A 144,179-nucleotide genomic window follows, 5' to 3' on the forward strand; every position below is an offset into this window, starting at 1 on the left:
ATGGCCACCTCAGACCAGCAGCAGGAGACGGGCTGGCGCCATTTGGAGAGGAGCAGGGCATCTGGCAAATCCCTTCCATTTTCTTTTGATTGCATAGTATGTTTTCTATAGTATGTTCTGTATGACCACACAAGCACTGAATATGCACCCATTAACAAAAAAAATTGAAAGGATTTTTTATGAATTGTAGTTGTATTAATCCCCATAGCTTACATTAATATCAGTCCTTCACACATTTTATAAGCTATGTTTGCTTATTAAAAAAAAAAGTGGGGAGGAGGAAGGAAAGAAAAGCCATGAAATAAAGTGATGTGTTATTGAGCTTCAGCAAATCCCTCTGTGTGGGTATAGTTTCTCTGTGATATTAGCCAAAAAGAAAAGAGCAACAACAGAGCTGCTTTAAGTACTCAAAATATTCACCTAAAACTCCAGAAAAACTGACTCTCCAAAGACAAGGCAATCACAATATTCTCAGATACTGGAAAGGGAAATGCTGGGCTTAAAAAAAATAAAAACTTTCATTTGCCTGAGGTTTCTACTCACAATTCCTCCCATGACAGTTGGGTATATACAAGATGTGCAAAACAAGGATCCCATTTTTGGCAGAAAATACACTCCCAGCAGTACCTCCTGCACTCATTCTTCTATCCCTAAATGAGAATTCACATGAAGTTGACACCTCTGTGCGATAACGTGCAACACCATGCAACACCACTGCCTTTTTGTCCCAATATTCAAGGACAGTGTTCCCTAACTGGCTAGTAAAGAATGAAGCAACAATGAGTTCTGGATTAGCCTAGGGACGGGAGTCTGGCCTGAAGGCACCTGAGATCAGGAGGGCAGACCATTGTGGTCCTAGAGAACACAAAGAGGCCAGCTGAATGCACCGATTAGTTTCTTAAAGGTAAGAAGGAAAAGCTCTCTGCCTTTCAGTAATAACTCTCTATAGACCTCTCTTTATGTGCTTGATTTCATACCTTTCCTACTGACACACAGGACATACCATGGATTTGCATCTGCTTTGTTCTAGTGCAGTGAGCTTTGTAGAGCAAGTCTCCTTTCCTGAGTAGCTGTGCAGGTTGGTGGAGACATGATAGCAGACATCATCAGACAAGGCAAAAGGGAAATGATATGTAGATGTTTAGATGGCAAGTAGATGTTTACCTCCTGAAACCCAAACTGCAAAGAGGGAAGAAGACATTAATGGCTGCTAAAGTTTTTCTGGTAAGTGGTGTTGTTTATTTTTCATATAACTAGTTCCTGTGTTTCTGCAAGTAGAAACTTCATCTTCCATAACAGACAATTCCTTGATACTGTAGAAACTAATCAGGAATTAATTTCAAGGAAAAAACAAGACTTGTAGAGCTAAAATTGTGAAATCTTGTTTTTTCCTAAAATATTAATCAATAAGGTTTAGACTTTGAGTACAAATTTTTCAATTTACTTTTTCTACCAGAAGAGGCTATAAAACACACATTCCCTTTTGGAACTATTTAAAGTACAACACACAAGAAAGGCAAAACCAAAATCAAGTCACAATTAATTCTGAAACTGGAGATGAGTAGTAATGCAAGACCAGCTATTGAAGCTTATGCAAGCCCCTTTGGCCCAAAGAGGCTGCCAGACAGTCTCCTAGGCTGTAAAATAAAGCTAGAAAGAAGGCTGTGTTGTTGACTTTTCAAGTTGAGAACTGTGAGAACAGAGATAATTTTCTCACATTTGGCAAAACAGACACAATAGCAAAAGATACAGTATAGAAAAAGTAGGAAAGCATGTTTTTGTGTTCATGTTCTCAGGGTATGTGGCAGCTGGTCAGTCACAGATGGCTGCTCTGGGCTGGCAGGTCAGCCATGACAGCTGTTGCTTTAAACTTTGGCTTGCTTCCCTGGTTCACAGCATCAGCAGGATAAAATCTTCCTTCCTTCCCTCATTCCTTGCAGGCTAGGACCAAGTGAAGGGGGCTCTGATCTGCTATGGTTCTCTGCTATGGTATTGGTACAGTGAGGTGCAGCTCACTTCCAGCTCAGGAGGAGAGAAAAGAGAGGGAACAAGGTGGGGTTATTTGAAGAAGGATGGGGATGGTAGAGCAAGAGCTTGTGCAGATCAGAGCATCCAAGCTGCACAGCCCAAAAGCTGAGGCTTGTGCACAAACATCAGAATTACCTAGCCCTGCTAGCCTTAGGCACTGCATCCTGCAGCAACTCATCACCTTGGTTTTGCTCTGTAGTGTTGAGTTTCCCTTTGAGTGTGCACATATAAAGCACCTCAGCCTCTAAATAAATAAAGTGTGATATATTTGGAGTTACTAGTTAGACCTATTTTTTGTCATTCACTTAAAGGTCTTGATAATACTGCAGCCCTTGAAAATTAATAGGTTGTTGTGTTTGAATTTGTCTCCTCTTTGTATTCCTTCTGTCAATAGTCACTAGAGACTATCCAATGACTACTGATTACTGCCATAGGTATGGCAGTATGATGAGCTCTAAGCAGGTTCTTCCAGGTGATCTAGCAGAGCAGTGGCCTCAATCAACACTGGTATCTTTTTTAATTACACACAATTGCTAATCAGAATCAACCATTTGTTCATAAAATTTCAATCACAAAATGAAGAAACAAGATAAATATAACTGATAGCTTTGTGTTCCTTGCCAGATCACCCCAGAGACAGTTATGGACCAAAATGGACATAAATGTCCTTTTCTTCTTTTTTTGATCACTTGCAAAATTGCTGCCCTGCTGTCACCAGGCAGGACCAGCTAAATGATCAGCCTTTTAAAGTCTCAACTTGGACCTCACTTAGTGCCATAATACACACATCTCCAGGGACATATTCTATGCTGTGGGATGTCTGATGTGAAACTATTTCTAGAAAAATCAGGTAGCCGTGTTTCCTAGGTAGAAAGCCCCATGAGGGGAAACTTTCTCCCATGGATGCAGAGCTAAGATTCCTTATTGCCTGGGGATCACTAGAGCTGCTGTGAGAATCTGTGGAAGGGGAAAGGTAAAGCAGGGACAGCCAAAGGAATGCTGCGGTCAAGGTATGGGACATGGCCTCAAGTTACACCAGGGGAGGTTTTGATTAGATAGTAGGGAAAATTTGTCCCCTGAAAGGGTGGTCATGCACTGGAATAGTGTTCAAAACACTTGTGGATGCGACACCTGGCAACAGGGTTTAATGGTGAAAACAGTGGTGCTGGGTTAATTGCTGGACTCAGTGATCTTTGGTCTTTCCCAACCTTAATGTTTCTGTGATTCTATGATTCATGCATTGAACACTGCTGAACAGAACTGGGAAATCTACACGTCTGCTCTGAGCTTGCAGCTGCTGAGACAGAAATCCTTTATTCTAATTCCTTGCAAAGTCTGAGAGCGCATGCTGAAGAACCAGAGGAGCTTAGTCGTCTCTAGGAAATTTAAACAAACTTCTGGATTTTAATGAAATCATGACTAGGAAGTCCTGAAAGACATTTGCTAACACACATTTTATCAGGGGATAAATGTAACTGTACTGTGCTTTCTTTCACCACCTAAAATGTCATCTATCTTACTGTTCTTGTAATAGATGATGGAATATAGGTACAATCACAGTCAATTTTTTCTAAAGTAGATTACACAGATGCCAATCTACACACATAAATGCAGCTACAACATGGCTAGCTTTGAATAGAATAATTTCCAAGTCTTGTGTTTGTTTGGAATAGGGACATACTTATTCATTTGCATTATTTAAAACTTTCCCCTGCACAGAAGTACTCATTAGAGAAAAAAGGTTTAGTATGTCTAAAGAAATGAAACATCCTAATAATTAACCTTTAAAATTGTGTGTGCGTGTATATCTATATCTATATCTATATCTATATCTATATCTATATCTAATGCATGTATTCATAATATTTATGTATGTAGAAATCTCTGTTATATGTGCAGATTGTTAATATTTCCATCAAAATCTACATATATAATAGAGATATCAATATACAAAAATATTTTTAATACATGCATTAGAGACATATATATATATATATATATATATATAGACATACAATTTTAAAGATTAATTCTATTTTTCCTTTCCTTATATTGAGAAGTCAAGACTCTGCTTTTCACAATGCTTTTTGTTTACTGAACACAGAGTATTTTGCATGTACAGAAATTGATGTATTCTGATTTCCTCGTGCACACTCTTTGCTGTGCTGGGAGCCAGGAGTTAAGCAGTGCTTTATTTTCTTCTTCTCTAGTCCAAATCCCCAAGCCACACAAGGATATCCCTGGCACCCTCCCACTCCTCATATCAAGGAGATGCTGGCCAGTCTGCTTGGTTTTGTAGCCTACCACAGATAGACTAAAATATAAGGACAAACTGGCATTCCTGGAAGAGCAAATCTGATAAACTTGTTCTAATGGCATCAGAGGAGAGATTTATGCCTCTGGCACACACTGCAGCCAGGCTGTCCTGCAAGTGCGAAGAGAGGGAGAGAGGCAGTCTGCACCAAAAGTGTGTGAACTACACCATGGAGCAGTACTGATGAAGGAAGCACAGCTTCCTGTCTGCCCTCTGCCCAGCAGAGAAAGAAAAGGTAGAAACCGCTTCTCCCTTAATGACTTCCGAGGCCTGGTGACAAGAAAAATAATTTGTCAGTGCTTCCACTTAACAAACCTTTGGCTAGACATTAGAGAGCAATTTTTTCCCCAAATCAAGGCCTCCTTTGCCCTCTTTCTGCAGGATTTGTGCGGCAAATTTGGGGGGTTTTGATGAAAAAGAAGTCTAGATTCACTTCTCTGTAGAGAACAAGATTACGCAGGATTACGCAGATTAATATCTATTTTAGAAAGGAAGACAATTTGAAAGTGAATAAATATATAAAAATTTCTTCAGGTTATATGTTCCTCTACAGCAGATTGTGCAACCAGGCTGTGTGTAAAACTTTGCCTGCTGAGGTTGTGCTTTTTTTCCAATTTTATTTTAAGTAGCATCCATAGAAATCTTGCCAAATACAATTTTGGTGCCAACTCATATGCTGCATATGGCCTGAAGTGCTGGGCTGTTTGGGGTTTTTTGGGGGCATGGGGAGAAAAACAACAATGTTTTGGTTCACACAAACAATCCCCGAGTCCTTGCATTTTACTGAGTTTTCAGGAAATGAGCATATGGCTTTGGAACATCCACCTCTGAGTCTTGGGCTGCGTCACCAGTAATGAGGAGAGGAGCAGCACAAAACACAGGCAAGCCACACATATGTGTCTAGCACAGGAAGGGTTCCTTCAAAGAAAGCTGAAGGAGTTGGATATTTCATTGGGGAAGACAGCACTTGGATTTGGGTACCAAACACTGTCGTCATCTTTTTGGAAGCCATATGCTTTCAAATCATGCTGCAGAAGGGGCTGTATTGATCTGTTGTGCACCATTAGCAAGCAATTCTCACAAAACCCTAATTCTCAAGTCAAAAATTGGTCTTCTGCAGAAATAAAAATGTTCACCTTTATAAGGGTTGGGCTTCAAGCCATGATTTGTCTGTGAGGCTGCTTAAAAAGAGTACCTTTGTTTTTTACCAAAAGAAAATACTTTCTCTTTCACCTTTTGACCACCAGTTGTTGAAATTGTTGATTTTCAGACTTGAGAATGCAAGAACTATAGATAAATTATTGAAACTCCAGGGATTTTCTACTTGATAGATGGAAATTTTAGCAAGTAAAGAAAAGGGTATTATTTAGTGTCTCTGTGCACTGAAGAAGTGAATGAAGGGCAGCTTTGCTGTTTGCTGTGATAGGTACAGATCAGGCCATCAATTAAAAATCCCTTGCCCAATCCCTTAAACAGCCCAAAACTGTTGCATACTTTATTAAGTGATCAGAAGCCTGCAAATAAAGAATAAAATTATTGTCTAGTTGGGTTAACTTTGGTGATTATTTAATTTCTTGATTTCTTCTAAACTTCCTGACTGTGGACCCATCACAAACATCAGGGAAAAAAGTACTTCCCCAGAGGCTTCTAAGGTTATCAGAAGCAGGAAGCACTATATTGTAAAATCCATTTTTGTAAAACTAAAGCTCAGTAAAGGATACATCCCACCATTATGCAAAATTTTAGTCTGAGTATTGGAGGAAAATAGTATTTTGTTAGTCTGCTTCAAGACTTGCTGGTGAATGGCTACAACTTTCTGTTCCGTGCATGGTATCTGCACAATTCCTACGCAGTGAACTCACAAAGGTGGGCACCTGAAATGAAAATGTAAGTGAATGAAGTCAAGCACCCAGCACCAGCTAGACAGTAAAAGACAGCTGCAGTTCTGAGGCGTACAAACCAAGATCAATGACATTTCAAAAGCATCCTGAAATTGTTTACTGCCAGTAAAGCACAAATGCCTTTGACTAGGTATAAAGCTGGAGGATTAGATGTCTGCTCTTGTTCCAATGTCTCTTAAATGAACAAGCTTTAAATACATCACTTTTTTTAATGCTGCACTTTTGTTTCCTTTTATGTAATGGATTATTCAGAGCACTTTCTTTGGGATAGAGTTTGTCAGTCAGATGGAAATTATTTGATTTTGCAAACACATTCACATAGCAAGACATGTGCCTTTTATACTGAACATTAATGCAAATACATGCACTCCACCTAATTCAAGGAGACACCATTCTCTTAGAGCTCCCATGTTAATCCACAGCTTTGCTTTGACCCCCTTCCACAAAATCAAAGTGAAAAAAGGTATGAAGATGTTCAAATGGCCCTGCCAATAACAACAGGGGAACAATTCTGACCATACCCAGCAGACAGCAGTCATGGAGCTGTTGTTTGAGTATTTCATGCAAACTTAAACTTGGATAATTGATATTAAATAAATGATAATTGGAGGACCTGAGAGACAGGTATCAAAGATTACAGAGTTTTAGAGTGAATCTGTTTCACATGGGACAACCCCAGGGAGATGACTGGAGTTTAAACATTCCTAGTGTTCTCTGAGTTGTGCAGCCTCCAAGGCAGAGAGAAATGCACAAGTATTCATGCCCTATTTTAATGACCTGATCTCAGTTTCCGAGCCCTGTTGTTCTGCCTACCTGTGGGCAGCAGGATGAAGCTCACTATGATTTTTTTTCCTCCCCATAGGAATTTTCTGGCCAGGAAGAGGAAAAAATCAAAGCCACTGCACTGTGTTATATAACTCCTTTTTTTTTCTTTTTCTTTTTTTTTTCTCTTCAGATGAGAAAGTGTTGATCCTTCCCTTTTTCACAGCCCAGCTTCCCAGCTGCTAGCTTCCTTGCTTTTAATACAAAGTTCTACCATGTTAATCTGATCCTTTCTCTCTGTTACATCATTCTCTCACTTTAGCCCAGGAAGTTTGTTGCAAGTGGGCTTCATTCATATCAAATGAATTGCCTGTTTTCAATTTTAACCAGACTGAAGTTGTGATTGTGTGTTGTTTATCCATATAAATGAATGGGGAAAAACTCTTCTTGCTGAGGAGAGATCAGAGGGGATTATTTAGTCTGAACTGTCTCCACTCCTAGGACTGAGACTTCCTTAGGTAAGCTTGCTGACCTGTTGAATATACCTTTCTTTACTCATCTGCTTTTTTTCCTCGGTCATTTTAATATTACATCCCCAACTATTTATCTAGGTTGTACACTGCTATCCTGTGATGTGTTTAATTTGCTGCTGTGAACAGGTAAAGATCTGTTTCTTTGTTCATTGCAGGTACAAGGTGGTATGTTTTCAAACAGGTTCACTATTCATAGCTGAGAGGTTTTTATCAACACAGCTTCTTTCTATGTAGCTAAAGACACTTGGAAAACTAAGGCTTACACCCAGCAGTCAGAGTCACTTGTAAGTCAATGCTTCATGAACCATTAACAAAGCTGCCATATATGGCTTCCCTTTCATTAAATATTGCTCGGAATTTAGTCTTCATACAACATTTCAGACTAATATGGAAAAATCCTTTCAAACTGCATAACAGATCAACATGCCTACATGGCTCTCTCCCGTTCTACTGGCTGAGGTACACAAAATGTGAACATTTTTCAGCTTTTAGTGCATTTGGGATCCTACTGGCTTTAATAGCAATATAATTAGGGATGCCAGTTAATGTCAGTGATGGTTTATGTGAATGATGGTTTATTTAATTTTAATTACTATAAGGGAAATCTCCAACCTCTTTCACAACAGTTTATCAATAGGGTTTTTTCATCTGTTTGAATCAACTCTTGAAAAACTAAGAAGTCTCTAAAAGTTTCCCTGTTCAGTATCAAGCATAAGCAATTGAATAAATAAATAGTTTGCCAATGGAATTGTTCTCATCCTGAAAAGAATTTCACTCCATGCTGCCCACCTCCTTTGGCAGATACTGCTGAAGATCACACATCTCTCTGGAACACGTGTGTAAGTGAGATTCTTTCACTTTTAGGCCTGCCTTTTTTCATTAGCTGTTTAATAAGCACTTGTGGCTAGTGAGCTCTAAGTGTTTTGTTTATTGCTTGGAAAAAAAAGATAATGTGCTGTCTGTCAATCAGAGTTCAGCTTCGAAGACTTCTTTCATTTCTTTAACACATTTCAGGCTCAGAAGACATGGCCAGAATCAGCAAATACTGACAAGTATGAATGATTCACTTACACCGTATTTCTCTACTGTGTGGTACTCACTTTTGATGCTCAATTTTACTGGCAAAGTTGTCTCTGAAACAAGCTATTCATTGTGTTGCAAATTTGCCTGAATGGATCAGTCTACTTTTAGCATTGATGTCTTCTATGTGGTTTACTTTGTTATATTCACTTTAACATTTTGCTTTTTTAATTGATACATAATTTATTGACAGAAAAATAATAATAAGCTTTCTTCTATCACATAAAGCATTTAATTATCTTCACATCTCATCCATAGGGATAGGAGTCTCTTCTCACTCTTATGCTTAGGAACATCAGCCATAGCAGTATTGCACAACATAAGCATAAGGAAAATGCATCTCTAGAAACATTTAACTCTAAGAGATAATAGTAAGTTATTTACTGGAGACTTGTCTGTAAAATCTGGTCCTGGCATTTTGCTTAGGAACATTTTCAGGCCAGTCGTGCTTGACAGAAATCCTATTTGCCAATGTATTTCCAAGTGCTGTTATAACTAGACCGTGTAGTTCTACACCTGTCTTCCCTCAGCAAAGAAACCAGTCTTTCTAAAGGGGAGAGCTCCAATGCCATGGTCAACAGATTTCATTTCTTCATGCACTTCCCACGTGGCTTTGAGTTGTGCTGAATGAATGAATACTATAACACTAGGTCTTCATTCAGATTCTAAGCGCTGGCTGGGGGCAAATCCAGCTCTGCAGATGTTTTCTTTTGGCAGGGTGCGCATTGGCAGGAACAGAACTTTGTTTATTGGAAATGTTTCTTCCACCTCTCAGTTCTGACTTGTTTGTTTGAGGAATGCTGTCCTGAGATCTAAAACGTCCTTATTTTATTGCCAAATGCCTGAGCCATGGGTAGTCTTCACAACTGTTTCAAAACCCTTCACATTTGTGTCCTTTTGGCTTGCACTGCATCTGGATACACGAGTGTCACTGTAAATTAAGGAAGGGGAGGAAAAAAGCGCCAAACCAAAACAAACAAAAAGCTCTTAAAAAAAACCCCAACATGCTCCAGGTAAAGAAAATGGAGCAAATGAATAAATCCTAATTAAGCATTGCTTTGTATTGGGGAGTCACAGAAATTTTAAGCAAAGAGGCCATGATTATATAATAAAACATGAGTATATCTAATAAGGCATAATGGATATGTTGGTCTATTTAGCAGCTGTTACACAGCAAGGAAGCTGCAAGAAATTCATAAGAATCAAAGAAAGTGGTAACAAATTCTTTTTGAGCTTAAGAATCCTGCTTATTCTGTAAAATCAAATTTTATTTAGTGATGCTGAATAGCACCTGTAAAGCAGAAGACTTTTCAGCAAGAGTGGATGAATAGTACAGCTTCAAGAATGTATTGATTACTGCAGCAACAAGAGAGGTTGTACTGGTGAAACTGTGATATGTTCATTCTTCTGAATCCAAATAATAGAATTGGGTGTTCTGCCTCTGTGAGAGGTATTTGAGCCCATGTAACATTCACTAATGTCTCTGAATCATCTTCAAACATGTATGGCATAAATAAACAGTTTCCCTATGCTGTACACATAGAATTAAAAGGCAGGCTAGATTAAGTGTCTTGCTCAAGGGCATAGAGGAAGACCAAATCCAGCCATTGTTCTTGTCAACTGGTGCAGCATTTATCAGGTTGCTGATTAAGTGGAGGGTCCTACATTCTATTATTGATGATGCTGGTCTGACAAGGAGTCCTGGTAAGGTGGCATACAAATGAACCCTGTTAATTTACGTACCATTAGAAACACAAGACAGAAGGTAGAAAATCAATGCTTTGTTTTATAGTAAAGAAAAAATCAATGAGGAAAGAAATGGTGTTTCCTAGGATCTCAGAAAATGTTTTGGGCTATGGGGAATAGTTAGAGGGAATTAAAACTATTTAATACAAGTTGCCAGTGTCCTTTTAGAGAATAATAGTCTAGAGCTATCATTTTGTAATGAAAACATGAGTAAAATCCAGAAATTCAAAGCTGTGAAAAGGAAGAAATATCAAGAAGATACTTCTGTTGTTCTTTTTTTTTATTTTAAAATAAACTGGCAGCCAGCTGCATTGAATCTATGAAAACTGAAGAAAATGTCTTATAAATAAAATTTAAAAACAAATCTCTGCAGCAAATGAGAGGCTACATGTAATCCCAAAATCCACAAGACAGGTTTACCTAAGAGAACTGCCAGAGGTCCATTTCTAGTTTTGTTTTTCTGTCTCTTACAGTAGCATATAAAGGATTGCTAGGGGAAAAATGTAAAAACAGGCCAAAAATGGAATAAAGTTTTCATGGTGTTGACTCTTGCTCTTGGCAGTCTGCAGTTTAGAGACACCCTGAACCAAAGGTTGCATCAAGACCATCCTATTTAATAGTCTCTGACATTACTTCTATAATTTTAACTGTTCTTTAAAGACAATACTCTGATAAAAAAAAGGCAAAACAGAAAACCACCATTAAAGTAAATATAATATTTAAAAAATCAGTGGGTTTGTTTTGCTTTAAACTTGTTAAACTTGTTTACTTTTCATTCAGTATCCCTACTTCCTATAGCACCACAAATGCTGAATAATTGTTCCCTTAACTTCTTCCTCAGTTATTTTTGCAGTTCATACATAATCACAGAACCACAGAATAAGCTGAGTTGAAAGGGACTCACAAGGATCATCGAAGTCCAACTCCTGGCCCTGCACAGGACACCCCAATAATCACTCCGTGTGCCTGAGTGTATTGCTTAAACACTTCTTGAGCACTGTCAGTCTTGGTGCTGTGACCACTTCCCTTGGGAGGCTGTTCCAGTGCCCAGCCATTCTCTGGGTGAGGAACCTTTGTCCAACAATCAAGCTTAACCTTCCCTGGCACAACTTCAGGCCATTCCCTCAAGTTCTGTTGCTGTTCACTAGAGAGAAGAGATCAGTGCCTACCCCTCCTCTTCCCCTCACAAGATAGACTGCAGTAAGGTCTCCCCTCAGTGTCCCTCTCTCCAGGCTGAACAGACCAAGTGACCTCAGCCACTCCTCATACAGCTTCCTCTCCAGGCCCTTCACCATCTTCATAGACCTCTTTTGGACATTTTCCAACAGTTTAATGCCTTTTTTTATATTGTGGCACCCAAAACTGCTCCCAGCGCTCGAGGTGAGGGCTCCCCAGCTCAGAGCAGAGTGGGACAATCCCTCCCTAGCTTGGCTGGCCATGCTGTGCCTGATGAACCTTGGACACACCTGGCTGTCCTGGCTGCCAGGGCACTGCTGGCCTACAGTCAACTTGACATCCACCAGACCCCCTGGTCCCTTTCCTCAGCACTGCTTTCCAGCATCTCATTCCCCAGTCTGTACATTCATCCAGGGGTGTCCCATGCCAGGTGCAGAATTCACACTTATCCTTATTAAATATGGTTGCTGATTGCCCAGCCCTCTGATTTCTGTTTCCTCTTGCTCCCTTGTTCCCTGTGACTAAAAGTAATTTCTCTGGTAAACTGTTGTGTCCTTTGATATTTATTTTATCTGAAATATAAATAAATCAATAACTCTTAAAATAATCTTGCTCTTATGTTTATCTTTATAGGTACTTCTTGTACCATAATGACATTTGAGGTATGAATTTATGCCGTGTCATAATGATGGTGTCTCTTTGTTTTCTCTTTCTTCCTAACAGTTCCTAATATTTCTCTTTTTTCTTTTTGACTGCCAGTGAGATTTGTAGAGTAGATTTTGAATACCTACCAACAGTGCCTCAGGAGTCTTTCTTAAGTGATAATATACCCCAAAAGGAGTCCATCATTTGTTCACCCTTTGTTTTAATGTTGCTTGTCACATTAAATGAAATTTTGTCACTTCTTTTTACACCTCTTCAACCAATTGTCTCATATTATGGTGGAAAAGAGAAATTAGTTGCCCCTAGGGAATGCTTCCACTCCTGTCTGTCTATGTTGCTCCTTGCCTTTTAGCTAATTTCCTCTGCACGAGCAGCTCTTTCTCCTGTACCACATTTTATTTTTTAGCACCTTCTGGTAAAGAACTTTGCCTAAGCTTTTATGGAAAACTGCAACTACTTTACTAGCTAGATTATTCTTTACAATATTTCCATGGACTTTTTTTTTTTTTAGAATTTTAAGAAATTTGTGAGGCATGATTTATTCCTCACTAGAACATATCTGTTTACATATATCCATACATGCATTAAGACCTCACATAATTTAAATGTTGGAAATAACAAAAGTGATGATCCATAAGTATTTTTGGATGCCTTATAAAAATATGTAACTGGTATTCTAAAATATCTTCTATTTCTCTGAGAGCGAGACCAACATAAGTGGTATACTGAACACAGTACTTAACTTCTAGCAATTTCACATTTAAATTCTTTTAGAATTCATGGAGTTCCATAGGAAATCGTATAACTCTGTTCGGAATTAATTATTTTAAGAATTTTATATATTTGTTTCAAAGGCTGTTTTGCTAATGCTTCGGTTTGGGCCATGGTTTCACAAATTAGCATCCTGTAAAGAAGGATTCTGGAACAGAAATCTACCTAAGGTCATTTGCCCCCTAACTACTGCCATTGTATCTCATTTTCTGTTTGGCATTTTCTTTTTTATAATATTTTGAAAAACATCCTTGGAAATTTGAATTGTTTTCTCAAGTGTTCCTCAAAAATCTTTTTTTGGTCTGTCATGTTCTAGGTTTACATTTAGCATGATAGTTTTTAATTTTCATATTTCTTAACACCTCTCTGTATGTATGTTATATAAATATATTTTGTTAATACATCCCTATAAAACATTCTGTATTGCATAGAATTTATTTCATATTTTATTGAAGTTCTACATTCATACCATTGGTTTCATATTCCCTCCATCTGAACCCATTTTCAGACATTGAAGAATCTATTAATTCTGTTGACCTCCTTTACTTTGCTATTAAATGTATACTATTTTTTTTGCCCTTCTATTAATTTCTTCTTGAGCGATGATCTTGACTTAATCTGGCCCATCAAAAGGGGTCTCTAAACAGTTATCCTGACAGAAAAAAAGTATTTTACCCTTCCCCATCTCATAGCTTTTTATGTAATTCCTTTTTTTGAATCTAAATGTAGTGTAGGGAATATTTTGGTTATTTGACTATGGTAACGGGGTGGCTCATTGTCAGATACACATTTACCAGGTTCTTTGTTGCTTGGGATTAAATTTTGCCTTTGTAAATTCTTATTGTTCCAACAAATAGTGCAACATAATGCCATTGTAATGTCAAAAATTTAATCTTCATCACTTTTTCTTCTAAAATATATCCAAATAATTACTACTGAGAATAAGTAAGTTCTACTACCATTGAATATTCTATACTTACAGTATATGTAATTGTTTTTAGCACTACACAGTCTTTATCATTGTCCTGATTGAGTGGTCAATTATACATTATGTAACACATTTAATATATATATATATTGATTGCATCTAGGTATGAAATTTTAATATGCAACGACCCTGCATTATCAAAATCTCCTGACTCTTTAATGTTTTAACTGTATTCTTTCATTCCATTCCACTTTAGGATTTTTCCTTTCCTATATTTAGGAAAATCAGTCCTAAAAGGCATATCATTCTTCTTCTTGGACATCTATCATAATCTCTCTCCAGAATCAGCTAGGCCAAAGTTGGTCAGAAGCAGCAGTCTAGCTTTCAAAAATGGTTAGAAAAATTGCAAAATGTGTGAATGGACACATCCAGGTAACCAAGGGCAACCACCAAATCATGGCTGAAATACAAAGAGTAGATTTATCTGGTGACCTCACTAACAACACTGGGTGGCACAGACACACAGGGACACAAGCTCTGTTTGGCTTAGCCCATCCTACAGAGGCAGGAGGTTCACTGCCTGCCTCACTGGAACCAAAGGCTTTGGGCATGTCTGAGAGTGTGTTGTGTGTTATCTCTCCACAGGAATTCTTCTTCTAAAAAGAGGCAACACTAGGCATAATAAATGGAGTTTTCCCATACTGACAGTTTTAGCATTCCCAGCTGCAAGGTCACTTTGAATGAAACTATTCTCTGCTCCTTGACAAATCTTTCAGTTTTCACCCTTTTCTCCCAGCACGATGACAGACATTACTACATGGCTGAACACTGTAAGCCTGTCTAAGACAATCCTAAAATCATTGATCATGGAAATATGACAAGAACATATATTGAAGAAAATTGCCCATGAAGTACTGCATTTTGCCAGAAATTTGATTGAAACCACAAATCTCCCACCACTCTGAGCATAAGATTAACTTCAGAGGAAATAGTTACTTTTGGGGGAAAAAGTTCAAAACATGTAGAATAATTCTTGATCTTCTTGATCTCCTTCATTGAAGGAGATGAAGATTCACAACTCCTGGACAGTGCATTAAAAACTTTCAAAGCCAGCTGTTGTGTGCTAGATTAAAACTCCAAAGTTGGGTATTTTCCCTCTGAAAGGGGACAGCAGTTAGCAACAAGGGGACAGTAGAGCCAGCACACTTCATAGTGGTGCATCTGAGTTTGTTTCCTGAACCCATCAACATCAACAAGACCCATCAACAAGATCTTTTTTCCATCAACAAGATCTTTCGACAATCAATTTCTCAATTTCTGTTTAGTATGGAAGGTATAGTCAAAATACGTGTTCATTTGCTTCCTTCTAGTTCTGATATTATGACAAAATTGAATCACCATTCTATATTCAACTTCTTTATGTCTCTCCTGACTATCATGTTTTCATAGAGTTGTGCCTTTTATAAGTTGAGGAATGTTGGTATGTAGAGCTTCTCCTTGTTGCTTGAGCAGATAGTTCCTGCTTGTCACATTTTTCTGTTCCTTTTCTCAGTCAGCCACATTCATTAGGAGATGATGGGAATCAAAACTGCCTGTATGGCAGTTGTCTATAGTTTTCAAGAGGATGCCTAACACCCTAGTCCCCGTTCGATTAGCATCAACCTGATATTGCCTCAGATTTATCAATTATAACCCCAAAATCTTTTCCCTGAGTGGTAGCAGCTGCTTTACAGCTCATCATTAGGGACCTTCTGGATTTTTTTCCCCCTCATTAACTTCCTTTACTAAAACAGAATTTATTCTGGTGTTTTATTGGTAATCTTTTTTATTATAAGAAATCCTCTGCAACGGTTTCCCATCACCTTCTCTTTTTACCCTTCACAACACTTTCTTTGTATCCAATCACTTTCTAGATCACTTTTGAACGCATTAAAGTGAAGATACCCTGGCATAAATATCTATTCCTTTCAATTTTGAAAACTAATGCTTTATTCATGCCTTTATTTTTTCATCCTTTGTTTTAGTCCATTATTAGTTCATGAGAATGCCTTCCTTTTCACCCATGTCAATTAAAGTCTTTTGGAAAAGACTGTTAAAGTCTTCATCCCTGTAGATTAGTATCATATTCATCTACACCTTTCTCAGTTTCCTCAAAGTCAACAGATTTGTGGGGCATAAATATCTTGTTTGACCCTCCCATAGTGTATTTTTTTCCTTATATGCCTACCATTTTTGGTCTTCAGTATTGGTTTAGCCAGTACATTATTCAGATTTTCTTCTACAGATTTTCACCTCATGTCAGGCTATTATCACTGGTAAGTGATATCTCTGGGACTCCATGCAATGCTTACAGTTAACATTACAATCTTCTGATATGAAGGTTGATGTGAAAAACAGCACATTGCTGTTAAAGTTCATTATTAGGCTAAAACTCGTGGCTGAAAGAAAAATGGTTCCTGTACTTCATATCAACTTTGTTCTGAAACAAGGATTTGTTTGAGATACAAGCTCTGATGTGCCTCTGTAAAAAAAGTTTCTTTCACAGTGAGCACACACAGAAAAATTAAATTAGCTTCTCTGTTATGGCCTCATTTCCTCCAGGAGCTTCTGGTACAGTTTCTTTCAAAAAGACGCCTAGGCTTCTATTTCCACTGCAAAACTAAAATATATTATTTTCAAGTGAGGGGAATCAAGGAATAGAATATCCTGGCGGGGGGTTACCCTGTTATGGTCAGTACCAAGAACATACATGCACTCTTGGGTTGTACCAACATTTGGGACACTGTGCAGGAGAAAGGTGTATGGCATAAAATGGGAAAGATGGGAAGTTTCATTCTATTCTTACTTTATACACACTCAGGAGTAAATCTGGTGAAGCAGTTGAATAAAATCAGTATTATAGCTAAATCCAGACACTCAGAGAAAAACACCCAGTGAAGGAGAAAATTTCTATCTTGAGCAAGAAACTGAGGGAATTCTTTTCTGCCGCAAATGAAAGCCTTGCAATAGAGTTCTGCACTCTGCCAGAAGAAGACCTTTTAATGAGATATTTTGTCAAACAGTTCTGATTGATTGAGTCAGACTGAATATAGCCATGGAATTGTAGCTGCTTCACTGGGATTTTCATCAGAAGGTATTTGAGTGGTACTAAAATAACTTTCACTCAAGGGTTGTGGCAATTGCACACAATGCAGGAAATCTTCATGTTTATCCTTTACTATCCATACAAGTTTCAAGTTAGTCAGTCCCATTAGGTGAAATTTTATTCATAAATTTCTCTCTCCACACTTGAGTAAATAATCCTTGATAACGAGAGAGAATGTTGATATCTATAAATCATAGATGTAGGTTTGGACAATGTGAAAATGCAGCACTAAGAGTGTTACTGTATTGTGGCTTTTGAGAATGAAAACCAGATATTCTGGAATGCTATGGAGCTCTTCATCATCAAACAAAATTTATTATGAATTATTTAATTTGATCACAATCCAAGTTCCTACTTTTTAAAAAGAATTGAAAATCCCTTTACCTTTTACACATCAGCGATCCAGAAACACCACAGAAATGTTTCTCAGATGTATTCTCCCTCCTGAACACATCCTTCCATATTCTGCCTTTCATGGTATGATGGTCTCAAAGAAAACTTTAAATAGAGACAGTAAACCAGAAGATTGGGCTACTTCATTAAACTTTCTAACCATACTTTTATCTAAATTTACATACTTATTAAAAATCAAAGGATTTTGCAAACAAAGTGTGATGATCCAGCCCAACCCTCCCAGTTAAACCTGGCCTCTGGTCCTCTCCTCTCTTCTCACTTCCCTGTCTTCCTCTCAGGCAGGCCACTCACTGCATTGCCAGAGCAATTCTAGAGGTTCAGTTGAGACATGAGACATCTTCTGTTTTCCTGTCCAGTGAGGCTTTACTGTGCAGGGAGAGAAAAGATCAGAAGAAGACAGAGGATTTTTTGTTTTGGTTTTTGTGGGGCTTGTGGGACTTGGTTTAGTTTTAAAGTTTAAAGTATACAATTCTGGGATGACATTTTCAGGTCTATTTTCCAAATTCCTCTTAGATGACTTGAGGTAAAATAATTAATTATTTCTTTATACTAGTTCTATTCTGAGTACAAAGAAAATCCAAGTTGTGATGCTCCAGCTTTGCCTTTATTACTGCTTCTTTCCCACCATGATGCAGTGTCAACGCAACTGACAAAATATGGCATGTATCTGTGCTGAGAGATTTGACCTGAGGCTTGTCATCAGGTCCCTGCAGGCTTGATGTAATTGACTGTTTGGCTTTGACAACCCTTTCCAGTAATTGTATCAATTAACCCTGGGGACTGAGGGTTCCCCACACCAGCACAACACTCAATTTCTCTCCCCAAGCAAGAAGTTAATGCATAATCTGAAGCAGGTTTCTTCCCAAATCACCTACTGAAACCTCTGTTTTAGATGAAGAAGGATTGGAGGACCCATGTGCTTTAGATCAATAAACAAAAATCAAAACATTTTTAACAATTCAAGAGTTCTTGATTGTCCAGATGCCAGCTAGCAAGTGAAAAGACTAACAGCTATCCATGCATTTTCTTTCATCATGTGGTGTGTTCGGCAATCTTGTGTTGCTAAGAATAAGGGCAAAAAGTTATTCATTAATTTGAACCCCACTTACTGGCAAATTAATCTCTGTCAGGTACATATCAAAACAGAGTAATTTTCTCTTTTCTCTTTTTCTCTGAGCAATGCAGCACAAAAAACCAGAGAAATTAAATTACAGATGTGGTCTGTGCATTGCAGACTCTAAAAAGGAATGTAAACACCAAACTTGGAAAGCAAACATATGAACTACAGCAGCAAAGGAAGCTGTGAACATTTTCGCACTAAATCTTGCTTCTATCAAAAGCCTGAGTCAACATATCAAAGAAATCCCATTAGTACCAAAGCAAGAGCCTAGATACAGATCCAGTGAACTGCTACTGGATTTTTTGCCTCTGCTTCAGGGATTTTTCTTCCATCTAAGAATCACTGTGGATTTGTTTAACAGCAGGAACTGTTTGTTTAAAACCTCAGGTGTGCTTGATATTTTCTTTTTCCAAAATCAGTTATAACCTCTATCTTTGTAAAGAAAAATTAATCCCAAATGAAAGAAAAAAAAGCATTAGCGATAGATGAAGGTTGCTTTTCCCCCGTTTGTCTCATTCCATTCTGTTTAACCAAAAAAGTAGAAAAGTTCTGGGAGCCAGCTCTTATGTTTACCTCTTACTTAAGGCTTGGCTTAAAAAAAAAAAAAAATGTTTTAAAAAAAACTCAGGCAAAAACTTTTGAAGAGAGTTGAGAGTTTTGTACCACAATCAACCATCTCGCTTCTCTTTAAAGCACAAAAGTGTTTTTCACCAGGCTTTCAGCCAAAGATAGCTAGCTCTTATTAATAACATATTCGTACTCTGGGAGAAATGCAGCCTAAGGGTCTGAGCTATAGAGGCACCGGTCACCTGCAGCTCTCATCAACTTCAATGGGAAGTAGATGTCTCTGTAGATCAGAATTTACTGGAACAGAATTTCAGCCTCAGGATAAAATGAGACTTTTTAAAGAAATTTAATTTACAGAAGAGAAATATGACTGCTTGGGGTGGTTTCAAGCTGCTATGTAAGGATCTCTCCGAAGGCCTAGAGTTTGATGGAGTAATGGCAAGGGCATCTCCTTTTGTGGCTTCAACTCATATCGATTGTTGCTCTCCTTAATTTAAAAAAACCAACCAACCAACCAAATAAACCCCAAAACAAAACACCCTCACAACTGGAAGTGATTGATTCCAAAAGATACAGGAGGAAAATGAAAACTCCAATGGACTGTCAGGCATAATACGAGTAGTATGACAGCTTTAGCACCCAGGAATAACCTAGGCTCCTAGTTCCTTGAATGATCTTTATGTAGTAGTTACTGGTGTAAAACAAAAATTACTTTTTTGAATGAAATATATAGAATTCATTCCATTAGTAAAAGAAAATTGTATAAGTGCACATAAACACCTGTTCTTGAATCTATCAGGGAAAAGGAACTTAAGTGGAAGAAAAGAAAGGCAAAAGATGACACGAAGCAAGATGAACCTAAGTTTCAGAAATCAAACAGCTAGTAAAATGAAGTTCATTTCAATGTCAACACCTAGATTAATTTCTCAGCAGATAGTTATTCTGGGGACAACAATGATGGGGGCTCAACGGTGGCTAGAAACCAAGTTAATAAACAAGGCAGTGCTTATAAGGCAATCCAAAGACTAGATTTTCAGGAGTCCTGGACATTCATTTGTTTCTTCTGTAAAACTAACTGCCACACTACTTCTGATTTCTCAAGAGAGCATGGGCATATTGTTTTCCACTATTTATATCTTGAGTGTTGTTTCTGTCATGTGCCAAGTTCTACGCCTTGACTACTTGCAAAATTAGTATATGATATCAGTTAAGCTACTATTAGGCAAAAATGTTTTGGAATTATTTTTTACATGGACTTTTGAGACGCTTTTTAAATATAGGAATGGCAAAAATATTTTTAGCCTACAGTGAAATAAAAGGAAACTCTGATATTTTATTGTTTTCTTTCCTCTGGGACAGATGTCCCTGCTCACAGCAGGGGTGTTGGAACTAGATGATCTTTAAGGTCCCTTCCAAGGTGAGGCTGTTCTATGATTTCATGATTCTTCAGAGCAGGCTGCTGCCCAGCAGGCTGAGAATCTTTGACAATCAGGCTCCTTGTTTTTGTAGCTATTTGCTTGGCCTGTCAAAAGTCCTAGCCAGCCAAATCCTTTCTGCGTCTTGAAGGTACCAGATGCATTGGTCTTCCTTCTCTTCTTCCGGTACTGCTGCTGCTGATCTCAGGCAGAAGCTGACATATATCTTTGTATGGAATTACTGCATTCGGTCAGCAGCCGGAATCTCCTTTAGAAATCAGTAATTGTGTTAAATCTGCATTAATTTTAATAATGGGCGAATGAAGGATGCATTTTGAAAGCCTTTGAAGGCAGGAGTTTAACACTAAGGATTACCAAGTTAGGGATGATTGATGCAGGCAAACTAATTCACGGCTGATTTAATATCCTTATATTTCTCCAACAACCATTTTACCCCTAGAGCAAGATTCAATTTTTTTTTTTTTTTTTATTTTGTCAGTTTTTGGTCTATGGCTTCTGGTCTAAAACCAAGCTGAAGAACAAGCAATGCCAAAGTAGGGACTGACAAATTAGAGCACAAGGCCTGTTCACATGAAAATTTATTTGGATCATGTTTACAGAATATTTTCTGATTAGGATTAGATTTATTAGAAGAAAACACATAGAATCACAGAATTGCTATATTTGGAAAAGACCTCTAGGATCACATGTTGACTCCATCTGTCTCTAAACTCTGAGCAGAGCTGCAGATGGGCATTAAATGAGGTTTGCTCACCTTTTCCTGCTGAAGTTGGTTGGTTTGACAGTAGAGATGACTGAGTTTTGGTTAGTCTTTCTCCAGGAAACTATTTAAAGCAGAGCAGTATTAAGTGAGGAATTAATTGCCAGTAGCCTGGTGGTTAGGGAAGGTAGGACTGTGGGGTTAAATAGCCTCAGGTGAGAAATGGAAGAAACTCGTGGTTCTATCTGGTTTTTGGTGTCTGATTCACTGTTACTAGTGTGTCACAGGGGAGTTTTTGTGAGCATCTAGGCTGTCAGTTTCTTCACTGATTTGGCAAGGACCAATCTGAAAAGTCAGTTACTTACCAAGTGCTGTCTGTAATAGCTCTCAAGCAGTACTGTGAGTAGCAAGGGACATTGTGTTTTCTGCTGTGATCTTCTTCCAACAAATAGTAAATTCAACCAGCACGAAAAGTTGGCATTCATTATTGCAATTACAGAATATCTCAATTTATTTCATATTAAACTTTGTACCACGGTGCTGGAGTACCCTCCTTGCTACACTGGACCTAAGGACATCAGCACATCAAGGCCTGGTGGTAATAATCAAACAAAGCACCAAGATTTTAGCACAAATGAGCTAAATTTTTGTACATATATAAGGGATGTAGTACACCAACCATGCAGCAGTGCAGTCAATATTCTACTAGGGAAGAGAGGCAACACGGACTGGTAAAGGTGAAATGGAAAGAGAAGACGAGAGAGAAGCAGGAGATTTATATAAACTTTTCAGCTCATACCTGCTGTATGACTTCAGGCCATTCATTTCTGTCCTTTTCCTTCCTTCTTGGTCACTGAAGGATGTACAGATATGGACACCCAGTTTGCATCTGTAGTGTCTTAATCCTTAGTGCAAACACAGCAATTAATAAGCCTCCTGTTTATCTGTTTCCTAATTCATGTTCTAGCCCAAATATTATCTACTCTGACTTTTTTTTTTTGCTCTGCTCTGTGAGCTTGAAGCCTAAAACATGAATATTGAGCCATGTAACTTCTCTCATTAGAGAGAAAACTGTATCACCAGCCCCTGTGATTTCAGAAGGTCCTGAATGTAATCATCTACAGTAATTAGATCTAAGGACAGAACACTTGGGAATCTGCAATTCATGAAACTTTCAATATGTTACAAATCATAATTTACCCAGCTTTTAAAATGATGACATTATCAAATGTATATGTATTAATTTAAAGGCCTCATTGGGCCTGTAATTTAAGAAGAGCAACAAAATAATGCATTGCTCAGCCAGTGCCGTATCACAGTAACCTGCTAAGGGACACAGGGACTTCTACAGCAATGTAGGGAACGATAATGACAGGAAAGCAAAAGCATTTGAACACAGCAATTAGCAGAATTTTGTTATAGATTGGTAACTTGAAATCCATTAACTCCAGCATTCAAGGTGAAAACTCAGCGTGCCTAATATGTCCTGGGCACTTCCATGGGTATCATCTCCTGTGAAGTCATGGTGGGTGTAACAACACACATCTTTGGGGACAATCAGTGTAATGTTGCTCTCTGCTATCAATTCACCTCTTTTTGTGAAACTTTGAGAAAGCAATTCCTTCTTCAAGATCGGTTGAGCTTAGAGAGCAGGTTCAAAAAAAAAAGGAGGGCAGCAGGATAAGATGTGAATGCATTATGCATGAAATGTCATTGTAAAAGCTTCAATTTTTACAAACTGTATAGTAATAATGAGAAAAAAAAGAGGGTAAAGAATAGGAAAAGTTTGAAGATGTCTTCTGGAAAGCATATCACTGAGGCCTTTGTGTCTAGGGGTTTACGCTCAGTAAGTTTGGAGAATATCACTTAAGCTCCATGATGGTTTCTGAGTCTGCAGACTAAGATTTTGGATTTTTTCGTTTTTAATACTACAGGATCAAGTGCCTGGAGGTTATACTCGAATCCTATAAACTATGGGGAGAAGGGAGGCTTTTGCACAGATATTGTGAATTCCTTATCTTTCCAGTTCTTGAAATAGGAAACAATTTCATTATTTTTAAGGATTTGTCTTGGTAGGAGACAAGAGTTTATAACTAACAACTCTATAATAGATGGTTTTACTCTACACTAACCATATTAACAGAGTATTTAAATAGGAGCAATGTGTTTAAACACATTTTTATTTTACATCCATACATATTTCAGAAAACACCTATGTTATTTTTCAAATAGTTCAACAGAAAACAAATACTAAACAGTAAAATTCATGTTACAGAAGTTCCAAAGAAAGTTAGAAAATGGAAATAAATATTAGTGTAAGTTACAATGCTCAATCAATTTTGCCAATAATAATTTCTATTTTCCCCTATCTTCCTGTAAGGTACATAAGTTTTTTTAGGTTTTTTTTGTCCAATTCCATTTGTTCATTAAATTTAGGTCAATGTTTAATACAATAAAAGTCAAGAAATCCTGAGAGAACCAGAGAGAGAACAAAGCTGGGTATTTGATTTTAGCGGGTTGTTTTTTCTTCAATAATACTAAAGAGTAATGGAAGGATGAGATCTATTAACTTAATATGTGGGACAATATAGGAACCAAATTTCTTTACAAATCTTTTGAAAGCTGATATTTCCTTTATTGAAGAACTTTACAGTGAGCAAAAATATATCTAGAGAAACTTTAATATTACAAATAAATAACCCAAGAATTTAATAATAAATAATAAAGGGAAAAGTAATAATGATCTGTAATTTAGCTAAATTTTAGATTATCTGTGAAGAAACCTAAACACAACAAGCCTAACAAACACTTTGTTCATTTTTCCAAAACAATGGCAACGTAAAAAGTACAAACATTGGTAGTTCATCCTTTGGCTTTGCAAAATAGAAGAACAAGTATTAAGACTTCTTTATACAAAAGACTGTGTATTCAAATGTTTCATATTATTTTGTGCATGTCCATGTGTACATTCATGCAAAAATATTTTATCCCTCTTTGAGCAAAACCACACAAATATAAAAAATCTTCTGAGCCATGATTAATATCCATTTACGCTAGGCTACTGAAATTATGGTGAAAATAAGGGCATCAAAATGCATTTAACAATGTTTCTTATGTCCTGTAATTACAAGCACAAAACACTGCACTTTGAATAGAAAATTATTTTTCCTCAGAATTAGCCCATATGCACAGGTCCTGAATTGAATCCTCCTTGCTCTCCAAAGGTTTCACTACGCAATTTTAAATATTACGTAACTATTATTATTAACATGGTAATAACACTTTTCCCAAGTTTATATTGCCAAAATCTCTATTAGAAATGCAACAGTCATGTGAAAACAGAAAAATTATTAAAAGTAGTGGAACTTGTAGACATCTCATATACAAAAAGGCAACCTCTACTTCCCTCTAAGGCAAAATATGTACATCAAAATTTCTGCAGAGCTTGCAGGGCAAATAAATTTATATTTTCAAAGAGAGATTTTCAGAGATTTTTTAAACAAAACCAGTCTTCTTTCCAACATTTTGAAACAAGCTTCCATTATACATAACTTTCATTAGGAAATTTACATTAAATTAAGTATTTTATTTCTATTTGTCTTGGTGTAACTCCAGATGTAATCTCAGCCCCATGCAGTCGCTTCTTCACTCACTGGTGGGGTGGTGAGGAGAATTGGAAGAGCAAAAGTGATAAAATTCATGGGTTGGGACAAAGATGGTTTAATAGGTAAAGCAAAAGCAGCACACATAAGCAAAGCAAAACAAGGAATTCATTAACCTCTTCCCATGGGCAGGCAGGTGTTCGGCCATCCCCATGGAAGCATGGCTCCATCGCACGTAATGCTGCCTTGGGAAGGCAAACATCATCACCCCGGACTTATTCTTCATTATTCTTCCCCCAGCTTTACACCCTAGCCATGATGCCATAGAGCATGGTATGGGGTCAGCTGGGATCAGCAGATCTAGCTGTGTCCCCTTCCAGCCTCTTGTGAACCCCCAGTCTCCTTGCTGGTGGGGTGGGGTTAGAGCCAGAAAAGGTCTTGGCTCTGTGCAAGCACTGCCCAGCCACAATGAAAACTTCCCTGAATTATCAACAGTTTTCTGTAGAAATCAAAACCACCTACTGAGAAGCAAATTAACTGCACCCCAGTCAAAACCAGCACAGGATTAGATTTATATTTTTCCTGACAATGAGACAAATCAAAAGCTAAAGGGGAGTTCCTAGAACATAAAAATCTTGTTTAAAAGATATTTTCTAAACCTATGACTTTTTTTTTTTTTTTTGGTATTACAGGTATAAGCAAAACTTTAAAAATTCGTTATTATTTATTTCCCACCATGCAAACTCTGACTTACAGAACTTGAAGATCCTACACTCTACACTCTAAATGACGGGGGGGGGGGGGGGGGGTGTTAAGTTTTCATGAACACAAAGCAGGAAAAAAAAAAAATATCAATATTTGTGAAAAACTAATGGAGACAATTGTAAATAAAACTTGTGCAATACTGTCTAATACTTCTTCAATAATTACTCATCAGAGCAAAAGGTGTCTGAGGCATCAGAAAAGTGAAAAAAAGAATGAACAGGAATGTGTCTTGAGTACTTTGACAAGTGGCATAAAGAAAACAAGAAATAAAAATGAAAAGGTGAAAGCTAACCTACTTTAAAAATAGTTATGAAAGCTTGCTTTTCATTATTTAATGTTGAGTTGTTTAAACTGCTTATTTATAATTGAGCCTTTCAAATACACATGATTTGTTAGAGTAATATGTACTTCAGCTTTGTCTCTCTCTCTCTGTCTTCAGATTGACTGCTATTTGAAGGTCTTATTTTATATGGCTGGACTAATGCTATTGCACAAATTGCCACCTTTTCAAGACTGTGATTTCAACCTGCCTGAACAACTGCCACTTTAGCACCACAATAAAAAATACCTTTCATATAACAACTCTCTTCCTGTTAGGAAGAATAGTGAAACAAAGCAAAATAAAAAGGCACCACTATCCCTTTTCCTAGAGGAGTCATGCTTTGGGGACATCTCTTCCCCTCTCACCTTCCAGAGTTTCAGAGCTGCTGCACCAACACGGGCACTGCAGCACTGCTCCCCCTGAGCACGCCCTGTTCTACCCCGGGCTCTGCAGAGAGCTGCCACCAAAGCCAACCTGGCTTTTGTGTGGGGTTTTTCCAACACCCACACCCACTCCCCACTTGCACTGGGGCTCCTTTCCTGCTCCCCTGCCCAGCTTTCTAGGGTCCCATGGAGCTTCCTCCTCTTTTCTCTCCCTGTCTCCTCTCTGGAGGCAGGTGACACTTCCTTCAATAAAATGCATGAGAACACGTGAAGGGATTGGATGCTTCAGGTGACTCCCTGGAGCGCAGGGTTGCATGTCTACACTGCCCCCAGTGTGCATATCCCAGATTTTATCCATATATTAGGCTAAAAGTGGCTGTCTTCAGTACTCTCAGATGTCCAGATCATGTCTGCCTAGCTGTGAGGTTCTGAGTTTATGTTGTAATTACCCAGTCAGAGAACCAACTTGGCAAAAGATCCTACATTTCAATTCTTCTTGTTCATAAAAAGGTCACTCTTAAAAAATATTCATCAAAATTTCAGTCCCCCTAACCTAGAGGGTAGATGTTTAATTATTTTGACTAATAGCCAGCTATCTTCAGCATGGATGTCCACTCTCACTGTCTTGACTCTGGTCTAACGGAGATGGTCAGCTTATTCCTTGCCAGAACAATTATTATTTCAACTACAGAGTTCCCTTTTGCTTTCCATTCAACTGCATCCTATAAAATTAGGCTAATTCTTAGTAAAACTAAGCTAAAACAGAGAGAACTGTTTTGTGCACATGACAGCTCTTATTTAAGTAATAAGCTAAGACAAAGCTCTCATCATGCAGACAAGACTCAGAGAAAAGGAAAGTCTTGAATGGGGTGCAGAATTTGATCCTCATCCAGTTACAGAGTTGTCCTTACTACTGTTGACTTGGGGAGATAGGAGTAGGGAAACTTGAAGCTGTATTTTTATGTTGAGTTTGTTCTGTGATTAAACAGGATTTCAGTCTTCAGGACCTTACATGGTACAGCATAAGTATGCAATTTCTCATTAAAAATACTGTTAGAAGCTGCCTTCAGATGACAGATTTTCATTATTCTTTCTCCTAGTTCAGACTTCACTTCACTGAAGAAACACCAAACATTTCTTATATATCTGCTATTTAACCATTTGGACTGTAACACTGCAATTTGATTCTATGACATTAATGAAGAGGTCAGGTGTCAGTTCTGCAAGGGTCCTAATGTTAGATACAATTAATTACTTAATACACCTACAAATCTGAATAAACAGGGACTGAAGTCCAATGAGAAATCCTTTTGAAAAATAAAGGAGGGTGTTTACTTCTTTCTTTGCCCAGTAGGCTAGGATGAGCTGCAGTTTGTTGTTACAAAAGTGCTCTAAGGTTTTGCCCCTCTTGCTATAGAGCAGTGTCTCGAACCATCAGCTCCAGCTGAGCAGCGTGTTCTATGTAACCAGGGGTGGGAGAGGGAGAGCTCCTACAAAGAGAGCCCTGGATGCTGAAGATCTCAGGTTTTGTTCCAAAGTTTCACCTGGGAACACATGAAAATGTCAGAACCATAAACTGGTTTCTCTCTGCTCTTTATCACAGACATATTGCCTTCCCAAGGCACTTATTTTCTTCTGCCTTGCTCTAGCCACAAGCAGCTGCTGCTGAACAGCAATGCTCACAAGCTTTTGAACTCAAAGGTAGGTCCATCATTTAAGTTGTTCTGCAATCAGCAATGGGGTGTACTGGTTGCTCACCCCAAGTCAGGGTTTAAACTACATAAGGCATAAAATGTTTTAGGTTTAGACATGGCAAAGATTAAATTCCTTACTCAGAGGTAATAAGAGGGTAATTTGAAAGGAAGTACTTAATTATTATTAGCCAAATAATGAGAAAAGTCTATCTTAACTCCTTAGGAATTTGTCTAGAATTCCCCTAGCAATATGGAATTTAATTTTATTAGTGCAACCTATGGAAAAACTTTACTTCTTCATATCCTTCAAAACTTAAATCTTGTATTTTAAAGTTTCATAGCATTATCTAGCTAGTGAACATCTGACTGGAGGATATGAGACAATTTCAAGAGAAATATTTTTTAAAATTAGGCAGGAGTCAATACTTTTTAATAGCAACAACCCAGCAGCCAAAAGAGTTTAGCACCTGCATCCTCCTAGGGAGCAATTTAAGTATCTGGGTTCTCACAATTAACAGGTGCTCATGAAGGTGCTTAACTATGAAATATTAGTAACCAGCAGATTTTCATTGCTCTCTTGAGTATCGATATTGCAGTGATACCATTTCAATGGGGGGGGAAAAAAACCAAAACAAACCCGAAAATTATACCTAGCCTAAAAATTTCAGACACAGTGCCAAATACATTGGGAAATCCAGCCCTAGTCACGAATAGGGCACAGCGGACGTTAGAGTGCTACTGTAGCAGAGGGTTAGTGCGGCTGGGACTGTTCTGGAACATCTGTAAAGCAAAATTCAGAAAAGAAGATTATACTGATATGTCATCTAATGCAGCTTAAAAATAAATAACTACATAAATAAATAATCTTTTGGGCTCCAAGCCCTTGCTTAGATCCTGAACAAAAGTACGTCTAGCTTTTCTTGCGCATTTCTGTCCCAACACTCCTTCAGCAGTCATTTCATAACAGACCATTCTGTCCTTTTTATTCTTTTTGCATCAAAAAAGTATAAAGGAGAAAAACACAACTATATTTAACTTCAGAACTGTCCATCAGCCATGCAAAAGCATAAGCAGGTATTTCAACTAGTTAACCACGTACCACTTCGCTGCTAGAGCAGGCTGGCAGGGGAGCGCTAACGCACAGTACTGCGTGATGCTGCGGCGCGGGCAGCATCAGACGGGCACAGCCCGCCCGTCCCGAATAAACGCTGCTCACCGCCCGGGGCGGGTCCGCAGGTGTGCCCCGGCAGCGCGGCCGCATCCCGCACCGCGGGGAGAGCGCTCAAAGCCGCACAGGGCCGCAGCGCACAGCTCGCGTCCCGAACCGACGCCCCTAACACCGCCAAAAGTTTCAGCCGCCGGCGGGCGAGGCCGGCCCCCAACGCGCCCGCCTCGCCCCGCTTTCCATCCCGACAGCCGCGGCGGGGCCCTGCGGCAGGAGCGGGCTGCCCCCGCCCGCAGCCCCTCCGGCGGCGGCAGGGGCGGGCAGGGCCGCTGCACTGCCGCCCCCCGGCGGGCACCGAGTCCCCTCCCCGCGCCGCGCCCTGCGCCCGGCCCGCACCCGCGGCGCGGAGCGAGGCAGGCAGCGAGGCAGGGAGCGCCCCGTCCTGCCCCGCCGCCCCCGGGGACGGGGGCGCCCGGCCGCCATGTGAGAGCAGCGGGGCCCGTGGCGGAGCCCGTCCCCGGGGCGGCGGGGCCGCACCGGCCGCGGCCGCCGCGCCGCGCTGCGGGCTCGGCAGGTCTGCGGAGGCGAGCGGGCAGCAACAAGCCGCCGCCGGCCGCCCGCCCGCGGCCCCGCCATGGGAGCCGGGCGCGGGGCGACGCTCGCCGGCCCGAGCCGCCGCCGGGGCTGAGCGCGGCGCCAGCGCAGGTACGGAGGGAGGGAGGCACGGAGGCGTCGCGCCGGGCCACGGGGTAGCCGGCCGGGCTGGGGAAGGGGCTGGCCCGGCTCCCTCACAGCTCCACCGGGAGTGGGTCGGGCGGCGCCGCCCGGCCCTCCGGAAAGTTTGGGCGGGCGGCGCGGAGCACCGGCTCCCCTGCGGCGGCCGGGCCGGGCCGGGCAGCGCTGCCGGGCGGGCGGAGCGCGGTGCCCCGCGGTGCCATCGCCGAGGGCCGGGGAGGCGGGCGGCTAGAGAGAGAGGCTTTTGAATGGCTTTGGGGAGCGGTACCGCGGAGGTGGGGTCGTGCCGGGTGGCTGCAGCGGCATTGCTTGTCGTGGCCGGAGTAGTGTACGTATTTTGGTTTGGGGTTTTTTTCCCCGATTTGGTGTGCGGTGGTTCAGGGAGAGGACCCGGGAGCGCTGCTGAACTCCTGGAGGATGTGGGTTAAATGAGCTTCGGCTGCGGAAACTCGGAGCGGCTCTACCTTGTCTTTCGAACACGGGCGAGGAAGAGGTGGTGGTGTGTGCTGGTTTGGGTAGTTCGGAAGGGAGGTAGTTTGTCTTTGCTCGCTTTAGTGTGCTTGGTTTTACTTGTCTGTTACAGAAACGTGCTCGCTGGTAGGTTTTTAAAAGAACCCAAACCAGCCTACTTCAGACTTATTAAAAGGTTAATGAAAATCGTCGTGTGTGCAGACAGTGAATAGCATTCAACTGGGTAATTTCTGTTCCGGACCCTGCTGGATTTTGGGGAGCTCCATTTAATTCATCGGGCGTCCGTCCTCTTCACATGTTGTCATTTAGAAGTTAAAAATAACCCCCCAAGCGCTCCGAGTTTTGCCTGCACCTGCCTTTGCAAACGCTGACTCCCCGGAGTTCTGCGTGGTGCTCTCTTGGAGCCGAAGACGCCCGGTCCGTGTCCAGAGCCCTGCTATTTATAAGAGTTGGCAGAGCGGGGGAGGAGGAGGAGGGATGCAGCAGCAGGCTGTTTGCCTTTTGCATGAACTACCGAGGCAGGTTGCATATTGTTTGAGATGTTGATGTTGCATCGGTGGAGGCGAGGCGGGGTGCGGGGGGGGGGGGGGGGGGGGGGAAGAAGTGCAGAAGCTGAAGTATTCCTTCTTTTCCTAGGGACTGTGGCTTTACGAAGCGCTTCCCTCCGATGTGAATGCAGTGTCCCCTGTGGGATGCAGTAGGTGATGCCCAGCTCTACTGCAATGGCAATTGGAGCTTTCTCTAGTTCCCTTCTCGTAACCTGCTGCCTCATGGTTGCCCTCTGTAGCTCCACCGTTCCCGTACAAAAACTGGCCAAGGCTCAAGACAAACAGGAGATAAAGGCGAGCCAGGAAAAGAGAGATCACACGTCTCCAAGGGACAGCCAGACAGGTCCAGGGAAAATGAATGAGATCGGCAGGAGCGGGAGGGAGGAAGGTAGCAGGGACTGGAAGAGCAAAGGAAACAGGAACTACTCGAACAAGGAGTCTTGGACTAAGCAAAAGCAGGCTTGGAACAGCCAGGGGACAAGCAGTAAATCTGGGAGCATTCAAGTGCAAGAGCAAAGGGATGCTGCTCCTGAGGAACCTCAGGTGGCTGAAGATTCATCTCTCCCAGCATCTGTTGCGAGCGTCACTCCCGAGCCTCCGGAGGAGTACGCCTATCCGGACTACCGTGGGAAAGGCTGCGTGGACGAGAGCGGCTTCGTCTATGCCATCGGGGAGAAGTTTGCGCCGGGCCCCTCTGCCTGCCCGTGCCTCTGCACTGAGGAGGGCCCGCTATGTATCCAGCCCGAGTGCCCCAGGCTCCACCCTCGCTGCATCCATGTGGACACCACGCAGTGCTGCCCGCAGTGCAAGGAGAGGAAGAACTACTGCGAGTTCCGAGGCAAAACCTACCAGACCCTGGAGGAGTTCATGGTAAGGAATGAAGCCAAAAGTCTTTTGGTGGGTTTTTCTCTTGTTTAAAGTGGTATTATGGTCTTTGACTGTTTTCTCAGGGGGTGTTCTGTGTCTCCCCCTCCTCTTCACATTTTTGTGTTAATATTACTTCTGCAGTCCTGTAAAATATTCCCCTTAAACATGACCTTTCTTGCTCTATGGTAGACTAACATTTTTAGGTGAGGGTGCTGATCTTTATTAATTCCTTTGGTATTTACAGTAAAAAGTGCTACTTGGAAGGATGCTGCTCAGTGGTGTTATGGATTTTGTGAAAATTTTCAGCAATACATTTATTTCCCTATTTAACTTTTAACTGTTAAACTTCTGCCTTGCAGGGATCAAGCAGGGTTTTGTGGGCTGACTTCTATTCCTAGTAATCAGTTTGTGATGATCCCTTCTTTTTTAACAGTCATTTCTTTTTCCTTATTAACTATTTAGGTAGTGCTGCCAAGGTTGCATACTGTTTGCTTTCTGTGAATGACTATAGGCCTTCTTTTTAATAATAGCATAGTTTGCAGTCTTGATTGCAGTGATGCCTAAAGAAAGGACTTGAAAACCTTCATGTTCAGATAAATCCTTTCAGACTAGGGTGTTTTTAGCATTACTGTGCATGGTTGTTATCATTGAAAATGCAAGATGTTACAGTGCATTCAAAAGTTTTGGAGTCGGGGTCAGTTTTCTGGTTGTTTACCTTGTCTTTTTCCATTTAGTATTTTATTGTGGTTGAGACGTGTGAGCAGGCTCTAAGAATGGCTTGTGAAATTTCTTGTGAGTTACTGTTAGATACAGGGATGTTCTAAAACACGCTTCTGAATACACTGGAGAATTTAATGCTGAATATATTGAAGAGAGTATGAAATATAATTCAAGGCTCTGGAAGCTGAGCCCCTCTCAGGGTGGAGAAATAGAAAGTGTGTTTTTGAAGGCTGAAAGTAAGTTGTCACCTTTGCTCTCTGATATTTGCATGTTCCTGAAAACTTAGCTTTGGTTCATAATGTCTTTCCATGTTCATCAATTTAAGAGAAAATAAATGACAGAGCAGAACTGCTTTCTCCATAATAAGAAAGAGCATTGTCATTTGCTCTTCTTAGGCAGCAGAGCACTGGTGAATTGCAAGGTATGGCAGAAAACGTTGTATCATCCTCCCCATTTCCACATCACCCTCAAGGGTTGCATTCAACTGCATGGTGGCAGTTTTCTGCTTCAGAGGGAGCAGCTACCGTAACAGCAGCTAGTTGGTGTGACCTTTTCAGAGATGGCTTGTGAGATCCTTTCTTTCCCAGCAAACTTAATTCTTGAGGGGTGACCAAAAGATGAAGCTCCCGCACACCTTCTCCATAGGTCAGTGTTTTAAAGGCTTCTTCCTGCTTTTCATTCATTCTCTTCTGCAGAGTTCCATTTCTTAGACTTTTTCTGTAGTGGTGTGGTATTAATGGCTGTAAAGCAAGCCTAAAAGACTGTGTTAAATGGGTGGTAAGTGTAGAACCTTAATGTTCCCGGGTACATTTAAACATGGCTGACAGCCTTTGTAAAAATAGTGTTGAATGGTGACATTTATAGAAATGTCCTGAAAAAATTTTGGTTTTCAGCTTTATTTTTAACTCCATTCAGCTCTTAGCCCTTGTCTTCAAATCCTCCTCTAATGAAACATTACTGCTTTGTTTTACCCAGCTTTGGAAACTCTAGTGAGAAGGGATGTCTGCTCGGTACAAGGAAGGAAAGTTATTGATGCAATTAGGCAGTGAAACTGCAGCCTGATTATGTTCCTATGTGAGAACCTTGTTTTTTAGTTGAGATTCAGTGTTGGTTCCAATATTGTGAGCACAAGCTGTAAATGCAGCTGTTTGCCCAGGCCACTGCAATCAGTGGAGTTGTCTGGCAACACAAGGTGCAGATGTAGTCAGGTTGCTGCTGCTCAGTGGAAGCAATTGCAAAATGCAAGCAACTGCGCAGTTTCAAAGGTAATTTTATGAGTTTAAACTTGATGGTCTTAGGTCACTAACATGCTATCTCTTGATTAAGGTCAGGGAAGGAGTTATAAATGGATAGGAGATATAAATGGATGTGATTTTTCTCTGCATCTGCTCCTACTATTTGTGGCAAAGAGTACCAGACATCAGTGAAGGAAGAAAAAGGTGACCTCCTAACATTTAAGTGACATTTTTTGTACAAACATTTATGTATAGGTATGTAATTATGCATGCTTAATTACAATGCATGCAAGTTTGTGAGTCCTCTTCTATAAAACTCCTATATAGCTTGGTATAGCAAAGAATTGCCCTGAGTGGAGCCAGAAGCTGAGTGTGCCAGGGAGTTTGAGGTTTGAGGTGTTTCTTCTTTGATTTGCAGTCTGTCCTTCAGTCTTTGCTTGCTTCTGCATGTATGCATGCATTTTTGTGTTTTGAAAAAGGACGTGGATGTCAGCACAACACACAGCTTGGGTTAGGGAAAGGATGAAGTCTCGTAAAGCTGTTTCCATCAGCACCACTCTGGTCATCTGTGGGTATGATGGGGCAGAATAGCAGTGTGATCACAACATCTATATTAGTGGAACTGGTAGCAAAATCTTTATTTGGTGAAATGCAATGAGTGTTAAAGTTCTGCACTGAAGCTGAAGATTTCTAAAGCGCGTGGTCCAAATCTTCCAAGTAAAATTTGAAAACGAAGGCTGATGTATAAAGTCTTAGAAGAATGAGGAATTATCTTCAGAAGTGCAATGTTTTGGAAAAGACCTATAATTTTGAAGCCTGTTGCTTTGTGTCTATTAGAATTTCCTTACTACCACAAATGATATTTGTTTTGTGGATAAGTTACTTGGAAATCTGGAAGCCAACAAACCCAAATGAGTTTTGAAAGATCAGTGGTATTTTGAAGCACAGAGGAGTAAAAGCATGGCTGATATGTTTATTATTGTTAGTGTAACCCCATTCATGTTCTCCTGGGTTGTGTCAGTGGCAAGAAAATATTAGTAAAAATTCCAGCACAAAGAAGATAAATTTGGGATTATGACTGTTTGGTTTTTTTTGGTTAATTTAGACGTTTTCAAGGCTTCAGGAGCCACATGTAGATTGTATATGTGTTATTAATCCAGCTTTTTGTTGGTTTTGTTTTGATGTCTTTTTGGTTTGTAGGTAAAGTTGGACATTTGGTAGGGGAAAGCTCAAATTACTTTTGACTACAAATTATTTGTCACTTCTTAATTATTACAATTTACATTAAGCTGCTGGATAGACCTACTACCCTTACTAAGCTACAGCTTTCTTCACACCCCACTAGTGGAAAACGTAGAAGTTTACACAGAAGTGCATTTGCTCTTTTACAGTGCCTGCAACTCCTATACCTCTGCTCATAAACTTCCCTTTAAACAATTCTAAAGAACTAGGTTTTTTTGCCATCTGTAGTCTATTTTCTACAGGTTTTATGGCTGCCTGGTGAATACACAAGACTTCTGTTCCTTCTTGTTGTCTTCCTGCAGTTTTTTCATAGGTAGAACTGCGGCTGCTACAGAGTTAACAGCTTCATCTGTAGACCATGGAGATGTGGTATCATTAGTTGTCAGAGAGAGATTGATATTATTTCCAGTCTAGCCCAGTTATGTCAAAAGTGCTGAGCATGAGTGCTACTGGGCTGGTCATTCCCTGCAGGAACAAGTGGGATGCTCCTTGCAATGACTGCCACTGGGAACTGCGCTGCAGGGAATGTGCTTGCACTGCACGAGTAGAGAGGGGAAATGAAGGACCAAATGTGTCTTATCGTTCTGATTTATTTAGCTGCTGCTACATGCAGGCACTGTCTTATTCTCTCTCTCTCTAGTGATAATTATGTCTCCAATTAAGCTGCCATTAAGGTGCAGAAAGTGGGGGGGTTTCTACAGTTCCTGTTGTATCCTGATGATCAGTAAAAAGCAATGTGCTATTGTTTAGTCCAAGGATGAACTGATAATGGCTGACAGTGATACCATTTTAGCAGCCACTGTGGTTTACTTGCATGCCTGAAACGAGCTTCCCTCCTTCCTACTGCCATTACTCAGGTTGGTGGGTTGTGCAGATGACAGTACTTACCAAGGGTGTACTGTAAGTATTGCCCTGAAATCCCATGATGTAGTTCACTAGAAGTGTCTTCATTACTTCAGTATCACATTAGTAGTGCGCTCTCTTCACGAAAGATGTAGTCTTCAGGCGTGTGTGCTGTATAGGACAGAAATTGTATCATGAATCATCATTATTAGGTAAGAATTAGACCACTTTTGTTTCTCAATCAATAGTAAATGACTTACTTTTCTGAGAATTTCAGCCTTTGTCAAATTTGGAAATCTAGTGAACCTATATAATTAGAATATGCTTAAATTTTACAGAGGAGAGTTTTTAAGAATAACATCTTGTCTTGTTTCCTGATTGTCATGAGATACTCTAGTTTTTATACCACTTCCAACATTGAATGACACACCTACTAAGCAGTGTCCTGGAATGTCTGTTGTGGTAGATACTGGTCTCATTCAGCTTTGATGGTTGGAAAATTTGCATCTTTTCCAAGTAATGGCAAAAAGTGTTAAATTTGATTGAAAGCCGTAGGTTTGCCTTGTTGATCCTGATCCTTGGAACTGATGCTGGTATTTTTTTTTCAAGTAGGATTATATATAGTATAATAATTTTATATTAAAATAATATTTTAAAAATCAGTCCTCCTTAAAAACCATGTTTTTATAATTTAGTAAGTATTGTTTCTATATATAACTCTAGAAGGAGGGATTCTTGTTACTGACTTAGTACTTAGGAGCTCAGGTTTGCTGACACTCAAAACTTCACATGTGGTTCAAGTGATTACTTGAAATACCTGAGCCTTTCAGCTCTGAGCATTGGATCAGAAACCTCCTCATCTGCTGACACTCTAGCTCTGGAAGTGAACTTGACAGTTTAAAAACAATTACAGGATGAAGTTTTCCCAAAGTCTGCAATAAAGATATTCTGCACTGGACTGTCAGCCTCTGTGTGGGATTTCCTAAACATATGTGTGGTGTTATCCTTGGAAGAGTGTAAAGCAAAGAGGAAATGCTAAGTGAGTAGCCAACAAAGGAAACCTGAAATAAATAATAGTAATAAAAGGAGAAAGCAACACAGCAGGAGGCCCTATTTAGGCTTTCTAGGCAGAGGGAAGGGCGTGAAAGATAACTGAGTGCATAAGTGAGTAAAAGCCTTGGCAGGTGGGAAGGGAAAGTAGCAAAGCATGAATGAGCATTTAGTTGGAGATGATGCTTTGCAAGCATCAGCATGTTAGAACTTTGGAAGTGAGAAGGATGTGAGAGGCAAGCAAGCAGAGAATGGATTTGAGGAAAAAATGTGATAGGCTGTCTGAAAAATAGGGAGAAGAAGCAGATGATCTGCAAGTTAGACATCTGGGTGATTCTTCAAAGCAAATAATTATTTTCTTTTTCAGATTTTTTTTTCTGCTCTTATTGGAGAAGTGAAATGGGGGATTGTCTGCATCAGCTGGAATCTGGAATGAAAAACGATCCATAAAAAGAATAACCTTCTCCTTGAGTTAATCAGTAATCTGCTCAGATGATAGATTTAGAGGATCACTAATAATAACATTCAGCTGCATTTTCATCCTGTGTTCTGAGCATGGGTAACCATGTGGTTTTTGGAGTGCAGCAATGAGATTTACAGTATAGCATTTATTGTTCTTCACATCCTTGCTTCCCTCTACCATGTGTGGTATGAGGATATCAGCAATGCAAGTGAGATATGCCTGGTCAGGAATGCTGAGGAAGACAGCTGGAACTGTACATGTGGCAAATGCAGACCGTTCAAAGTCCATTTTTTACTAAAGAGAGTCTTGCTACTCTTTTGTTGGGAATTAATTTCTTTGAAGTAGGTCTTTCAAGTAACTATCTCATGGTATTCCTGTTCTGTAAGAGTTCTTCAAACGCAGTAACATTTCACTAGGTATAAAGGATTACCTGTGTTTTCCTTCACCCCTTTCTTTGAATTTCAACTTCCTTTCAGAAAGTTACAAGTATTAGAAGAATTGTCCAAAACCAATTAACCTATGGGAAATACCTGAATTCAAAACGATGGGGTTTTTTCCCTGACTTCTCTTTGAAAAATATAATTTTCAATAAAATGTAACTTCCTGCTACCAAAATACTTTCAAACCTGAAAAAATTACAGTAAAGATTTACATTAAAAGGGCTTTCAACCTTCATTTAGCAGAACTTTTCTTCTTAAGATATATTTTTTTTCTAAATTATTTTTCAACCTCTAATAGAGCTAAACTAGATTATGAACTTAATTTTCTGGAAGTTCATTAGAAATTCAGTAAGGTAATTTTTGTTTAATTTGTATTAAAAGTCTTCACTGTTGTTGTTTTCAAGATCCCTCTGACTTTCCCATTCGGTGTGTAGGTTCAGAGAAGAACCTGTTTTGTTTTGGTTTTTTTTTCCTACTGTGGTGGTTCTATAATCTTGCAGGAGCTCAGTCTTGCTCTCTGCATTATTTAGGTCACAAAACCCATTTGTTTTAGAGTGGGGAGGAAAAAGACGTGAAGGGATGACCATTTCAGATGAGAAGGGGGCACTGCACACTGCAGGAGTGCATTAAGTGGAGCTGTTAAAGAGTGGCTGGGTTTGTGTTTCAGGTGTCTCCATGTGAGAGGTGTCGCTGTGAAGCCAACGGCGAAGTGCTGTGCACGGTCTCAGCCTGTCCCCAGACCGAGTGCGTGGATCCCGTGTATGAGCCGGACCAGTGCTGTCCCATCTGCAAAAATGGTGAGTGATGGCTGCAAAACCAGGAGGAGGCCTCTGTCAGAGAGATCCATGGTGCTCTGTTCTGTTTTTGAAAAATGATTCAAGTATTTGTCTTTTTCCTCAAATGGAGATGAAGTTGTTTATGGATGGTGTAATCCTGTTGTGAGGAATCAGATCTCTCTTGATTGTGGTGGACTCAGTTATGACCTGTGTGGATTTTTGTTACCCACGAGACAGTTAGGATGTTAGTACCAGCTGTTGGTGTATCTCTTGGATATATAATTTGTGCGAACTCATTGTGGCTATGTTTTATCTAGGCACACAAAATGGAACTCAGGCTCCTCATATTATCCACCTTTCAACATGAGCAGGAGCAGCTACTTTTGTTCCCCATTCATATTTGTTTCCCTTTCAGATATTCTTCTCCTTTTTTTTTCTTTTTCCTCCTCCTTAAGGCAAATCAAATGTACCTTATTGTGCTCATCTAATTTTCATAACTAAATGAATTAAACTCCCAAGTTTAATTGAATATTTTTTGTAACTAAATTAGACAGAAAGTCTCTCTACTCTCAGCAAGGGCTTGTATTAGATCAAAGTCTTAGTCTATTTAGACGAAAGAAATTACATGACATACTAGCTCATCACTTATAAAGAAGAAATGATAATTTATTAATAGAAATGAAAGCTGCGAAATCTCAAATGAAATTATATTTAAAATTAAAAAGGACATTTAAAAATACTTAGATAATGCGCACACATCTATTATTTCTCTTCAATAGGTGGGTTTCATTACATTAGCTAAAACTGCTTAAAATTGTGGGAAAGTTGGGGGAGGAGAGAGTGTACAGCATATGGTTTCCACAAATTCAACAGTAGATGATAAGGGATTGTTAATTGCATTGGAGGAGTTTCATTTGTATGGATATAAAAGTAATTGCTTCGTATCCCTTAATTGGTTGTTACAGCCCTGAAGGAATTTATTCTCGGCTGTACAGCTTAAGGGCACTCTTGTTTCTGGAGATGAGGACAGGCATTTTTCAAGGCATTTAGGGACAGTTCCTGAGAAAGTCTGAGTTTGGAAGCTGGTGATGTCATAGCTAGCTAGTCCGAAGGATCCTTTGGTACTTGTTTAATGGCAAGAATGTCGCTGACATTGTGTGTGACATGCTCTGCTGCAGTTCCCCAGGTCAAAGTGACTTTAGCTGGCAAAAGGTCTGTTTTCAGTATCAGGGATGGAGTTACAAGCAGAATACATTAAGATTCTGTAGTCTTTCTCACTGAACTTGTCCAGTGATCTTAACAGTGTTTGGAGATGGGTTGACCTTCCATCAGCACACATTCTCCCACAAGCAGCAACATAATGCACGGTAGTGGCAATCTCCCATTGATGACTCTCTTTTGGATTGAGGTGGTGTAGCAGTGCAGGGCTTGGTTTGGCTGTTTACACAGATTCCCTGACACTTTTCCCAGAAATGAGGAAAAATTACCAAAAACTGTACTTGAAACATACCTGCTTGAAAGCTGCCTTTTCAGAGCTTTTAAAGCTGTATTACCTGAGTTCTACCAGCAAGAAAAGGATGATCTTGTCCTCAGCCTCTGAATCCCCAATATTATTTGTGTATTTCTCTCATATAATTGTGAGCTGGCATCTCTGACCCAGTTTCAGACCAAGGTGACCACAGCTGCCTGTTTCTAGTGAGCTGTACTGTCACTTCTCTGCATGTCAGAGAACCAGCAGTGGCTTTGCTTGTTAGCTTTTAGATGAAGAAGAAAACCATTAGCAATAACAAGACCAAGATAGCTCAGAAGCAGCTCAACTTTTCTGGTTCAGTAGTTCCACTATAATATCACGAAGAAACTTCTGAGGAGACCTCTCCATCTGGGGAGTGCATTAAAAAAAAAAAAAAAAAAAAGTACAGTTTGCTTTTAGAGCCTAAAGTGTGGTACATGTGCAGTTCTCTTGGAACTTCAGTGAATTGCTAAATGTTTTTAATTAGATTGGAGCAAAAACCTACTGCGCAGGAAAACCTAGCCTGCCTTATCCTCTCATTTTTCAAGCCTGCTGGAGCAAATGTGCTGTAAATGTGAGCTGGAGAAACAATCATTGCGTTGTGCTTCAGGGTTGATTGTTACAGGGATGACATCAATGACATCATGTTAGTGACGCAAAAGAGCTTTGGGTGCCGTACAGGGAGCTCAGCCATTTAACCTGAATGGTGGGAAAGGCGGAGCCATAGAAAGCATCCAAGTGGGGTAACTGCCATCATGATCTGCAGCAGGGCAGGAAGGGGTGGGAGGTGAAGTTTGGATTCTCTCCTTTGCTAGCATTGGTGTATACTTTACTAGCATTTGGATTCTTTACATTTACTAGCATTTGTGTGTTGAAAATGCACACAATCAAACTGATTTCCCTCCCTTTCCTGCCACTTCTTAACATATAACATCTTCCCAACTTGCCTGGTGGAAGATTGCTGGCAGTGACCCAAGAGTGAGAGCTGTGTGACTACTTCTGTCGCTGGTAAGAATGTGCACAAATGCCCGATGAAGAAGTATGGAGGAGATCTAGTGAAAACCTGTGATTATTAGAAATTAGGAATTCAGTATGTTGACAGGTGTGAGACCCTGTGCCTTATCTCTTGTAGGAAGGCAGGTATGTAGTTGACTTCTCTATTTTCACAAGTTTGCTGGCAACCCTTATGAGGAGGGGCGGATGTGTAACTGCACACTGAGCTTACACAACTGTGCACACGTGGAGGTACAGACTTGCTTTGGATGTAAGCAGTGGTGAATGGAAGACTTGTGGAATTAAAGAGTAGTTGTGTGTGTAGTATTTAATAATCTTCTATATCACATCCTGACTTTCAAAAAGAAGCCTGGATACTTCTATAGCTGAAGATACTGTTTTCTCCTCTGTGGGCAGGGACAGGGAGTGCTTTAAAAGAACGTTTGCTCTGTAGAGTAGTATATTGAAGAGAAAAAAGATAACACCTCACTGAGATCTTGGGATTAGGGGAATTTTCCTGCTTTTGGTGTTTCAAGTCACTGCAACTGAGGGAGCTGTTTTGTGTTTATCTTATATAAATGCCCTGAAAAGTAACAGGGTAAGGACAGAAGGGGATTGGAGGAAAGGCTTCCTTCTCAAATGGATTACATGTTAAGCTTTATGCTTTTGGTAACCATCAGCACCAGCCACAAGTAAAAATCCAGAAAGTTAAATCTGATTGTAGAAAGTTGCATTAAGTAACAGGTGCCCAGTTCAGATCTCCATCCTGCTATACAATATTAGCATTGTGGTTACTTTTGTGGAAGACATCCTTGTTCACGACAGTATTAGTAACCTTAAATTTGGGTACAGACGTTTCTACAGTTTGTGCAGAGTTAAGGTTAAAGATAACGGGCATACAGTCACCCTTTCATAGGGAAAAGTCTGGGTACTTGTCAATGATGCATTTTGGGTGGGAGGTAATACTGGTAGTGAATTATCTTTCTCTAGATTAAGTTACCTTGGTTGTGTGTTCCACTTCTACTCCCAGCATTAGAGCCCTAGTAGGTGTACACAGCTGAATTCTGCTTTGCCTAAGCCTGCAGCCATGGAGCAGCTGATGGAGTCAAGGGTGGCCCTACTCCTGATGGTGTGCTCTCAGGAAGATGAGATTAAACTTGTAACCCACGTGGAGCCTGAGGGGGAGTCATGGTTGCTAGACCAAAAAATATTTTGATCTAAGGTCCCCAAGAGATTTTTATTTCATTATATGGCTGAAAGATTGCTCCAGATAAAATGATGTGGATCCTGTTGCCCTCCTAGCATTCATCTGTCTGTGTGTCAGTGTTGTTTGTCTACAGCAGGGAGAGCCGAGCTTCTCCTTTTAGCAAAGGCTCATAGCTGTAGAGTCAAAAATAAAAACACTGATGCCTGGAGGATCAAGTGAGTCCTCAGGGCTGTAACATTTTAGATGTCTATTCTTACTGGCTGTGCAATAGGGAGACTTCACTGACTGCAGTCCTTTCAGGTGCCTTAGGTCATTTCAGGACCTTATTTGATATTTCTGTTCATAGTTACAGTTGAAATACATGCATCATTTGGTTGAAATGATTGCTGCTAGTGAGCTGCAGGTGTAATGTGCTGTGGCCAGGGAGGGCATGTGGTGATAGTTTTGTATCCCTGTGCTGAGGCTGACTCACTGAAACTTTCTTTAGTACCCTTCCATACAATTGCAGTGTTTAGGCCCAAGGTGACTTAAAAGTGCTTTCTGAATGGCAAATGGAGACCTCCATCTAAGAGAAGGAGCTCTCAAGGGAGCAAAACCCTGGTAACAGCTGGCAAAGCTGCTGTCTCCTTTTGCTGCTGTTGATAAAACAGGGCTTTGTCTTACCTTAGGACTCAAATCTGTTAAACAGTGGTGCTGGTTGATGCAGTACAGTTGCCCCTCATCCCTCTAAGATCCAGGTAGAGAGAGGCTACGTTGGGCTGACAGACCTGTCTGGCCACAAGAAAGAGGAGGATGTTTATTCTGGGCACATGACGGGAAGTTGCACCTTGGCAGCTCTCACAGGAGCTGGCTGTTTGCTCTGCCCTGCAGCCCCAGCTTTGCTCAAGTGCCATGGTGAATCTGACCTGTAAAATTAAATGTCCTTCTGCAGTGTGTTTAAATAAAATCAGATATGACCTTGACCATAAATGCATTAATCTCAGCAATGAAGAAAGTATCATTATGCTGGTGTCCAAGTAGAGGTCAAGGCAGGACTATTGCAAACATCAGGAATGTAATTGCTGTAAAATTTAAGTAATCAGTGCTTTTGATTGTCCTCACTTCCTTTTTCTATTGTCAAATACCTTTTTCATTAATACATTGGCAGCTAATTTATATATAGCAAATGAGATCCAGAAGTTTAAAAGCCTGAGAGTGGATTCTTCAGTCTACATTATAAGGGGAGGATCAAATCAGGTGGTTATGGTGGCCTCTTCTAGATGTAAAATATAGATACCATAAAATGATTGTAAATTCTAGTTGATAAGATTGAAACAGTATTTAATTTTTTTAAATGGAATGTATGTTAAAAAGTAATAACCTAATGAACAAGAAATCATTTTAAACTAATCCCAGTTCCACCCAGACAGTTTGCACCAATGTGATTTGTTCCCTTATACCGTGTTTACTTGAGGCATTTGAATGCTTGTGCATGTAGGGTAACATTTGCTCCGTGTTTATGTGTGCATGAGTCACTTAGTAAAAACTTCTGCATGGACTCTCCACTTTAATAGAGTGTATTTCAGAAAATTATTTATAATGTGGGACTCCTAACCAAGAAATATTAATGTTCTAGGGGGAATGAACATTTCAGGGAGAAAAGCACTATTTAAGTTGCACAAACAGTTGAATCTGATCAAAATTGCCTAGAAATTATGCAGGTGGGTTGAAAAACTGTAGCAGATATTTTGGCAGCCATGTATTGAAAACAACAGTCTTGCTTCTTTCAGTCTGCATTGGGTGTTTAAACTGGCTTCCAAATCTGGTAGGTGAAGTTGGTAAAGTAGTTGCCATAGTTTCTATTCTTGGTTTCTGCTGTTGATGAAGTTGAGAGGAAGTTTGGTCTGTATTGTCTTAATTCAGGGAATTCCTTTCAACTTGTTTAATCTCTTCTCTCACTTTCTCTTTCTACTGTGGGAAAGTTGGTGGCTGCATAGGCCATGTGTGCTTCCTGTGCGGAAATCACAGAATTTTATTATTGTGCCATATTTTAGCTCCAAAGCTGTTTAAATGAGCATGGATCAGCACTGCAAAGTGGGTTGAGCAAAACCTTATACCAAAACCACACAGGCCCTGTTGTTTCCAGCTCACGTCCATGTGTATGTGTGCACATGGATATACGATCCACTGCTGGCATCACTCGCGTTCAGCTGGCTAGGTAGTGGTAGGTGTGTTATTTCCTCCAAGGGTGTTTATTTAATGTAAAAGTTATGTTGACTTCCAGGGCATACATGTTTTCCTAAGTATAGGAACCCATCAGACCATGAAAAGGATCTGTCTGAAGATAAGGCATAAGTATCCAAGTACTGAGCCTAGATCAGTTACAAGGATAAATCAGCTTATATAGTCTGTATGTATGTATTGCAAATAAATATGGTGTGCATTTTTTTCCCTTCCAGAGGCCAGAATGCTCTTGGTTGGGAGTTCTGCTGTCAAGAGGTAGCTGTAACTCCCCTGAGTATATAATGTCCCATCATTTTGCTCAGACACATGAGGACAATCAGAAATTATACTAATCTTGGTATTTAATGTGGTACTTAATACTTAAGTTGAAGGATGTAGCCTAGTTAACTATAAAAGCAGTGTATCCTATAAAGTTTTCAGAATCACTTTGCAATAATTTTTCTTTACAGGCTGTTACAGTGAGCCTGAAAAGCATTCAGTTTTTTTCCTCTTACTCAATACTGCATGTTTAAGTCATATATCAAAGCTGAATTCTGCTGTATCAGTCCACTTTTGTGGCAGCTGCTTGCAGGGATTGTCATTTTACTGTAAGTTGAAGCAAAAGCCAATGATGATATGCCTCAAACTGTTGTTTAGTGGTGGTGGTCCCAGGTGAGTGTTGGAAACAAGCTGCCAGTTCCCCATGGTGGTCAGAATTTCCATGTGTCACAGCTACCTGGCTTCTTGAAGTGTGTTTAGTGTCAGCCTCAGGAGCATAAAATCGAACATGCTTACTGTGTTGATAGAATAGACACTGAAATCCTGGGATGGGAGGAGAAAATTTTCTAGCAACTTTCATGTATCTGATGTAGCTTGTCATGGCAGTTTCACATATCTGCCATCCTGTGTAGCTCTGGATGCTGGTTAGGGTTCAGATAGGAAGGTGCCTTTGTGCCAGTAGCCATCAGAGTATTGGAGTAAACAGTGTGCTCTTGCTTGATTTGTCTTTCCTAACACTTTCTCTGTTACATAGAGCCACATTTGGGCATTTGCTTGGTTTCTAGCAGGATAGCTCGCCCATGCTCCTCAAAATGAAGTCATCAATTGCTTTGGGGTTTTGTTTGCTTGTTCGTTTTGTATTTTTAAGTTCTTCATTTAAGAATTTTCTGAGTTTATATTGCAGTTTTATTTGCACACACATGGAGATAGGTAAGATATAAAAAGAGAAAAACAGATGCCAGACCTCATATTATGGGCTCCCCCTGCTCCATACACTTCCCCCTTCCCCCCTTTGCTGTTCAAAGAAAACAAACATTGTCCAGTATTTATTTATATGGTTTTCATTAGAGAAAATATTCCCACTGCTAATTTTTCTCCCCCATTCTGCTATTGGACATCTATTTTTATTTTGTGTGTGTCAATAGCTGAAATTGTGGCAAACATTTGGGGGGCATGTAGGCTTCCAAGGTCTGAAACACTTGTGTGCATCTTGCTGTATGCTACATCCTTGGAATAAAATTCCCTGTAAATAGAACACTATGCTATTTGATTTAATTGTGAGCTCTTAGATTCTGAAACCCTGTCTTAATCCAGCTTGAGTTACCATAGGTTAATTCATTATCCAGTGTCAGCTGAGCTGCTGTACTGCCCATGTGAGCTCTTAGTTGTGTTCTTTACAGATAATCCTGTTTGTAAATAGAACCTTATGACTAGCTAGGTGCTACAGTAATAGGTCTACATGGCTGATTAGTATTTTGTGGTGTGATGAAAAGGAGCAAGGAAGAAAGATACACACCTTGTTCATTTTGCTTTATGTTCTTTTGCATTTTTTCATTGCTATTTCATTATGTTCAATGAGGCATCCAAGAGTTTGCTTGGCTTTGGGGGGAAATGGAGGCTTATATTAAAGTGCTGTGGTATGTTGGTATATCTCTCTCAAATAAGAACACTTGCCCTCTGATGATTAATGATATAATCAAAGTCTCCTATAGCTCTAAGTGCAGTGTAATTTTCTCTGCTTATTGTTTCATAGGAAGTTGAGATTTAGGCATTAAGAAAGATGTGAATTGATCCAAGTGACTTACTGGTTGATGGAAACAGGGAATTAGCTTATTTCATTAGATTTCATTTCCTTACCACTTTGCTTTTCTGTGGTTGAGCTTTGCAATTGTGATGGCCTTTCCATGCAGTGCAGGATTGCTAATGCCAGGTTTGTTTTAACTCAGCCTAACTTTCTTTTGAGTTCGTTGGAGGTCTTACCATGGCATGACAGAGGTCTCAGAAGTTTTCTTCCAGTCCTGATGGAACTGTATTTATAAATGAATTCAAAATCTGATCAACAACAGGAAAACCTGTTTCCTTTCCTGACATGAGCTTGACTGGGGGCTGACTGGGATGCCTCTGCCAGTGTTTGGAAAAGGGTTCTGAAGGAAAAGGAATGATGAGTTCTTAGGGAAAAGGCTAAAAGCTTATCTTATTTTTTATTAATATTTGTAAAATTGATGTGCTTGTTTTTCTTGTTGCTCTAAGTAGCTGTTTCAAAGTGCTGTACTGGGGATCCCCCCCGTGTTGTGTGCTGTGAGAGTCCTGAATTAAGTCCCTGGAGATTGAGATTACCTTTGCCCAGCAGGTCAAACACCTTTGTCAGCTAGAAACCTAAGTACTTTCCTAATTTAAAACCTTGATCTTTAAAGTGGAAGGAGCTTTTACTTGTGAACCTTTGGATTGCTTCCATAGGGGTAATTATCCATACAGTTTTGTTTCCTTGAGCATGTGCAGCTGTAGAGCAGCAGTGATTAAAAAAAAAAAAAACCTAAAAAAAGAAAATAACACACTTTAAGTAATTCCTTACCTTCACCAACACAGTTACCATAATGATTAGCATTTCAAAGCTGATAGGCAATCAAAAACTTTGATTGCTATTTTCGTTTAGGGAAACAGTAATTTTTTTTTTCTGCCTATGCTAGTGCTTGTTAAATTTTCATTAGAGGAATGACTTCCTACTGGTAAACATCACTTTCTTCTAAATGCCCTGTTCTTTTGCTGAGTCTTCAGCTCTGTTTGGTTATTTCTGTGCTGCTAGCCCTTGGATAGGGGCCCATTAAAGAACTGCATGCATAATTTGTACTTACCTTATAGTCTTGGAGGTGATGAGTGCTTTTTCTCCTGCATCATTTCTTCTCGCTGTTGCACACTGGTTACTGTCCACCTTTCTTTGAAGTACTTGTGAGCAGCAAGTCACACATTCTTTATTACCCATGGAGAAGATAACTATATCTTCACTGTGTGCTCACCCAACATGGTTTTTTTTGGTTTTTTTTTTTTCAAATGGAGTTGATCAGATGGAACAGTGGCAAAAAGAAGAGAACAAGCAATGCATTGTAACAGGATTCAAAATACTATTTGGTGAATAGCATTGAATAAAGAAGATACCTATCCAAACAATTGCATTTGGGCCTCCTGTGTTTCAAATACTTGCAGCATTATTTCCTTTCTCAGAGGTAGCTTCACTGAAGTGTGATGTTAATTGCTTTTTCCAGAAAAACTAACTTCTTGTGCTCCAAAATGGTTCCCATTCCTTTTCTTACTGCTAATACGTTCTTGAACATTTTGAATTCAAAAGGGAATTCACTGGTTAAACTGGGCAGTTTTGGGGGAGATACACAAATAACAAGTTCTGTTAAAGACAGAAGAGGAAGGAGTAGTGACCATTAATAATATCTCATGAAGCCAAACAACAAGGCAGCACAGTGGTAAATGAAATTCAGCAAAACCATGTTAAGTAGTGAAAGAAATTGCTTGAGTATTTTGATGACCCATTCTTAAAATTTCTGCTAAGTGGTTTTATTTACATATCAATGAGAAATATTGTATGTAAACATCTGTCAAGCTTCATTAACAAAGGCTTGCATGTATTAGAAGTATGCTATCATTTGAGGACTGGTTCCTCCCACCTGGTTTGTATAATCTTCCATGTTTGCTGAGCACTCAGCAAGAAGAGGTTGCAGAAGTACAGAGAAGAGCAGCAAGAAATTCCCCTGAATATTCCCCTGTGAGAACAGATGAGGCCTCTAGTAGTGATAGTGCATAAATTAAAAATCATGTGATAAAGTGTGATTCCAGGGGAGAAGGACAGTACCAATGAAAAACTTCTCTGTGCTCACAAGTCAAGGGAGAAGCAAGAAAATAAAAAGACATTGTACATGAGGTCTTTAAAGCACAATGTAATTAACCCATGAACTCACTGCAGAAGATTGTGCTGAAATGCAGTTTCCTAGGATTAGAATAACGATCATGTGTTTGATAAAAGAAATACAATACCTTCACCTAGCTACCATAAAACTGGCTGGGGTGGCATGCTGTAGAGCCTTCCAGAAACCTGCTCATTTTCACATGAACAGAAACATTGTTTTCTACTGTCCACATCTTAAAATTTCTTTTGAACTGCCTTTTTTTTAAATTACTTTTCAGAAAAAGGATTGGGCTATCTTTACTTTAGCCCAGCCAAACCCATCTTGGTTGGGTACTTTGTTTTAAAGGCAAGAACACAGACCTAATGAAGAGATGTTAAAACAGCAGCAGTCCTTTCCTGCACAATCCTTTTGTTGTGTGCTGGGCCACAATAGCACCTTACTCAGTACTTGTAGATGATGGAGATGGGACCTAATGAGGATGCCTTTTTGGCATGGTCTGCTCTCAGCTATTCTATCAACCTTTCTTAAAATGACCTAAAGGCAAGTCACCCATTAACTACTTGTGTAATAACTATTCAGGCTGTCTAAAACTTCTGAGATTGGCCAAAGGACTCTGTATTTATAGTTAGTGTGTGTTTAATACAATCTGCTGAAGAACTAATGGGGAAAAAAAGGCTCAGAAGCAAATAAATTATAGCAGTTTATGGAGTTATTATGTCAATGTGATCCAAAATGTGCCACCCCACAATGAAAACTAATTATCTTCTGGCACAGCAGCTTGCTAACCTGATATTTTGTTAATGAATGGATTAGATGGAGCTTTGACAGCCACTAACATGAGCGAATGATTAAGACTACTTTGTGCTGATATCTAAGCTAGGTGATGATTATGACAACTTAGAGGTAATTCTGTATCCATTATTAAGCCCCTGCCCCCTCTTTCTCTCTCCCTTCCACTCTTCTCTGCCAACCCTCTTAGATAATTAGGTCTAATTATATACGTACATCTTTAGGCACTCCTACATGCGGCTAGCATACATGGGGAAGCTTCATTTACCTACTTTGTAGCCTAGGCATTAAATCTGCAAGTTGGAGTTTGATTTCAGTGTGTTTAAATAAGGTATGCTTTCCTTCCATGTGACTGTTGTGTTTTGCTGTGATTAGATAAGCTGTTAAGACATTGGAAGAACCATCAAGTCCAAGTATTGGGGAAAGGAAGATCCAGGTTTGCTGCCAAAGGCTGCCTGGCTTGCTGGCAAGCAGGTGTATGTCAAGTGTATAGTTTATATGCCTTTGGTGCTGAAAAATAAACACTTCCTTGGATTTTCTTGCCCACAACTTGTTCAGCAGGGATGTTTTAACTATTGTGCAGTCTTTATTATGAGAAGGTGATGTATTTGTCAGTATGAGTGGACTTTTTAATTTCACATTAGCTGAGTCTTTAATCTCCAGTCTTCTGAAGTTGTTTGTTGTGACAGCTGATTCTTTCCAGTCAGAGTGACTGAAGAGTCGAGTCAATTATCTTGGTATACATGGGTTTGTGCCTAGGTGTGACTGATTAGTCTTTGGCTCCATGCTCTGTTGTGGTGCACGCTTCCTCAGGGCCCTGGGGCTCTCTCCCTGGCTGTGCTGCTGTCTGTGCTGTCACCTGGCCATGGCTGTGCACCAGAAGCTGCTTCCATAAAAATCCCTGTGTTATCAGCTAAGTGCAGGAGCAGTCTGGAAACTTTTACTGTCCTTTAAGCAAGCTTTTAAGAAGGCAGAAGTTTTCTAAACTCTGGTTTTGAGGACTCCACCAGAGACAAATATCTGGTAGAGTCCTTTGTCAGTTGACAGAATACGAAAATTCCTCCTGACGCCAGTCATGTCCACGTAAATGATGTATACATGGGTAACAACATCTGGACAATGCAAAAGGGAACATTAGAGATTCAGATAACACAAAACCCACTTAAATTTACCCTAAGCTAGGATCACCTCCAAAGGTGGTTCTCACTGTCTGAGGTCCAGCTGGCAGATTTCCAGCCTCCTGGCTAAGTACGTTCTTTCAGTGTGTGTGTACACACAGATAAAAATATATATATGAAAACATTTCCCACTTTGGAAACCCTCTCGAAACAGTTGCTTACAGTGGTCTGTGGCCCTCACCCTTTTGCTTTGCCTCACAGACACTGGGGCAAACTTTTTGGTTGGGTCTTTTGTGATAGGATGAGGGGTAATGGTTTTAAACTAAAAGAAGATATATGTAGACTTGATATGAAGAAATGATGTTGGTGTTGTTGATGCTCCATCACTGGAAGCATTCAAGGCTGCATTCTGGAGCGGCTGCTGTCATTTCCTCCCTGCTTTCATGAGAGGAAGTGGTTGGTGACTTACTGTAACCTGAGTATCCTTCTGTCCGGACTGTGTTGCAGTGGGTGTGCAGGGGAAATGCCTGCCTCCAAGGGCCCATCACACCCTTGTTTTGCAGAGAAAGCTGCAGGAGTATTGCCTAAGTTGCAGGGCTGCTTTTGCTGTAGAGCTCTTGAGGACAAGCGGTTTCCTTTTTATTATGGTCCTGGAGATGAAAGATGACATTTTGGTTGTCTGCCTGAAGATGTAGGCAGTTGTCTGTTGTTAGTTGTGCGTAGCTGATTCTGTAATGCATTTGTTACATTTGCAAGGCTCAACATCTAGTGTTTGTATTTTGTTGCCATTTCCTCTTTTTAAAAAGTGAAAACAGAGATTTGGATTTAATCACATTTCTACAGACTGTGGTGAATCACCTTTAATTCATCTGTGACCGTAATAAATGTGAGTTCAGGGTTTCTCCTTGGCTGCACGTTCCTTGCAGTGGGGGTGGCTGTGCTCTGTAATTACAGAGAAGCCCAAAGATGTATTCCCAAATGGGCAGGCCCATAAAAAGGTAAATTCCCATCAGTTGTCACTAGAGGTCAGCATTAATTTTAAGATCACTTCTCTTCTTACCATGTAGTGAATTGTCTGTAGATTTGAGCTGTGGGTGGTTGTGACACAGGTGGGACTTGCATAAAATGAATAAAATAGGGAGCTTAAATTGTTGGGTTGAGTCATTTCATACATTCTTGTTATCTCTTGTTTTGATGGAGTGACTGCTGCTTTCAGGGTAAGTAACAAGATGATTTGACTTATTATCTTCTCTTTTCCCCTCCCCGCTTACTTGCCTACTTTATAATTAAATATCTGTGTTCCTTTTCAAATGTGTGGGTTAGTTTTCTAGCAGAGTTTGAATTGAATAGCTGTTAACATAATTTTCAGTCAGGGATTGGGATCAGAAGTTAAGTGTACAGATACTGTTATGATTCTGTTGTGATTCACTGTTTTTTGCAAGACAGTGGCTTGCTCCTATATAGGAAGTATATATAGGAAGTGGTGTCCATGTGTATGACTGCATTTTGTATGGAATCAGAGACCTAAAACTTTCTCACCAAAGCCCTGCCTGTAAACTTTTACTGTAGGTTGCTTCAGTTTCCTCTGAATACTCCAGCTAAAGAAGCCCTGTTTGTAAAAGGCAAGTATTGCTCTGAGTTAGTTTGATTTTTGGAATATATGTGTTTTAATAAAATGAAGACTAGCTCTTGATGCCTAGTTTTTCCTTATGGAAATTATATAGATCCAAGTCTCAAATAGCAGGATGGATCCATCTGTGCCAGGGCATCCAGTGCATGGCCAAGTGGAGCTGCCTGTATGTGTTGGGGACATGTTCGTAGGCTGTGTTCATAGAAAGCTTCTGGATACGTTAAGTTTTTGGCTGCCTGAGAATGTCAGGCCATGGGTGTATAAGAAAAGATGCTGCCAGTTGCTGCAGCTCACTGAGCCAGGCCTAATCTCCATGGGAGTGATGAGCCTCTTGAGGAGTTGCAGTTTTCTTCTGCCTGTGAACTTGCAAAATTGCTTGTCTTTGGGATTGCGGTGTGTGCTTTGTTCTTAGTAGATTGTGCTTAGCAATAATTGGCACTGTGTCTAATCCTTTCTGGTTTAGGACATAGAAGAGAATTACATGACGTGACAATGCCTGGAAAATAACAGAGTAGCCATGTGTGAATGTGGTTATTTGTCAACATGGGTTTAAACATTGTGGTACACATCAAGGAAGGAAAAACAGAATTGATGGGGAAAGGATGGAAACCTCCCTGATTTCAGGGAGAGCATGGCGTCTCATATGGCCTTTGAAACTCTAAAATAATGAATTTATTTTCAAGCATCAGATTATTTGATAATATTTACATTTCTAATTCCAAATAAAATGCTGTTATTTAAATGGGTGCCAGCCTTCCGTTTATGGAAGGTTAAATGGCATTTGCATTTTGTGATGTTTGAAAGACTTGAGTTCTCCGAAATTGTTTTAGTATGAGAAACCAGCTTCAGTGATAATTATAGAGAGAATAGCTTAGCATAAATGCATATATATGTGCTTTCATCATTTTCATAGAAGGACAACTGAGTAGTTCCCAGCAGTGAAATCTCAGTGCCTGTTTTCTGTAAAGAAAATTCAAGGAATACTTAAGAATGCTCCAAACCAAGTGATTTGTGCCCTCACAAGATGCGTCTGATGGGTGAGTCAGTAGAGATGGCTTTCCATGGACTGTTTAGGAGTTTGGTAACATGACACAGATTTCTTCAGTCAACCTCTATTTCTGGGTTATTTTTATTAGGAAGGTCAGTGATCTGTCTGAGCCTAATTATCCCATCTGGTGAGTACGCTTGAGGCACACAAGTTTCCTGCAGTCTGTGTGCACAAAGAAACTATGTGGTTACCACAATATTTAGTCAGCTCTGACTCCTTCCCAGCATGGGAGGATGTCTGCTGGGAGCTGCCTTGCCTAGGGTAGCCTTATATGTGACTCTGGGAAAGAGTTTGCCTCTGCAGTTTTATGGGGACAGTTTGCTCTAGTGCTCTGCTATTGGGATTTGCATTCTCATCCCATAATTTATCTTTTTTAACACATCTTTTTATTGGTCTCAGTTAAAAGCTGTGTGTTGGTTCAGAATTTCTCTTCAGTTTTTCAGAAGTTTCTTCCATTCTTGCACCACTGATCGATTAGGTGGGCGTTTCAGAAAGACCTCCAGGTCTTCCAGCTGCATCATCTTACAGCTAGCATTGTCTTTTTTAAGTGTTTGTACAGACCTCCACAAGCACAGTATGTAGTCATCCAAACATCTCCAGTGCAGTTCAGCCACACAGTGCCTCTGTAACACCCAGAACTAGTGTTGGAGAAGAATCTTGGTGGGCCAAGTACCACGCCATTGGTCATGTGCATGAGACATGGACGGAATAGGAAATTGCGTGTTAACTCTTGGGTTATGTCTTAGCCTATGAACTAGTAAATCCTTCTGTTCTTTCGTGGGGCATCCATTCAAAATGCTAGCTGAAAGGAATATAGTTTACTGAGATGTACTGTCACCATATTTAAACCTTCACCAAGACTATGCACAAACCCAAAATCCTTAGAGACATCTTTATTAATGAAGCTTCTCAGTCACAGTCAATAATATAGATATATATTTTAAGACATTCATTTTCATGCTTTGTAATCCTATTTCAGCTCTGGAAAGAATGTAATATAATTCTGGCTGAAAAAATGTTTTAGATAAATCTATGAATTCAGTCAAAACTGTGTTCTTCATCTGCTGCTAATCTCTTTCATTAGTGGCTCTTGACAAAACAGTGCTACGTAGAAGGTGACTGTGAAACTGATAAAAATCCAATTTTCTTTGTTTAAACAGAAGCCAGTGTGCAGTCTGTGTATTTTCTCTGTCAGCTTTGAGACTGCTGGTGGGATTGAGATAGGTCTATAGCTATGAGGTTTGCTGCTTCAGTTCTGTCACTGGCCATTTTCCCACTGGTATGAGCTATACGTATTTGCAGAGGCACAGAGCAAAGCTGTGCCAAACTGTGATAAAGATTATGTGCACAGGAATGAGAAAAGGATAAAAATACACACTGATATGAGGAGAACATGCTGATATGAGGAGATTTGAAAATACGAAATAAGGAAGGGAAAGCTTGCATTCTTTTTTTTCTTTTCCCTACCTCTGTCTAGAACAATTTAAAACAAGATTGTGCTAGCCCTTGTTATGTCCTTGTACACATGCAGACTTGTAAAGAGAGTAAACACCTCTCTTCTGGTGTTGCAGTGAAAATGTGGGCACTTTTTCTGATATCATCATTAAAATATGAAGTATTTAAACAAAAAGAAAAATTGTTCATTTGTTTGGCATAAAGCTCAGAAAAAGTCTGGAATATGGAACAAAGTGGTATTTTTTCCTTTCCTGATAAATTTGTTCTGGTGCACCTGTCTGGTGTGGATATTTCTTGGTCATCTAAGCTGGTCTCTGATTCTGCCAACATCTCAGTTCAAGTATCACTTAAGTGATTTAAGGAAAGAAGACAGAAGGCATGGGAATGGGGAAAACATGAGAGAGAAGGATGAAGAGGAAGAAAGACAGAAGGAGTCAAAGAAGATGGGAGAGGATGAATTAGACACACACTTAAGAAAAAGGTTGTATCCCCATAGTGAGGTGGGCAAGAAGTGCTTTTATTGTAGTCTGGTTTATCTTGTTATCTGTGTTTGGAGAAGAACATATCCAGCCATAGGGTCAAGTCAAAATATTTGTCCAGTGAAGAATTAGGGAGTGGGAGGCATGGAAAGCAGCGCTGTGGTGGTCGTATATTCTACACAGACCCAGCCGGCATCTGCTTGGCTGGCCATAGCCCTGCAAGGCAGATGAGCACAAACTGTGTGGTGTACATGTCTGTGTCTTCCCTGAATCTGTCCTGCACCAGCCCTAGATTTATTTCATTGTTTTAATCATCTTCAACAAAGTCATCCATCACCATCTTAAAACTTTCCTCCCAGCATCATAGGAGCTAAGTAGCCATTACACTGATGAGATTATAGAGATTTTGTAAGTCTGACAGTGTGGCTTTCATCAAACCACAGTTCTGTTGCTTTGGCAGGAGATTTTTTTTTATTATTATTATTTATGTATGAAATATAGCAGGACTTTTGCCCAGCTAGATGTTTATTTTAAAAAGGAAATGTGGTAGTAGAGATCTGTAGTCAGTAGAGGCACTGGGGTATTCAAGAAAATTGATTGGGTTTTTTTATTAGTGATTTGATTTTTTTAATTAGTTATTGCCTTTGGTCATAATAGATTTATCATGACCTTAAAACTAATTGTGAACAACAGAAGAACTTATGGAAAGATTGAATGATTTCACTTCTGAGTTGTTTTTTTCTGGGTGAACAAACATGATGCTTTTCTTTGTTGGCAAGTTCTCCATGCTGCAGGTTGTAAGAGATACCATTTCATCTTTTGCAAGTACAAAAATCACAAGGAAATTGTTTTGGGTTTTTTAAGAGAGTGTTGCAAAGAGGAGAAAGACTCCATTTGTTCTAAGGTCAATATCACATCCAAATTCTTTGTTAGGTACTTCAGGGACTCACAGATTTTCAGTGTCTAGGGCAAGCATCCTGAGCATGAAAAACTCAGAATGGGAACCCAAGGGCATCTCATCCAGTATGAGTCCATGATATCCCTATGCTGTGTTGTTTGAGGGGAGCCCATGGTGCTCAGTTCTGTTTGTAGCCATCAAAGCTGGCATTGGCTGGAAAAAAATATTTCAGGTTTGGGGAATTATTTGCTTTTTCTTCCTCTTTCATTTTAAGGACATGCCGTCCATTTTAAACAGGAAGTTCTCAAATGAGCATTTCTGATGTCTAGTGGCACCTGTAGCTCATGTGACTTTTGGCAATGGTAATGAATTCATTGATTGAATAAAATTACTCCCTCTCAGCTGCTTTTGGGTAGTTTTATGTTTACTTGTGTAACTCAGAAAGGATTTCTAGGACAGATTTCTTGACCTGATCAAGCAATGTGTCTTAGCATCTCAATTCCTCCTTCCTTACACCACATTGTCAGAAATGTCTCTTGCTTAGAGAGGTTTCTAGTCTTGGGGAGACTTTCACTACATTTGCAATTGGCTTGTATTGGCAATAGCACCACAGTTGCTAAATCCATGAGCATTTGAATGGAGAATAAAAAGTAAATCCCTGCTTTAACTAGTACATGGTCTAAATGCATGTTGCTTATAAGGAATATGTTGTTGTTTTCATTAATACAGTTCTTGATGTCATAGTCCCCACACTATCATTGCTTAAACTATCAATTGCCTATCCTATGCACAGGGTTGTTTTCTCAGTCTGACACGTCATCTTTTATAGCCACAAAACATAGGGGATTTGGATAGCACTAAAGGATGTGTGTCAAGTATGGAGGGAAAAAAATCCCATCATTTTTATTACTCATGACCAGAACAATACAGTACATTACACTGATAGTCCTGTGGCAACGTAAAGTTTGAAAGCACTGAAAAAATAGAGAATGGTGTCAGTCATTGATCTTGAAGCTTGGCCAGTGAAGGAAGCAAGAAACCTTCAGGACTCCTTTAAAAATAATTACTACTTGTAAACATGATTGTTCCAGTTTAACAGGCTTGTTTGTTTAACCCCGACTTCAGTTTCTTTAATTGCTTTTATTAAACCACAAAGACAGTGTACATGTCTAAGGAAATGGGGAACTTTCCACTTCCACGTTCAAACCATTTCTTAAGAGTATATGTACTCAGGTGTTTATTAGTGCCATCAATGCTGCCATGTTGCCTGGTTCCTTTGGGAAAAAAAAAGTATGAAAGTCATTCTTGGATAAGGACTTATATTTAAATGAAGGTGTAGTGTTTCTCAGGTAGTTTTCTTGGGTTGGTACAATTTTAATTGCCAACTTTCAAACTGACTGGTTTGGGCCATAGCCAGGTTATATTCGGGTCATTGCCTATTTATAGTGCTTTCAGAACAGACAGTGCAGGTGTTGATTTGTGTGCACTCTCATAAATGTTTCCCATGGGCTTCTACTGTTTGCAGTTGTGGAGAAGAGGAGAATTCAGATTGCCATTGCAACAATTTTGCAGATTTTATTTAGCAAAACTGCAACAAAGGAATGCCTTGTCCTGTATATAGACATTTAGATACAGCAGCAGAGCTCTTTGAGTTACCCAGACTGATTTGGCCATGTTGCACAGTTGGGATCATGCATTCCTAACAGACTGAAACTAGGATACACTGTGCTCTGACCTTACGTCTGGAGAAAAATGAAACAAAAAATAAACAAAACATAAAAACCAAAGAAGAAAATAACAAGACAACGGCACTTCAGCAGGATCCTGATCTAGGACAAGGTCTTTTGTTGCTACCTGTAATAAACACCAACAGTTGAATTTCACCACAGAAAAAATACACCATGAAGTGACCCACATATCTATATTACATGCGCTTTACAGTAAAGACAAAGTTTGATTATTTTATGTTTTTTGATAATGGAAGAGCAGCTGTGAGGTGAGAAAGCAGATGGTCCTTCTTCTGAACAACTCACATCTTAAATAAATAATTGTGTAAGCATAAGGAGAATGGGAGAAGGAAGAGAGTGAGTTTGTGCACATTTTCATGGCGTGTGAAGATGCTCTGCAGCCCAGTACTTCTCAGTGCTGAAAGTCTTCAAGGTGTTGAACTATTCAGATCTCTTTTCCCCTCTGCAGCCTGTGAGTTTAACTCTCTACTGAGCTGTTGACCTCTGTGTCAACAGATGACTTGGGCTGTGTCTGACCATAGGAGATTGTCCACAGCACTCCTGTGTCTCCCAAGCTGTCATGTGGATGGCTTGGAAAGGTTTGACTGAGGAGAGGTCTCTCCACTCTTCCTTTGATCAAGGTTTCATGTTAACTGCAGCACTGCTTAGTCTTCTCCAAGACATTTAGGCCTCTGTTTGTCCTGTCTTTGGTCAGCTGTTTTCTGCACTTTTCAAGTTCCTGCTCACCCACAAAAGGGCAGGAACCCCTTCCCCCTCCGCCATTCACATGTGGATTGCTGCTACCTCCTCTTCTGGCTTCCAGGTGTCCCAGCAATCAAAACAGGGTTAAGCCTTAGTCTCTGGAGCTCATGTAGCATCAAAAAACTGGCAGTGGAGAAACCAAGGGATTATCTGATGTGACTGCACAGGGATGTTTGCGTGTGTGGCTGGAGCTGAAGGAATGAATGCTGCAGTGCCTCAGGAAGCTGAGCCAGCCAGCAGTGTTCGCCAAGGAGCCTCTGTGGCACCAGGAAGCTGCTTTCACACAGAGCAGGGTAGAAGCAAATAATCTCTAAGCTGCCTTGTGGTTTAAAGGATATACATTAGTATGTGGCAGTGTCGTAGTCAGGTGTGCCCTCACAAGGTCAGGGACAACTCTGTTAAGCAGTGGAAATCAGGACGGAGAGTTGGAGCAGCAGAGAGTTGGAGCATCAGAGCTGTCATTCATTATCTCTTCAAGTCGTCTTTGGATTACTGATAATTAGAGGATATGTTGACTCATTTGCCTGTGCTGTGAAGCTGATGTTTATTTGAAAAGGAAATAAAGTGACCTCTGAGAAAGGTGGTGCTGGCTGCTCTCAACTGGGGGTTGCCACTGTGAGAATCATGTACCCAGGCATTTAGGATTGCACATCTGTTCTTTGCTGTAGCTTTAATGTGATTTTAAATAAATGGGAAAATTGAAAGGCATGAGACAAAGAGGAAAGTGCAAAGGGGAACTGGATGTCATTTAACTAAAAAAAAACCAAAAAAACTATTAGAAAATGCTAGTCTTTGATGTCTTGGTTGTTTAGATCACATAGCATTAAAAATGAGATTAAAAACAAGATTAAAAACACGCTTATTTTATACATCATATCTCCACCATTGCAAGTACTTTCAAGTTGCAGACAGTTAAGGAGCTTTTAATGATAATGATCCAATTATTTTTAAGACTTGGTTGTAAATACATCATGTCAATATTTTAAGGGTTTAAAGTAATGATTTCAGTTTTACAGTTTGGTAAAAATTATTGTAAGAAATAGGCACACCATGTGAAATTCCATTGGCCAGGCACCCTTAAATCATACCCTATTCCTGGTATATTACAAAACATAAATCAAAATTAGAAGCCTCTGAGTAATTATTTTTTTACATGCTGTTTTCTTGGAATGGCATTATTATGTTCAAACCCCACATGGAGGTCGTGGTTGAGGTGTTTTCAACAGCAATAAGTAGTTTTGAGTCTTACAGAGGTGAGGATCCACAAACTGTTGTTTTCCTATACAGTATGCTGTCAAATTTGCATAATTCTTTGTTTTCCTTAATTTTATTATTAGAGTTTTTTAATATTTCCTTGAAAGTGGAGGAGAGAATTAAAATGGGTATAATATACTTAGTACATGATGAACACAAACCCTTCTAATTACCTTTTGGGGATGACAGTGATTCTGGACAGGTGATACTACAGATACCGTCTCTGTAATAATTGTCCAGAATTACATGCCTAATAGTAAAAATACTGTGAAGTAGTTTATCCTTGGTTTTGAGCTTGGTGGAGAATCCAGCTGAGTGCATTATGGGGATCAGACTCCACTGCTGCCCTTGGCTTCCTGGCACAACAGCCCAAGTTCTGAGCCTTGATCAGACCTTTCAGTTATTCTCTCAAACCAGCTTCTCAAAATAGTTGCAGTTTCTCCTTTTGGCAAAGATTCAAGAGAAGTGGCAAAAGACTTAAAGAGTACATCTGAATTTTCCTCCTATTTCTTGTGTGCAGTTGTTTTTTTGTTCCAGCACATCACTGTCAAAACAGAGGCACCTATCAGAATGTGGATGAGAGACGAGTGTACTAGCTGTGTGGAGAAAGAAATCTGTGCTTGTGCATTCCTTTATTTTATTTTGTAAGGGAGGCTGAGCTCTGTTTTCCTGTTTCTTGGATAGGATTGTCTTGGTTTTAAAAAACAAACAGTGATTCACAATTAAGCCTATAGTTTCAAATTTCGTCTTGCAGAATGAAGATTTTGTTAGTCTTTTTGTGCTTTCCTTTGCTCTGGGTTTTCATGCCACATGAGCCAAAGCTGTTTACTCCCAGGATCAAGTATTCATCTTGCACTGTGGGTAGGTGAGCACCGGCAGAGCTGGGCTCTCTTCAGTATCAGCTTTAAATGAATCACGCTGAGCCAGTGGCCTCAACACACTTCCCCCAGGCTCTGGTGTTCCTCTTCTGGAGCTGGTTAGCAGACAGCTAGAGTGTGTTTATCCCTGCTCCCTGTATGCTGCTTTAGTGTTAGAAAAAAAAATTTGTTGTTTCTAAAGCAGCATGGAAATCCAGATCTCACAAAAGAAGAAAATACTGTCATTGACAGGCTCGTGTTTGCTGCTATATTTGAATATTTTAACCAAATACATGTGGGTTTTTTCCTCTGATTTATACTACTAAGTAGAATACTGTCTTTCCTTTTACACTTTATACAATGCATACGGATGGTGTAGTATATAATAATTGTATGTACAATACATTCTACAATAATGTACTATTTAATACACACAGTATAAAGTTAGTTGCATGTGTGTGTATATACACAGGTGTATATGTGCACAGACATATTCTTTATTTTGAAAACCCTACTCCTGCAGGGGTAGTGGGTTTAGGAGTAATTACAACATCTCATTGACCAGGAGAGAGTGTAAGTTGTATAAAGTCATCTACTTGCAATAAGTTAATGGCAGGATCACAGCTTAGTCCCATTAGTAAATGTCCCTTGGTACATACTCTGTAATTGCTTTAATTGGTCTCTCTTCTAGCTCCCCTGAGCAGAAAATGCCACTGAAAGGCTGCCATATTACAAGGAAAATATAATTCAGTCCATGCTTCTAATAGAGCAGGTTTCTCCTCCAATCTGTTTTAATCATTGAGCTTCACTGAGAAATTTTAGCTTGTTACAGCCTGGGGTGATAAATTTTGGGATTTTCTTCTGAATTGTGCTTGTTTGTAGATTCTGATTTGGCCCTGATGACCACCTCTCAGTGGTAGCCTAGGAGTAATAAATACATTCTTATTGATGGCTTACATCTCTATGTATGTAGAGAGAGAGCATATATATAGATGCTTGCTAGAGACAAGCTTGCTTAAATTAATAACAAGAAAAAGGAAAAAGTTTTATATAAGTATCTGTTGATAACATTGAAATACCACAGGGGAACTAAATGATCCCTGCGACTGATTTGGTAAGAAAGGATGAAAATGAGTTTCAAAAGCCCTGGGCTCCATCCATATACTTTGTTAGTCCTGTCAGGAGGCTTTTGCCTTGCAGTAGCTGTCTCCAGCTGCTACTTTGTTCTCCTATCTGCTGGTCCAGTAGATAGTGAATCAGGTTTTCTTTTGGCAGGGGAGTTTGCAGCAGTGTTAATTGGTAACAGTCATTGTGCTCTTAGGGATGTGGAGATGGCGCATGAATTGCTGGTTTCTTCAAGAGAGCAGTGGAAGTACTGTTCATGAATAGGAACTTCTCCCAAATACAGAAAGGACTGTATTCCCCAATTAATATTTGTTGGCTGTGTAGATTTCCCAGTTTTCTTTGCCTGCAAACACACTAGTTGATTATCATACCAAAAAGGCATTTTGATCTATTAGTGCTGTGAGAATTTTGAGCCCGTGTATTAACAACATGATTAATTTATGGTTAATTTATGTTGCATGTTCCAAATTAGTGGTGTTCTGGACATGTTAGATCACCAAAAGCCCAGGCACTGTGTGCGCTGATCTGGGGACTGAACTGGGTCTGTCTGAACTAGGTATAGGATGAAGCACAAGCAAAGTAATTTGTGGTGTAGAGGTGTTTTGAGAAGGATTTTTTATCTTTGGTTAGCTGGAAGAAGAACTCATCAAAGACATGGAGAAACTTGTTTTGCAGTTCCTTTGTGTTGTTAGATAAGTTGAGCTAACTCTCCTTGACCCACAGGTTCATGAGCCTTCAAATGTTGATGAGATGATAGTTTTTAACCTCTATTACTGTAAGATGCAGCTGTTCCCTTCTGTTGTGGTTTAACCCCAGCTGGTAGTAAGTAAGTATCATGCAGCTGCTCACTGACTTCCTTCCCTCCCTGCCCCCACTTGGGATGGGGAGGAGAGTCAGAAAAAAGGTAAAACCTAAAGGTTGAAATTAAAAGAGTTTAATAACCAAAGTAAAATAAAGTAATAATAAGAAGTAATAACAGCAATGAAAATCAATATCTCAGATCTTTTCAGATATTAAATATAGGGCCGACATACATCTGTGCTCTGGGATTGTTCAGTACAACAGGTCCCACAGTAGTCTTTGACAAGTTCTTTGACAGCCAAAAATCTGTGGTATATCTGTGTAAATTCCCAAAGTGATATCAGCATTCTCATTCAATAATATCTCACCTTAATTCAAAGTATTGTCAGAAGCTGGAATTGCACTTTGAATCAGACCTGTACAACTTACTTAAGAATATTCCATGAACTTATGTCCTGTGACAAGCTGAAACTTGGGTCTTCTATAGTGTGACTGTGTAGTGTCCCACATGTTTGGAGAACTTTTTTGAGAACATGACTGTGCAAAAATGTGTGACACACTTCAAGCAGCTTTTTCTCTTTTATACTTTATGGCACAAAAATCTTTCTTTTTTAGCCAAGTCCCTAGCTGTCAGAAGAAGAGCATGAGGCTGAAGGACAGTGGCTCTCAGTACAATTTTTTTCTGTTACAAGGAACTTAGTTTTGTCTGTTGTTGTTGTTGTGAGAGCATGAAAAGCACAGAGCAGCAATTTGAGGAGTTACAAGCTGGCACATTGTGGAGACCAAAGAGTGCCAGCTGGGCCTGAGGAGCAGAGTGATCCCTGGTTGTGTTTTCCTGAAAGTGCTTGGACAAGTTCCATGTTGAGAGCAAGATGGACAAAACTCATACATCCAAGAGCAGTCCTTGAGGCACTTTTTAAGTGTGCTCTCCAGCTGTGTTTAATTACACCTCTAGCTGAGTAAAATTTCCCACAAGTTTTAAAAGTCCCTGGCCAGTACCTGAATTTATGCAGTTTAAAGTATGTGACACTGTTTCAGACTTCCTACTATTTGTCTTCTAATCCGTAAAATAATTTTTCTCTTTTAATCCTTCAAATAAACATATTTTCAAAAGCCTTTTTTTTTTGTTTATAGTCAGCTGCTAAAATGATTTGGCATCTGTGGCTTTTTGCATCAGCTATCAAGGGAGCAGAAGCTGAGAGACAAATGAGACAAATGCTAGTCCAGCATGTCCAGTGATGAGTTCTGATTGATGACTGCTTTTCTGGTAAACTCTTGTCTGTCTTTCTAGAATTAATGTCATTTCTGCAAGCAGTGTAAAGCTTTGATGGGAGAGGGGGGAAATAATTTATGGGGAAGTTTCTTAGAAAATCAAATGGTACATATTTGGGGGGGTCTGCAGAAAATTATTCTAATAATAAAACCAGGACCTTGGAGGTTTACTATTTTGAAACATATGTACTAGTGAGACAGAAATCTTAGATGAGAATTGTTAGCTGTAGATGCTAGAAGAACTATCTGAAAATCCTGTCTGCAGCTGCTGAGGGCAGAGCTGAGGTCAGTCAGCCTGCAAGCTGAGCTTGTTTCTGTGGGTTGTCCAAATTGTCCATATGCTTCCCTAACACTAGGGTGGTTTGGAAGGCTCGGTGCTTGTCCTGCGCTGTTCTTCTGGGCTGTGCAGAAAGATGATAGGATGCAGAAGCTGATCTATTGTGTAGTCTCTGTGTCATCAACCACCCCTTTGCCCTGGGGGAACTCTGAGGCCCCTGTGTGTTTCCCTGCTTTAGTTCAGCTCTCTCTAGCTGTTTGCCTACCATGAGTCCCACTCTGGCTCTTCCCTTTCGGGAGTGCTGATTGCTGGGAAGGACTGGAGGATATTCTTGGCACTCATGGGTCTCTGAAGAGCTTGCAAGCTGGATATGGTGCAGATTCATGTTTGAGTCAGTTTCAGAAGATGTTCCAGAAATGCTTTTAATCACAGACTTGGTCACCATATGTCTTACCCTGATCTATTCCAAAGGCTCATCCAATTGTTCTCCCCAAGTTCTAATACAAAAAAGTCTCTCTGCATGAGACATTTCCCGCTGTGCCAGGCTGTGTATTTGTCCTGCATTCCCTGTACCAGTTAGGCATTGCTGCACCTAGTAGGTTTATCTCCCTCAGGCTGGACACAGCCTCGCTTCATTTCCATTTGCAAAGGTGTTGGATATATGCTGAAACATTAGTCTTGCCTTCAAAAGAAAATACTTACATTATTGCCCCTCATTGATGATCATATAGTTAACTATTTTGCAGCAAAGTAGCACTGCTCTGTGTTGTCAGCAAGGCCCTGTGAGTACAAGTCATTCAAGCTCATATTTCCAAGCCCATGGAGCTAATCTGGTGTGTAACAGCCATGGATCTGGCTTGTTTTTCACATGCTGTGAATACTTCTAAACATATTCATAGAAACCTTTGCTTTGCCACAGAGTTTCCTCATGACCTTGAAAAAAAGAATTTAGAACTTTCTTATGTTTAAAATTATGAGAATGAAAATCTCTCTTGCCTCATCTGTTTTTTTCTTGCTTGAATGTGAATTGTAGCAGAACAAGTTTTATTATACAGTAGTGCATTGTATCATGATTAAGGTCTCTGCTGTAGCATTAAGTATTACTATTTTACATAATTTTCATTTAAGCAATTGTTCTTGCTCTTCAGTTGCCTTCCATGCTGCTCCTCTGTTTATGTGTGTGTGCATAGGTGCTTCATTTCATATTGCACAGACAGGTAATACTAAATTTCATAGTAATATGAGTGTGTGTGTCTGTGTGTGTGCCACCCGAACACAGAATCAACAACAGAAGTTACGTGTATGATCTAAGACTAATCTATTTATTGAACAGATGTTGGGAGGCAGGAGAGTGATCTTTCTTCAAAGCGGCACTTTTAATTGTGACTCCAATATATTCTTACTTTACAAATCCTTGGTAGAATTTTATTGACTTGATATATTCTTTGCAAATGAAAGTTTCAAATGCATATGGAAATTGCCATAACAAGCACCAGTGTGTGTTCCTATTTGAAATTGATCAAGTTTCAAATTATCTTAGCCATATGTAACATTTTAGTGAAGTACAAAAATTTTCATGGCATGAGTTCAGGAAGCCAGTTTGTTCTCTTCTGCCCTTCTTCCCAAGCTCTTTAAAAGAAGCACCTTTCCTCCATTTGTCCTGGGTCTTATTTGGCTGAATGTGCAGACTTGTTCTAATTCTGGCATCTCGTTTGGTCCTTGGAATGATCAGCAGTGCCCATGCTGCATCAGGAGTTTGCAGGAGGACAGGCTGCTTTAGCCACATGGTCCTGGGGCTCTGACTGATCATATATTTTGATTTCTCATGTGCATTAAATCTATATCAAAATAACCTTGAAGTATCTCTATTAGAAGATGACTAGTGTCTGTTTGTCCCCTCCTTGAAGGTTCACAGGCTGCTATTAATGCTGTGAAAGGTGCTTTGCAGTCTGCTTGGCCTGTGATTTCTGCAAGTACCGTTATTCTAAAAGGATGAATTAGGGAACATCCAAATAAGTATATCTATAATATATGAAAAGCATAGGTTATAAGTGCCCAAGTGCCCATAATTATTCACTGTGTCTCTCAGTTTCATTCTTTTTGGGAAAGGAGATTTGTGTCCTCCTCAATTCACTGAACTGCTTTGAAGTTAATAGTTTATATGAGTGTGTACGCAGGTGCATGAAGACAGCAGTTTCCAGCAGTGTGACATCAAGAGTTTTGGGTTGGAGTTGCATGTGCAATGGTTTTTTTTTTTCTTAAAGCCTGTAGGGAATCTTTAGGTTTTGGATGGTTTAGAAAAGTCTATCAAAAGTCAGAGAAAAAAAAAATGAACAAAAATGTGGATGGTCCAGCAGCATTCTGTGCCTAAATTGGCAGCTCAATCTGTGTCATGACTATAGGGCAAGAAGTCATACAGCAAGGGACCCCCCCACAACTGTGAAGTGATACAGCATATTGGATGGAGAAAAAGAAACAATTTCAACTTTATTAAAGTGTTCAGTATTCTACATATTGGGTAACTCTTTAAAACAAAATGTTACTGATTGAAAAGAAATTATACGAAGAAGCTCAGTATTATCCCAGTGCTATCAATTTAAGCCAATGACTAGCCTGAATTAGAAACACGGAAATTTTCAAGAACCTGAACTTGTCATTAAAAAAAAAAAAAAAAAAAAAAAAAAAAAAAAAAAAAAAAAGGCAATTATTCTTCTAGATTTCTGCTGGGATCTTAATAAGGCTCTTTGATATCTACTGGGAAAAAAGTCAAAAAAATGCCCCTCTGAGAGATGCAAACTTACAGCAGCTGGTTCAAAAGCATTAAAGTGGTTGCAGTATTTTTGATCAGCCTTGAATATACCTCAGAATGTTAGGGACAGCCAAGATGTCAGGACCAGCTTTTTTATCCATGTTCTGCAGGAGTTCAGGAGATACATGGGTGAATTCATGCAGCATGCACTACTGTAATAAAAGCTGTAGTATTTATGAGGAGAAAGTAAATCCCTCACCAGGGAATGGAATTCCTGAAGTGAATATGCAGCTGGGAATATTTGTGGTGCCTGTCTGTGAGAATGTGATGCTGGGCACCTTTCTGGTCAGGTCTGCTGTCTGGGCTTGAACAGGCAGCATGAAGTGGTGCTGCTGCACAGCAGGTGCTGGGATCCTGCAGCTGTCTCAGAAATCAGGAGGAGTTAAGGGCAAGAAAGGAAGCAAGGTAAATCTGACTGGAGCAGAAGGAGATAGAAAGACTAGAGGTGAAGACAGAAAGATAAATGGAATGAGAACTTGGGGATCTTTGCTTACTGTAATTTTATTTTATTGACTTTAAAATTTATTAAAAGGTACGAAAGTTGCTTACAGGTTGTACTTGTGTGTACATGGCAGGTGAGGGACTTAGGTAATAAGAAAAGTTGTGTGCTGAGGGTGATGCTGGGGGCTGCAGCACATAAAGACTTGGCAGTGGGTACATTTGAGAAAACTTGTTTAGATGTGGGGTGCTCATGCCATGATAGTTGGAGGAAGAGAAATTGCTTTTAAGTTTCATTTATATTGCATGACCTCTTTTGAAATCTTTTTAGTGCCTTGGGCCTGGTTTCCTTATCATGCAGACTTGCACATTTCTGCATGGGAAACTTGCAGATTCTTTCATTTCCTTACTTTCTTATTTTTCCACTATTTTTTTATCATTCCCCATTACTCTCTACTGCAGTATGGCCAAGGTGCACTCTTCTCCTAATTTTATAAGCTTAAATGCCCTGAACGGTCTTCCTACAATCCTTTCATACAGCTCACATATGGAAACTGAACACAGGGCAGAACTGTACCTTTAAGGGGGAAAAATAAATGTGATGAGGGTTGAAGCTTTTCTTAAAATCTTTCATTAAACACTAAGCAAATGAATAAGAAGCAAAGCCATAGATGTTCTGTCTGTGATGGGAGTCAGATGTGGTCAGGTATGGCTACGCAGGCTGGCCCTTCCGTTTAGACATTTTCTCACTTTTTTTCTCACTTTTTAACAGCCTGGAAGTGGAATCTGTCTTTTAACCAGAAACCTGTGTTAGAAATGATCTTTTAAAAGCAATGTCATCTGCAGGAAGAACCCACAACAGATCAATTATTGGGGAAAAATAAGTGAGTGCAGCTTTTAGGAGTTCCATTTTGAACAGAAGTGAAAACTAATGAGGGGAAATACCAAAAAGCAAAGTTTTTCTTCCTGCCTTCCATTATAGCTGCCATTTTATCCTATTTTAAGAGTTTTTCCCCTTTCTGGCTTGTCAGTATCTATATTCAGTCATTACTTAACAACAAGATTTTTTTTATTATTATTAAGAATGAATATGCCATAATTAGCTGAAATATCAGTCTCATAAATACAGGTATAGAGGTGTTTCATTTGATAAGACTTTGTGCCCAGAGGAAAAAAATTACATAATGTGCCAAGAAGGTGTAAAATCTGAAATCTAAATTTATCAATCTGATTATTTAACCATGATAAGTGTATTTTGACTTAGTTTCAGTATCCTTTGACAGTTCTGGTGTTTGCAGCACTAGCCAAAGATGAAGATGTGTTTAACCATGGTTATTATTGCTGGCATTTTGAAGAGATGTTTGAAGAAGATCTGTTTGTGTGATTCCCTCATGGAATCTCATGTTTGCAACTGTATTATTTTGCCTTGCTGCTAGATGTTTTTACCTGGAGCAGTGTTCCTAATACAGTAGGAATCAGCTGACAGTCATGCTTGGGGAAAGAGACTCCTTGATGTATTCTATTCCTTGTTGTAATGTGCCTGGAATGATACATATTCTGTATGAAAGTTTCTATTCCCAAGTGTTTTAGTCTATTTTGAAGCATTTACATGGTCTTATTCACAGTGTTGTGGTCAAGATTTGCCTTAAAAACTGTTGTGGAGTTTTGGTTTTGGTTTTTGGTTCAGAATTTTTTGGTGATTTTCCTCCTGTTCTGACCAATTTTCTCTCCTCTCCTGAAAACCCATCCACAGCTTTTGTTCCACAAAGATTCCTTACAGAATTCATTTTTTATGCATGTTAATACATGGATTTCAATTGCACATGCATAAATTACGTATAGACTTCAAATAAAGAATCAGAAAATAAATTACTAATCCAGTAATGGTTGTAGACTTTACAAGTACATATCATGCTATTAATGGTTATGGTATCAAGTGCAAAGGGAGTAATTGCAAATTAAACCCTAGAGCAAGACAGGAATGAATGTCACCTTGCAAAAGGGAGCAAATTGGAAGATCTGCTGCTTTCTTCCACTTGGGCTGATATCCCCCCTTTGCTAGGGCATCAGTTCTTCTGCAGGAAACTTCTCCTTTACACATCTCTGAATCTCACGTTTTACAGCATTCCCATCTACTCTGTAATTAAGAGCTTCTCATTTTAATTTAGTTTTGTTTTCTAGGAAGGTTCTTGAAAATAATAACTTCTTCTCGACACAAACTTCTCAAGTCTTCTTTACGCTTATGATGAGTATGCAGCAGGTGAGCAGTGATCATTTTTATCACCAGAGAGTAGTAGAATATCCCCAAGACAGATTGAGTAGCTATCACTGTAATCATATACCAAGTGTTTAATTGTTGGTTGTAGGACATTCTGGAGTAATAACTTCATTAGGAAAGTAAAATTTAATTTTCAGTTTTACCACTTTTATATTATTTTATTACTCTTTTTCTAGTGCGCTGATATGAGTTTCAAAAAAAAAAAAACAGTTCAAAATGTCTTGGGAATCATTTACAGTTTCATAATGCTTTGGTTTTTGCCTAGGAAAAAACAAACATAGCTTTCAGATAAACATAAAAGTACCAGCTGTTTTCCTCCAGAACTTTTATTTTCATAATAATTGCCTTTGGAGGTAATTTGACAAGAAGATATGTTGAAATATTTAAGAATAGATTTACAATAATTCTGTGAATGTACATACAAAGACTGGCTTTCATGCCTCAGTAACTGCTCAGAGGTCGTACATGTTAGGGAAAAAAAAGGAAAAGAAAGTTCTAGGAAGCAGCCCAGCTTCCCAGTGCCAACTTGACCATCTTGGGGACCATTTCTGGAATCCATTTTTTTTTTTTTTTCAGAGTTTTCAGGGCTATTAATTTAATGAAAGTCCTGATCCAATTTCTTACTTTATCCTGAGCATCTTTGCAGGAGCTTGATGGCTGCTTCTGTGAACAGGAACTCCAGTAATACTGGTAGTGCTTGCCTCCTCTTGTGCTTAGTGCCTTGACTTAGTGGTTGGGCATTTAAATAGTTCAGCGCCTCACTGGGAATATCTTGTCTCGCCTTAGAAGAGCAGACATCTTTGCAATCTCCATTACATGAATTTTGGCTTCTTAGTTTGTGAGTTTTCGTTGGCTAAAACCAGAGGGCTCTACATAAGCCCTGGTGTTTTTTGAAGGTGTCTGTATCCTGGTGTGTGACTGGGATCAACTGTTGAATCTTCCTAGCCAAACTAGCCCCCACCCTGTGATGTTAGTGTTGGTGGTTGAATATGCAGACTTGATCCGTTGATACCCTTGAACAAGTTGCCATGGGAATGTTGAAGGGATCATTGATCTTATCATCCTCACTCTGTGTTTCTTTCACTAGCCCCTGGCCCAACTGGCATATGTCCAGGAAGCCAGAGATCTGTCTGCTCCAAGGGGGTTTTGCTCTCTGCGGGGCTCTGCCCAATTTCTTACACCTGTGTAATGGAAAGAAAGAGCCTGCACTAAAAACATCATGGGAGAAGAGCACTGCACTATCAAATGGTGCTCTTGGCTTTGCAGCACTTCTGAAAATAAATGCTGTTTAAGACTCTAAAAGTGAAGAAGTTGGGCGATGTTATGTGGAAGAGTTTTTTTTTCTGGGTAGTGTGTGTCCTTTTATGTGTGCCCCTGTGAGTAACATAAAATTTTTGTGCTGCTGCACTTCTCTTGGATGAAAGGATTTGTATAACTCACAGAGGCAATCCTTACATTTAACATAGATGGTTGTTATATCTTCCTGATTCATGTCTCTCACTTTAAACCATCTGTCTTTCCATCTCAGCAAAAAGGTGATTCCTTAAAATAATTTTGCCAATCACCCTGCCTGCTTTCTTCCTTTTTCCTTCCTGCTTGAAATCACACTCATTTGGTTTCTTCCAACACCAGTGGCTTCCTAATCTCTTGCATTTGCAATAAATCACCCTTCCATCTTCTGGTTTCCCACTCTTCCTCCTGAGCATCCCTGTTTACTAGTTTTTGATTCATGAGTTGTGTGAGAGTGATGCAAATAGAAGAGGAAATTAACTTCAGGTAGTGATGGATTTTCATATTGCAACTTAATATATTTAGATTTGCATAATACTTTGCTGTATTTCTTAAAAGCTGGCTTTAGACATGGTCCTAAGCGGAGTGTGTGAATTCTCCTCAGGAATGGTGCCTCAAATTTTCAGCTCTGACTTGTTAACAGTTTCTGATCAACAGAATAATATTTGATGCACCCCTTCCTATCCTGAGTATTTCTTTCATCCAAATTCTGTTGTTTTAGCATCTCACTCAGTATTCTGTCTGCAGGACCTTGATGAGGGTAAGAGAGTGAGTGATCCAAGGAACCCATGTGAGAAATGGGGCTGAAATGTGAGGAGGATGCCTGTGTGCTGGCGCAGGGCTCAACCTGCAGACTGGACTAGTGAGCAGCTGTGGCAGCCCCTGTCTGCAGGATGTACAAGGACTTGTCCCCAGAGGTGCCTCTTCCTTTCCCTCTGTATATGGAGTCCCTGGGTGGCTGGCTTGGACCAGATCCCCCGTTTTTAGGTGGCAAAGCTGGGTGCCTATGCCCAGAAATGTGTCTAGCCAGAAGCAGTGTGCTGGAACAGGGATTGATGCCAAACTTTTCCCAGACTGTATCCTGGCCAGCCATGGGAGCAGGGCTGCTCAGGGAGCCCTGCTTGGTCTACCAGGGGCAGGAAGAGCATGCTCTCACAGAGACATTTTCCTGTGATTTTAAATTCAGCTTCCTCCACGGGTACCAAATGCAGTCTTTCCAAAGCAAGCTGTGTCAGGGCTGTGTTTCATAACCACCAGGGGAAAATCGTTAAAGGGGATAAAAAGCTGGAATTATTGATTGAGCAGCATGGAGGGCAAAGCATAACCTCTCTTTTGCTCCTAAAAATACTGTGATTTTTCTCAGTAGTGGGGTAACCTAGGTGCATCTTAAAGCTAGGAATTTTTTTCCTTAGGAAAACTTAACAACTCTGTTTTTTACAGGTATATTCACATACTGATAGTATGACATTAAAACGAATAGCAATTACAACTGTATATTTTATAAATTTTCATACCTATAGAAGTAATATGTTAAGACTGTGGCTAAACAGGTTCTTCATTTTCCTTTTCTGGTTCCCATGCATGACATCTGTTTTCACAAGGACAGCTTTTTATTTCAGTCTGTGAAGCTAACAATGCACAGCAAAGGACATTGTTAGAATTCATTGTATTTTAAAATGATGCATGACATGCTGACAGTCATAGTTCATTCTTTGGCACAGATCCCTGACACTTCTCTTCCTGGTTTTCCTTCTCTGTTCTGGTTTTAGGAGGAAGATTATTGGAAACATTCTAAATGAGAAAGGTAGAGGAGGGAAAGAAGATGGTCAGCCTTCAGTATATATTGAAGTATATCCTTAGTGGAACCGCTTGGATTTTTTTAATGTTTTAAATAACAGTTGTGCTGGTACTGGTCTTGGCTAGGTACTTACCTTTTGTAAGTTAAAGGAAATGGATAAAATAAGCACAAAATCACAGATACAATCAAGAAAATGCCACAGAGCCAGAGTCTTCAAGTACAAAGCTGAGCAGTTCAGATGTGACAGACCACTTATTTCTGTTACTGTAGAAACTTTATTGCCTTTAAGAGTTTTAACCTCTGTTTCCTTTTTCTGCAGCTGTCAGCTTTGCTCACAGCTTGTTGTTTCAGAGGGTTACACAGGTGTCTGAGATCCCAAACTGCAGTTCCTTCAGTGATGACACTTTTTTCTTGTTGGTGTGTATCACTTCAGCAGCAGATTACATAGAGAGAGGTATGTTAGGGACATCTGTGCACCTACAATCAGAACAGATCAACTCCAGTGAAGAATGGCTAGAAATCTGTCTGTGTATGCAAGCAAATAAGATCATAACTAAAACAAAAAAAAAAAAAAAACAAACCTAAAGTATCAGTAATGACGGCACAAAACAAGAAATAAAAAAAGTCAAACCAAGTATTTATGAAATACCTAATCTTGCAAGGGAGAGTTGTAATTGGGAGAGTTGTCATTGTCTGCTGTGACAGTCCGTCAGGACTTGAATGATACTACATTTAGGATTTTGGTATAAATCATTCTCAGTAAGAAAGATAACCTCTGGTTTAACTGTATTCAGTGTGTTTATTCTAAAATGTGGTGAAAAAATGGCTTGACTGATGATGTTTTGTTGGTTCAATTTAATAATTCCTTGTAGTAGTAGGTAGCCACAGGTCATCCTCACATATTGTATTCTCAATACCCAGTGATTTATAGCGATTGGAAAAATGCACTGATTTAGATTCTACTTCATTGCTAAAGCAGAATTACACTGTATTTTGGTACCACTTTAGCTTTTGATTTAGTTGAAATCTTTGGGGATTTTCCCAAAATAATTCTCTAAATCTTATCCTTCATTAGTATCCTGCATTTAGCCTGTGTTTAAGGACATAAAAAATGACTGTATGTGCATTTTTGCCTAAGTTACTGACCACTTCTCAGTGACCTAACTAGCCTAACTGATAGACACTGCAGCCCACCAGTGCTGTAGTGTTTTGGCTAATTAAAATGTGCTTTTTGTTACAATGTTTGCAGCAAATCTCTGAGGCCTGTATCATGTGCTTTTGGAAGAGCAGAATCTTTTTAAACTTGCATAACAGTTTTTAGGACCTGTTGAGGATCTTTCAACAAAGACATTTCACATGGCTTGCTTAATCTGAAGAGTAAGCTGATGTTTCCCAGTGCAAAGAAGATGTCTTAGCGCTGAGCACATCTTTCACCAGACCCTCAGTTATCCTGCCAAGCCCAGCAGGGTCACTGGGATGAATAAACAGCTTAAGAAAGGAAAGGATTAGCCCCGTTAATCTCAACAGAAAGGTTTTTAAACTCCCATGCTAGAAGTGCTGGGGCAGGCAGGAATTTTACTCCACTGCAGCCCACAGACTGTCCCATCACTGCTGCCAGTCCTTGCAGTGCCTGCAAATGCTTCTGCAGTTTCTGTAAGAGAGGGAAAAATTTGCAATGATTCAGTTTTCTTAGACATGAGTGCCCTCTCTGGGCTTCATGAGTAATTTCCAAGTAGCCAGTGCTATTCCCTCACACTCCCTGGGCTCCACTGCATTGCAAGCATCTCTGCAGAATGCTGCACCACAGCTCATGTCCCAGACCAAACCACCCTCCTCTCTTCCAGGCTGGCTTTAGCCCTGGCTGCTTCACAGGCCAGTCTGGGTGGTGCAGGGGGAAGCAGAGAGAGAGCTAAGGGGAGTGCAGGCAGGCAGCTTTCTGCAGGTATGACTGGGCCCATGGTAAGCAGGGTAAGAAGTGCCAGGCCCCAAGAGTTCCTGTTTCTCCCACAGCATTTTCCTGGAGAAATGAGCTGTTCATGGCTTAATACTGATTCACTGTTCACTTGATAAAAAAACCAGGTGGATGACCAAACCCAGCAAGTGGTGGTGAATGGAGCTACATCCAGCTGGCAGCTGGTCACTAGTGGTGTTCCCAGGGCTCAGCATTGGGGCCACACCTTGAATCCTGTGTCCAGTTCTGGGTCCCTCACTACAAGGACATCCATGTGCTGGAGCATCAGAGTGGAGCTGATGTAGGGAGTGCATGTCCCATGAAGACTGTCTGAGGGAGCTGGGGTTGTTTAGCCTGGGGAAAAGGAGGCTAAGGGGAGACCTTATTGCTCTCAAAAACTACCTAGAAGGAGGTTGCAGCCAGGTGCAGGTCACGTCTCCCAAGTAGCAAGTGACAAGAAGCGGCCTCAAGTTATGTCAGGGGAGATTTAGACTGGATATTAAAAAAAAAATTATAGAAAGGGTGGTCAGGCTGCACAGAGAAACAGTGGAGTCACCATGCCTGAAAGGATTCATTAGGCATGTGGATATGCCACTTGGGGCGTGGTTTAGTGGTAGACCTGGCAGTCCTTGGTTAACATATGGACCCAATGAGCTTGGAGATCTTTTCCAACATAAACGTTTCTGTGATTCTTTGTTATCTCAGTTATCTGACATGATTTTTCTCCATACATTCAAGCGTGATGTTTTTAATTTCCTAATCATCTGGGTTGTGACAGACCTGCAAGAAAGCTGAGCCTAAAATCGATACAAAGCTTGCTAGCTTCTAAGTGTTTATGTAATTTTCTGTGAGATACCCACAATGTTCAGTTCATGTCTAATTGGTGCTGTTCCTGAGTGGAATACAATGTGCTTTTGCAGGTAATGAATTCATTTTATTTGAGTCTTTCTGTATTTTCTCTGATAGAGGAAGTTGTTTGATACAGTATATTTTTATGGCAGTCAAGCCTCATGTTTAATTTGGCCTTTTTATGTTTCAGGGCTTTCTATTTGGCTTATGTGGTATTGGATTGTGTGGTGTTCGATGCTCCTTTGCTTCTTTGTATTCAGTACACAAAAAGCTGAAATATTGCTCCCTGGATACACCTGAAAATCTAAGGTGACAGCAGCAGTGGCAGGTTGCAGACTGTTCCCTTCCTGCAAGCCATTTCTATCTGTGCAAAATTGTGCAGTCATTTTTGGTAGTGATACTATTGGCATTGTCACTGTTTTTGGTAGTATTTGGCATTGTCATTCCAGGGATGTTAACATCACCGCCGAGTTCAAGGTGATGGAGAGTCAGAGCTAGGAAGAAGGAGTGGTGAAAAGGATCAGTCCAGTGTCTGTGGTGGCATTGTTTCATGTTCTGTGGGTCTTTTTTGGACACTACTGCAATTTCTAGAACTGGAGCCCAAATAAAAGGTTCATCAGTAGTGCTGTCTCATGTGATAAATGAAAAAGTAAACCAACGGAACATGGTCGTAAGCAGGGCTTGTGAGTCTCATCAGCACAACATTAAAACCCAACTCTTAAGTAGATTATAGCTGGTTTATCTTCTGCATTAAAGCCCATGCACCCACACAGGCACACGTAGGCTACAGCAGGTGCCAGAGCTTTGATACACGCTTTATCACGGCAGTGCCACTGATGACATGGTCACCCTGTTTAGTTACAGAAGAGCTTCCTTGGGCTCTCTTCTATCAGTCCACTAACAGCAGACACTTCTATACACATCCTTCTAAATTAGTTGGCAAGATGTTATTTTAAATTGTTTCTTCCAATCTGTCATTCCTCTATGCATCTAACAAAATATGGCCCTAACAGAAGGAGGGATTTTATTATTGTTAAAATCACCAAAGCTCTGTCTAGCATGAAAAAATTATGCTTTCATGGAGGGTTGCATATTACACCCACTGCTTTTTTTGTTACTTCCCATAGCAGGTAGGAAATATCAAAAAGTGGATATACTTTTATTTTGCTTTTCCTTGTCATACATATATATATCTATATATATACACACACACATTTACAGGAAGTCTGTTAGGATATCTGCCATGGTTGTCTGGCTGCCAGTGTCTTAAAGCATTGATAAACTATGGCAATAGTACATGATTTTTCAGGGTCTCAAATTGCTTTTAAATTGGATTTCACTGAATCCTTCTTCTGTTGAAAACTCTCTTTTGGGCTTGGTTCAGTTGTGTCCAGAGGTACTGGGGCAAGTAAAAGATTTTGATGGATTGGGAGAAGTCAGAATCATGACAGTAGCAGGGCTGATTAACTTATTTTTGTGAGAGAATGAGAGTCTGCTGTAATCCTAGTCACAGACTCTTTCTGCCAGCTGCATTTCATGCTTTATCTTCTGAGCTGACATTTCACAGGAGACAGATGTATTATATATATATGCACACATCCATGTGAGAGGGAAACAAAATCAAGTCAGGGAGATACAGACCCCTTAGAAGAGATTAGAGATTGGAAGGACACAAAGTAGGTACTGATACCATCTCTGGGGAAAGTGATTAGGTTTGAGAGGGATGAGGGAGATAATGCTCGTGTCTCAGAAGTCTTTCTGTTGCAGAGCGAAGTGGCACAGCAGCCTTATTTTAATGTCTCACCATGCCACATTAGCACATTTCAAAAGCCATCTCAAATAGCTAAGCAGGTGAGAAGGGACTTTGTGTTCCTGTGCACTGGGAGGCAGGCATGGCCAGCATCTGCCTGTGGTTTGGTTCTCAGTTGTCCTAGCTCCTCAGTGTAACTTCCAAAACGTCCTTGGCTTAGTATTGTAGCATCACAGGTCATCTGCAGCAGTAGGCAGCTTGAAATGCAGGCAGGTGGTTGTCTGCATTTTCCAGCTCAGTGTTTCATTAGTCTCCCTGGTATCTGCAATGGAGAAAATCTCAAAACGTCAGAAGGAAGAAAGATCTGAGAGATGGGAGGGAGGCTTTGCTTTCTCCAGCATGTTCCTGAAACTACTGAGCAATAAAAACACTTCTGCTGTACATGGAAGACTGTCAAGTATCATTTCTGCACAGTGAAACTTTCACGTAACACAGGCAGCGGCAGATTTTACTTGAGTGCAATGACATGTTTGTTTCTGTAAGATTTCTATCTGATGCAAAATTTATAACTGTAATGAAAATGTCAGCTCAACTTTTTCATCAGTGGTCACAACAGAAAGGCAAATGTCAGGAAGTAGGTGGAAAATAGGAAACAAAACAAGGAGCTACTGTAAAGGTCCATGGTGTTTGTACAGTTTGTATATGGTACACAGGTCTGATCCTCAGAGCCCCAAAAAGAGGTAGCAGAACTAGGGCAGGTCTGGGGAAGTCAACAGGGGCAGTGATGGTGCAGAGCTGGCCTCTTCAACCTGCAGGGGAGGTAATGGGATGGAAGGGAAGCATGACGCAGGTCAATAAGATCATGAGCAGCACAACAGAAATGTAAATGGTTGTTACCACCTCTTCCACTGTGAGGATTTTGAAATACCAAGTTGAGGTAGTGGGTTGTCAACAAAAGGAAATGGTTCTACCCTGTGCACAATAGCTATGGACCTCCTTGCAACCAGATCAATAGAATTTGGTTGAGCTGGATGTTGGAGAGGTTAATCATAAAGTAACCTTTTAACTCCATCCATTAACTCCACTAACTCAGTAAGGAGGAGCCATTGACTAAATATCCAATGCAGACAGAGCTGGAAGCTGGACATGTGTGCTCGCTCTGTCCTTGTATACTTCCCCATGCGTCTCCTCTGCCTCCTGCTGGTGCAGGTGGACCTCTGATCTCACCAAGCACTGCTCGTTCTTGTATATTGTCATAGTTGTCAACACTTCCAGGGGAAAGTGTAGGACCTATCTTTCCATGTTGTAACCATTGGAACTGTCTCAGTGAAAAATGGAAAAGAGTAAATAAAACCAACGAGGTAAGCTAAATACTGAGGTTATGTAATTTACAAAGTGCTCTAATGCCACATGAATGATGCCAGAATGAATGATGCCAGTGATGAATGCCAGAAAACTGTCAGGGTAGATGAGACTGCCGTCAGGTGCCTTGGAAGTGGCCTGTTCGACTGCTTCAAGGAGCTATTAGAGAGGCAGCTGTGAGGAAGTTTAGTACGAACCAGAGCCCAAAGCAGTCTTACATCAAAGTGTTGTATTACAGAAAGCTTGTCACTGTAGTTTTAATTGGCTAAAATCTGCTGTGACTTATTCTTCAGGCAAGCACATTAACTTGCAGTTGAACAGATTTCTTTGTCCATGATTGGGTTTAACACATGATGAAAACAGTTGATTAAATCATGATTTACCAAATTGCCTTTTCTCATATTTTGTAACTGATTGAAACATGTGCCCATACAAAAGCAAGGACAGGAGGAAAAGGAAACAGGAACAGCTCTGTGACATACAGCTGTGGTTTTGTGGAAGGAGGGGAGGAGTAGTTTCAGAGAGGCACTTTTGAGGTTGTCAGGGTTACAGGTACTTCTGTAGGTGAGTGGCTTGGGCGTTCTCTGCTGAGAACTGGCATCAGCTGTTTCCATCTGAGATTAAAAAAATTTGCATTTTAATTAGATTGTTGCCTTTTTCAACACTGAAGCATAGCATATAAGTAGTTGGAAACTTTGCACAGGACAAGTGGAGTTATTAAAAAAATTACAATAGTAGCATTTACCCCAATAATATTTTGAAACTTTATTAGTTTTTAAGTGTTTCTGAGATGAGGATTTCTTTATAATCACTCAATGAATTAACCTTCCAGATCTGGCTTCTTACTTCTTTAGATCCCAGTAAAAATGTTGCTTTTGGAAGCTAGGATTCACTGTTTCAGATGCAGGGAAGCCAAGAGCTGCATGCCAGTCTGGTGCTCAGTGTGAGAACTGAGGATTTGCTCTCAACTTGCTGCTTTGAGACATGGCTGCAATGGCAGCAACTGTGCCTTAGCCCTGGGAAAGAAATCTGTGCTGATACCAGCGTGGTATGGCTCGAGAGGAGTCTGACAGCACCAGTTGTATGCTTTAGGAAAACAAACAGTGGCATGGTAGATTTCAAGCTGCGCTCAGAATTGATACAATATGTCATAATGAATTTTCTGCCAGATTTAAGAGTGATACAGCAAGATCTTCATCTGCAGTGAAGAAGTGCAGCACCACTGACTGCCTTCGTGCTATATGAGCGTACACAGTTGGGGATGGGGCCAGGAGGTTTATACTGCAGAGCAAACAAGCCAGCACTGCACTGAGCAAGTACCAGGTGCTCAGGGTATGCAGAGTAGTGATGTAGCCAAAAAGGAGCTCAGAAAGCAGGCAACCTCCTTTGTAAACCAAGGAGAACAAATTCACTGCTCATGGAGCAGCAGAATGTGGTGAGAAAGCCCACCGCTTCTGTGGGGTTGGAACAGCCCCAATTAACTTGGAAATGCTTTTCATGTGCTAAGTCAGATAATTTTGTAAACTTAAAAACTCATAAATGAAAAAAAGAAAACTTTTGAAAATCTTGCTAAATGAATATTAACTGCCCAGTTTTAAGTAAAGCAGTACTTTCAGCAAATGCCTTGCCATTGCAGCAGCTTGTCCTCCCTGGATATGGAGAACCTCCCTCTTCAAAGGGAGACTGAGGAAAAGGCACTCTTACACTTTTAAAACCAACCTTTGTGTGCCTGCCATGCCTCCAGGCCTTCCCACTGTCTGTTCAAAATCTTCAGTTCCTCAGTTTCTCTACTGTCCTTTTTAGACAGGCAGAGAATCCTTAGTGGCTTCATAATTGCTGTCCCTTCAACTGGATTGATGATCCTTGTGGGTCTCTTCCAACTTAGAATATTCTGTGATTGTGGCACAGGCAGGGGCAGGGAAGGGCTGCTGGAGGCACAGGAGTGGCCAGAGCCGCCCTTCACCAAGGGTCCCACCAGTGCTGTCCCATGTATACCCCATCACTGCCGGCTGGTCTCTTTAGTCTAGCCGTGTAAGTCGGTGTTCTGTGTCTGCTCCTCAGAGAAAGAGGAAGGGGACAAGCATTTCCCTGCTTGGTGGGAAGGGAGCCACAAGACACCAAGAGCCAGGACAAGCTCATACATCTTCAAAATTGAGTGAGGGTTTGGGATGAAGTGCAGAGTTATTTTCCCTGGAAGTCTGAGACTTTGGAGAAATTATAAAAGAAGAGTTGTGGAATTATTTTCCCTTGTTTGGACACTGTATTGCACTGACATTTATGTGCATGATGTTGCAGTAATCCAGTCAGTTCAGCCTGTTCATTCATGACCTTTCCTGTAACATTATCCACAATGTTGTGTGTGATACTGCAGAGAAGAAGGTGAGGGCAAAGATGCCAGCTGACTGTTGTCAGCTTAAGTAGGATGTAAGACTTGCACTTCCAGTAATGATGGGTGCAAATGCAGAACCAGAAAATGGGCAATTTTCTAAGGAAAAGTTCCATGGTACGAAAACAACATTTGTTGCTGCCATTTATTTTTTTCAGGTCCCATTCTCAGGTAGATGATATTGTTCTTCTGTAGATTTACCAAAGCGATTAGTTACCCCCATATAGAATAGTTTAACAGTTGAAGTCTAACTTGTTGAATCTTTACATTAAATAACTTTCTGGTGTAAAAAGGACTCATCACACATGACTTTAAAGTGTTGCTAATTGTGACTGGAGGCATTCACATTCTGAATCCAAATGAATTATATTAGATGTGTTGCAGCATTTTTTACTTCATTCCCCAGTTGGTTTTATAACCAAGTATAACCTATAACATTTGCTTGTCCAGAATAAAATAAATCCTGCACAGGGGATTGACATGACTTTTTTTCCTATGGTGCCTTTTAAGTAGTGTTTAAATTTCAAGTGGTCTTGTAGGTTTCATACAAATTCTCCATGGAAAGTAGATTCTGCTTTTAATATTTTAACTCTTTATATCATATGGCTTTATAAATCATGGGGCTGTTATAGTCCAGCATGCAAAGCATTTAAGTGTCTTTACATGAAGTGCAGGTGAACTCATTTTGGGATGAAACTTTATTAATTGCAAGAAGAATACTGTATTTTAGAGAAACAGAATTGTACAGATGAGTATTCAAATATGTTCCACCAAGGACATCATGGTTAACTCTACTTTATGTTGGTTGAAACCCAGGGCACCTCCCAGTGTGCAGTGGGGACCCAGAGCATTGCTTCCACCCCAAAAGTCCTCCTTCCAGTATTTCCAGCTCAGTAATACCTTACATGTTCAGATGGAGGGACTGAAAACACGGAAGTATCATAGTAACATTAGGATAGTAAAGCAGGTGATTTTAAATGAGATATGCTGTATTTTGTTGCACTTTGTGCATCCAAATGGAGAAGTTGTCCAAAATTGTGGAAGAAGCCACATCTTAAAGGTAATTGTCAACAGTCAGTTCCAAAACTGGGATAGGCTGCCCAGGGAAGTGGTGGAATCACTATCTGTGGAACTGTTCAAAAGGTATGTGGATGTGGCACCTGGAGATGTAGTTGCGTGTGGAACACAGTGGTGCTGGGTTAACAGTTGGACTCAGTTACCTTAGAGGTCTTTTCCATTCTTAATGGTTCTACAGTCTGTGATTCTATGAAAACAAAGTATGGGCATAAATATTAAGAGTATTAAGAAGGAGTGCAACTTGGGGAAGCAAATTTCTGCAGGTCTTGCAGGTCTCATCTAGAGGTAACTCTTACATGAAGAGAAGCTTTCTTTATGGCCATTTCTATAGGAGAAGAAGCAGCCATGCTCTTTGGTGCAGGTCTTGGAGTAAACCCTCTGCAATGGAAGACTGAGCCCATCTGGGATATATTTATTTGTGTGACAAACAGGCTGGCAGTCAACAAGTGTTTTGTGCATCCATAGCCTTTAAGAATTTCAGCAATATCAGATCAGTGTATCCTGGCCCCTCCTACAAATCCTCTCTTAATGACAGTGGTGCAAAAGTGCTGTGAGGTGGCCAGGCTGTGCCTGAGCTGCTGCTGTGTGTGCTCATTAAATAAAAGGGCCAGGTTCTACTGGGGGCATGACAATGGATAGGTGCATGGTTGGAGGGTTTAATGCTGCTCTGCAAGTGCATGTGGATTTTCAAGGCAGAAATAGGCTTCTTTTTTCACATATAAAAATATGTCTAAAGAAATATAGATAATCCAGCTCTCACAGCCTTCTGCTTTTTGAAAGAAACAGATTGGTCTTCTGAACGTTGTGCTGGTGGGTTTTCTTCTGCCTCATCCTTGGAAATGAAGTTATTTCAGTGTGCTATGAAAAGATGTGTTTGTAGACTTATTGACTTACATAAAATGGAATATTTCATTTTATACATGAAAAATATCCTCATTCAGAAGAGGCTGAAGCTATTCCACTCTGTGGGAAATAGACTATTTTCTCATGAAAGGGAAGATAAACTAATGCGATACTATGATTACTACAAAACTAAATTGCTCGCTTCCAGTGGGAAAAAAGTAATAAAATGTATAAGCAGCTCTCTAGCTAGCTTACAGTAGCACTGTTGAATTATCAACAGCTGGCAATTCCTCTAGCTTCAGTCTGTGTTCATCTGCACCATCAGGATATGCCCAGGTCTCTGTCACAGTTGCATGTTGCACAGAAAATTTTTATTGCACCTTCCTGCACAGGGAGCAGGGACAGTCCATGCCAGAAACATCCAGCCACTTGGGCGGGCAGGCTCCTTGCATTCTTTGCTGCTTTTGTGCCTTGTGCATGATGCCCATGTTTGTGTAGTGTGCCCAGCATTACTCACTTTGCAGTAGGTTTTCTGCCCAGGACTAGGACAGTGCTAGGCTGGATTGCAGTGTGCTGTTGGTGTCACATAATGAACTCTGTCCTTCTTTCAGGCCCGAACTGCTTTGCAGAAACCCTTGTCATTCCAGCAGGCCGGGAGGTGAAGACGGATGAATGCACTATATGTCACTGCACTTACGAAGAGGGCACTTGGAGGATTGAGCGACAAGCGATGTGCACTAGACATGAATGCAAGCAAATATAGGAAATCTACAAATCTACAGACTTTTCGTGGTTTTTATAAAATATCCCACAGCAGTGAGCACCCGAGATGGCCCAGGGAAATCCAAATGAGAAGATTCTGGCAAGGAGCAAGGAATAAAATACTGATATTTTGTTTTTCAAAGTAACATAATACTGCAAGGCAAAGAAGTGCATATATTTAAAACATTTGGACATAAGAATACCTGTCTTAAATGTGTTATTTTCACAGTGAGTACACTTAAATACACTATAAAATATTCTATGTATTTCTATAATACCATTATAGAGCTTAAAAATAAATGTTTTATATAGACAATACAGATTGAAGTACTGTAGCATTGCCTCTCCTCTTGTATACATGCGCCATGGCTAAAACTATACATTTCTGTTCCAGTTTCACTATATGAAGATTTTCTTGTGTGTTTTTGGTTTTGTTTTGGGTTTGGGTTTTTTTTGCTGTTGCTTATTTTGAGTTTATTGGCCAGGCAAGCAATAGCACATGACAAAACTTTGACATTCTCAGTTTTGGAAAAAAAGAGACGACTAGGCTTTCAGAGAACATGTGTTCATTTATGAACATAAATGGGCTCTAATGTAGAGGTGAGTCAGCTCCATATCATAGTTTTTCTTGTGTTCCTGTATCCTGATCCACTGCCAAGATAACTTGGACCAGTGGGTAATGTGAAACTGTTCTCTCATAGCTGCTGCTAAAAATTTATTCAGATGAATTCGGTTCTCAATATTCATTTCAGACATAAAATTTATCAGCAGGACAGATATTGCTGTGACATAATACTGCATCTCCAAGCTGGTGGAAGTGATGGTAAGTAACCACGGAGCATCATTGATGTGATGCATAATGGATATGGAGAAGTGGAGCTTGGGAGGGCTAGAGCAGCCAAACAAGCCTTCACTGATGTGGCTCCACATTGCTAAGTTGTGGGCAGGAGAGCTGGTTAGTAGCTGCACCATTCCCTAGCCCTGCTCTTGCTACCTTTTTGGAATCTGGTTCAACATTTTGTTTGGCAGAGTGTACAGAATCTGTACACACTCTGTATTGAAGTGAAAGGTTTAAAACTCCATCTTTGGAGTTTTAAAAAACTCCATCAGATTTCTAACACATAATCTAACCTTGACTGCATGGTAGGTGAATTACATCTCCCTGCTTCAGCTACCAACAGCCTTTGTTTAAATTCATTTCAGTTTTAGTTTAGTTTGTCACCAAATCCAACAATATGTCTGCTTTGGATACCTGTTAAGGCAGTGACTTAAGAAATACGGATTTACTTTTAAGCTTTTGCTAGAGGGAAGATTTGATGAATAAATGTCTGAAACCAGAAGATTATTGCTTAAATTCCCACTTACTGTTTGCTAATTTCTCCTATGGTGTAACCTGGTTACCGCCTTTGCATTCATACCAAGTATGACTTTCTGCTGCTTCTGAGCGCTAAGGAACTTTCGCCGGTGATTTCAACGGATCCTAGGTATCACCTCATGTCCTTACTTTGAGCATATTTCTATCACTGTGGGTTATTTGGGAGTAAAGGATGTATGTTTTGTCTAAAACTTGTGATAAAGTATACCAATCCATTTCATAGGAGTCAGTAGTCATATGACAGAGAGCTAGCTCCTAAGCCAGTCAGACCCATGCCTCATGGCTATTGGGCTTCTGCTTACTGAAATCAAATGTCAGCATAGCTCTGAGAGAGTGCCATGAGTGCTAGTGGTCTTCCATGAATGACTTCTCAAGAGAAGTGGAAGTACCATGTAGGAAGCAGCCATGAAACTTGAGCAGAGAAGGTGAACTTGCAGCTCAGCCTGGGATTGCCTTTCCAAGTAGGCTGCTTGGTGACTCTTAAGAGACATATGTGTTTTCAGTGAACTGTGAGAAACTCACAGTTTGTGTCTTTCAGTGTATGGCCAAAAGGAGTAAGTAGTTGGAATTCTCACCTCAGACTAGTAACGCTTTGCTTCTTTACTGAAGGTTCTTGTTAAGCCTTAGACCATTTCCGAGGGGAATTTCTGTTCTTTTAGGCAGTTCTCTTTGTTGAAGTAGTAAGTACAAAGTTAAAGAGTTAGTTTCTAGTGTAGCTTTTAATAAATATTTTCTATTGCACATTTTATCAAAAATATGTTTCTGTCTTTAAGTCCTGGTACCAACATATTAATGTAATTTTTACTGTAGTAATAGGATGGTCCTTTCAATTGCATGTGAAACTTCCCAGGCATGTTCATCTTGACATCCACTGTGAGTGGGTTCCTAAAGAGATTATATTTTGAGTTATATAATGGGTTTTTTGTTTTTTGAGAAGCAAACTTCAGGTATTTTTAGATTTTTTTTTCTTTGTATGGAGTAATGTAGAAGTTATACGGAGTTTTTGACCTTCTTTATGCTTAGATCACTGGCCACACCCAGCTTTGGCCTGTAGTATTGCCACATGAGAGCTCTTTGGTTATCCCTGAGATGGGGAAATGGGCTGAGTGACTCTTTCTAGGCAGATCTCACCAGTCTTGCCCAGTTGCCACACAGTGTGATATGGGATACCCCCAGTAGGGAGCTAAGCACCTCATGGCCACTCACTCCCCAACTGCCTACCCTAAGAGAATGGTGGAAAAGAAAGAAAGAATAAAGCAGGAGAACTCATGGGTCAAGGTGAAAATAACTCAATAAAGAGAGAAAGGAGAGAAGAAAAAAGCAACAAAAAAAGCATGGCAATTGCAATCACTCACCACCTCCCATGGGCAGGCCAGTGTCCTGAGCAAAAGATAGCCTCAACCTCACTCTTCTTCATTTTACTGCTGAGCAGAGCACTATATGGCATGGAACATCTCTTTGGTTACTTATTTCAGGTCACCTGCTGGTTGTGAGCCCTCCCAAGCCCTAATCCACCCCATTCCATTCACAGGGGGCAGAGAAGACCTTGGCACTGTGTACATCTTGTTCAGCAATAGCCAAAACACTCAAGTGTTTCAGCATTGCTTTGGTCACAAGCCTAAACCACAGCACCCTACTGCCTGTTATGGAGAATAACTCCATTCCAGCCTGTGGTGATTCTGCCAGCAACCCCACACAGGCACAGAGGCAAACACACCAAAAGACCCCAAAAGCCAGACTCCAACCACTGACTGCACCAAGCAGCCCGTGGGCCTTTGGCAGCCAAGTTGGGTAGCTGAGATTTTCAGCCTGACGTATAATGTCACTTCACACAGGCTTAAAATTTTCTTGTTATTGGAGTTGATAATGAAAATAGGAAAAGTAAAATATTTAAAGGTAGCCATTATGGAATGCATTTGGGAACCATTTACCTTTAAACTAATTTAATCTCAAGGCAATAAAATAACAACACCAGAACTGCTGGCTGTGGTGGCCACATGTACTAATCTAAATGTTATGCTTTGGTTATGTAATACACCTGTTCATGTGTAACCTTAAAAAATAAGAGAAAAGTCATCTGCATCATTTCCAGTGAACTAAACTCCAGTGAATATTGTCTTCCCTACTGAAACCTAGATACTCAGCTGGTTTTTGCTTCAGTGCAAACAGGATTATGCATCCTGCACATGAGGAGTTCTTCAGCTTTGCAGGTGGGTTGTGTCTATTAAAGCTGTATTTCCAGACACACTAATAACTCATGAATAATTTTGTATTTGAAGGTCTGTTGCTTGGATAATGAATATTCTTCTCAGATGTTCTCGTGTAGCTGCATTGGCATGAATATGAGATTTCTGCTTCTGCTTCACTTGCTTCTGCTTATTTCCCAGTTGAAATCAAGACAATCCATTTCTGTAGGAGTGCATTATACATGAATTTGTCTTCCAACCTGTGTAAGCAGGTGCCTGAAGAGATTACATTCTAGATGGTTTCAGGTAATTATAAAACTGCACAGTTAGTGTGCAGTAGGATTCTCTGTATTACTCATTTGAGCCACAAAAATGGGAGAGCTGATACTCAAATATTATATGAGATTTAAAAGGCGAAATGGGAAAAAGAGAAAGTATGAGACACAGATGAGCTGGGCATTACAATAGGAACGTCCAACAAAAAAAAGAAAAACACGTTTTCAAAGGATATGATAAGTAAATGAGAAAAGTATTTGGGCACAAATTGAAATAAAAAAATTGTAGTTGGCAATGAAAAAAAAAAATCACACAGTAAAGGTGAATGAATACTGGAGGATGCTACCCAGAGATGTTTTAGAGTCTCCATCTTTGAGGATGGCCGGATTCCAACTGGGCACAGCCCTGAGCAGCCTGCTGTAGCTGAACTTGCATTCAGCAAGGTATTGGATGGGATGCTCTCCAGAGGTGCAAAATTAAAAACCAGGTTCTAATGACATTGAATTAAAGTCTTTAATACATAAGAGAAAGAAAAAGATAGGATGAAAGGTTCCCTCACTTTGGAAAACAGCTGTTCTGTGTCCAACTGTACTGTCATGCTTGTAAAGTATTTGATGTTACTTTTGACAGTAACTTTAATACCAAAGTTATCATAGCTCCGCAATTAAAGGCACACATTATTTAAAAATCTAATGTAATCCAGTTAAATGCTCCATTTATTCCCCTTATCAGGCAATGCGTTTTCTTCACAGCCTGTGTTAACATGGGGTTTTCTCTCTGCAAAAATACAACTTCCTACTGCATTAAAAACCAAACTCCAACTGGGGAGACAGCACTGAATATCACAGACTATTTTCCTGACTATCCAAGGATTCAAAATTTTCATCACTTTTTGGTTAAGGTAAGTACTACTTTAGAAAGTACATAACTGGTTCAGTTTTGACAGCCACTTCTTCCATATTTCTCTTTCCTTTGAAAATATATTTAGGCTCAACCACACTGAAAATGAAAATTTGTAGTCTTTTGAAATGTCACATTAAATAACTTCCATAGTAGGCATAAAATAAACACTATTTGTTTGTTTGTTTGTTTGTTTGTTTGTTATGCCTGTAGAAGAAATACAGGAAAACTCCAAACTATTTTGTCACTCATTAGTTACAGAAAAGTGGAAATAATGATACGGAATATTAAATTATCACTAATAGGAAAAAATTCTTTTCTCGGCTAAATCAGCATAAAACAAGAGTTTTTCATAAGGCCAAGTTAACACTGTTAAAACTGAGATAAGTATTTCTTCCACAGGTAGAAATAACAAGGTCTCTGTACTTGACTATAGTGGGTGAATGAGGTGGAATATTCACAAATCCTGGTGTAAAGTGCCTTTGTGCATAGTAGGCAGAATTAAAGACAAACCTTTTATTTGTTATCATTTACTTTGCTTTTTCCAGTAAGCCCTAAAGGTTGTGCAAACCTTGTGAAAGAAGGTGAATTTCACCTATCAGGAGGACCAGTTCCCACTATTTCTGTACTCTGCTAAAATCCATAAATGCGTACATGGAGAAGAAATTCAATATTCCAATGTGTATAATACCCCAGTGAAAAATACATCAGTTTTATTTTTCTCTCTCAAATTATAGGTGCAAATCTATGAATGCCTTTAATTGATGAAAACATCTGCCAACCAGAGCTTTCCATTTCTGATACAAAGGAAGGCAAATTATAAAAGTGTCAAAGTGCTTCTTAACCTAAATGGCTATTTCCTTAAATAGCTGCATCCATTTCAGAGGATAATTCTCAAATTAGTTTGCTATCCATACCTCAGTAAGGTCCATGTGCTGTATTACTTGTTACAGTCCTGTTTAACAAAACCAAGTGTATTTTCACAAAAGTAATACTGTATATGATGCTCTCTTTTTAGCCACTGCTAATTCAAATGAATGCTAACAAATTTAGTGCTGTTGTGAGTGAGAACTCGTGGAGATAACACAGACATGCAGTGCTTCTGCCTAATGTAACAACCCAGTGGTCTGTTCAGTTCTGGTGATCACAAGAGAATAAGGAATGGATGGTCTTTAGTCATTCTAAGGGTTACAGTGAAAGAGAGTTCAATTTTTTAACTGCCAGACATTTTGTAATGTTCTTTCCCAGCTATTTATTTTCAAATGGCATTTAATAAAAAGAGCTATTTTATCTTTTCTGCTAGTTATGCCATTTATACTAATGTTTGAGCAGTTAACAGTGTAACTCTGTAGAATGGTAAAAATGTGTTCTTTCCATTTCCTTCCAAGTGCCTTAGCTATGTTTTATACAAAAAACTTCATATGTACTTAATTCAAGCCAGAGAGGCAAGTGATACAGTCTTAGTAGTTACTGTCAAATGTACTGTTTTCAGTTTGGTCTCCTTCAAATCAAAATATAATCTATTTGGAGCTTCAGGCTCTGTCACATTAACAAGATATTAGTGGGAATCTTGTAGTATAGTATCTTATATCATATTGAGAAATTATTTCTTAGATGTGGAACAGTATTTCTTTTTAGTCCTTTTTTTCAGAGTAGAGTTTCTGAAGACTCTGTGGTCCATATTTGTTCTTGAAAAAAACAAATACCTGCAAACCTCATTTTCCAGATATGACAGAGAGCTGAAAATGGTTTCACCCCATCCAGCAACCAAGTTCTGTGCAGCCGTTTGCTCTTTTGCCCACCAGCAGGACTGGGGAGAGAATCGGAAGCGTAAAAGCTGGAAAGCACGTGGGTTGAGATAAAGACAGTTTAATAGGGAAAGCAAAAGCCACATGCACAAGCAAAGTGAAACAAGGAATTATTCACTGCTTCCCATGGGCAGGCATGTATTCAGCCACCTCCAGGAGAGCAAGGCCCCTTCACACAAAAAGGTTACTTGGGAAGACAAACACCCTCACTCCAGATATTCCCACTTCTACCTTCTTTCCCCCATCTTTAAATATTGAGCATGATGTCATATGATCTGGAATATCCCTTTGGTCAGCTGGGATCACCTGTCCTGCCTGTGTTTCCTCCCAACCATCCCCAACTTTCTCGCCAGCATGGTGATGTGAGAAGCAGAAAAGCCTCCGGCTCTGTGTGAGCCCTGCTCAGCAATAACAAAAGCATCTCTTTATTATCAGCCCTTCGGCACAAATCTAAAACATAGGCCCACAACAGCCACTGTGAAGAAAATAAATTCTACCCCAGCCAAAACCAGCACAAATGACTTTCACATCTAGCTGATTGTTATACATTAATGACTTGGAAAAGAAGTGGAAGAAGATTATAAACTCTGTAATATTTATTAAAAACTAAGCAATTTGCAAATACAAAACAAATAGGATTTTAAACAGGAGTCCACTAGTGAATACCAACTTAAACAAGGCACTTAGTGAATGATGATAAGGAATGCATTGAGTCAACCACTTAGTAATTCTGAGCAGTCTTAAAAAAGTAGATGAGTGTCACGAAAAGTAATGTGGTACTTCACGTAGCTGTTTGTTTTCTTTGGGTAAGAGCAAAAGTCTTGTGCTCAACATGGTCTCTTAAAGCTGGACAGTTGACTGACCCAAGTGGATATGTTCTTTGGGAAGAAGTTATCAATGGGTCAGTAGTGATAGTATAATTAACCCTGAAAGAAAGACTTTAGAATGTTTTTGCATCAGAGGCTACATGGTATCATTCATGACCTTTCACGTACAGAATGAGCTTCTGACTCTAATCCTTTAAACCAACAACTGAATGGGCAGGGAGCTAAAATCTACAGTACAGACTCCTTACATCAGCCCATATTTATTTGAAATAGGCTTCTTGAGCATTCTGAGTTGATGGTGAAAAAATTGTATATATTTCCTACATCATCCATTTCTGAAACCATAATTTTCTCAACTTTTTACTCCATTTACATAGGGGGGATATGCCCATCAATTGCATTTTAACATGGCCTATATGCAGTAATATTTTAAATACGCTTCTATAGCTCCTTGTATATGTACTACAAGACAAAACAAAGCTGAAATGTACACTCTTGTAATTATTAAGAAGTAACACATCAAATTAGATATCAATGTATAATGCAGAACAAGTGTTCTGAATGAAATCTTTTCCTCATCTTGGCTCATGTTATGCCATTTGACAAAGCCTGCACAGTCACCTGCAGAATGACTTTACTGCAGAAGACTAACTCAGCATTGTGCTCTTGGCAGCAAAAAGAAGGATTTGAGCTGCTTGGTTAGGACTGTCCTAAGTCATACCTTGATTTGGCAATGGTAGCCTTTCTTTGGGATAGACCTCTAACTAACAGCATTTGCATTCAGTATGCAAAGATAATTAGGGCCTTCTTCCCTTTTACAGAGTTGGCATTTCCCTTGTTACTGTGTTCTGCTTGTCTCAATGTTGACATCACAGTCACTGCTGCACAAACCTCCAGCAGGATTTTCAGTATTTGGTTTGGTTTATCTTTGTTTCTTGAGGCTGGGAGGATTCCCTGGATCTCCAGTGGCTGTTACTAACTCGCCAAGCATTTTTTGCCACTGCTGTGGATGGAAGGGGTTTTAGAGGTTATGAAATGTGAGAGAGAAGGAGTCCTCTTCAGGTCATGTCAGAACATTGCTGTACATTAGTACAGGCAGACCAAGATGGCTTCATTGGAAAGAGAAAGCTTTACAGGTAACTAAAGATATTTTCCAACCTTTCTGTCTGGAAAATCCATCAGCTTGCGCATCAGAGGAATAATTCTTCTCTTTCTATTGAAGATTATAGGCACATATCTAGCAAATCCTTCAGAATTTTCAGTTTCTTTAAATGTACGAAGGTGGACTTTTCTTACAATGGGATAAAAACTTTATTTCTCAGAAGTGTCATGTGCTTGTTAACTATCAGAAAGCATGAAAAGCAGAAAGGAATGAGAAGAACGAACCAGTAGCATGCTTACCCAGCTACTGGCAGCTTTCTCTAACTGTTATATTGTTTCAATCTTTTCACTAATGGAAAGCCCCTGTTTCTCTATATTTACTTTGAAAACATAAAAATCTTAGCATAATACTCTTTACAGCGTATTTTACATACTTGCCACATCACAAACCAAAATGGATACGTCCTAATCTGTTCTTGTATCCTATAAAATAAATAGTATTTTGCACTTGTGATTTTTAGGACTGTTTCAATGTTCTTTGAACAATGCTCTTCCTTTTGAACTTTCAAGTTACTATATGTCTGCAATATAAATAATCACCATACTGTGAGCAAGAGCTGAAGAAAACCAAATTAGAACTGACTCTTCAGTATCTAGTCTACTAAAAATAACACAGAAATCAAGCTCTGCAGAATAAAAATGTTTCATTAAGTTACTACAGCATCTCATATCAAATTTTCTCCTCAGAAGACCTAAGAAACATATGACATTTTGTACTGTATTAATCTCGCAGCTGCATATGATTTTATATATATATATATATAAAATATGTATTTATAAAGCATACAAATTATATTTAGAAGTTTTGATTACATGAAAGTGACTCCATTTCTTATGCTAAGTAAAATTGAATGGTGGATCAAACACGTTGCCAAAATATTTAATTAACTTATTCTGAAATAACATTCTTTATTTAAATTAAAACAGGATTTTTAAAGTAGAAAAGCATTAAAATTAATACAAAATTATATGAAATAATTTCTCAGATGTTTGTGCTTATCAATTCTGTTTATTCAAGGCTGCTTTACAGAAGCAGAACACTAAATGGAATTACTAATCATCATTAACTCCATGCCTTTAAGACATTGCCTCTACAAAACTGCTCAGTAAAAGGTTGGCCTGAGGCTTATCTAGTACTGGATGAACAAAACTTTGATATGTTTTACCATCTGTGTTTTCTGCCAAAAAGATTTCTCAATGGATAGATACAGCCTACAATGACTAACCAGGGTAACACATTTAACTGATTCAGAAAGAGATTTAGACTAGAAAACAGGAGTAGGAGTTGAGACAATAGCTCAGTGTTTCCGGCCATGTTAGTAGAAAAGTAGAGGTGGAAAAACAAATCAGGATATTTTTTTTTAAGAGCACAAGGCTGATGCATGGAGAAGAAGATGAATGCAAGTTCTGATAAAAAGATTTGGATTGGCAGATGATGCAGTAAGTGAAAGGGGTTTATGCTTAGTGCACAGATTGTGTGATGGCAGTGTGAAATAAGTGATGCATTGCACAACAGAGCACTGCAAAACAGTATGCAGGAGCAGAACTACTGAAACACCACGTGGAAAGAGATATTCTAAAAATAATAGAGGAAAGAGAACAGGTGTAACTGAACATCAAGCTATTTTGCTGTATTAAGAAGTAAAAATAGAACCACCTTGGTTATGAAACCTGCAGAGACTATGGATAGGTTTTTTTAATTTTTCCATGCTCTTGGGCCTACTCCATAACCTCTTTCATTCTATCAGATCCTTATCAATGCATGGAGACCAGAAACACATGCAGTACTCAAAGTTTAATGTACTTTAGAAATTCTTGAGTGGCATCTGTTTGCATATTCCAAAGTGGGACTGACCCACAGATGATAATATGAGGTTTTCAATGTGTCTGTGGTGAAAACCTATGACTGGTAAGAAATGTACTATAAACTTTTCAGAAAAAGGAAAAAAAAGAAAATAAGAAATCATGGACCAGCTGATCAGACTTATGTAATATGTAAAGACTTCATGAATGAAAGCTGAGAACCATGCAGGGAAGTGTAAAGCAATACAATCTGATACAGTTTTTAAAGATAAACGTGTAATTAATTTGAAGGTGCCCGATATGGCATCACATACAAATGTAATTAACCAAAAAAAGACAATGTTTAGAATGAAATTTTTAAAAAGATTACTGAATGATCCTAAAAGGGAAATGAGAGTTACAGAGAAATTGCTAAAGGGGTTACTCAGGAGCTTGCATTGAGAGGCTTACTAAATATTTCCACTAACAAGATTATCAGAAAAAGTCCCAATTGACAATGCTGACAATCAAAGTGTGAGAAGCCATGAATAAAGATAGTGTGTAAATAGGCAGGAAGAAACAGAAGAATGAGAGTGGCCTGTATATTTGTTTGATTAAAGAGGACTTTGGGCACAAACAGTAACAATGGAAAGGGGAAGCATGTGCTGTGACATCTTTGGCAAAAGAGGTTATGTGGACCAAGACAAAAGAGCTAATGATGTAAAAGGCACTGGTAAGAGCTCATATGAAATACCATCTTACAATCCAGTGACCCCTTTGTAAGGATATTAAACATGACATGTAGGTTACAGGTTTGCTTTCCAGTGTTGAGGATGTGCAGTACAGTTTTATTTCCTTGGGAGTCCATGTAGCCTTCTGGGGGTTTTAAAGTTTATGGAAGATACATCTCTCAGGTATAACTGAAGCTCAGATCTTGCCTTTAAGTAGAATGATAAGCAGAGGATGATAAGCAATGTGATTTGGATTCTGGGAAAGGAAATTCCTGACTTTACCAAGACGTCAACCTAGGAAACTGGCGTAATTTTGGGCCTGCTGACGCTCAAACTATGGGACATCCTCAGTCATGTGAAGTAGTAGCAGTCAGGTTTCAGGACTGGCAGTTTCATATTCTTGGGTTCTTCAAATCTGAAAGCTTGCCAAAGCCTCTGCCAAAGATGTGTCTGTTGCAATCCCTGCTGAACAGGAATCAGCTCCTTGGGTTGATGCTGGAGTAGGGCTGTGTAATGTTTCTGTCTAGTGCAGGAGGTAATGGAACATGGAAGCTAAGAAAACAGTGTTATTTTTTGCTGCTTATGTTGAACAGCCACCAGAGCTAATATGAAAGTTGTGTTTTGAAGAAAAAAGAAATGCAAATTAGCTTAGTCTTGAGTAAAATATTCTGAGGGAAAGCCCAAAACAAAAGTGCAGTCCATGCAAAGTAAGTGCTCCTAAAAAAACCCTGCTTTTCTATACTTGATTTCAAATTTAGATTTATTTTTCAAATTTATACAGAGCAATTATTGTACTTATTATCCTTATTATACTTAGATTTGGAATGCGGCATTTGAATTTGTAATGTGATGAAAGCATTGCATTATCATGACCCTCTTTATAAATTTGAGAACAAAAATAATTATCTTGTTTGTCTCACTGTAAAAGAGCCCTTGAAACATACCTTGTCAGATTACATATTTTATATCCTAATTACAAAAAAAATACCATTGCTACTTAGAGGTTTGAAGTCAATCTGATTGCTTTTAATTTGAATCAGACTAGAGAAATTCAGGGTCTGACCTGAAATCTAAATCAAAAAGGTCTTATTAAAGTTCTAGCTAAGTACTAACCTGATCTAGTGCTTGCTACCTTGACAAGCTTGTCCCAAAACAGTCTGGCATAATAATCTTATGAGGTTAAATATCAAAGTACTGAGTCCAATCAGAGAAAAAAAGCATTGCAGTATTTAGTACTTCAAATGATAAATTAATTTGGCACTTAAGACAACAGTATGGATGTATTAGAGCATTCATTCCATAGATATCCCCTGGAAACTCCTGGGACAGTAGCAATCAACTCCTGCCATTTGCAGGGTTCCTTCAGTGTGGTGTATTACAGGGAATAAATCAGGACTTTCCCTTCTGACTTCAGGCAGTTCCACAATGAAAACATCCCTATACAGTGTTTTGCCTAAATTGAAGCAAACAGTTTTTTTCAGAATCTTTGATTTAAAGAGGTCAGAATACAAGACAAAAACATCTAGGTATGAGTTAGGATTAAGATGTAAAGGATGTACCACTTAATCTTTGGGCTGTGGCAAAATGGAAACAGGACAAGTCATACTCTTGGATATGTTTGGTTTAGTTTACATAAACCTTGATCAATTAGTTCAATGTCTTTGAAAGTGTCCAGGATTATACAAATAGAACTTTCAAAGCTCATCTGTGGCAACTTTGCCTACATTAGAGTGCTGGAGCCCACCCTCAATAGACTTGGAGCTTTCCGTCTGCATAAATACTATTGTTTATGTCCACTTATATTTCAGAAATTCTTTCCATCTTTATTAACTATTTCTGTTCAATAAAGAAAAATGCCAGAAGTCTCTTGAAGCCAAGTTAAATGAAGATGATGCTGCTGCTGATGATGATAATGATTAATCAATCAAATATAATCATAGAAGACTAATGCCCTTACTAAAAAATATTTGTGCAAATACAATCCTCGATATGAATAACATTCATTTCAATCAGAGTAGGATCTGCAGCACAGAATCACAGAAATGTTAGAATGCAAAGAAACTCTATTCCATCACACCTATTCCATCTCCCTAGACAAAGACGTTTGTTTTAAAAAATGCTTTATTTTCTTATGAATTTTGGACTGTTTTTATATGCTATTTTCCATTGGAATATTAAAGGTTTTAAGTCATAGCAATTAAATTTGAAGATGTCACTTCTAACTGGCTAAAATATATGGAATACTGCACACAAAAAAAAAAAAAGCAATCTGATAAAAAGTAACATTCAAAGTTGTCAGTGCTTCATATCCACACAGTGCTTTGTTTGTATAAAGGGTCATTATACAGAGAGAAAGCTAAGAGGAAAGAGCAAAAAAAAAAGTCTTTATAATGCTTACAAGGTTCAGTACACACACAAATTGGCAAAAACAAATTTATTCATGCTCTTAACTTCATCCCTTTGTATCTAAAAGTTTCACTTTGGTCATGAGCTTTCCCTGCAAGTTTAGACTTTTTTCAGTGGACGTGATGGAAGCTGCTTAATGCCTACAATATTATTTTAGACTCCCTCACCCCTCTGTTGGAATCCCAAAGCACAATAGGTATACAAAAGTATACTTCTTTCTTGCTATTTGCCCATACTTCCCTTCCCCTTTGTATTTTCCCCTCTAAGAATCTTTGAATTGTCACTTCACTTGGTAAGCAGGACTCTGGCTTCTGGTTCTTCAGTGTAACAGCCAGATGCCCTCAAGCAGCTAAAATTCTGCCCAATCAATAATAAAATCACTTTGAAGTGATGGAAAGGCACTCCCACTGCAGAACAGCTTGTTGGTTATTTATAAGATAGCACACTTTCAAAGTTTCCTGGTTGGCTTGCCACTTTTTATGCTCTTAATATAGATAGATAGTGTGATCTGCCTTAGCCATAATTGCAATAGAATATTAGCAATTGTAACTGATAAAATTCTATATCCACTTGGACTTTCCTATTGATTTATTAATTTACTAAACAAAGGCAGTTTCATTTTTTTAGTGCTGTTATTCTTTATTGGGAGAGTAGCTTATTATGTTAGGTGCTGTTTTATGCTTCCATCTACAGTACCTTGCTTAGTCTCTGAGGTGCATCACAAGCACTCTGCTGACACAGGCTGATTTTTTTCTCTGTCTAAGGAAGCAACTGTAACAAAACATAATCTGATTATAGAAGAACAAAATCAATGAAATAATTTATTTTTTTATTCACTTGTTTAAAATTCTAGTCAACTTTGATGCAAGTATTTAGGAAATCTATCGCTCTAATAAATATCACACATCTAACACCTAGTTTTCAGTAACTTAAATATTTCATGGGAACTGTCATTTATTTGCAAATTCTTATGGCAAGGAACTGTATAATTCTGGACTCTCCCCAGATTTATATAATCAGAATTGCTTTAAAAAAATAAACTACTCCCTCTCAACTTTCCTGCTGTTGTGGTTTTATGAAGATTCAGCTTTATAAGACAGTCAAACAGGAACCATAACAGTTCCAGCTCCTGGCTGTTTCTGTTATGGACTCAAGTTTTCCCTCAAGAGCAATCAATCAGGGTAATATCTAGTGCTTTTAAAGACTTTCACTGCTCCAGCCCCCTACACAAATATATCAGTTCTTGAGCTTCCTGCACTCAACCCTTTATATTCTCCCTGGAATGTCTCTGGCACATAGGGACAAAGGGACATTTCAACTACAGACTGAAGAAGCATAATTACATTTTAGTAATCCATTTGCATGGCTCCACACTCCTTATCAGCTGGCTAGTATTGTATTTGTGGGGTGCCCTGATGAAGGGAGGAATGCTGAATCTGACCCCATGTTCTCATTATTTTAAGATACTATATTATATTAAAGAATACTAAACTAAACCATACTAAAGAATACAGAAAGGATACTTACAGAAGGCTAAAAAGATAATAATGAAAACTCGTAACTCCTTCTAGACTCCCAACACAGCTTGGCACCGGTTGGCCATTGAGTCAAAACAATTCACATGAAATCGGTGAAACAACCACCAGTTGGATAAACAATCTCCAAACACATTCCAATGCAGCAAAACATAGGAGGAGCAATAAGATAATTATTGTTTTCCTTTTTCTCTGAGGCTTCTCAGCTTCCCAGGAGAAGAATCCTGGACAAAGGGATTTTTCCAGAAAATATGACTGTGAGAGGCTAGTACCAACATGTTGTGGTCAAGACCTGGGGAATTACTAACTAAGCTGCTGGACTGCTCTCCAGGACTGACATTAGAGTAAGCTGCCTTATTAAGAATGAAATAAACTGTTAGCATTTGAATTTAACTCTTTATATTACAAGGTTTACCTCTGTCACGGAAGTTATTCTGAAATACCAAATGCTATGTAGAAATTAAAAAGTACTTTGTAAGACTTGGAGCTACTTAAGACCATGCAGTTTATGACTGGCTCCTATGAAAATTTACATTCATCAAAATCTCTCACTGAAGACTTTCTCCTACTAACATTCCAATATTCTGTAAAGCCTGCACATTGGCCAAATCTCATTTATGTATTCTCAAAAATCTTAGAATTACCCTTAACTATCTACTTATGAGAGAAAGCAGATTTTTCAGGTACATCCCTAGAAATACAGTTTTCAGAGAAACACAACAGACTAAAGATTTCAATGATTTAATGAAAAAAATCAAGCATAATTGGTGCACTTTTTTCAGAAAGAGATCTTTTCAAATTGCATGTCTTGATACATAGTGACTAATCTAATACAACATAGGGAAACAATGATCTTTTTTAGAACCAAAATAATTAGAAACAGTAAGTCCAAGAAAATACTGCAGATATTCGAACGTACATTCAGCTCAACAATTCTAAGTAGTTGCAGTTTAGATATCTCTTTTACTAACAAAGCACTTCAATGAACTGATTGTACGTTGGAACTCTGTTATAGGTTCCTTCAGAACTCAAAGTATAAATGAAGTTTTTTTTTTTGTATTCATGTGGCTTCAGTGTTTAGAATGAAGGGTTTAAGAACAAATCTTTTTTGGATTGACATGGCACTGAGATTTCTGACTTCCACACTTAATGCCTTTAGTGACAATCTGGTAATGAAAATATTTTATAAAAGCGAATTCATGTTGAAGCAAAAATGCATTTTTAACAACTTTATCAAAGGAGAATGAATAACTAAGACACTGAAGTGTCTTCATTTATGTATAAACTCATTCATATTCAAACATCTAAATACCTGGATATCAAATATAAAGTTTTATAATTATTACAATACACAATCACACTCATTTAGAATCCTTAAATATCCTGTAATTTGGTGACATATTCCCAAGACACCTAATCATTTGCCATAAATCAAGCCAACTCAATATTTCTGGCAACTCAGTTTCATCCAAGTCTCCTTTAGGCTCCTTTTGTTTTAAAGAAATGTAAAATTATAACATGTCTGTCTTTGACTGGTGGAACTTAGAGAAGGAAAAGTATTTAGGTTCATCTCATTCAGCTTTAGTTCTTGAGAATCAGACATTCAGCCTTAGTCTGTCATTGGGAAACTGTTTATAAAGACCAAGGTACATCCATGGAGTGGTTCATGCACCTGCTGTACGTGACTGGATGAAGGCTCTCAGGGAAGTTAGAGAATGCAATGTATCACTTTCCTTCCCACGTTACTGTGCAACAGGGGACTTTATAATGGTTTGTGATACAAAATTAGAAACATCTTCATCTATCCACAGCTATAAGAAGTTCTAAACCTATTTGAAATAATGTCAAATATGCACTTTTGAATAGATCATCTATCCTTTTGCTATTGACATGAATTTCACATTCAATACTTGGATGTACTTTTACAATCAAGTAAATTTATTGTTGAATCTTTACAATGTTTTCTGCATGCAAGCAGTAAATACTGTTAAAAATAAAAATTCTAATCATGCTTTTAAAATAAGGCAGATTTTTACCTGAAGTCGTAAGATTCTGTAGACCTCCTCTCTTTATTTTTATATGATGGCAAGTTGACTTTAATTAATGGCCACTCACAAAGCTCAGAAACTACTTTCCGTAGTATCAGAAGCAATATTTCCACAGAAGTGTTATGGGAACTGTTGCAGGGGGCTGTTTGACACCAGGCTATGGACTCATGGTAATTTTTAGAGTCAGAATAAGCTATAAGAAAAAATGTGGAAGATGATGAGGAACAAATATAAAATCAAAAGAAGAGAATTATTTGCATATTTGAAATTAAAATTTCCAGTTTAAATCCTCGATGTATAAACTAAACTTATTTTGCATCCATACAGAGTTTTAAATTATAAAATAGCATATGCTGGGCCAGTTGGAAACACTAAAGAGATTTTTGCAATTCAACATTCTTGTTTACATCCACAAGTAAGTCATACTCTTTATTATTGTAATTTTTCTTTTATAGTTTTTAAACTAACAGAAGATTACAGTAAGAGAATCAGGAATATGAACTCTAAGGTTAAGAAACATGCAAAATGTACTTTAGTATGTGGCACAATATTTCATCTCCTATATTTTGGTCTGTTATTGTACATATTTTTAGTCCACTATCACAAAAGTACTTTCAGGGGCGTAAGAACTGAATCCCCTTGTCCAGAGTGCAAGAAGATGAACTACTAGATGAACTAATAGATGAACAGGAATTCCTTCTCTGTGAGCAACTGAGAGTGTTCCTGTATAGCTAAGAAATTTACTTTTATGGATGGATTGGCTATTTCACATTTACTTTGAAGCTAAATGCATAGTTGAGCATCTTTTATAAATAATCCAATATTCCGTGTACATTTTTCTAGTTATTTCATGATAACAACTCTACTTATCCAAAGCTGAAGACCAATATAATGTTAAATAGAAAATAGAAATAAGGAAATGAAGAAGAGGTACCATTATGTGGGCACAGTCACAAAAATGAGAAGGGGTGTCAAGGAGGAAAGAAGGAATAGAAAAAAAATCAGCTAAAAGGAGAAACAGAACACCAAAAACATAGTACCAAATTAAGGCAGCTTATTAGAACCTCTATCTGAAATAAAGCTGCTGCATATTTCAGATTTTTTTTTTGTATATATGTAAGCTGTAACTTTTTTATCAAAACTGTTTTAAAGAAACCTTTTCCTATCCTATTCTGTCAAGGAAGCCAGATGCTAAAATCTTTATTATTCTGAATGAAGGCTACATGACCAAATGTTAAACTTCCTCAGAGGTTAACTGAAGTTATTGGGCTGTACTGTGTTTCTAAATGAGCACTGATATGCATTGTAAATTAAAGAAAAGATGTAGTTCCTGCTGAGGGCAATAGGAGCTCTTTCCTACATCTCCCCAAGAACAAAATATCCTTTAAAGAAGAAAATAAGAGCTAGTAATTAATAAATAATAATATTTCACTTTATCAAAGACTTTTTACCTGCTGATGGAAGAGAATTTAATCAGAGCAGGAAAAAATAAGCTACAAGTATTACATCATTAAATTATATGTTCTTTAAAAACACAATCAGATAATAATCAAGGCATTAACATGTGTGAAATGAATTCATATGGCTGTGCTAAAATTAATCTCCTTAAGAGTAACTGTTTAAAATTATAGTATTTTAATGTTATTAAGGATTACTGCCTGTTCTGTTTGTTACATTTAATGTTTTCTTTTTCTTTTTTTAGTCAAGAGCTGTATTGTAAGTTTCTCAGTCAGCCACTGAGCTTCACTTAAGGCTGTGTAAATGGCATTAAATGAACTGCCTGGTAGTGCCTAATATTAAAAACTATTCCCCAGGGAAACAGAATGTTCCTATCTCTGCATATTAAATTCTGAATAAGCCCATTTATTTTAAATTAGCAAGACATATTTTAAAAAGTAAAACTTCTTCAAGGCAAGACCACCCCCCTTACTTGGACTGATAACTCAATATAAGCAAAGAAGTTTATTATGAGGGTTCTATCAGGTTTCATTGCTGTTAGCTTAAAAATAATGGGGGAAAATGCAGACTCCACTCAGAAAAAATACTGGAAAAAAGGAAAAAATGTGTAAATAATCTTTTTATACCTCTGTATAGCCAAACAGTCTAGCAACCTTTCAGTCTTCAGAACTGCTCTATGAGCTAGCTGCTGGTGGTGTTTAACATGCAGTAAACCTCAAAGTAAGCAAGACAGGAAGTTTATGTTAAGCAAGCACTGCACAATGGACCTTCAAAAATTGTATTTCTATGCCAAAATATGAAATGTGTTTAATACTGTAAAATAATCCTTCTGAAGGGAAAGCTATGCATTGTCATGGTGGCCAGTCTTAACACATTTCCTTAGTTCAAGGCAGAGTGGAAGTAGATTCTACTTCAAGGACAGATCATGAGCATGGCTCTTAAACTGAATTTTTAATTTGAAAGAGAAGCACTGTTAAAGGTCTGGGTTGAGCACTGACATGCATGTGGGTCACTTGATGACAGTTGTTGGGTCCTTTCCTCAAAAGTCTTCAGGCAGTAACAATAAAGGGTTTAATAATAATGATACGCAGCCCTTCTTGCTGTTGAAAAAGCCTATGTTACATTATATTGGAGTCAGTTGTAATAGATTTCAAGGTAAAATTATCACTTTCATAAAATATTTTGAGAAAAAGTATTTTGTTTCCATTTTCAGACCAAACCCCCCCACCATGACCAACGCAAGCTCAGACAGTTAGTGGGTGCAAAAGCAGTGTATTTTTAGACTGAAAAAAAAAATCAGTGAAATATCTGTATCACACATATCTTAGGGCTTTTACTTCATACCTAATCAGTCCGAATCTGGTTTTACAGGCTGAGACATATTTTTTGAAGGAAACCTCTTCAACAAGCTTCATGCAAGATGATTCCAGCTTGTGCACTCAAGAAACCAGACAATGATCCAAACAAAATGTGATAAGTGGGTACAATCAAGCAATTCACTTCAAAGCCACACTCCTATTCAAAACAATGTGTTACTGTAGACACATGCTGGTTTTCTTGGTTTGTGATTTTAAGAAAGATATTGAGGAATAAAAATAACACAATTGAAGTGCATCTCTTTGAGTACTTTGCAGGAGGATATAGGACAACTTTGTTCCAAAAGAAACTAAGCTTTTAATTAATTTTGTTTTCTAGATGACTGTGTTTTTTAAAAAAAAAATGAAGTGTTAGTAAAAAGGAGCACTATTTAAAAGAAAATTGCAAGTTCTTTGGCAAGAATGGTTTGAGATTCCATATTTGCCTAGGCACTTACAATAATGGTGCACTGTCCTTCATTTTTTGGATGATGGTTTGGTTTTTAGCCTATGAACTAGACATCATTTTCTCTTGTGTGCTGCAACATCTAAGAGATAGATTCACATTGTCAGAAAAACTGCACAGATTTAAGAACTACATGTAGTTCTGATCTTTGGCATACACACTGTCCTGTGTGGGCCAAAAGCAAGAACACTGTTAGTCGACTGATGGCTGGAACACCTTTAAGATGTATCAAGGACAGCTTTGCTATGCTTATGACATGTTACTAAACTGCAAAAATGGCAAGAGGTCTGCAAAAGAAAAAGCTTGGAAATCCAGTGAAGGGATCAGAAATATTTTTTCAAAGTACATCAGCAGCAATGGAAAAGTGAAGTGTTTCTCTGATAGGCTGAGTCCCTGCAATTCTATTGTAGTTTTTTTTTATCCTGCCTAGAACAGTGAATGCTTCAAATACCAGAAGAGAACAGTATTTCTACATGGGAACCATTAATTATTTTAATGGTATGTCTGAATGTAAGGGATCTCCTTTCAGATCATGTAACTATGAGCCCATTAAATTGTTGGTTTATGTGCTTTTTTCCTTCAGTTCTCTAAAAGAAACCAGACCTAAAATGCCTTATTCCATGGGATTATCAAAATGAATACCACCTACTCAATTGAATTTGGGTTCACATACAGACAGGTATTTTTAAAGCAAAATTTTTTATGTGACTAAGGTATCCACTCTTCCCTGAAATCTAGCTTTTTTTTTTTTCATGTTACTTCTCTGCAATAGGTTCAGTAAGACAAGTGAGCAGGTTTGTGATGTGAATATTGATTAAATATTGATCAATATGTTTGATTGAAAGTTAACATGAGTCAGCAGTGCCCTGTGGAGACCAGTGACAGGACCTGAGGGAATGTTCTGAAGTTGAGGCTGGGGAAGTTTAGATTGGATATTGGAGAAAAGTTCTTCTCCCAGAGGGTGGTTGGGCACTGGAGCAGGCTCCCCAGGGAAGTGGTCACAGCCCCAGCCTGAGGGAATTCAAGAAGCACTTCAACAATGCTCTCAGGAACATGGCATGACTCTTGGGGATGGTGCTGAGCAGGGCCAGGAATTGGACTTGATGACCCTTGAGAGTCAGTTCCAACTGAGTGTATTCTGTGGTGCTGTTAACTGTAAAACTAAATGAGGAAGGGAGTTAAGGAAACAATTTTTAAGCACTTGTGCTATAGAAAAGAGGGGTGCCCATTGAAAAGTAAACAAGTTTAAAGCAAACCAAACCCATTGATTTTTAATATTATACATACTTGAATGGAGGGGGGGTTGTTTTGCTATTTTGTTTTGTTTGTCTTTTTGTTTGGTTGGTTTTCTGTTGTTGTTTTGTTTTTGTTTTTAAAAACAGTTAAAAATTATTAAAGTAATGTCAGAGACTAATGTCACTGACTTTGGTTCAGTTCAGGGTGTCTAGACTGCAGACTGCCAAGAGCATGAATCAACACCATGAAGATTTTATTCCATTTTTGGTCTGTTATTACATTTTCCCCTAGCAATCCTTTATATGCTACTGTAAGAGACAGAAAAACAAAACTAGAAATGGACCTCTGGCAGTTCTCTTAGGTAAACCTGTCTTGTGGATTTTGGGATTACATGTAGGCTCTCATTTGCTATAGATGTCAGGAAAAGGTTCTTCACCTGGAGAATGGTCAGGCACTGGAACAGGCTCCCCAGGGAAGTGGTCACAGCACCAGGCATGACAGAGCTCAAGAAAGGTTTGGACAGTGCTCTCAGGCACATGGTGTCATTCTTGGGGATGGTCCTGTGCAGGGCCACAGGCTGGACTTGGTGATCCTTGTGGGTCCCTTCCAACTCAGATTATTCTATGAATCTGTGAATATGTCTCTATTACACAGGGTGATTTTCACATGCACCAGGGACCAAAAGCAAATTCAGAGACTCCCTGGAGTTGGTGGAAATTGGCATATTTTAAAACTGAAATTCTTTTTAAATTAATGATAGAGAGGGAGCTAGACCATTTTCTAGGACCCTCCGGAATTAGAAGGATGCAAAGCAGAGCTATTTCTGTGAGAACTTTGTTATGGATTCTAAATCCCACTGAAAAAGTATGAATGATGTATCAAGCAAGGTTTATGAATCCCTTAACTTTGTATAATTTTATTTGAAGTAAATGTTCCTATTTTTAGTTTCTCTGTTTACTTAATTTAAAACCAACAGATTGAGTCTTCTTCCAGTTGTTTCAGTGTAAAAAATGAAGTTACTCACCATCCTTTCACCCCATCCCTTATTCAAACCAGTTTTACAGTAGATCAACTTCTATATTTTGAATTATACAATAAGAACAAAATTAAATGACAACAGAATCATGCTGGTGGGCTTTTCAGAATTAGTATTTTCAGACATTTAGAAACAGCTATCAATCCAAACCATAAATTCAGATTAAATTATTGTGCATGCTCAAATTTAAGTAATCAATATATAAAGATGTCTGAATTCAGTAACAATTCTTCATGTACAGAAAAAAAAGGTAGCATATACAGTAATATATGTACATATAAAATTTTTAAGTGTTTATATATTTATATATACATGTACATTTATAATCAACTTGAGTTAACTGAAAAGCTTCTTAGGAATGAAATTTTGTCCTACTCTATTTTGTGGGACTCTGACAGTCTTATCAGGAAATAACTCATGTACCAGTTATAAGGATGAGTCTACAGATAGACCCATCTACTATAAGCTGTTTCATAATTTTTCTGATTCTCTTTTGATTCCTATTCACAGAAGAACTGTTTTGTTTACCAGTAGAAGGTTTTAGAATGTCTGGGGTTTAGCCTGTACTTGAGAGGCTGCCTGCAGGTGTTTGATTTCTCAGTTATTCATTTGCTTTGTTTTACAAAATTCTAGAATGCACTTTTTTCAGTATGAAAGGACATTCACAATCTTGCCACACATATATTTCTTCTATGCATATATTAGGGAGTGATGTGTATGAAAAACTTTCCTGTAAATCTAAATTCCTATGTTCATTTTCACCCAATCAGAACAGGCCTAGTCCAATGTTTGCATTTAGAAATAAAAATTGAAACATTATCTTTTTCTTTGTTCTATGTGGGCTGCTTAGAACATCAAAAATTCTGGGTAATGCAGTAAAACTCTAAGATCCTGAACTTAAGAAGCAATTATTTTGAAGAGTTTTTTCCTCCATTCAAAGTATATTTTAAAAACCTCTTATTCTCAGCCAGCCCAACAGCTGCTCAAAAACTTCAAAGTCCAATTTCCAGATCTCAGTACAAAAGAGCCACTATGCCAGCTGAAGAAAAATGGTTTGCTAATCTTAAAGTTTTAGTGATTTTAAATTAAATTTCGTGCAGTATTTAATTTTTAATAACTCTATACGTGGATTGGAACAATCTGTGAACAAAGCTGCTTGTTCAAAAAACAACTGAGTTTTAATGCTACAGAAAGGAAAGTGTTTATTACATTTTTTGGGCTTTTATTGTAGTCATGATGTTTAAATGAATGTAGCTAGACAGACTTTTGGGGCAAAAACCACCTTCTTAGGGAGTGTATGTGTCAAGAGCTAATGTGTCTGAAAGAGAATCTGTTTTTTCTAACTCTGACAGATAGTGGAATGAAGGATAGGTTCTGTTCCTGCAGATGTTAGGCTTAAAAAATTGCATTTATTTATTTTAAAGCACCCCAAGAAGAGGTGTTTTATTAGTCTTTCCTAAAACTTGATTCGTAATTCATAATTTCCATTTTTTCTTTCCTACAACCACACTGAAAAAAAATTATCTATCAAGCAAAGTTTATGAATCCTAATTTCTTACTGTAATGGAGACTTGCTATGACAGGTATTAGAAGACTCAGCAGTCACACAAAAAAACCCAGATATTTTTTACTATGTAGGGAGGATTACACTCATTGTTAAATGAAGCCAAATGCTCAAATCCTTCTTTTTACACAGCAAACATTTAATGAGCTAGAAAGTTTAAATAGCTTTTTGTCTGTTTATATTTTCTTTGAATAGCAAAAAAATGTGTCAAAGCTCTAAAACAAGGAGTATCTCCATGGTATTTACCAAGCTGTGGTGGCTGAAGATGAATCAAATCCTTTGATTAACATTTTTAAAAAATACTTTTTCCCAAACCTAACTCATCCCCATACCAAGTTAAATCAGGGAATCGTAAGTTTTCTTCTCTTACTGAAGTGGTTTTTGCCCTCCTGCTGCTGACTGCAGTACACCAGAAGTTGCCACAGAGCCAAGAATCCCTGCCACCATAGTTTTGGGGTGTTTTTGCTGCTGAAGCAAGGTTGGCATAGCAACTTGGGATACTACTCAAGCAATCTGCCCTAAGGGAGTTAACTCTGTCAACTGGAAGAAGTCTGAGGTCTCCATGGTTTTCTGTTCTACACAGATGAAACTGCAGTTTCAGTAAACAAAAGCCAGAGGAGTGAAATGGGCAATTTTTGTTAATTGTGAATCAGAGGTTTTCTTCTGTCAGATCAGATTCGGTTCAGTACTTAGATACATGACAACACTCCTGACTGTGTCTGTCGTGCATCTCAGACTGGGCATCAAAGTATATCAGTTACAGTGCAGGGCACTCAGATAACCAGAATATGTGCATCCAAAGGGAGATTAGCAGCTTAAACTACAAGGATATTGCCCACAGCCTTTAAATATAAACAAAACCATTCTGAGGCAAAGAATGCTAAAAATTCAGAGGGCAAAGTCCATCATCAGATTGAGAGCAAAAACACAGGGCAGTATTAGATAAAAATCACATAAATGAGAGATGCTCTACCATGCAGGTTGGCATGTAGAGGATTAAGAATGAAGAACTACTATGATATAAATGGTATTTCAGATTGTGTAATAGGAAAATATCAGACCAAGGATAGAGTTCTGATAGATGCTAGTATATAGACTAAGAGGAAAGCAAATAGGATAGGATTTGCCTTGTAAAAGGATTAATGGTTCACAGTTTAAATTGTAAAATTAATAAGAGATTAAACAGGCTTATAATTTAATCATAACATTCTTCTTATTCTTGGTAAAAAAATGAAATTACACTAAAGGGTAATTGAGACATACATAGAAGGAAACAAAAAAGCAGAACTTGGGTTCCCTGCTCAGACTTCAAAAGATATTGTTGATGAGCCAGTCATGATCTCTAAGCAATCATTATTTGAGAAAAATAACAAATATTCAAGTAACTCAACATACTCTATGTAGAAACAATGATATGGGGTTTTCATGCCATACTAGATTATTCAGACAATGGCATCATTAGAGGCATCTTTCTGAAAAAGAATTTTGATATTCTTAAGATCAGTAGGCCCTCCTAGCTAACACTCAGATTTTTTACTGTACCTTATAATGCAGAAAACAGCATACCATACATTTCCAATTGTACAATACCATATCATGGAAATAAATGCCATTTACAGGTGTCTGTTTTTAACCTTGAAGCATGAAAACTACTAGGAATTCTACATGTTAATGCATTTGCCAATCTGATTAGTCATTTTCCAGTGCAAATCTTTAACACTTTTTCTCAAAGTTTACTAACCAGCAGGTTTATTAGTAGTAGTTACTGGGGCAAAATTTTATATATTGCACATGTTTCCCTCTTCACATGTTTTTTTTATTTCCTCAAAGTCACTTTGTTCTCTCCTGGAGCAATAGGAAAAAAGCCCTATGTATCCATAAGTAACAAAATTATCGTGTCATTATCATCATAACCTGCCAAGGTGGTAAATTCTATCACACCACTGTAAATTTCCATGACAGTTTTGTAAGCATGTATCATATGATACAGAAGGGCATCTGATAGAAAATGAAGGCTGAAAGAAATAACTGCAACCTTTTATTTTTCCTTTCAAAATAAACTTTTTAATTAAAGTTCTTTGCTATTATTCTTATTTGTTCATATTTTCTCCATCATAAAAATATTTATCTTAGATTAGATAGTGTCCCAAAAAAAAGAACATTCATGTCAGGTATTTTAAAACTGCAGGATTTTAAAAGTGCAGGATTGTATTTAACCAAATTTTTGCGGGAAAAAAAAGAAAAAAACACTGTAAAATAAAGATGTTGCCCTGTCTCTCAAAGAAAACTGGAGCCAAGCCTAGAATACTCACAATGGTCTGCCCCAGATATAGTGAAATTATTCTTTCTTAATATTTAATTGTTTAGAAACAGAGTTGGGATAAAACATTTAAATCTTACCTTTTAACTTTCAAATTTCACTGAGCTATTCAGGTAGTAGTCCTGTTTACAGGTATTAAAGTCAGAAGAGAGAAAAAATACACTAATGGGATAAACCTTTATACCACTCAGAGTCATTATTAAACATTAAATAATATTACAAACTAATAAAAGAAATCTTTGAATTATTTCCCAGAATTGTTTCACCTTTAGAGAAAAATTTAACTCTCAGATTTTCCAGTAATTGTTTTGTTTAATGAGAAAATAAAGTGGTAACTTTGTATTCTGGAGTTAGATACATGCAACTTAGAAAGCAATACATTCTTAACTCTTCCTTTTTTTTATTTTTAGAATAGAACATAAATTTCAAGCCTCAGATTCTGTGAGCATAACAAGTTAGATGAAGTTGGAATACCTACTGTAGAAGAAAGCAGTATTTTGAAGTAAACAGTCCTACAGACAAATGGAAGAGTAGAGAGAAGGTTGTTATTGTTACAACAATCACAGAAAATTATTCTCTTGGTTGCATGAAAATTATAAGCAAGAATCTAAAGAAATATTTTTTAAAATTTTAAATTCCGTGGGATGGCCTAATAAGCATACATCAGTCAGTCCAGAATTGTAATTAATCAAAACATTTAAAATAATTTAAAACCACTCAGTAACAAGGGATGTGATAAAGAAGAGCCTTTTCTTTTAAAAATATTTTCACTTAATTTGTTACTTAATATTTAAAGAAAAACAGTGGAAATAAAACTTATCCCACTATTTTTAAGCTGTTTTGTTTTGGTGCCACACTTAAAAACTCTTTAAGAGTTGAACTTGGAAGACAGAACAATGACATTAATATAACTACTTAATTTATAAGAAAAAATTATCAGCATACTTTAGGTTCATCTACACTCTTTAATAGTTGTTTTCTTCAATGGGTATTCAGTTAATATCTGCTTAATATCTTTACAACCATGACTCATTGCAGCAACAAAGAACAATGCCAAAGGCCTAATATCAGAAAAGCACCCTTATTCTAAATAACACTTAAATTTAAATTTTGTTTTAAATATATTCATGTTTTAAGAAAGACCTGTCACATTTTAAATTTAGGCTGTTCATAATGAGGAAAAGGGGAAAAAGCACTGTCCAAAAGGTGGATAAAACTCAGCTGCCTTGTTACAATACCCTCAGTCAGCAGGTCAATCCATATATACATCAACCCTCAATGAAGCAATGAACTAGGGTTCTGTCATGACTGTGACCTTCTTAACTTCTTCATGAGATTAAATATAAGGCATTTTATTTCTGCTGTAATTTTATTTAAGTTTATTTTAAATAGAAATTTAAAAGATCCATAAAGATTGCAGAGATTTGCAAGATGCTCAAGGCTTCTGGAAGAAATCTTACATTTTGTTCGGGGGGCATTCTAGTACAAGTCAGATCTGAGGTTCTCTGACAGAGTTTCCTGAGGTACAGAACTGGAGCCAGCAGGAAGATAAGGACAGCTTTCAGCCTCTCAGCATTTTGTGTTCTTTGTCTCCACCTTCTGCTCGGAAAGAATGTGAGTTACAGGGAGTTAAGGCATTGTGATTTCTAATTCATTTGGAAAAATCTGGGAAAGAAAATAAATAACAGTGGAGGAGAATCTCAAATACAAAAGGCAACAATAAAATACTGAACATATTAGCCATTATTTTGAGAAGGCAGGCTAAATAGTTATGTTACACCAGATTGGTGCTTGTTGCTATCTTAGATTCAGTAGTCAAAAACTAGTAACAACAATAATTAGTCACATGATCTGGTTACAGATTGAGATATTTGCTGGGGACAAGAAGAAATATGGGGTCAAATCACAACTTGGGTTTGATTTATCATGATTTAAACACAATTTAAGCAATAATGGGTAATCATCAACCCCTTCGATTACAAAAATTGCAATTGTACTTCTCTAAAGTGTTGTTATGGAAAACAGAAGCAAGGCAAATTCTCTGGCTCAAAGGACAAGACAATCAGGGTAAGATAAAAGAACTGCCTGTACTTGTCATATCAGAATGTCAGCAGAGTATGCCACTGAAGATACCTAGAAAGTAGGAAGAAATAAAACTTCACTTGAGAAGGAATGAAAAAAAAAAAGACAGAAGGTACTGATGAGGCTATCTCATAGGTGGTGCATTTCTGTGATTAACAGTTTAATTTACTTCACAATATTTTTTTGTTATGTACCACTTTCCCAACTTTGTTTGAGGAGCAAAGTTTTTCTAATAACTTTCTTTTCCCCAAAGACTTCATGGAATATTAGAGGCTTTTTATTGAAAAATAAAATGGATTAATTTTTTCTACTGTAATATTTAAGTCTTTTAGAACTCTTCTGCACTGGCAGAAACAAAATTAATGTTTCATTAAAATTCTGCTCCCAAAAGAACTTGAACAGATTTCCCATCAACAAAAATCAGCATATGTTCTCATTTTAATAAAAGCATACTAATTCCTAAAAAATAACAAAGCCTACCTGAAAAACAGCCTGTTTTCAAATTCCATCTGCCATTATTTTCTGTCATGGTCCATAAATATTTTATGAACTGTCAAATTGATTTATGTATCATAATTGAAAGGGAAAAACATAATCCACCAAAACCAAGCGAGTTAATGAAAGAAAAACTGAAAATAATGATATTAAAAAGAGAGTGCTCAAAGTTTATCAAAATGCAATGGAATAAATGTATCTAGAAATGGTAAGCACTGCAAACTGACAAGATATGAGAAGATGTACATTACATAACTTGTAGGAGGTTTAGGTAGCAATTAATGCAAAAAGAATTTTTTTTTTACAATAACACCTTAAACCCAAAGATGGAGCTCTTGAACTGCTTATTTTAAAAGAACCAGAAAAAGTGAAAGCAATACCTGTATGTCTTTATATCTTTTAAAGGAAGATACTGTAGAAGTTGTGGATTTACTTTCTTAGCATCTTCAAAGGCATTGCATGCTATATTGTGAGAAAGTCAGTTTAAATTCTCTTTCATGTGTATACATATTTCACTCACATAGCAGCCATTTTGCTCTGCAAATCTTCCTGTCCACAGATGAATTCCAGCCCTTAAACACTCCTTTCCTCACATTTAAGTCAGTCTTTCAAAATGTTTTCAAAACTTTTTCTTAGATTTTTTACTGGAATTCCTTTGGAATCGAAATGACTTGCTGCAACAGTGTCTAGTACAAATGATTTTCCCATTCCTTCTCTCTGTTTAAAGAGTGCGTGTGACCAGGTTAAAGACTCCCATTCCATTGGGAAAAAATAAAGTATCAAGAAGTCAGTAAGTCCCACAGAAAGAGCCACAGAAAATGAAGTACAAGGGAACTGCTTTAACCACATTTTAAAGTAATTAAATATAATATTCCATCTCTTTTGTCTGAACCCATCCTTAACAAGCAGCAGGAAAAATCCTTTGTTTCAGTACTCTGTGAGAAAAAAAAAAAAAAATTTCTGAATTAACTCCCTAATTAAGTTTTTTAATCAGCCAAATGCAGTAGAAATACATAGGGTCTGATTCCTCATTGGCTTGTGCTTTTTACAGGCGTTATACAAAGTATGAACAACAGTTCCTTTTGCAGAAGAACACATATGAAGGAAACCAGTTTACGCAGTGATCAGACACATAGAAATTTGGGGCAGTTCACCCCCAAGTCCAGGGTAGTTCAAATCTCCCTCAAACCTCATGCCCTCAAAAGGTTCATTTGACATATAAAGTATGTGTTTTTTGAGGATTCTTTGCTGAAATTTAAAATCAGACTGAGTTAATTCAACAGCTTTGCTACCAGTTTATGACATGGGAACAGGCCAAAAAGAGCCTGCAGTGAGTTAAATTCAAGTGCAAAATGCTAGCATCCTGTTCAATACATTTAAAATCTAGTTGGGCAGCAGTACAGACACTAGTGAAACATGGAGAAATTGAGCTCTTGTATCTCCAAGGGGTTCTGCATATTGGAGAAGAGTCTCTATTCAAGATGAGAAATAGTAGGTGGATTGTTCCCACAGAGGAAAACAAACCTTCCTGCTCCACCCTGAGAAAGAAGTTACAACAGCCTCAGGTAAGGAAGAGTTTCTTCCCACTTCTCGTCCAAAGGAGGAACCAGGATATATTAGACCAAATTAACATTATTCCTATGCCCATTGAGTTGAAAGGAAATGCCATTCACCTCCTAAAGTTTCACAATAAGTACCTAAGTATATTTTATTTCATAAAACATTTTTCTGAATCTTTCTGCCTTAAAATCAGCATTAGAGTTGCAAAATAAAGTATCTTCACAATAATTTATCAGAAAATTAAATTTAGTCTGAATCTTGCATTGGCAGGAAACAGTTTAGAATGAGCTTTAAATAATTGAACAGTCAATTTATTAGTTAATAAAGTGCTGTAATATTATAGTGTTCAATTGGCATTGTTTAAATTCATGTATTTAGAAATTAAAATTCTATAAAGTGATTGGAAAAGATTTAACTCACAGTAACTGCCAAAAGTTTTTTTTTAAAGTAATTATATCTTGAATTAGTTTTTGTAAAGAGATTTCTGTACCAGAAGATTATATTAATAGCAATTCTATTTACTTAAATTATTTTTCTCAATCATGCTAATAGTCAAGATTGGATTTCTAGATCCAAGTATTTTAATGACAAATGGCATTTTTAAACAGCCTATTCATGGTAAGTGCTGTGCAGAAATGTTACCATTTCTATTACTTGTCATTTTAAAGTCCTACAGGAGAAATAATTTCAGTTTCTAATCTGTCTCATTTAAGTGTAACCCATTAGACAAAAAGCCTGCAAGATATAACCTGTTTTATGTTTTGCAAGTGGACCTTTATATTTTCTTTCTGACAACTACACCACCGTGTGTTTCCTAAGCTCAAAAAGAAACTTCTTTATCATACAGCATGCCAAAGTTAAAAATGCAGTATCTTTTCAGTAAGACCAAAACTTCTTTTAGATGGCTCAGAAAACTCCAATGTAATTAAGACACTTCAAGAAACACACTCTACATTGTCCTCAAAAAGTTTAATTAATCAGTTAGGGTAAAATATAGTGCCAAAACTGTCAACATTAGTAAGTTAAAAAACCCTAGAGGAAAACAAAATAAACAAACAAACAAACAAAAATTTAAAAAAAATAAAAAAAAAAAAGTCTCATGTTCTTTACATCAGTCAGAAATTCAGATTGTACTTATAACACTCCAGTGTAATAAAATGGAAATATCTTTTCTGGAGCAGACAGTGTCTTTCATGCCAACTCAAACCAAAGACAGAAAAAATACTCTGATGTTTTAGTGACCATATACTAAAATACTGCATACTCCCTTTTTTGTCAGAGAGTAGAACTTTGAATTTCATCTTTGAGCACAACGAGAGCATAGAATAAGAAGATCCAGCACATATATACACTAATTAAATAACCTAGTTTAATACTACCAGAAAGCTTAAGCAATTTACTGTGTTTGAATTTCCAAACCTCACAAGGAAGCAGAGACTGTTACCCCCACCCTGGCATGCAACTTCTTTAGCACATGGGAAGGTGAAACACCCCTCTCTCCAGCACTCTTTGCTCATTTTTGTGGCGGGAAGGAATCAAATTAGATAATCCTTTCGCTTTCCTGTATCCATCTGCAAATTCACACACGCAAAGGAAGTTCAATCCCACTGGGTGAGTGTAGATGGGTAAAGAGCTGGCAGGTGTAAAACAAAACCTACAGGGGAAAGCTCCTGTATTATGGAACAGCGTGTCCCAGACAGACACATCAACTTAAAACTGCCCGGCTGCAAAAGGGGTGCTCCCAAGTAACCAGCGACAGGACCAGAGGAAATGGCCTCAAGCTGCCCCAGCGGCGGTTCAGATAGCATGACAGGAAAAATGCCTTCACTGAAAGGGCTCTCAGGCGTTGGAACGGGTTGCGTGCAGGAGGACGCAGGAGGGTGGGCAGGAGGAAGAGGAGGAGGTGGAGGAGCAGGGGTGGGCCGGGAGGTGGCTCCTCGCCTCAGGGCAGGCGCAGAGTCCTTCCCTCCCTGGAGCTGCCCGGGCGGAGGCGGCCCGGGGGCTTTCCCGGCCGCAGCGCCCTGCTCTGCCTTCACCTCTGGCGAAAGCAGGGAGGGGAGGGGAGCAGAGCAGAGGCTTTCACATCCTCAAACCCCAGGGAAACATCTGCTGCTGCTGCTGCAGTAATCGTCCCTCCGCTGGATTCAGTTAACTTATCCCAACCCTTCCCGCTCCGGGGGCAGCTCCTTTGAAGCAGCCGGAGCAGCGCGGGCTGCGCCCGGCCAGGGGCGCGGGGAACCGCGCTCCCTGCAGCTCTTCCTTAAAAAAATAGAAACCAAGGAAGTTCTGGCTGCAGAGCTAAAGAACTAAAGTGCTAAACTAGACATTGTCGTGGGCATCCATATCTCTGCTGCTCCTTCTTCGTTGCACTGCTACAAAAAGACAATTCAAATATCTGGAATCCGAGGGCATTTGCATGTTCCTGTGGCATTCGAGTATTTAGAATCTGTGCTGCAGTAGAGAAGGGATTTTCTGAAAGATGGAGGCAAGGAAAAGAGGGGAGAGACACGATAACACCCTATATCTTACAGTATCTATCTATTATCTATACTAATAGTATAGTACAGTATAACACGAGCAAATAATGTCTGACAGAAAAATATCATTTTATTGGAAGATTTGGTATACTGTTACTTTTCCAGAAAATGAAAGCTGTTGTTTTATGTCAAAGAATCAAGAATGATCCACTGGAATCCTGAAGCTAAGTAAAAGGCAGATGTAGTAGAGAGCACTAGCCTGGACCCAAAACCAATTCATCCACGTGCTTCTTCAGACATGGATCAATTCACAACATTGACAGCACAAATAATTCAGCCTTCTTTGGCAAATTCACTTACCAGCATAATCAGGATAGAATCCCTATCAGTAAAATCCAGCTTAAATTGCATTTCATTCTACAAGATGAATGCAACAGAACAGGAGTCATCCTTGTGTTGTCTTCCATCCTGGGTCCTATGCCTTTACCTCTCCTGTCATCTCTTTCTAAATCTTTCCAGGAGGAGGTAAGAAGGTAGGGAGGAAAAAGTCAATCTGCACCACTGAACATAATTTCTAGTGTGAAACTGATTATATTTGATATGGAAATTGCTGAGAGTCAGTAAATATAGACACCAGTATGGTGTCTATAAATATGTTTTAAAGGCTTGTTACTGGTAGAAGTCAAATTTTGGAAGTTTTTTTTCACTCAGTTAACTGTAGAGTTATGATAGAAAGTGGACACAGGGTGTATCAGACAGAGTTCTGTGTTTTCAGTGTGTTGGCTTAGCCTTACAGTGTCCACACTGCATATAAAACATTCTCAACTGTCACTACAATTTGTTATGTGTGTCTCCTTGAAGGACTACATTACAGTGCTAGGCATGAACTAAGTTTCACACCAGGAGAAATTTCCTTAAGAGGTGTTTTCCGTCATTACCAAGCAACAGAAAAAAGCTGAGCACGCAATGGCCCTGTTCTTTCTGTACCATACTTGATAAATCTCTTTTCAGGAAAGAATTCAGTACTTGAACACTGCCATGCTCTTCTATACACTATTTTTTTTTTCTGGAGAATGACCTCTGCTTTTACTGTGTTTTTTTGGCTGGGACTTCAGAGTCTCGGAAAAACAGGATCAAGCTGCATCTTTTAAGTTTACTGCACACAAAGAAAATAGAAGAGAATGACTGTTCTCTGATGGACCTGAAAGGCAGGAAAGAGCCTTTGGAAAGTGCTCAACTGCCTTGCCAGTTGAATCAGTTTACAAGATGATCACCGAGGGTATCCAAGTCTGTTGAAGGAGATGTGTATGTCTGTTATGAGGGGTCTTGAGAGCAATCACGGTTTTGCCATCTTTGAAGAGAGAACAGTAATTATTTCCTTAAATTCTATCTATTCACCTGTCCAGTAGGGGAAATTTACCCTTTATTTCCACACCAGGATGTTCTGCCTTTAACAGGTCCCTGCTCAGTTTTGTGAGTCCAGCAGCAGGTGCTGAACAGTAGCCCAGTGTTGGAAGAGCTATTGAATCCCTGGCAGACTACAGCAACAGGGAACCTCACCAGCATCCCCATCACAGGTGAGAGAGCCCAGCCTGACCACGGAGACCTCTTGGAGGAAACCAGCCAGGAAAGAAGGGGGAAGTCCAGAGTATGACCCAGAGGTAAACTATTTTTTTAATCACCAAAGAAACTGTTGGTGCTTAACAAATAAATAAAAGGAGTTTCTGAACTCCATTCCCCAGGGTCCTAAAGGAGCAATCTTGTAAAATACATTTGTCCTGGATATTTGAACTGAGTGTAACAAGGGCAGTAGAGTGTTTGCATGATTCATTGTTCCTGCTGTAGCAAAAAGGTATCAGTCAGCAAATTCTAATGAGAATTCTATTGCTAAAAAAACCCAAAACAACTTTGAAGGTAATTACTGGTGTGTTTTTTTTTTTAATCAATTTATGTAAAATGTAAAGTTATTTACCATAGTTTTAATAACCACCCACTTTAATGCAAACTAAGAAACCCAAATCATTCCAAAGTTAGGAAATCCCCTGGATATTTCTGTGTTATTTTAGTATTTCCTGACAAGTTGGAGTGCAGCACATTTAGAGACCTGTTCCAGTGTCTGGCTGATCAGAGAACAGAAATTTTTGAAGACTGCCATCACATACTGGTCAAAATAGCACATTACCCTCTTATTTTATATCAGTGTCTTACAGATAAATTTGAGTCTGATTATTTTGTAGTGATTGTAGCACCAGAATGGAAATTCATTCCTTATAACATAAAGTAAAATTGGTTTGATGATTTTAGAATTTTCTGATAAAAATTGTGGAAAGCAGAAATATCTGACCAGGAATTATAAGAATGGACATAATTAACAATAAGCAATATGTTTGAAGTTAATTTCATTGACTTTCATAGAGAAATGCTCATTACAGCTAGAACAAAATTTTATGGTATCTCACAATACATGCTCATAGATGAGGGGAGGCATTTCTTAGAACATAGTAGCGAAATGTAAATAAACTCCTAGCTCCATTTTGCTATGAAATAGTGCAGTTACTGCACAGTTAAACAGTGCAGTTACTGTACAGGTAACAATACTTTATGCGTGGCATGGTATTGTCATCAAAAAGTCTCTAAGTACCATAAATTCTGGCAGTGGTTTTGGTTCCCAGTTTCTGTTCAAACTTTGCATTCTAAATCACTTCTTGCTTAATGCAGCCATATAAAAGAACTGTAAGGAACCCAAGAAACCACAAGGGATAAAAAATAAACTACATAATTTTCCTTTTTTTTTTTTCCTTGCCCATACCATGTAATTTTCATTCTTATTTGTCATTTACTGTTTTCTTCATTTACATATGAAAATTAGAGCACAGACATCAGTCAGAAATGTTCAGCTGTTTTTTTCTGCAAGCATCTGGAAAAGTGAAGGGGAAAGAAGATTTGAGATAAGCAATTTTATCTGCCCAATAGTTTTTCCAATGTAAAGAAAATCAGACTGAGAGAGACATACTCTGGCACATGGAGACACACCTGAAATAAACACAGACAAAACCTGAAACTGAATGACATCAAGTCAGTAATCTGGGTTGCAGTCAAGAAAGTGCTCTGAAATGGACAGTAGTTCCAGGCAGCAGATAGAAACTGTCTGGTGGCTTTCTGATGTTATTTTGTTCAGCAAAGTTCACTATTAGACTAAAATACTGACCCTGCTGAAGATGTCAGGAAAAGTCAAACTGAACTCCGAGACAAACCTTGAAGCAGATATAGTGCAGCATAAATTTCTTAAGAAAGTGGTGTAAGTGTTCTTCCAAACCTAGCATGCATTTACAAGTTGGTTTTTTTTTGTGATGCTGAGCTATTAACTTCAAATGTGTAAATATTAATATAAAAAGTAGATGAGTTTTTCACTACTATTTTTAATGAAACTGCATTAAAAAATTCCAGATTTTAGCTGTATGATTCAGACCCCAGCTACCAGCCCCCAGGCATGTGATGTAAGTTGCTAACCTTTGTAGATACCAGTCCTAAGACATTCCACAGCTAAGTCATTTGGGGAAGTTGTGCTGAAAGAGAGATCAGTCAGGCATTTTGTAAGCAAATTCTACAGTCACTTTCTCCACTGTGTCTGGGATGAACATAAAAAAAAGAGAAAAAGCAGCCTTTGAGACAGATGAGCTGTGGTATATAAAACATCTGCAGCAGACAGTAGTTCTCTATTGTGAGAAGATGTAGCACTGTGGCTTTGGCAGTCCACAACTTTGAACTTCTCTAGCAGTCTTTTGCATCTGCTGAACAAAGCAAACTCTGTGAAGTTCTGTAATAGCAAAGTAAGTGTGAGAAGCTGGTGAAGAAGGTCGTTCTAAGACTGAAGAATCAGAGACAGGAGGACAGCTGAGGAGCTATTCTCTAGGTATTCTTATTCCATATAGGGGAGGTGCTCTGTGCTAGAAGACCAAGCCTTGAGAGTGTTTGCCTGTGGAGTCCCCTTCTCTCACTCATATGACAACAGAATTTTCTACCCTTTTCTCTGTGGTCTCAAGTTTTCTTTGCAGTGGTTAGGAGGAGAATGACCTCAGAATTTGACCATACAGGTGTATTTGCACTGGCGACCTGGTTATGAAGTCTCCCTGCCCAGTTTGTAAATATTGTTCTATTTGTAGGCCTTAACACAGAGGTTATGGGGATTGCAGAATGAACCAGGTTATCTGACAAGTCTGATAAAGAGCAGAGATGATTTCTTGCTCCTGCTGGAAGCTAACACATCTGAAGACACAGTTTTCTCCAAAGCTGAGAAATTAGAAATAGGAAATACTATAGAGTTAACATATAGACTTGGTAGTAACCATTCTTTAAAGAAATAAGTCGTTTACTTATGCTGCTACTACTAGATTTTTTAATTTCTCCAAAAGCCCACTTAGTCCAGCATTTCATCCAAGACTGGATAGTTAGTCAGGTCATCATCCTTCCTCCAAATATTTTCCAATCGTGTGGTGATTTGTTGATCAGGGATTCGTCGCCAGGAGATTGTGTGTTTTAATACTCATGGATTCACAGATTTGTCTTCATGAATATATGCATTTGCTTTTTGAGCACATCACTTACATTCCAACTCCCTACTCACAGGTAATTTGTGAATATGTTAGGCAAAAATGTCCTAGGCCCAGATTGGTTATCTGGAGGTCTCTCTACCAGTGCCTAGAAAACTGATTTTTTATCCCTTCCTTCTATTCTGTGATCTTCTAACCAATTATTTGTCCATGAGAAGATCTTCTCTTTCTTCTACTGTATCTTTAAGAAGCTCAGTTGAAAAATTTAATGCAGAACTTACTGAAATAGTTGTGGTCACATAATATTATTTTCCCTGTGGCCTTTGTATAGGAAGAGTTCCTTTCCCAGTGGTTCCTGTGCTGAAGCAGTAAGCATTTTCTCCACAGTAATCATTACTGTAGAGAAGTAATCATCACATTGACTGAGAGGTATCTCAAGGTAAGATTCCAGCCTCTTTTCCATTTCAAATGTTGATAGAAAATTACCTTAGGCAGTATTTAGGTACTTAGTAAGTTAAACATTTTGACTGCCTTAGAAATAGAAAGAAGAAAGTTTAATCAGAAGAAAAAAAAAAAGTAAAGTAACGTAAAAAAAAATGTGCAACTTGAAAAACAACAAATGAACTATTTATGGACATTCAGACCCTGACAAATTAGATGTCTGGACAATGACCAGCCAAATTAAGTTCAACAAGGGGAAGTGATGGAATCTACACTCTGGTTGTATGAACAGACTGGGGGATGAGATGCTGGAAAGCAGTGCCATGGAAAGGAAACTGGGGGTCCTGTTTGATGACAAGTTGACCATGAGTTAGCAGTGCCCTGGCAGCCAGGAGGGCCAGGCGTGTCCTGGGGAGCATCAGGCACAGCATCATCAGCCAGGCAAGGGAGGGGATTGTCCCTCTCTGCTCTGCACAGAGGTGACCTCCCTTTGAGTGCTGGGGGCAGTATTGGGAGCCACAATATAAAAAAGACATGAAACTGCTAGAGTGTCCAAAGGAGGGCAGCAAAGATGGTGAAGGGTCTGGAGGGGAAGCCTTTTGCGCAGCAGCTGAGGTCACTTGGTCTGTCCAGCCTGGAGGAAACTCAGGGGAGACTTCATTGCAGTCACAACTCCCTCACGAGGGGAAGAGGAGGGACAGACACTGATCTCTTCTCTGTGGTGACCAGTGACAGGACCCAAGGCAATGGCCTAAAGCTGAGTCAGGGGATATTACGTTGGATATTAGACAAACGTTCTTCATCCAGAGGGTGTTTGGGCACTGGAAGAGGCTCACCAGGACTGTGGTCACAGCACCAGCCTGAGAAACTTCAAGAAGTATTTGGACAATGCTCTCAGGCATATGGTGTGACTCTTGGGTATGGTCCTGTACAGGGCCAGGAATTGGACTCGATGATCCTTGAGGGTCCCTTCCAACTCAGATTATTTTGTGATTCTGTGAAAAATGGCCTACAGCATATTCAAAAATATCTGTGCTATTAAATACCCATAAAATAATGGCATGTGTAATAGCATACTGCCTAATAAGCTAATGGGTCATCTGGAAATAATATAGAAAACTTGAAATAATCTCTTTAAGGCTGAGTTGAATAAAATAACTGTTGTTTCACTAAGGGTTAGTTTATTTATCATGCTTACAGTTACGTATTTCACGTTGCATTTGTTCTTCCTTGCCCAATAGCAGAATAATTCATTGTTAATTCAACAACTTAGGTTTTTTTCTGTTGCTTATTTTGCCATGCATGTCCTCTCCAATATAAACTAATGAGGTTTATGCTTAGTTACAAGGAGTTATCAGGGAGTCATTTGTAGCTTTTTCTATCAAAAGACTAAAAGAGAGACAGGAAGTTATGGTAATATCTTTATCGTTCATATATAAAGAGAAATAGAATAATTAAAAAAAAATCAAGTGGAAGAATCCGGAAGAGTCATTTGAAAATCTTTTATTTGGCATTAACTGTTGCTGGGCCCACTAAAGTTAATACTCCTAATTTTAAAATATAAGGGGTCAAAAACAATGCACAGTGTCTACAAGTCAAATACGGGCTGTTTCTTTTTAAAACAGTTTTTGCTTTTGTTTTTACTTCATTTTTTTATCTTCTAAGGTGTTCCTAAGCACTTTTAGGTAGCAGAACATACAAGACTACAAAAAAATTTCTACCAATCAGAATTTCTGCTGTTTAATGACATTTAGCATAGGATTCATCTCATGAACTTTAGTTATCTTGAAGCTTGTATCCAGTCTGTGCCTTTCATCTCCACATCCCCAGTAGACAGTGAAGAGAAACTGTAGTTTCCAAAAGGGCATGCTGAACATCTGTCTTCAGTGCCTGTCGTGTGTGGTGCCCAGTTTTTACTTATGTCTCCTCTCCCTTAACTTGTTATTCAAGTTCAGACAAAATAAATGCCTTCACCACTGTAAGCTTATTGGAGGAGAAGCTACCTCTTTCACTTAGTGAGACCATTTTAAAGAAGATAATCCTGTGAAAAATCCTGTGCAGTAACTACTTGTTCCCCAGCAAGCAACATATAATCCCCAGTTTTTCATTTCCCATTCAAAAAGAACTCTATACTTTTGTTACTTTCTACATCTATATCACATAGTCCTTATATCTATCTACCAGTGTCATTCATTAATGATTATATGGCAACTTTTTCTCTACTTTTTTTTAAAAAAATGTTGATCTAGAGCTTACAAAGGAATTCCTTGGGATAATGTTTTCTTCCAAAACAGAGCCTCCAAAATCAACAGGGGAGATGTTGGATGATCCTGTTTCTCAGTATTTCACAAAAAGAAGATACAATCCCAAACCTAAAATAAGCCAAGTCAGTGAACAATTTCTTTGTAACTGTTTTTAGGTTTGCTAATGAAAGGGAGCCTAAATTTTGTGTAGGTCATCTACCTAAACCCACAAAAATAGTAAAAATAGTCTCAAATGTGCATTAAAGGTCACCACCACATGCCAGTAACTGCTCATATTATTTCACATTTCATACTTTTTCCCTGGCCCTCCCTGTAAATTGATACAGAAGACGTGCATGCAGAATGTCAAAGCAGAGTACAAGGATATTGATGAAAAATTGGTTGATAGGAATGATCTACCTTAATAAATCTCACTTTAAGTTAGTTTACATGTGATTATTAACTGTAACAATTATTATTTTTAATAAACTAAAATTCATTCTTGCAATTGGTTCTGATTGCTGCCTGAAGAATCTATTAAGTCAGATTAATTAGCTAATGTTGCATACAAGAAGCATGTAATTATGGTTTTAGGTTGTTGGTGGTTTCTGGGACAGATTTCAAACAAGATCTTTTACTTCTCCACAGACATCTGGTAATTTGTAAATTTCAGGTTTTGTGAATCTTGGAGCTGCCTGAACAGTCCTTTTATGAAGTCTGCAGACAGTTAATTATCTCAGCAGACTAAATTCAGCAGCATTCTACAACTAGAGAAGTTAAGATATTCACTTAATAACTATATCGAAAATATGTTTTGCATGTTTCTCCTGTGAGAGAGTTATATATAAAAAGCAGAACAGAAGAAACCTGTAAAGGGAATGATTGTCATGATTTCATACATCTGATGTTTGCGTTAAGACATGACATCTATGAAAACACCATGGTAATCATACCACGTACAAACTCAAGGGGGTTTTTGCTGTCTGTCCAAAACAATCACTTCTGCATTGGCATCTTTTATTTATTCTGTATTTCACATATTCAAATCTATCTCAGAGTGAAGCATTTTAGATAAGTCCAGTAAAAGGTCACAGGAGTCTTAAAAGGGGTCAAATAAGACCTAAGTTCAGACAAAGAAAGAAATGTTGGTCAAAGTATGATAGAAAAATAAGAATATGTCTCCCTTCCAGACTAGGAGTCAGAAGGTTTGCTTAGGCAAACTCAATGGATAGGTGAATTGCTGGGCAGAGTCAGGCATATAGTGGGAGAGACAGGTACCGCAGCAAGCATAGATAGATAGATAGATAGATAGATAGATAGATAGATAGATAGATAGATAGATAGATAAAGCTGTCATGGTTTCTTGAATGATGCTCTTTCAAGGGAATATAGTTGTGGATGGTGAGAGTTGCTTGCAGGAGCAGACCAAGAGAGAAATTCAGACCTGATGTTAAATTATCCTGTGCTCTCAAGAACTCAATGAACTAAGTGTTGCTAGAAGGGAAGCAGTTAAATTTTATAGAAAACTTGCTTATACTGTCTTATGAAATTTACTGAAGTCCTAATATCAGCAGAGGTTAAAACATAAGATTCTGCCTGCTGAGCTGGTTCATTTAGCATGCATGCCAAACTAAATATTTGCCACGGTCTTTTACTAAATTAAAATTATTATTCTGTTTTTTACTGTATTATTCCAAGAGCATACCTTTAACTTGTCACCACCTGTCTTTTCGGACCTCATAAATATTCTATCAGAATATTCTGTCTGGTGAAAAAAAAAAAGTGTATTTTGTGTTTAAAAAAAGTGTCCATTTTATATTTAAAAGTGCAAGCCAAAGCTCTCAAACCTGTCACATCCCTTTGCATATGTAAGTACAGTGTCCCTGGGTTGTTTCAACTTTTTTGATTTTTGATTAAGCCCAAGCAGTCCCTCTCTCATTTTCTGAAACAAGAATTGTAGCTGGACTATGTTATATTATCTTAAGGCATTTTCTGGTGTCACAGGAGAGTGTAGGCTCAGTCTCCTTTGCTTGTGGGTATCTCCAGCTTTTTACCTGTAAACTAGAAGTCAGAATCTGTTATGCCCACTTTGTAAGAGTATCCCAGTTTGATGATAAGAATAGCCAAAAAGACGAAAGATGACACATTTCTATCTTATTTCCATTTTTCCCCAAGCCTCTCTGAACATATGTATTAGAGCTGTCAGTCTTTATGTGCTGCAAGTTCAGCAGATGATTGCTTTCATCTTGGGATATTCCAAGCCCACGGGGCCGTTCATCTCTGTGTTCTTTTCTTGTGGACCATTTTAATAAATAACTAGAATTTTGGAGCATGCAGCGTATGGTTCAGCTGCCTCCACCAGCTGTCTTATGAATAATGTACGTATCTTTGATTTACTTTCTATCTGCTATGTTGGTGCAGTAAATTTTGAAGGCAGTGCTGGTGTAGACTTAGTCCTACTTAACCATGTTCAAACTTCCAAACCTCACTATGCAAGCACTGCACACTATGTTTCACTTCTAAGCATGATTTTGATACTGCCTCTTGTGTTCTTGTTACTTGGGAAAAGGGAAAAACTGTCAAAAATCTGATCTTGGGTGAAAAGAATGGAAAAATGTTTATTTTGAAACTATACCATACTTTTATACTTCAAATGTTTCCCGTTCTTTATTATTATTGGTCTGTTGCATGTTTGATGAGTAATATGATTTGAATATTGCCATGTCAAAAGTGTGTGATTGTTAACTTTAGTCACTAGATGGCCTTTGAGTGGGCAAAAGCTCCCTGAATGCTATTGGAACACTATACTTTTAGCTAGATCATTAACTTTGAAGGTTTTCACTTTAAGCCATTCCTAAACCTGTCTTTAGTAACTTGAGCTGATATTAAGAGCTTATTTGCAAACTTTTTGAGAAAGCAAAATGGCAAAAGTAACAGCTTAATGATAAAAATAAAAATAATAAAACAAAAGAGGAACTAGACTGTTTTTGTTTGTTTGTTTTTTTTAATTTAAACAGAATTTCTCTTTGCATCAGCCTTTCCTGTGTATCCTTGAAATTATCTTCCCCAGTTCACATTTGTGAGGAAAGCACAGAGAGGATACTTCACTGGGTAAAGCAGAAGGTCAAAAGCTGTAGCAATACTGCTCTCCCTGTTCTGAAGGAAAGACTTGATGCTGGGTGTTACTCACATCAGGCATATGCTAAACACTCCTGGTTGTTGGGAGCTACCTTGTGAGTAGCTGTAATTTTTGAGCTACGACTTAGATCTCTTCATTTATGTTTCTTACAGCTGTTTCAGGATGAATGTATATCCTTTTGCAGCGCATCACATGCTATTACCTGTGTGGGGAACAGCACATCATTCTTCACACAGCAGCAGGTTCACAGGTAAAGTGAGGTGCTAATCATTGTAAGGTCATCACATTAGATCCATATTACTGCAAACAAGCCTATTAATCCCAAGCTTTTATTACATAATGCACCATTCTGATTATTTTATCTCACCTTCTGCACAAGTCATCTGGTTTCTCAGAGCCTGCATCTAACTTTTCTGCTTGAATTATGACAAGAACAGTTTAAAATGGGTATTGAGAAATGACTGTGCTTTCAAAATACAGCACATACAGAATACAGCACAGTGCTGAACAGAGATGTCTGGGTTGTGGTGAAGTTACAGAGTTGTTAACCCTTAGTTCTGCTAGCTTGCACTGCTGTTATGGTGGAACTTTGCGGAAGAGAAGCAGATGCGTGCACTCTGCTTCAGGCAGACATCCTATCTGGGACTATTTGCATCGCATGGTAACATGGAGGATTTGTAAGTCTGAGCAAGTGATTCTGTATTGCCTTCTCTGGAATTCTGCATCTCATTTTTCTGTTTTTTAGTGAGCGAGGCTATGGATTTCATTGATTTTGGCAACAGGGACACCAAGATCTCTAAGATTTAAAAGAATCTGACGTCTCAAAGCTCAAAAAAAAAATCAGTTGTAAAAACCTCACTTCTATCTGGAAAAATTTATTAAGTTTTTCACTCTTGTTATCCATCCATGACTGTCAGACATCAAGATTGCTATGATTTTGAGCAGAAGAAAGAAGAAAGTCACAAGGCATAAAACCTTGCCTATAATTTGTTTTTCTCACTTAGTGTGTTTGCCAGTAGTTTTTGAAAATTGTGTAAAGGCCGTTAAACTCAACCAAAATCCTTGAAAAGTCAGATACATACTTTGGACTGAGAAGCCTAAATATGATTTGTAGGTGTAAAGTGTAAAGCTCTCTTAGTAAATAGTCACTTTCACTGAGTAGCAGCAGCACTTCCTGCTTGCAGCACTTGGGCAACAGCATCAGTGCCCAGGCATTACTCCAGAGTGAGATACTGTTCTTCCCCAAACCATGCAAGAAAGTGGTTGCCATTCAAATTATTGGCAAAGCTGAAAGTAACTAAGAGTCATCTGTCATATATCTGCAGATACAAACAGGAAGAGTGGTGAACCTGGGTATGTTTTTTTATGTTAGCCTTGCACCCACCCTCTCTTCCTTTTGGCAGAACAGGAAACCATCTTCTGTTTTTCTTCTTTTTTCTTAAGGAATTAGAAAAAAAGATAAAAGTCTTGACCTGAGCTGTAGTTGAGCCTAAAAGCTCCTACTACAAGATCAGTGTTGTGAAGAGCTGCTGTGCATATATCCAGCACTCTAGATAATATTGTGAAGTCCTTACCATGCAACTTGGAAGTCTTACAGATGTAAATCCAGGTGGAACATGATAAAATCATTCACTAAATTCCCATTGGGAATCTGTAGCACAGTTAGGAATGAAACTTCACATATCCTGAGCCCAAGCATGTGCTAATTTTTAACTGAACTCTCATATTTAGGCTTTTAAAATATTTCTTCGCTCAAACTTGTTTTTTTATAAAATTAATTAAGAAAAAGTGATGGTCATACTTCTCAAAAATTAGGCTGAAATAAAAATGAAAATTTAGGAATCATAACCATTTGTTATCCAACTTTTCTCAGTGGTTCAGATGTGGAATAACTGTGGGAGCTTTCAGCACATGTAAAAAGCCATGTCATAAATGTTGTGATTCATGTAGAAGTGCTAACTTTATTATTATGAACTTATTAATAACTGTGTGGGTAATCTGGTGGCAGTCTAGAGTCAGACTCTTCATCTTTGCACGTGACCAAAAATCCTGGATCATAAATCAGTTCTGCTCATTCTCTTCCAGGCTTTCATTAAAACCTGCCTTTGGGGAAAATCATGAATGGCATACTCTCTTGAGGTCTGTTCCAGCCCTGGAATGTAGCATTATTCTTAATATCCATGGTTTGTATATGCACTCCTGAATTTGCTTTAGAATGAACTTGTTGCTCTTTTTCACCCCTAGATATGCTGTAATGTGTGCCTAAAAGCTGGAATCTTGAATCTTCTACCATTTCCTTGTCAAGGGTAACATAGCAAGAAGTTATTTTTTTAAAGTGACTATCAAAAAGTTAGGCTGTTGTGGAAGAGCATTCTGAAAATCACTCTCTGATGCAGTCCTCTTTCACCAAGACACCTCAGAAAATTTTTTATAAAACTTACAATCCCATTGTACAGCTCAGTGCTTCATTGAGTAGGCTACACTGTCAGAACACATGTGGTGCAAGCTTGAAACTTATATTTTTATCCCAATAATGAATGAGGTTCCAAGCTGAATGCATTGATAATTTTTTGTATTTTCAATGTATGTTGCTTGTGTGATTTTTTAGGTATACTGGATTACAGCTGCCCAGTGGCTCAAGTGACTTTTGTGGTATCTTGAAATGCACCATTTTTTGGTGCATGCTTTCTTTTTCTTCATTTCTTCCCCTACCTTCTCTACTTGTCTGCCAACTGTAAACTCTCTTGTATTTACATTCGTGTTTTTTCAAACCCATGAAGTGTAAATTCCATTGGAATCAGTGAGTTAAAGGTATCTGCTTAACATTTCCTGAACAGGGGTAGGATTGAAAATCTGTTCACATATTTTACAGAACTGAGACCTCCACGATTTCTTTTACAAGACTTTAAACTCTGAATTGGTTGTGTCTGTTTTCCTTGGTTATTTTTGCTTTGTTTCTTAGTAGATTGATTGTTAATAATTCCATTATAGTATTCATTTATTTGTGGAAGATGAATACAGCATTTGGCTTTATATGTCATATAACTACCAATATATTAGTTAGGTAAGGAACTGAGTGCTAAATGAGTATGTTTTGTGCAGCTAGCCAGGCTTTCAAAAATAGCTCAGCAACCACACATGAAAACCAGAATTCTGAAAGAGCTCACATTCTGGGTGCACGTTGATCGCTAAGCTCCTGCGAAAATCTGGCCACAAACACCACAATCTGATCTCCTGTGTCTAACTGCTGCTCCAACCCACATACGTACCAAAGAAGAGGAGGACAGTCCAAATACTGGAAAAGTAAAATTGTGTTTTCAGAGGAAATTTTGCAGCAGAGGTACAGTGACTTCCAGGAAGGCTCAGACTGATAAATTCTCTAAGCATTTTTGAGAGGTGCCATGTTATTTAAAAGTGAAAATAAGTAATGACCCAAATCATTGTTTCTTTTTATTAACAACTACTTTGAAATACTGTCTTTCTTCTTTAGAAGTCCATTTTGAGCTCAACAATTTTGAGAACTGTAGAGAAACTGCTTTTATTGGATCATATGGGTTTCAACATAATCATCTGCTGTTTTTTTTCCTTAAAAATATTTATATGCATACTTTATTTTGTATAATTCTACTTCACCCCTAGCCACCCGCTTTTTTCCTGTGTTGACTTCTTCCCCAATCAGCTACTGAAACAAGGTTATGCTCTATGTGGTATTTTAGATTCTGCAGGTGTTTTAAGGGTCAATGGAAAAAAGCCTCCCACGCTTTGGCGATGGGGATTTCCTCTGTAGCATTCAGGGGCTGGGCTCTGGTCTGACAGGCACAAATAGTTCTTCTCCCTGGTGTTGTTGGAGCTCCCTTACACCTTCAGTGAGCTGGCAGAACTTAATGTAGTAATAGTGTAGCACATTCAGTGCATTCCAGCATACACAGCAACCGTTCACATCAATCCAGGTTCATTTCATCTGACTTGTGCATTTCTCTTTAGTGTGTCTTTGGTGTTATAACACAACAACTTCCTGATTCGCTGCAGTGCCTATTGGAATCTGTCTCTAGATATTTGACAAAAGCAGTTAGGACAGTGATTATGTTTTCTTGTTCCACAGAAAAGCCTTTGCCTCCTCAATTCAGTAAAAATTGGGGCAGTCGTCATCTTTTCAAAACTTTCGACTCATCCCTCACCGCTCCTGATTCACAGTAGAGGGCAGTGCTAACACAGTGCATTCTCACCAAGTGTTAGTTACATAGCAGCGCTTTTGAAACACCAGCTAATGCATTGCCAGAACACTGGTAAAACAGGTTACAATACTGGTTTTTGACAGTGCAGATTAACAAGGCTGAAGTGACCTGTCCAGTGCCAGAGGCGTTGTGTGTGTGAGGAAGACAATAGGATTTGATCAAAAACACTTGATTGAAATGAGCAACATGCAATTGCTAGGAAGACAAAGTCCTAAGTCCTTCAAGTCTTGCAGTTCTTGCACAAAGATATTCTCTGAAACTACCCTTTATTCATGGTTTCTCAAGCACATTGAGCAAAATGCTACTATCACATCAGTACATCTGTAGTGACTTTGCATATTTCTTCAGTGTAGTTATTTTCCAGCTGTCAGTGTGCATGCATCCCATGGAAATTCAAGTTGTCAGAAATCCCGCAGGCCACAATTAGCTGGAAACAGGACCCTCTGCTGTCTTGCACCTTGCACAGTCATTTCCAAGGGCTGCTGAAGAGCTTTCTCACAAAGTATTCTTTCTTCAGAAACTCACAGGTTGTCTACCATACATGCCTGTTTAGTGGTTGTCCAGTTTGACTCATTCAGGAGGTTGTGGAGGCAAGTGTGTGTTGAAGTATCCTACTTTGACATTTTCCAAATGAGATTTTATTGCTGCCTTGAAATGCTTTATTGTGTCTGGAAAATATTGCCCCATACTACAAAGGGGGACTGAAAATTTTGAAAGCAGAAAAAATTGTTTCAAATTGTAGAAACAAAGTTTTCCAGTTCAACATGATTCAGAATATTTGGGAGAGTTGCCATTTGATGCTTTTATCTTTTCAGGAACCCAAAACCCATTTTTAAGTACCCATTCACTATCAGCTTTGATGGCTGAGGGAGATGTTTGTGAAATGAAACTCAGAATGCTGTCAGTCCTATTCTCTGCTCTGCATTACAGCACTTTGTTTCGTCTTCACAAGTAATCTTAGGTACGTTCTTTCACAACAAGAAGGAGTATATGAATTTCCTGACACATGGTCGTGCCTCAGACATTTGGCAAATAATATCACAGAGGCACAAAGGATGTAGAAGGGCACAAATGTGTTACATTTGGAAGAGAATTTGAGGTGGAAACCAGTTGTGAGTTTATATACTGTGAGTGAGATCTGAGAGGTCTATTTTATAGTAGCAATAACCAAAAGAGTTATAATGACTTCATATGGTGATTTAGTTCTATTGCATTTATACAGGGGTGTTTATAAGAAAGAGTAAGATGTTAGGAACTCTTTGCTTGTAGGTGTTAAGGTAAGAATCTACTGGATATCTTACTAGACAAAAATTTTTCCACAAAGAGCTTGGATACCTCCATTGCTCAAGCTGAAGTGCTAGATCCAAGGTTTTCAGGAATCACCGATTATTTGGGGGAAATCTAGATTTTACTCCCATACAAACAGGCGATGTGGAATTTACATGGCAAACCTGGGCATCCAATACTCTGGAGGCACTCTAGACCATCACTTCCAGCTGCTGCTTCTGAACAATATATATTCCCTATGAGTCCTGTGTTATAGGGAATTATCTCAGATACCATAAGGCATCTCAAATAGCTCTAAATATCAGTATGGAGGGCCTACTAAATTAAGTCCACATTGATCTTCCTGATCACTGCCAGGAAATAAAAATCTACAAAGACATCCCAAGATGGTAAAGCTGCTCTTCAAATCCACTGTCCAGTTATGGGCCCCTCACTAAAAGAGGACATTGAGGTGCTGAAGCATGTCCAGAGAAGGGCAATGGAGATGGTGTAGGGTCTGGAGCACCAAGTCTTATGAGAAGCAGCTGAGGGAGCTGGGTTGTTTAACCTGGAGAAAAGGAGGCTCAGGGGGAGCCATATCCCTCTTTACAGCTACCCAAAAGCCAGGTGGGGTCAGTATCTTCTCCCAGGTAAACCAGCAATAGGACGAGAAAACATGGCTGCCCAGGGAAGTGAAGGAGTCGCCGTCCCTGAAGATATTTGAAAGACATGTAGATGTGGCACTTAGGGACTTTGAGTGAACTTGGCAGTCCTGGGTTAGCAGTGAACTTGATGATCTTAGAGGTCCTTTCCAACCTTACTAATTCTACGATTCTATGGACAAAAATAGAGGCAGTCAGAATCACTACAATTCACTGAAAAATCTTAGTTCCTGCAAAGATTCAACTGTCAGCACTATATATTTGTTGCTGTTGAGACTGAGAGCTGCTAGCATGATAACAAGGAAGTGTATGAACAAGAAAGATGTCATGGTTACAGAAAGAAAGCTTAATGACGACAGCATAACCACAGAGGAGTTTTGTGTGTTGCCCAGTGGTAGGCTGGCACTTAGTTGTTTTCTTCAGCAGCGACAATGGGTTAGCAGCTCATCAGAGAAAGCGTACAAGAGCTAGACGGCATGATCCAAAAAAACAGAAACACAAAGGGGTACTTTTTAAACCTCAGTTTCTTCTGCTTTATCACCTACCTAACCGCAGCACAGTTTTGCATCTTCTCTGCAGGTTCCCAGGAGAGCAGCTGCTTTGCTGTAGTGTAACCTTGCTTACTCTCCTGATACCTTTAGCTTCTCTCTGTTCAGCTCTCTTCTTTTACAGATCCACATTCATCCCACATATTATGAATGTACCAACTTCTGTCAATTGTTTCTAACAGACAGTCTAGAACAAGTCTTCATCTTGGTTCATTTCTCAGATTGACTTTTGGGTCTCGTTTGCCCATTTATGATGCTTTTATCTTTTCTTCTACTTTTGCAAGTTACAAAGGTGAGAAGATTTTATCAATCAGATCCCTCACAGTTATATAGTTATAATTATATTTTTATAATTATAAAAATATAACAGTATAATAATACAGTTAATATATTAATATAGAAATATTAGTATATGAAATATAAAAAGTATTTTATATAATGTTAAAACATATGGTTAATATTATAATATGTAAAATTATTAAAATTTAACAGCATAATTCTTATGTGATTTAACTTCAAACAGGCTTATAAAATGCTGGAAGATACCATAGGACTTTTTGTTGTCATCTACTTCTCTTTTTGACCCCCATACTCTTCCAAGGAAATCACTGGAATTTCATGACATGTGGCAGACATATATTGCTACATAACCCATTACCAGGGTAATAAAACTGGGTTCACAGTCTTACTGATTCCTTCAGAGTGGTATCAGGTATATTTTCAGTTTTGGATGAATTCGTGTCCTTACAGTCACAACAACCCAATATCCATTGTGTCCCGTGGTGGGATCCTGATATACGGATAGAATTTTCTACAGTCACCTAATGTGCGCTTAACCTAACAGTTGTCTTCTTTGACATGAAGAAGCAAATTTGAACACAACCCATTTTGGCTAATTCTGAAAACATGTTCTACTGCTGTAAAAGATTTTCAAGCCACTTATTGCCCCTGCACAGCTGCTGTCAAAACAGAGAGCAAATTTGTTCCTTGCCCAGCCAACTACTTAGTGATTCTCTATAGACAAACAGCTTCCCTAGTGCCACAAAACCTCTGTACTGATTCTACAAAGCCATCCTCCCTGGAGAGTTGTAGACTGGAGCATGGCACAGGGAGTGTAGCAGTGTACGAAGGTATGGGTTAGGGCAAGGTTACTGCAGACTAAGACAGAGAATTAAGTGATCCTTCTGCTAACTATGGGTGCAAGGACTACAACATATACCACCGGTGCTCCCATGCTAAATAAAGTCCTCTGTTATAACTCTGGTAGGTAGATACAGTCTTTTGTCATTACATCTGCTGTTCTGGTGGGGAATTTCAGAGCCAAGTTTCCCACTACAAAAGTCAGAGATACACAAAGTCTGACAAACTGTATCTCTCACATGTGTCCATTTTTGCATCTCCTGCTGAACTTAGTTGTAGAGAAGGAGCTCATCAGTTGCATGATACTAGTAATACATGCATGATACTAGTAACTCTATGCACTTAATAATTAAAGAAATTGCTTATTTTTACACAGAGTTCAGGGAAAATGAAGAATACGTGAGAAATTATTTGAAAGGAAGCACTGCTATCAGTTATATGGTGTGAAGACCCACTAATGACTAACAGAGGCAAGGTTTATAATCACTAATATTTAGTTGATTCAGCAGATGAAACAGCTTGTTGTAAGCCTTTACCTTCATGTGTATGGGCAGTCTGGATGTATATGCATACTTCATGTATGTCCTATGTTTAATTGTATAACCCAACAGTATCCTACTTTGATATGTCAATACAGAACAATATCAATGATACTCTGAAAAACTTTGAGTTGTGAAAAAAGTTACCATATTGAGGTTTTATCTTGTTTTATTTCTAATACTCATGGATTATCTGAATTCATAATATTACCTATTTTTTCTTTCATTTCATCCATCTCTGTCATCTTGCAACAACTGTTATAAAAATTTTCTTTATGCTCCTTCAGATAAGAAGAGGTTTTTTACTCCATATCTTTAAGGAACTCTGCTTTTCATTTTCACATTAAAACAGCATCAGAATTAAGAAAATACTTTCATTTTCCAAGATGTGGTGCATACTGTCTCAGTTCAGTGGTTCACTCACACTAGAATTTAAGTTGGTGTCTAAGCAGTGTTGTTAATACAACATCTTAATAAATTCTAAAGGGAAATTTAGAGAACCTTAGAATAATTTGGAAAATCATTTATGTCTTAGCCCATGAGAAATCATACCTGTTGGGTTAAAATATGTTATATAAATTCCATACTTGAAGCTTGAAACTAAATATTAACTAAATCTGTATCACATTTTTAAAGAATATTCCTTGCTTTTTGTACTCCATGCAAACTCTGTGATTTCTTTTCTTCTTTGTGATTAAATGTTGCTTCTAATCATGAATATTATACAGATACTAAACCTAAATAGATTAAAGGAAAAAAGAATTCTCTAAAGAGCTCACATTTACAATGTCTTACCAGAGATTTTGGCCCAGATCATCAGCTAGATCATCATAAAGTTGTTTCCCTGACTTTAAGGAAGCTATGACAGTTTATACATTCTAAGCACTTCTCATTTTATTATTAAGAGATTTTACCCCATCCATCTTTGATAAACCCTATCCATTCTAGAACTTATAGATAAGTCATATTTCAAGACGATAGTAATTTAATTTACCCTTTCTCCACCCCATCCCCCTTTTAACTGTTTCCTTTAGCACTCCAAATGTTCCTGGATACACTGGCAAGGTTCATTGGTCAGCAACTCACCCAGCAAATTCTAATCTTCCATCAACAGCCCCAACAGTAATTGCCGGAATGCATGGGTAGGTATGAGGTATATTTTTCAGCTTGTTCAGAAAAATTACTGGGAAAATCATAATTGCATTTATTTTGTTAAAGAACAATTAAATGTTATACATTATATTCTATGGACTTAAAAAATACAGAACAGTTGGAGTTGGATCCCACTACTGTCATGATAATCTGAAGTCCTTTTGAGGTTTTAGAATTTTTCTGGAGCATTGAATGTTATATGTTGGGAAGATGACTTCTTTTTTGTTTTTCTAATAACAAATGTCTTTGTTTTTTTTCAAAGAGGCCCATGAATGTAAAAGTTATCAATTCCCAAAAGAAAACTGAATGGAGTTTCTCAATTGATCTTGGCAGACTTAAGAAACAGGTATTTGTTATGAAAAAATGGTTGTTGAAAATGGGTGGGTTCACTTAAAAGGAAGTGAGAAGCAAAGTCATACCATGCCACCACACTGATGTAGCCTGGGACCCTGTGATTGTGAAATCATCACAGCTCCCCATCACTATCATGGCTGCCCCATTAAGTGAATAAATAATCTTTATTCTCTCAATGCTCTTCCATAAAAGGCTGGTTAAACCTGTGGGCCAATATACGTATTTAGATGTCTAACTTGTTGATTTCAAAAGATCTGCACACTTCAGAAGATCTGGACACTGAAAAATCCTTTTTCTTTTGTTAGCATGAAAAGCTTCAGATGCTGGCAGAGAACTAACTTAGCCTTTCTTCCTAATAGCTTAGTAACTTTGTTTCTCCTCTCTCCTTTATGATTTTGTGCTTTAGATTCTGCTTTCTTGTTATCTGTAGTGATCTAGGATATGGTGACACTTTTCCAAGTTTCCATGTTTTCCTGAGAAATTTATCTTCTAATTAAACTTTTAATTTGTCTTAGGATTCTGTTCACAGCACGCACTTTTTTCAGCACTGTCAGTGAAAAGTATCCAGAAAAGGCTCGAGGAGATTTATGGAGCTGCGTGGCTTTTAAAGAGTTCACCTCGTCAAGAGTTTCACCATTTTGATGAATAACCTAACTTATTGTTATGCTGCCCTCCATGCAGTCACCTCTGCTCTTTTTCTCTAGTGGTTATACCTGGAAAATAGGCAGTCACCTGTAGGTTTGGGCTGCTGTTGACAGGGAATGGAATGATGCAACAAAGTCCTGAGTCTCCATAACATGATAAAGCTGAACTCAAAGCAGTCTTATGCTTGTAAATGTCACAAACAAATAAAAAAGGCAAATGAATCTTAGCAAAGAACATTGAGAGACTTCATTTAGGTACCAGAATTCAAGAGCAAAAATGATAGGCACCACTGTGATCTGAAGAAAACACATCAGTTACTTCCTTTTACTTTACACAGACGTTACTGTGGGTGTAGTTCACATTGGAGGAATTTTCTTGATTTTTAATGTATGGCAAGAACAGGGTTCTCATTCTGTGCTAGTGGATACTTTCCAGAATCAGGACAGAATCTCCTGACCTTTTTGAAGTAGGTTGTGTAGGAATAAACTAGAGAGCATAATCACATCCAGAGATTGCAGAGCAGGTTTTGCCAACCTTAGCCTGAGCAAATGTACCTATATGGTACATTTCCCTGAGGAGATATTATCCCTGATAGCAAAATTGTAATAGCTGTATGGTCCTACTTGTGGAGTAGGAGCATAGTCCGTAGTGTTTACTGAGCAAAGATGGAACATTCTGGTCCTTCATGAAACTGCTATATAGAACTATGATGGATGCTGAGAATCTCCCCTCAATATTAGTTACTGATGCCCATAAAAGAGAGATGCTTAACATTAGTTTCCTTCCCTTTATAAAATAAATTATAATAATACCTGCTGATTTCAGGAGTCACAGGTCAAGCTAGTCTATAGTGGAGAGGTGAAGAGAAGAGAGATTATTCCCATAATTTGGGGTCAGACAATTTGCTTCCATGAACTTTTGATCTTGGATGTGATCTCATCCTTTTAAAATGGTGGCCTTTCTCACCCTTTTTAAAATGGTGGCACCTTTCTTTGTCTCTTTGCTCATTCTCAAGCATGATTGTAATAATTTCTCAGAAAGTATCAAGTGATTGCATGTGGTGGATGTTTTAAAACTGCTGTCTACAACCTATGGTCAGTGTCCTGAAGACAACTATAGGTATCAAATGGAGTCTCTTGTGTACTGCTAACCTGCTTTAGTAAGTATTCCTGTCAAAAGTATCAGCACTATCAGACAGACCAGGCAGCATGCAACCATTTCTGCATGGAGTTTCTATTGCACGGTGCTCCCACAGGATGTGCTGCAAAATCCTGCATACCAGTGTCAAGCGTTCTGAAGTCAACAGGATTGTATAGGATGTGAAACAGTAGAAATATGGTTTTCTCATCTTTGAATATGAATAGTGTTTTTATATGTCAAGCTTTATTGATGTATTTTTAATCTATTTTTATTTCCAGGCAATCCCAAGGCGAAGACAGAAAATTATGTTTTAAAGTCCCCTTAGTGCAATTAAATTCTGGCAGATTTGTTTAACTTTTGCATAGGAAGGAATGCTTTATGTGTTGTTTTTTCTTGTGTCCATTGCTACCTGGAAAATACAAATCCAATTGCATCTCAGGTTGCACGGAAAACCATTGGTTTCACCATAATTAATGTAAGATAGTGTTGGATTTTGTTTGATTATTGAGAGGATTGAGAAGCAGCTTTAAGCAAGTTGCTTTGAAGATTTCAAAAGTTATCTCCAGGTCAAAACCATGGTTTTTTATGTGGAGAGTGAGTGAACATAAATGCTTGTGGTCAGTTCTGTGTCAGCCACGAGAACTGGGCATCTAAAGCAGATGTGACAGTGCCAACAAAGCATTTTTAGAAGACTTGAAAGCCAAATCTCCAGCATGACCTTCAGGTACCACAGGGCCTTTTGTGCTTGAGGGCATTTGGCATGGTCATGGCAGGTCTGCACGTGTACTGTGCAGGTTAGTTGTAAAACAACTGTGTGTGTGAGCGTCTGTGTCTCTGTGTGTGTCTGGTCTGTGTCTCTGTATTCAAGAAAGGCTGGAGAAGCTCTTCAGGAAGATTAACCACCATTGATCTTTAGGGGGCTGATTCTAATCCTGTGGAATATTGCAAATTATTAATATTCTCTGTGGCCAATGGGCATAAATGTTTGTGAAGAAAGCAGTGAGAGGGAAAAAGAGACAATGCTTAGGAATATAAGAGCATGTTTTAAAATTCCATTTTTCTCTGTCTTTATGCAACTGCAGGTACATTGCAAGACATGGAAGTTGACTCAGTAGAAGAACCTAGGACATTTTTCTCAACTTCAGTTGGTCCTCAGATTTCTTTCAAAGCAGAATAAAAAACTATTACAATTTAGAGAATGCCAGTCCTTTTTACCCAGATAAGTGAGAGCCTCAGTGTCTGACCGTGAGGAGGAAGGAAATGTATGAAGATGTGCAGATACTTTAAATACAGAACAAAAATAAAATAATACAGAAGTGGATGTTTGTGGTAGTCCTTGTTGCATTATTCTCATATTTATGACTTACTAACATTGACAGTTAAAACCATACCAAGAACAAGAAGAGACATAATTCAAAGTCTTGAAACTTGTTGTCTGTACTAGATTGCCTCATTAAGTACGGTTGAAAATGATGCTGTAGCTGTTTCATACATTGACATGAACATTTTGTGTATGCACACAGACACAGAAATGTGGACACACATATGTAAATGTATTATTAACTATGAAATCATTACAGGGCAGCAGGCCTTCTCAAGCTGTTCTGAGTGTACCTTGAAAAGATGGTTAAATGTCACAGAATGAGATTTTAACCTTTAACTGGCTTTGTCTGTGTAGTGAATAAAAGGAGCCAAGTTATGTTCCCTGGTTTGGAGGCTAATTAAGAATGTATGCTTTTACACCCATGCTTAAATTCTTTTATGCTTAATCTGAATAGGGAAAATCTAAACATGGAAGATGGAGGACCTCTACTTAAGCATTTGTCTTGGTACTGTTTATTTTCTGATGTCGGTGTAGACAACATGAGGAAGGAGCATGCCAGAGAAAGAGAAGATCAAATGCAAATCTGTCAGTCAGGAAGTTCTACTGAGCTCCAGGGGCCAAAATAGTGCAAATAATTATTCTAATTCAGACAGCTTTGCAGATTCCTCAGAATTTTCTGTCCTGAGGTTGATTGTATCATCTGAATAATCTATATTCCTTCTCTATTACCTTTGGGGCTTGTTTTTCTCCAGTACAGGCTTCTCCAGACTTTTAGGTACATACATGTGTCAAAACGTTTGTAAGAAGTAGCTTTTTTGCAGCCACTTAAGGGCTTTCAGTGAAGGATTAAAAAGTGCACCAATGGTGTGAGACTCTTTCAAGAGTAGACTGAAGACTTATTGGAAATACTGAAAGGTAGGGAGAATAAACCACAGAGCCAAAAGGCACAAGATCTGCAGAAGGAACCAACATCCATTAACAAAGGGATTAGATCCTCAGCAGCAGTAATGGGAACTAAGCATCCAAATCCCTGACACTGCTGTGCAAATCTCAGTCACAGAGGATATACAACCCCCTAGGGAATGTGAGATGACAGCTAAGATACTAGGGTATACCATTTCCCCTAATAAGATTGTAGAAAGTTGTTTATCCTGAAGTGGGGCAGAAGGATACCAGTTTTTGAAATGTCAGACTTACACAGAAACTTTTACACTTCCAACTTTCTGTATTTTCCTTGTGCAAAAATCACCAGTCCCAGATTTTTAAAAGAGGTGCTTTCATCTAATTACTTTCTCTGTATGCATTACATGTATACCTAACATGTACATGTGTAATATTATAGCATATGTTGAGGTGGAGGAAGATTGCAACCTGCTTTTGCCTTTTGTTCTTCTCCATTTGGAGCTACACATGTATACAAGCCAGTGAATATTTTAGCTGAAAACAAAGCTTCTTTTGCAAATTCGGCGTATTATGTCCTATCAAATTATTATGTACCATTTAAAAATATTTGCAGCTTTGTTACTGGTTACTAAGGCTGTATTGTTCTATGCTTGAGAAGAATTCCAATTAAATCTTTCAGATCCCCAGTTGTGCAGTGCAGAGTGATGTGACATTAGGTACAAATGTAGGAACTGTCTGTGCAATGCAAGTGCAGTATCACTGCTGTATCTTGAACAGAAACTTAAATTCCATTCAAACTAGCTGATGAAAACAGATTACATTTTAAACCAGTGCTGGGCTGAGAACATTGCCTGCAAAGACAGATGCCATTGATTGAGTAAGTTTAGATTGGTTGCTTTATGTATAAAAACATTTTACACGTGGCATAATTAATGCACAATAATCTATTAATATAGGAACTATATTTAAAATTGGTGGGTTCTCAGTTGGATAACTCAGCAGAGTTTCATCTGATTTTATGGATTAAGAGCCAGAACCTCTGGTTCTAATGAGGGGAAGTTGCGTCTTAGAAATCCTCTAGAGAAATCCAAATTGTAAAAAAATGTAAGGATATTTTACACTTCTTCATATTGATAGGTCAAGGTGAGGACATTTACTAAGAAAAAAACCCCAAAACTAAACAGTGAGGAGGAAAAGTATTTTTAAAGTTATTTTCTAGTTACTTTCCGTTTCTCTGAGCATTTCAATAAAAAATAAAAATCTCTAGGTCTTAAAGACCAAGTGCAAGGGAAATGCTTGTATCTAAACTATAAAAAATACCTTGTAAAATAAACGAACTAAAACAACAATAACCATGTTTTCAAATATTTCTTTCCCATTAAGAAGTTCTTCTGATTATGAAAAAAATCTATTTTCCCCTAAAATTAAAATATAGTATTCCCTGATATCTCAAGGAGGGAAAATATTCATACAGAAAAAGTAACAAGAACAGTAATTAAAAAAGAAGTATGTGACACACTCAATATAAGATCTAACCCAGTTCTACAGGATGCAATAGCATTGCTCTTGATAGTAATGACAGAAGGGGATTCTTGCCATCATGTCCATCCTGTAACTAATACCACTTCACTTAATCTGAACTCTTCTAGATTCATGAGATTCATAGTATCATAATCTGGTAATTGCTATTTTATAATTTTACAACACTTCCACACTACTCTAAAGAGAATTAACCCACACATCCTCCCCTGCCCCGAATATCCTTTCATTTGATGCTGTAGCATATGATATAAAGTAAAAAAGAAAGCTTATGAAAGACAGTTTTTTATTAAATAATCCCTTTTCCCTCAAGTGGAAACCTGTGAACAAATGCAACTCATGGGGCAACTTTCATGGGGCAACTTTTAATTTCCAGTTGTTAAATGCCTTGCAGAATCATAGGTGGTGTCAAACTGTATGTGGGGTTCATAAAGCAGTCAAATTTCAAGTCACTAGAAATGATTTTTGGAACTGTTCCTTTGAGAACAGATCCAAAAATCAACAGCTAGATGAACAGGAACAGAGTTGGCTTCCGGTGTGTAGTAAAACCACTGAAAAACAATGCTGCTGTGAGAGAAATGGTTTCCTGGGTAGCTGGTTTTCCTCCTACAGTCATCTAAAGACTTCTGAAAGTATAGTCTTCTAAAACAGAGGATTTATGCCATGCACAAGTCACTATATTTACATCTTGTTTCACAGAACTTCTCTTTAGAACCAGCAGGCTTTGGAAGTAAAAATTTTTGAAGTCGTTTTGGGTAAAGTAGTTGCTAGTATGTAAATGTATATGACTGTGCTTTTAATGTGATCTCTTCAATGTGCACAGTAAATAATCATGTCTTAAATTATTTTATTTCTTTCTAAATATCTCTAAATAGTATCTATATATATTTTGTATGCATAGCTACTAAACCCTTTCAAATATATTTGTGCATTATGCTGAATGGATTGATCATAAAAAAGCATTTTGATATGGGAAAATAGGTACAATAGAGCAATTATCATAACTCTAGCTAAAGTTCATATTTTTTAGACTAGATTCTTTTTCCTCTTGCTCCTTTTAGAAATACACATTTTAAAAAATTGGTTTCCTTTGGTTTGTTTGTTATTTTATTCCTAATGCTTCTCATCTGCCATCTAGTAAAGGTCATAGAAATATTAATGTACTTCCAAAGCAAGAGGACCAAAAAGCTTTGCTTTCAACATAGCTTAGAGTATGGGGATGCAAATTGCAAAAAAATCAGTGGCCTGTATCTTCTCACAGAATTATTTAGTAATGAATACACCAAGTGAAAGAGAAATGTCTGTTGGGTAAACAATACACATAAACAACTTCATGGTAGGAAAATTATATAAGAGGCAGTGGTGATCTTAGCCTGAAATCTTGAAAATGACTGGAGAAAATAAGGTGTTTATAGAGAAGTCAGAAACCAAAAGCATTTAATAACTGGAAACTTTGGTTTGTTTTACTGTAGATGGAAGC

The 144,179-nt window shown here is 38.6% G+C and overlaps 2 protein-coding genes across 5 annotated transcripts; both read left to right on the forward strand.

Moving 5' to 3' along the window:
• The first annotated feature begins 7,505 nt into the window (after positions 1 to 7,505).
• On the forward strand, positions 7,506 to 84,130 carry VWC2 (von Willebrand factor C domain containing 2). 3 transcript variants are annotated; one of them, XM_038128110.1, is made up of 4 exons: positions 7,506 to 7,523; positions 31,058 to 31,839; positions 38,497 to 38,626; positions 83,645 to 84,130. In XM_038128110.1, the coding sequence occupies exons 2-4, from the start codon at positions 31,126 to 31,128 to the stop codon at positions 83,794 to 83,796; spliced, it is 996 nt and encodes a 331-aa protein (XP_037984038.1). In that variant the 5' UTR covers positions 7,506 to 7,523; positions 31,058 to 31,125; the 3' UTR covers positions 83,797 to 84,130. The 3 variants fall into 3 exon arrangements, with proteins under 3 accessions (XP_037984038.1, XP_037984036.1, XP_037984037.1); XM_038128108.1 differs by lacking the exon at positions 7,506 to 7,523 and adding an exon at positions 29,627 to 29,920; XM_038128109.1 differs by lacking the exon at positions 7,506 to 7,523 and adding an exon at positions 29,988 to 30,278.
• Positions 84,131 to 133,840: 49,710 nt separating this feature from the next.
• On the forward strand, positions 133,841 to 140,258 carry SPATA48 (spermatogenesis associated 48). 2 transcript variants are annotated; one of them, XM_038128144.1, is made up of 4 exons: positions 133,841 to 133,920; positions 136,677 to 136,784; positions 137,059 to 137,140; positions 140,016 to 140,258. In XM_038128144.1, the coding sequence occupies exons 1-4, from the start codon at positions 133,892 to 133,894 to the stop codon at positions 140,046 to 140,048; spliced, it is 252 nt and encodes an 83-aa protein (XP_037984072.1). In that variant the 5' UTR covers positions 133,841 to 133,891; the 3' UTR covers positions 140,049 to 140,258. The 2 variants fall into 2 exon arrangements, 1 of the variants encoding a protein (XP_037984072.1); XR_005255838.1 differs by having other exon boundaries at positions 137,057 to 140,258.
• The last annotated feature ends 3,921 nt before the right edge of the window (positions 140,259 to 144,179 follow it).

Source organism: Motacilla alba, chromosome 2 (genome assembly GCF_015832195.1).
Source record: "Motacilla alba alba isolate MOTALB_02 chromosome 2, Motacilla_alba_V1.0_pri, whole genome shotgun sequence".
Lineage (NCBI taxonomy): Eukaryota > Metazoa > Chordata > Aves > Passeriformes > Motacillidae > Motacilla > Motacilla alba.

Bases quoted from the DNA above. Each gene is read 5' to 3' on its own strand.
- VWC2 (XM_038128110.1), top strand. From the start codon at position 31,126: ATGCCCAGCTCTACTGCAATGGCAATTGGAGCTTTCTCTAGTTCCCTT. The intron at 31,840-38,496 runs GTAAGGAATGAA...TTTGTGTTTCAG, and splicing joins AGACCCTGGAGGAGTTCATG to GTGTCTCCATGTGAGAGGTG. The intron at 38,627-83,644 runs GTGAGTGATGGC...TCCTTCTTTCAG, and splicing joins CTGTCCCATCTGCAAAAATG to GCCCGAACTGCTTTGCAGAA.
- SPATA48 (XM_038128144.1), top strand. From the start codon at position 133,892: ATGATCCAAAAAAACAGAAACACAAAGGG. The intron at 133,921-136,676 runs GTACTTTTTAAA...TGTTTCCTTTAG, and splicing joins AAAAACAGAAACACAAAGGG to CACTCCAAATGTTCCTGGAT. The intron at 136,785-137,058 runs GTAGGTATGAGG...TTTTTCAAAGAG, and splicing joins GTAATTGCCGGAATGCATGG to GCCCATGAATGTAAAAGTTA.